The sequence below is a fragment of the Equus przewalskii genome, chromosome 30, assembly GCF_037783145.1.
Source record: "Equus przewalskii isolate Varuska chromosome 30, EquPr2, whole genome shotgun sequence".
NCBI classification, from domain to species: domain Eukaryota; kingdom Metazoa; phylum Chordata; class Mammalia; order Perissodactyla; family Equidae; genus Equus; species Equus przewalskii.
In genome coordinates, this window is record NC_091860.1 from 27122362 (window position 1) to 27241532 (window position 119171).

Below are 119171 nucleotides of genomic sequence, written 5' to 3' on the forward strand. Positions count from 1 at the left end.
GGGACCATTGGATTTAAAACAGTCCCTAAAGATTTGGATAGGGGTTAAAAAAAAGAAAAAGAATGTGAACCATTTGGAATTTATGATTCATCTCGAAAGATGAAAGACGCAGGGAGCATGAACACCAGCGCTGGTTGGAAGCCCATCTTGAAAATTCAGTCATGGTGGGACTCCTGAGCTTTGCTGAGCTCGATAATGTGAAGGATGACAGTGAGTTTTAGCAGCTGGGCACGTTTTGCACGTGGGCACATGCTTTGTACATGGACACGTCTTTTGCACATGAACACGTTTTGCACGTGGAAACGTGTTTTGCATGTGGACACATGTTCAGCTCTTGGACACATGGGGATGTTTTACACGTAGACATCGGACATGTTTCGCACGTGGGCACGTTTTACACATGGACACGTTTTGCTCAGCACAGCGCTGCGGCAGCGACAGGGGAGTGGGACGCAGGTGACCGCGAAGCGGCGCTGGCCCCGAGTCCCGGGAGCGGCGCCACACCGCCCGGGAACTACAACTCCCGGCACGCGGGGCCACCTCGGGCCGGACGCGCGGCCCCAGCGCGCCGATTGGCCCCGCCCAGCCGGCCCGGCGCGGTCGCCGGCCCAGGTCCCCGGCACCGCCAGTCGCCGGGCCGCTGAGCTAGGGGCGCGCGGCAGCGAGCGGCATGGAGCCCCGGACTGCGGACGGCTACTTCCTGGGCGACGTGGGTACGCGCGGGGCGCAGCGGACGGTTCGGGTGCCGGCCTCGGGTACAGGGGACGCGGGGCGGGGGTGCTGGCAAAAGAGCGAGGACGGCCGGAGCCGGCTCTTGGGGCTCAAGAGGTGCTTCTGATGACATTCGCTCCGAGATAGGTGACGCGCCTGGCTGAGAGTCAGGGGCGTTTTGGTGGGTCCAGGTTGGAGGGCCATGTCCTTGAAGGAGCAGGGTCCGGTGATCCTATGCATCTCCGACGAGGTTTCTGTGTCCCACTCCTTGTCCTCGGCTAGCGCCTTGCAGGGCTGGTCATCATTGTGACGTGACAGTTGTAGGACTTCAGAACCGCAGACCCACCGGAGCGCCGCGCACCTTGGGGAAGATCAAGGAGTGTGTGCGCGCGTGGTCATTGCCAAGTTCGGAGGAGAACCTGGGAAATGCCCTGGCGGGACCATTCACAGAGCAGCCCTGGCATGAGCCCAGTGTGGGAGCTGGAACCTCTTCCAGGCGGCCGATGTCATTAGCATCCTACAGACTTACCCAGGTGTGATAGAAGGAATCTGCTCCAGGAGGAGGATGTGCCCCTGTGACATCAGGTCACACTGAGTAAACAATGCGACCTCGGTTCTTCACTGAATCTTCTTTACCATTTGAGCTACCCAAGAATAAAATAGATTTGAGGGCAAATAGAGATTCTCTGGGGAAGCAAACTTTCCTGCCTATGAAATTATACTATGGCAAATGAAATGAGCAGTGAGAGCACATGGAAAGGCTGGAAAGAAACAAAAATCGAAGGTGTTTTTACACTGGTAAAAACAGTAGTGTGAATAAAAGTGAGAAGTCTTAACAGTAAATTTAGGTTAAGAGAAATTGCAGTCAGAGCAAGGCCAAAGGTATTTTAACTGATTTTGCAAAACAGCCACCTTCAACACGATCAAAGGCATTTAATAAGCCTCTGTTTTCACTTGGCATTCTGCCCCAGGCAGGCACAAGACTTTGACCTGCCAGTGTGATCTGTGTTTGATTGGTTCAAATAAATCAGTGATGAACAGCTAACCATGGAACCTACTTGAACACATATTTTAATATTTTTATTCCTGTAGAGCATTCAATAGCACAGTATTACTTCTGAGCATGTTTTTTTTTTTGCATAGTTTAAGGAATGTATCTTTTGAAGAAAAGCGTATTCTAAACTAATGGATGCATAGCTTCTGGGGTTTGTGTCTATTTTTGACTCTGTCATTGTTTTATTTAATATATGTCTCCAAAAATATGTCCTGCTGACATTTTTATTCTCAACCCTCTTGAATAAGCGGAATGTGTTGTATCCAAAACAACCCAGAAGTAGGGGCCCATCATAGGAACTTTAACCCATTTTAACATTCTGATCTCAAGTTCTATATGTGTGGTGTGCTCCAACCAAAGCATGTAAATTTTTCAGTTTTTACACAAGCAAAGATTGCAGAATTTTACATTATGGCCTTCTCAATAAGTTCAAAGAATTTAGGGCAAGTCACATCCTAAAGTGAATCCAGTGTTTATAACTTAGAAAATGTAAACAGATTGTTATTGACCCAAGGTAAGTGTCTATTTGCAAAGCTGAAAAAAATGATCCCCATATTCAGCATCTATACTCAAGAGCTTCTCACTTGGAAGTAAGAAGCTGGCAGAAGATGAAAGGCTGCCTTAGGCAATTTGGGCTCTAGCAAGGTGAGCTGCCGATCTTCTCCAGTTGTCCTTAGCCAGGAACTCCAAACAGTTCATTGCCATCTGGGGTGTTCAGAAGGGGAGATGGAGAGAGAAAGGAGAGGCAGCTCCTGGGACTGTGATCAGAGCCACTGAGCTGCTAGGACACACTTATGTGCTGGACGCTAGCCACAAGCCCTGGGACAGCTGTAAGACGGTCATCATTATTGATAATTTAGAGACGAAACCGAGTTCACACAGCTAGAAAGTAGCAAAGCTGAGGTTTTAACTCAGGTGGGGTTTCGTTTCGTTTTGGTTTTTTTTGGTGGTTATTTGTTTTAAGCTAAAAGTCTCATGCCTTTCCCATGAAATAGGCTGGTCTCTAATTGATTTTGTCAACTTAAAAAGCAAATTTGCCTGTTATTTTATCTCAAAGTGAGTTTATTTGGGAATAGCCAAAAGAATTGCAATTTGGGATGTGCGTGCTATGGCAAATTAAAGGCAAATCCAGAAAACAAAGGAGGGGAGATGCTTTTATAGAGAAGGGGAGTCGGGAGGGGCTGTTCTAAATGAAAGTCCATTGGGAGAAAGAAGCGGTTCAGGGTGGCAAGGGCTTCTCATCAGCTGAAGGCTTCATTTCTCATTGGCCGAACTGAGGCATTTCTCATTGGCTGTGGCGTTTCTCATTGGCTGAGCTGCAGCATTTCTCATTGGCTGAGCTGTGTCATTTCTCATTGGCTGAACTGCAGTGTTTCTCATTGTCTGAGCTGTTGACTGATGGGGAGAGAAATCCTCTTTCAGCGGTAAGGTAGTTTTACTTCCCATCCAAGGTGCTAGCCTCCCTCTCTTCCTGTTTGGTGTAATTGATGGTGTTTGATAGGGCTTGAGAGCTCCTCCTACAGGCCTTCCAGACTCCAAGTTAGTTAAGGTTTCTTTTATTGATTTCCACAATTTGTAGGGTTACATGGAGTGTTGGACTGGTTTTGTGGCTGGGATGGAAGAGCTGTGTCTGCTTTGGGTTTCTCGGGGATGTGGGACTACTTTTACCACCGATTGGCCATCTCTGCATTAAACCACATCACCTTTCCTACTGTGAGAAGTGTGTTTCCCTCGGGAGTCCACAGTCAGGAGCATGGGTTGGTCTTCATCCCCGTGCATGGGGAGCCTATATGCCAGCTCATTCTTCTGTTGAGTCTGCGGACTTTGATTTTTAAAAATACAGTTGTATTGAAAGTACTTTGAGAAATCTAAATAATCGGTGTCCTTACTGGGAAGTCAACTTAAAATTTTCTCAAATCTTGTTTCTGTCTCTGCCTTGGAGAATGCTGAATTGTAGAAATCTCTAGAAATGTCCTTTAGTGGAAAAACTCTGGGCACTGCTAATAAAAATGTCTCAAGGAAATACATTTAGGATGATTTTAACACCAATTGGGATTCCAGGGCAGTCACTGGGGCCAGTAGTGGTCGCCGTCTATAGCAGTACAAATGAGTTTTAATTTTTTGGTAGACCTTTGCAGCCTTGGAGCATGGGGAGGCGTTGGGAGTTTCTTTATCTGGGGATTGAGGAACGGTGGGTTTCTCACAGTGGGAAAGATGATGTAGTATAATGCAGAGATGGCCAATTGGTGGTAAAAGTGCTCCCATGTAACACCTTTTGAAAGCAGGCTGACTTGAGCTAGACCACAAAGCTCCTTCAGGAGGAAAGAAAAAAGATTTGCTGCTCCAGGACGCTGGCGCTGGGACGCAGCGGAAGGTAAAGACAGTGCTTTCCTATGACAGAGAAACAACCGAACAGGGATTCCCCATCTTGGCCACACACTGCCATGACTCAAGGAGCTCTAAAAATTACTGATGCCTGGGTCCCATCCCCGGAGATTCTGATTTAACTGTTCTGGGGTACTGCTTGCGTGCCATATGTTTTAAAACACCCCAATTCATACTGATGAAGTCGATACAGACATAAGCGCTAATGTCAATCAAGAATTTAGTTAGTGTGATTTGATAGAATAGGAGGAAATGTCTTCCATCTCCTATTTCTACCTTCGTAAAGATTTAAATAGCACCAAAAAGCTGTCTGAAGCAGTGTATAGAAGCAAACAAATTAGCAAGACCAGGTTGAAAAGTACGTCCCTTACAGAGACACAAGTCACTAGCAGCTATTTTAAGGAGCAGAATTTATAGAAGTGATAAGACAATTTAAATTCTTTGGATCTCCCTTCATGGCCAGTCTAGGTGAGGATGGAGATTAGGTTACTAACAGGAAAAAGCTGAGAAAACACTTCTAAGTCTGTGCTCGGAGATCTGCCTTGCTCCTGAGCATTTGACTAAACCTGTCATTTAAAATGGTCTCTTCCACTTGCTGGAGCTCACAGATGTTCAGAAAGGAGACTAGTGCGAGCTCACCTGTTCCATCATGGTTGCGACTGAATCCGTACATTTTTAACACGAGCACAGACATGCATCCTGCTATAAGATAAAGTGGAATTCTGCGTGGGTTGGGTAGTTTGGGAGCTCATTCAAAGGGCCTTGTTATTCGGAGTTTCCCTCTTTGTGGGGTGAGTTTCATTGCATGGTTCCAGAGAACAGAAACCCCTGCAATTCCAGAAATGGTGGCCTGCCAGGGGTGGGGGTTAGGGGTGAATGCTATCCATGTGTGCAGCGCTGTGAAGGGTCACTCAGAACCCACTGGGAAAGACTACAGGAACAAGTTGTTCAAAGACGCACACTTAAGTTACCTGGGTTTCTCGTATGTGTGGTAAAAAAAACAACAACAGTGAAATCCATTAGATGCCTGTGAATGGTCAAGCTTTGAGAATTTGATTTTGATGGGTTGGAAAGGCAAAGCCAGAAATAACGCTCTCCTGTTTGGGCCTGTATATTTAACATGTTTGTTAGAAACCAGAGCCAAGAATCCCAGTGATGCTGAATGGCCCTAAATGGTTTTTGGTTTTGCATTGAGACAAGAAATGTGTCCCATGTCCAGATGGGTTAGTTCTTAAATATGGGGCACGCCCACAAACAGACATGCACGGCCGGGTGTGGTGGGAAAGGAACCCATGTGAGACCCAGGGATTCCCGTGCTGGGTGATCTTAGGCAAGCCTTTTGCTCTGTGTCAGTTTCCTAAAATGGGTTAAATGAGAGGTTATAAGGATTTCTTATTAGTTTTTAAAATATAATATTTTATGGATATAATACTATACGTAGTTTTAAAGAATTGAATAAAACCAAAAGACTTGTTGTGAAAAATTTCTGTCTTCATCCAACGCCTCCTCTACTCCCACTACCCAGAGGCAAATACTTTCAACTCTTTTAGCTGTTCAGCTGGTTTACCTCCATGTTTCTAAATAACGTGCTGGTAGAGCGATCTCCCGACTTTTAAGTTTTACGCTCCCTACAGACATCCTCTTAGAGGAGAGGAAGCCCTAGTCCACTTGGTGCTTCTCTACTCCCACACTGTTTCCCTCTAGGATCCTCCAATATAATTGAATTTTTTGTTTAAATCAGTATTGCAGCATTTACATTATTATGACCGTGAATGTAGTCCACAGCTTGCTCTGTTAGGATTACCTTGCTCTCCTTGTATGACTTTCGCTTTCCTTGAAGGTAACGATTGTTCTTTTTATCTGTTTACTTTTCTTTATACACAATCACTAATTTATCCCAGACTCTCTGCCAGAGCCTTGCTCGGGCACCTCAGGTCCCATCAGTTCCACCCTCTGTCTTGTCTCCTTTATAATTTGGGGACACTCCCCGACAGCCTTGTGTCTTCCTACTCTATGTGTGCGGGTTGCTCCTTAGGCCTGCTGCCGGCCTGTCGTCCTGCAGCCCCCTTGACCAAATCCTGGGAATTCACATCCTCTCTTTTCTAAGTTAAATCCTGGCTCCTGTATCTCCCTCTTTCCTGCTTTTAACTCCCTCATTTTGATGGAACACGTCTTCCAGGAATGTCCCGAGAGAGTGAAGGGGAGGCAGGTTATTTCAGATCTTATTATCCCCAAATGTCTTGATTCCATCTCCACACTTAATTGGCAGTCTGGCTGTGTTTGGAATTCTGGGTTGGAAATCTGTTTCCCACAGAATTTGAAAGGCATTGCTTCTGTGCTCAAGTGTCCAGAACTGCTTTAAGAGGCCAGATGCTGAGGCCTGCCCGGTGGCACAGTGGTTAAGTGCGCACGTTCCATTTCTCAGCGGCCCGGGGTTCGCTGGTTCGGATCCCGGGTGCGGACATGGCACCGCTTGGCAAAAGCCATGCTGTGGTAGGCGTCCCACGTGTAAAGTAGAGGAAGATGGTCACGGATGTTAGCTTAGGGCCAGTGTTCCTCAGCAAAAAGAGGAGGATTGGCAGTAGTTAGCTCAGAGCTAATCTCCAAAAAAATAAAAAGAGGTCAGATGCCATTCTGATTCCTTATTCTTTGTGATTTTTTTCCTCTCTGGAAACTTTTAGGGGTTTTCCTTATCCTTGGTGTTGTGAATTATATGACAATGTGGCTTGGTGTGGGTGCTTTTTATTCATGTCTCTGGCTGCTCACTGGACCCTTTCCATCTAGAAACTCATCCCCTTCAATGCGTGGACTTGAGTGTAATTTCTTTGAGAGTCCTCTTCTCTCTTTTTGATGCCCCTAATGATTCGATTTTAGACTTCCTGGATGGAATCTTTATTTTTCTTACTATTTTTCTTATGCTTTCCATCTCGTCTTTTTGTTCTAACCTCTGGATTTTCTGAACTTCATTTTCCAACTCTTTTATTGGACTTGTTTTTAATTTTTGCTATCATATTTTTTGTTGCCAAAAGCTCTCTCTTATTCCTTGAATTTTCTTTTAAAAAGCCTCCTGCTACTGTGTCAGCGTTTTCTCTGCTCTCTGCTTGGGTATCGAGAATAGTGTTTTAGAAGTTTTTACCTGCATTGACCCTGTTTCTTCAGAATTCCTGGTTTTCTGTTTGTTTTGGTCTCTTTCTTGTTCTAATATGAACCGTGGCTGTGAATTTGTTTCTATGAGAGAGGCGCTAAAGAGATAGTTGGGCAGCTCTGTGAGTCCAGTGGGCAGGCTTGTCCATGGGTAGACTTCATGCCAGGAGTTTGGGTAGGCGCCTGCCTGTTCACTGGGGGCTCTCTGTAGATTTCAATGTCAGCATCTGTAGGTCTCCCCTCTCCCCTATTTGCTCTCAGTGCAGCGGGGTCTTTGGGGAAGACCCAGAGGAGTGTGCGTTCCATCCTCCGTGTTCAACTTGACATGCCCACAGCTCCATCATTCTTTACTTCCTGTGGGAGGGGAGGAGGGAAAGGAGACTCCAACAGGGAGGTGACCCAGGGTATCTCCTCACCGATAGGGCGATATTTAGACTGGGAAGCTTACCCTACAGTTGGACTTCAAAGAGGACTTGTTAACAAACTGAAAATGCCTATTTAGGGCAAATGAAGGTATTCAGGGAAATCGTACGTCATGAGTCACGAAGACTTACTGAGTACTTTTCTGGCCAAAGCATCGTGCATCATTCTCTTATTTTCTCCATAAAACGGTCCTGTGAAATGTTATCTCCAATTATAAGAAAACCAAGACTCAGGTCATTTTAGATGAAAAGCTTCCCAAAGTCCCTTTGCTGAGATGGGGAAGACGAGGCTTCCCCACCCCTGAGGTCGTTAGGCGGCAGAGCTCCTTACTCTGTGGTTAGGCAGTGAGGAAGCAGGGAGGGGCGAGTTGGAGACGCGTGTGTTTGGGGAGGTCTGCCTGTCGCAGGGCTGCAGTGCTCATGAAGAAGCTGCCTCTTCCGATACCTTCCTTTTTCCTGGCTTTCACTTTATAGGTCATCTTTTTTGACTTTCTCTTTCACTTTCTTTTTTCCTCTCACTGAGTTTTGACTATTTCGTCCCTGTAGGATGTTAAGCCTTTTCTATTGAATTTTTACCCACTTTAACACACCTAAAAACACACTGGCTGCCCTTTGACCTCAAGTTTACTGACCGTCTTTTGAGCATTCACAATGAAAACATTAAAAAAGCCATTGCTGAAAAAAATCTTAAAAAGCAGCAGAACACTCAGCCCCAATTCCTAAGTAAAGGTTTGCACACATAAAAATAGAGATTTCTGTTTTCCCTTGAGAACCAACGTGACTGCTAATTTCAAGTGCACTCCAACTTTAATTCTGACTGCACTATTAAAAATTGGTGGTCATGATAAACAGCATTGACTGAGTACCCACCTGTGCCAGGCTCCTAACAAACATTGTGTCCTTGGTCCTTACAACATCCTGCAGAGTAAGTATTGTCATCCTGAGGCTTCTGTTGTTACCTTGCTAGTCTCTTTGTCCTTGAGGGTTCATGCCCTTCAAAAATTTTTTTATTCCTTTACTATATCAGATGGTTGGGTACACTTGGCCGTGCTATTCTGGAAGTGTCCATCGTAAAGGGTTTCTAAGTTCCTTTCAGCTCTAAAATTCATTGTTAGCCTTATACACACAAATCCTTGTCCTTGCGGGACCTTGGTGAGCGAGTCACTCGAGACCTCTGACTTTCCCTGGGAGCAGGCCTCAGAGAACCACCTCCACTGGGGCTTCAGTCTCAATTCACTGCTGCGACATCCCGCACATGGCCATCCCTCACAGGTATGGTCTGCCCCTCCCTTCTTCCTCGCACTGTACTTATGGGTGGGGTAGGCAGAAGGCCATCATTTCAAGAATGTTTAGTGGGGTATTTTGGGGAAGGGCTTATTCCGGAGGCTGGAGAATTATTTTCAATCCGCAGCTGTGGCAGGGAAGGTCATTTCTGCAGCAAGGACCCCAGGCTCCTCAAAATTCCTGGCTCAAGCAACATTTCAGGGTACATGGTGGTATTGGCTCTGAGTCAACGCCAGTGTGTTGGATCAGCTTTGTCGTGAAGGTATTCTCTGAGGCATTTGGAAAACCCTCTTTGTTAGAGTGGAGCTGCTGCCAGTGGAGAGGCCAGCTGGGCTGGGGAGGAGCAGCCTGGAGCATGGAGCAGGGTCAGGGTCAGGGTCAGGGTCATGGTTAGGACCAGCACAGACAGAGCGGCGTGGATTATGGCCTCTGGAGAGTTTGGTAGGACCAGCGAGTGCCCGCTCTGCACGTGGGTGGGGAGCCTGGGCAGGCCATGTGCATCAGAGACACAGCTCTCTGGGAAGGCTGGCGGGGTCTGGGCTGAGGAGCTGCTATTTGGGCTCAAAGAGCAGAATTCCTTTGAGAGGTCTCAGGGATGACTAAGTGGGATGCTGGCAAACTGGCTCTCTGGAGGAAAAAGAAAAAAATAAAAGGAACCAAAACAAGATCTGATTTGCTGCTTTCCCTGGTGTAAATGCTCACACCATGGCTGATTTTGAGCCTCAGTGTTTTCTGGCTGGTGCAATTCCTGGTTATGTAACAGTTGGAGGTGGCGAGCTGGTAGGAACTGGTAGGAACGCAGACTCCAGTGTCAGAGGCCCTGGAACTGTGCAGGTAAAACTCAGTACAGGGACTTACACGGGATCCAGTTACTGGAGCTGGGGTCCGGGGGTGGTGGTGGCGGGATGGCTCCTTATGGAACAAGGCCAGATAGTAGAAGTGGAAGCCAAGGTCCAACCAGGACTACCAGGAGTGGTCATGGTGATAACGACCCCGTCATAGCCAGATCATCTGTCATTTATTGAGTGCTTACGATTGTCCAGGCGAAATAACGTGCAGGCAGTATTTCTTCCAGTCCGCATAGCCACCCTGTGGGGTAGACAAAAATATCTCCATTTTTTTAATCGAGAAAACTGAGGCTTTGAGAGGGCGAGCAACTTGCCCAAGGTCTCAGAGCTCGTTGTAGGTGACAGATGGGAGTTGAGCTCACACGCTGGGTGATTCCTGCCCCTCCTCAGTCACCACAAATCCAGCTCCCTCTGGGGAGGCTGATACCGAACGTCTTAAAGTACTCAACTGGGGCTTCTTAATTCCCGAAGGCTGGGGTTGGGCCAGCCCTCAGATGTGCAGGTGTCAGGGGCCCCAGGAAGGTAAAGAGGGGTTTCCAAGCAGGGAGGCAGAGAGATACACATCTGGTACACAGGCTGAGTCAACAAGGTCATGTTGTGGGGCAGAAAAGGGGCAAAACGGTTCTCAAGCACCTGTCATTCCTTCCTGGCTGATGCTCACAGCCTCTGGCAGATTTGTAGATGATGTCGGTGAAACTCTAGTTTTCAAGATGAAGGTTTTCACGTAGCCCTTTGTGAGCTTGAGCTCGCCAGTGCAGGTCGACATGAGGAATGGTACAGGTATCACCATGACCTTGAAATGACCTTGAACCGAAGCTCGGGGAAGAGGCAGGAGTGAGCCAAGATGCAGGTCCAGAGCACCAGTGCCCAGGTGCTCTGTCTTCCAGGGGCTGCGGCCTTGGCTCTGGTTGCAACAAACTCCTATTTAATTGATGCCCTGGTGCCTGGCCCAGCCGCAGTTGGTGAGGCCTTGGGTGTGGCTCAGTGTCCTGGGTGAGGCAGGCCTGTAAGGGGCTGGAAGGTGGTTCCATGGGGTGGAGGGCAGACCCAACTGCAGGGGGAAAAAGTTCAGTCTGGCAAGGAAAATATGCTTCTGGAGAGTATTTACCTGAAACCTGCGTGTCAGGTGCTGTGCTGGGACTGGAGGATGGGCAGCGCTGTGCTATCTAAGGATGCTCGTGGAAGGATGGGAGGGGAGTCAAATCAGGCACTGTGTAGGGGAGTGTGTGTGCCGCTATTTGTCCAGAGATGGCGTAAAGAAGGGAGTGGCTGGGTGGGCTGCACGTTGGACGGCTTCTGAAGGAGCAGACATTCGACTTGGTCTTGGTGGATGAGGAGGAATTTACTCAGCTGAAGGGCAGAGGATGGGGAATGAGGAGACTGGGGGGGATGCGTTCCAGGCTGGGGACAGCACACACAAGGTGGGGGTGCTAAGAGACCAATTATGTGGCAGAGCTTGGATTTAGGGGGAATGCTAGTCCCAGAGGGAACTTGCCAGATGGGTGGGTCTCAGGTTTCCAAGGCCACCTCTCTCCCTAGGGGGATGGCACAGGGATGTGGCATCTTGTCACAACTGGGGTCCAGGCACAGGGGTGGAAACAAAGCCTGAGGTCAGGACCAGCCAGTGGGTTGACTAACGAATGGTGTTTTCGCGCCCTCTTCACAGATTGCAAGCAGTTGCATCCTTTTGCTTTAAGGTTAAGGTTGCAGGCTGACCCTCCCCATCTTTTCAGTGGGGGAAGCTGAGCTTCCCACTGAGGGCCAGTAGGACCCTTTCATGCAGCTCTGTGGAGCACCAGGTGGCCCCCACATTCTTTGTGCAGGAGATGGGGTCCCCACTTCCTCTCTGCCCCTCCCCTCCTGCTGTAAAGCTGTCCCCTGTTGACAGTCTGTGGTTGGTACCAGCTGCCAGTGACAACCTTCTCCACCCCCAGGTCCTCCTCCATATTTTTGTTACTCTTTTAAAAATATAATCGGGGGGCTGGTCTGGTGGCACAGTGGTTAAGTTCATGCTCCCCACTTCGGTGCTGGGGGTTCGTGGGTTCTGATCCCCGGCATGAACCTACACACCGCTCATCAAGCCATGCTGTGGCAGTGTCCCACATACAAAGTAGAGGAAGACTGGCACAGATGTCAGCTCACCTTCCTCAGCGAAAAGAGAAAAAATAATTGGAAAAATTTTAATTGTAGTCAAACATAAACTTTACCATCTTAAGCCTTTTTAAGTGTACGGTTCAGTAAACTATATGTACACTGCTGGGCAACAGATCTCCAGAACTTTTTCATCTTGTAATACTGAAACTTTGCACCCATTAAACAAGAACTCCTCCTTTCTCCCCTCCCCTCAGCCCCTGACAACCACCATGCTGCTTTCAGTCTCCACGAATTTGACTATTCTAGATGTCTCATAAGTGGATTCATGCAGTATTTATCTTTTTGTGTCTGGCTTATTTCACTTAGCAGAATGTCTTCAGAGTTCATCCATGTTGTAACATGTGTCAGAATTTCCTTCCTTTGTAAGGCTGAATAATATGTCACCGTATGTTTATACTACATCTTGCTTATCCATTCCTCCCTTGATGGACATTTGGGTTGCTTCCACCTCTTGGCTGTTGTGAGTAATTCTACAGTGAACATGGGGATGCAAATATCTCTGAGATCCTGCTTTCAGTTCTTTTGGGGATATATCCAGAAGTGGGATTCCTGGATCATATGGTAAGTCTATTTTTAATCTTTTGAAGAACCAGAATACTGTTTTCTATAGTGGCTGCACCATTTTACATTCCCACTAACATTGCATAAGGGTGCAGTTTCTCCACATCCTCATCAACATTTCTTTTCTGTTTTTCTGATGGTAGCCATCCTAATGAGTGTGAGGTGATATCTCATTGTGGTTTAGATTTGCATTTCTCTGATGATTAGTGGTGTTGAGCATCTTTTCATATGCTCATTGACCATCTGTATGTCTTCGTTGGAGAAATATCTATTTAAGTCCTTTGCCAATTTTTTAATCAGGTTATTTGTTTTTATGTTGTTGATTTTTAGGAGTTCTCTATGTATTCTGGATATTAACCCCTTTAGATATATGATTTGCAAACTTTTTTTCCCCGGTCTGTAGGTTTCTTTTCCACTGTGTTGATTGTGCCCTTTGATGCACAGAAGTTTTCGTTTTCTTCCTTTTTGTTATCACATCTGCCGCTTCTTATCTCTGCCCTCAATCACTGCTGCTAAGACCATTGCAGCTGATGTTTCTTCATTAGAAAATACAGTTACCAGTAAGTTGCATTTCTTCTACACACTGATCATCAAGAAATAAAGTTAGATTTTCTTTTAAAAATTTTATGTCCAGTCTTCATAATTTGTTTTAGTAATGCCTTCCATTCATTCATTCACTTATTCATTCAACAAGGGAGTGGATAGGAGTGAGCCATATACTGTGCCAGGTGCTGGGAATACAGAGCCAAACCAGCGATGCTTGTCACAGACTCGCTGCAGCCCGCCTCCTCCCTGATGGTTCCTGACTGGCCCTGGGGACTTGGGTGGTCTTGCTTTTGAGTCTCCATAATGTGAAATGTTCCTCCAGTATCACGGTCATCGTGTTGTTTTGATTCTTTGCACATTCCCCTCACCCGTGACCATGAACTGCTAATTGTCACATCTTATGCATCTTTGAACACTGCAGTGGAAGGTGCTACATCTCTAGATAGTGACTGAATGGAGGCATGTGGGAGCCCGCGGTTCAGCCTCAGGGCCTCCCTTAGTGCAGGCAGCTGTCCTCGTCCTCGGCTGCACTTTCCTTTTTGCGGCAGGACCTCAGGCCTCGCCCTGCTCTCTGTTTCTTTTAAAAGTTGCAACCGCTCATTCTATTCTTAGGGTTTTTGCTCCCCTGAGATTGACTTTAAAGTGATCCGTAGCCACTTTTCCCTACCCCCCAAGATAGCACGTGAGTTGCTGTTAATTACCACTGGGGAAACATACTGTGTTCCTTTCTTGAGATGGTAAGTAGAAAGTTCCACAAGCTTGGCTTTTATATTTTGTGGGAATCCAATCTTCCTCTGTGTTGCAGCTCCCCCTTAGCCTCCTCCCACCCCTCCATGATCCAGTCCTCATTTCATGGGGTCACACACGCTCTTGGGCTCATGGGCAAGACAGATGGGTACAACTGGGGGGTAAAAACGCTAGAAATGGACCCCATTTATTGAGCACTTACTCTGTGTGCCAGGCCTCACACTAAGTTTTTTGTACTTTTTAACATTCACTTAATTTTCATAACCCACCAATGAATAAACTTATTATTATTATCCCAATTGACAAGTGAAGACACTGACACTTGGGGAAGCTGGTTCTCACACTCGCCGGTAAATGGCCGAGCTGAGCTTCAGACCTCAGTGGGTCTGGCTCTAGAGGAGTGCTGGCCATGGTACTAGACTGCCCACTGTAGAGGTGGCGGGGCTGGTGTGTGGAGGAGTGGGGTGATCTCTAAGAGCAGATAGTCCTCGACATGTAACTGAGGAGGCAATCCATCTGCAGAGGAAATGAATTCACCCCAGATGTGGTTTATAAAAGTGCTTCTGATAAGATTCTGGAACTATCTACTTGATTAGGTTTTCTAGGGAAATGTAGTAATAAAGGAACTTATGAAGAGGCATGTAACGTGATCGTGACTGCTTGAAGTAGGGACCTTGACAATAATGATATATTAGTATTAATCCAGTATTGTTGTCATTTATGACTTTTTTTTTTGCTGAGGAAGATTCACCCTGAGCTAACATCTACTGCCAATCTTCCTCTTTTTGTATATGAGCCAGTCACTGATGGACGAGTGGTGTAGGTCCATGCATGGGACCTGAACCCAGGCAGCTGAAGCTGAGCATGCTGAACTTAACCACTAGGCCACTGGAGCTTGCCCTATGACATTTAAAAAAAAGCTTCTAGAGGCCAGCCCAGTGACCTAGTGGTTAAGTTTGTGCACTCTGCTTTGGCAGCCCGGGGTTCACAGGTTTGGATCCCAAGCATTGACCTAGCACTGCTCATCAAGCCATGCTGTGGCGGCATCCCACATAAAATACAGGAAGATTGACACAGATGTTAGCTCAGCGACAATCTTCCTCGAGCAAAAAGAGAGGGATTGGCAACAGATGTTAGCCCAGGGCCAATCTTTCTCATATAATAGGAAGCCCAACTGTCAGCTGTGCACAGGCCCCATGTGACCATTGACGATCTGTGGTTCTCAAGACTCTGGTACTTTCCATTTCCCAGCTCTCCTGGCTGTATCGTTCTTGGTGGTTCCATCCTCAGGCACAGGCAGCCAGATGGCTGCAGCATTTCTGAGTTCACTTCCAGGCAGTATCCAGAGGAAGAAAGGAGACCGTCTTCTCCTGTAACTCCTTGGGCAAGAGTGAGTTTTTCAGCTGTGACCCCCTCAGCAGTCTCTCTCGCTTCTCGTTAGCTAGAGTTGGGTCAGATGTTCCACTGGAAATAGGATTACTGTTATGGACTTAGACCACTCATCGGGGGTGGAAAGAATGGGTCCGAGAAACAACTGCACTGACTGTTATATAGTCTGTTTCTACCATGTGACAGATAGCAGGCAAACAGGTGGTGGCCAGAGGACAAGAATGCCTGGTGGGCACAAACAGGCCAGTTGTGGGGACAAGAGGAGGGGCTACTGACCCAGTGTGGATGGGCTGAGGTGGGGCAAGGCCTGCCAGAAAAAATAACCACTGGATTTGAGTCTGGAAAGGTACAAGTTAGAAGTTATCTAGGATGAGTGAGGAGAGGTGGGGGGTTGGAGGAGTGAGATGAAGAGGCCAGAGCTGGGGTGAGAAGGGGGCTTTTATTCAGAGGGAGAAGTGTTGTGTAAAGCGGTGGTTCTCAAAGTGTGGTCCCAGACCAGCTGCACCAGCATCATCTTGGAGCTTGTTGGAAATTCAGATTATCAGGCACCAACGGAGACCTACTGTTCAAACTCTGGAGGTGGGGCTCAGCACTGTGCGTTTTCACAAGCCCTCCAGGTGGTGCTGATGCAAATCTGAGCACCACTGTTTGGAAATATGGGGAGGTCGGAGTGCTGCATTCTGTGTCCCTCGTTCTCTAGAGCTGGGTGGGGGGCGATGAGGGGAGGGGAGGGATGAGAAGAGTAAGCCATTGTATAAGAAAGAGGGACATTTTAGAGAATTTTACTCCATTTGGGATAGCGCCTTTGTTTATTTCTTAATCAATTACATATTTGTTGGACGTGTACTTTATGAGGTTGGAATGCAAAAATGAATAATTATAGTTTCAGATGATTGAAAATGAAAACACAACATACCAAAACGTATGCGATGCGGCTCAAGCAGTACTTAGAGGAAATTTACAGCAGTAAACATCTATGTTAAAAAGAAGAAAGATCTCAAATCAATAACCTAACCTTCCATCTTAAGACACTGGAAATAGAAGAGCAAGGTAAACCTAAAGAAAGCAGAAGGGAAGAAATAATAAAGATTAGAGAGGAAATTGGTGACATAGAGAATAGAAAAATGATAGAGAATAGCAACAAAACCAAAAGTTGCTTCTTTGAAAAGATCAACAAGACTGACAGACCTTTAGCTAAATTGACCAAGTACAAAAAAGCAAGAAGACTCAAATTACTAAAATGAGCAGTGAAAGAGAGGACCTTTCATTACTATGGCCTTACAGAAATAAAAAGGGTTATTATCAGGGCCCACTACAGACAATTGTGCATTCGTCTGCTCAGGCTGTCACAACAAAATACCGCAGCCTAGGGGGCTCAAACAACAGAAGTTTATTTTCTCAGTGTTCTGGAGGCTGGAAGTCCCAGACCAAGGTGCTGGCAGGGCTGGTTTCTCCTGAGGCCTCTCTCCCGGGCTTGCAGGCGGCCGCCTTCCCGCTGTGTCCTCACACGGCCTTTCCTCTCTTCGTGCACATCCCTGGTGTCTCTCGGTGTGTCCTAACCTGCACTTCTAGTAAAGAGTCCAGTCAGACTGGATTAGGGCTCACCCTGAGGGCCTCCCTTTAACTTAATCAATTCTGTAAAGCCCCGTCTCCAAGCACAGTCACATTCTGAGGTACCGGGGGTTAGGACCTCAACCTGTGAATTTTGTGGGGGATACAGTTCAGTCTATAACAAATTGGATGTCAACAAATTAGATAATATACACGAAGTGGACAAATTCCTAAAAAGGCATCAACTACAAACTACCAAAACTGACTGAAAAAAAAATAGAAAATCTAAATAGACCTATAACATATGAAGAGATTGAATTAGTAATTAAAAAACTTATAACAAAGGAAAGCCGAGGCCCAGATGTCCTCACAGGTGCCTTTGACCCAACATTTAAAGATTTAATACCAGTTCCTCATAAACTCTTCCAAAAATTAGGAGAGAGTGTACTTCACAATACCTTCTACGAGGCCCGTATTACCTTGGTACCCAAACCAGACAGATACATCAAATCACAAGAAAAACGACACTAAGGAATACACACACAAAATTCCTCACCAGAATACTAGCAAACCAAATCTAGCATCCCATACAAAGGATTGTATACCATGACCAAGTGGGATTTATCCCAGGAATGCATGGTTGGTTTAACATCTGAAAATCAATTAACGTCATACAGCATTTCAACAGAAGAGCAAAATGCTGTCATGATCATTGCACTCGATGCAGAAAAAGTATTTGACAAAATCCAGCACCCTATCATGATAAAAACATTCAACAAACTGGAAATAAAAGAAACTTCCTTGACTTGGTAAAGAGCATCTACGAAAAACCCACAACTAATATTTTCCTCTATGGTGAAAGATTGAAAGCTTTTGCTTCAAGACGAGGAACAAGGCAAGGAAGTGTGCTCTCCCCACTTCCGTTCAACACTGTGCTAGAAGTTTAGGCTGGGGAAATTAGGCAAGAAAAAGAAAAAAGGCATCCCGATTAGAAAGGAAGAAGCAAAACTTTCTCTATATGCAGATGATGTGATTTTGAATGTAGAAAATCCTGAGGAATTCCCTAAAATTGAATGATTTAAAACACGGTCCTTATTTTCAAGGTACTCCCAGGCAAGGAGGGGGGACAGTGTAAATGCCGTGAGTGAGTACGTATGTGTGAGTATTTGTTGGAGAAGTGTCCCAGAGAAGATGTTTCAAATGGGTCCACGTGGAGTATGTAACGTGTCAACAGGAGATTTCAGAATGGATGATTGGAGTGGGGGCAGAGGTGGGCATTTCAGGCAGGGAGAACATATGCAAAGAGATGCAGGTGGGCAGTGATGAGCTCCAAGTGACAGGAGAGTGGGGTTTGTTTGGGGCAGTGGTGGGAGATGAGTCAAAGAGGTGAGCAAGGTCCGAATCACGAAGACCCTTATACGCTGTGCCAAAGACTTTGGATCCCACCCTTCAGGCAGTGGGGATCGCTCAAAGATTTTGAGTAGGAGCCCGTTACATGATCAAATATAGGGTCTCGGGTTTTGTAAAGGGTGCCCGGAGTTGTCCATATCTTCATATGACCTGATAGAAGTGGCGTGGTCTCAGCACTGGGTCTGTTTTTCTTTCCAGGTTTCTGGGTGGAGCGCACCCCCGTGCACGAGGCAGCCCAGCGGGGTGAGACCCTGCAGCTGCAGCAGCTCATCGAGAGTGGTGCCTGCGTCAACCAGGTCACGGTGGACTCCATCACGCCCCTGCACGTGGCTAGTCTGCGGGGCCAGGCGCAGTGTGTGCAACTACTGCTGGCCGCCGGGGCGCAGGTGAGCGGCCCTTCAGGACAGACCCTGAGACTGGCCGTGGCTGTAGGAATGGATGGGACCAGCTCAAGAGGAAACGAAGAGGCTTGGGATTGGCATGGAAAGAAAAGAAATCCCTGCAGGAGACGGAGAGGGAACGGAAGGAGGAAGCCAGGATGGGATGTTCTGGAAACCAAGGGAGGAGGGGGGGCAGTCTCTATGCCAACCGCACACTGAGGACCAGTAAATGTGGTCGTGGACTTGGCTAGTGGGAGGTCACTGGGGGCAGAAGAGAAGGCAGTTTTAGGAAAGTGCTGGAGGGAGCCCCTGCTCCGTCGTGGGCAGGGGCAGGCCGTGCAAATCAGATGCAGGCTGTCCGGGAGGGCTGGCGGGGCCTTGGCTGAAGAGCTACTGTTTGGGCTCAGAAAGCAGGATGACTAAGTGGGATGCTGGCAACTGGCTCTCTGGGGGAAAAAAAAAAGGTAAAAAGGATCAAAACCAAGATTCTGATTTGCTGCTTTCCCTGGTGTAAATACTCACACCATGGCTTTGTGAGCCCCCAGTGGCTTCTGGCTGGAGGGATTCCTGAATATTTAACTGTTGGCTGTGGGTCGGAGCTGGCCAGCACACCACTGGACAGCCGGCGCATATGGAATGCAGGCTCTAGGGTCAGGGCTTAGCGGGCGAGGCAGAAATGAAGACTGTGCACTTCTTACTCTTTTCAAAAGCTTGGCTATGAAGGCGGTTCAAGAGGAACTGGAACAAGCTTCAGCGTGTACCCAAATAGCAGCTGAATTTGAGCAAATTTTATGCAGGATCTGCCAGTTTGGGGAGTTGCCTTTTTCCTGCCCTGTGATTTTCCAGCTGGAGGCGGCTTGTGAGGCAGGTTCAGGCACTCCATCTAGCTGAGGCTGGAGTTAAAACCTACTTTTATACCCTGCCTTTCTCAGCTTGCAACCTGGAGCTCTCTCTGCCTGCTCTGTGCTTATTAAGGGTTTGGGTTGGTGGTGAGAGCGAAGCTGAGTTGATCCCACCTCGAGAGAGAAAGGGGCCCCAAACAGGACGACTCGTGGACGTAGGAGGCTGGTAGGCACTCCCCACCCCATCTCCTTTCTATCTTTGAACTCCCTTGCCTGGCAGGCGCCTTGGCACATGATTCAAAGCCTAAGAACTTCTTTGAGAGATGAAGACATGTCTTTGCAAAGATGAATGTGCATTGAGAGGAGACTGCATGCATTTTCCGCCCCGCCCGCTGACGCTGGTTTCTACCCCCCACAAGGTGGATGCCCGCAACATTGATGGCAGCACCCCACTCTGTGACGCCTGCGCCTCGGGCAGCATCGAGTGTGTGAAGCTCTTGCTCTCCTACGGCGCCAAGGTCAACCCACCCTTGTACACAGCATCCCCGCTGCACGAGGCCTGCATGAGCGGTGAGTGGCAGGAGGGAGCTGCGTGGACAGGAAGTGGAAGCCATCAGCAGGCGAAGGAGAGCTCCCTGTCTGTAGGTCACTCTTGGTCTCTTCCTCCTGGAGACACCGTCCTCATCCAGGACGAGGGAGCTGTTGTTTCTATGATGGGATTTTATTTCTTAGCTGACTGCTGGTGCCTTTCAGATGTTAAGACTGGAGATTGGTCCATGTTGCCCTGTGGGCCCTGGTCGAGTTGGGAGACGAGACCCAGACACATTGCCAAGGGCAGGTGCTCTCAGAGGAGGGGGATCTGGGCCTGGAGGCTCAGGGAGCAGGTCCGATTTCAACTGCCCTCCAAGAATGGATAGATTCTGCATGTTGGGAGAATCGGAAGCCCACTCCAGTCTCGCTGGGTCAGAAGTTCCCAGGAGAGGAGCTGCAATGGACAGGGCTGGAAGTTTAGGATGAGAGCAGCTGGTGGAAAATTTTTTAAATGACAGATGTAGGGGAAGATGGAGAGTTCCCTCTCTCCACTTCCCTTTGATTCTTATGACTGGTCAAACAATTGAAAAGGCAGGTTAGCAGGAAAAAATCAAAGTTTAATAACATAATACATAGAAGAAACCCAGGAAAACTGAGCAACTCGCCACAACGGCCAAAGCCACCACCTTAAATACCACCTTCAGCTAAAGACAAAGGAGGATGCTGGGGGTAGTGGTTTGGGACTTCAAAGGGGAGGCAGGAAATTCACATGGAGATGGAAAAGCAAATGTTTGCTAGACAACTTTTGCTGGGCCACCTATACAGAATGTGGCCCGAGAGACAGGATTTCCATAAGGTGGCCTTGTTGGTGCCTTTCCTATCACACCTATTTTACATTATACTAGAGTTGTCTCACGGTGCTAGCTCCTTCCTGGATCTAGGCCTTCTGTCTTAAATTCTGTTAGGCAATTTGGGGAAGGCCAGATGTTCTTCCTGAGTCTTCTGAGCCTTTATTATCTTCTGCTCAAAATAATCCACATACCAGAGTGGGCACATCTTGGGGTGGCCTGCCTTGAACCCCATCACAGAGTAAGGAGTTTGTATTTGACTGTTTTGGGCAAAGGTTGCAAGCTTGTGGCCTATATTTTGATTGGCCGGCACGGTGTTTGTCTTCGGTGCATTTCGTTGGGGTGGAGGGTGTGCTCTTCCATGCCTCCACCCAGGGCCACTGTTCTCTGCTGCCTCACACCCTGGTCCCCAGGTATGCCATCCTTTGTCGTCTGCAGGCACTGGGAATTGCTACAGGCAGCTCTGGAAGGTTTTTGAGCAGATGTTGAATGATAGGAAAACAACATTTTTGAAGGGTTGGTTTAGTGGCCATCCATGTATACTGTAGGGGAGGGGAAAAAATAGTTTTTCTTTTACCCATGTTAGGTTCATTGGCTGGGGCCCTGCCAGTTAGACTGACATAGGACAGATTGACAAGAGAAATGTGAGTAGAAGTTTGTTAATGTGTGCCTTGTACGGACACATGAGAGAAGTCAGTGATGAGCCACTCAAAGGGGTGGTTAGAACTTGGGCTTATGAGCATCTTAACAAAGAACAATAAATTTCTAGAGAAGTGACAAGACAAAGGAAAAGGACTTTGAGTTTCTAGGGGGGCAAATTGTGGGATGGGAACTAATGGGAGACAAAGGCCAGTTAGTGAGGTTTATCGTGCAGAATCCTCTGGTGCTGGCTCTGGGCTGGTCAGGGTCTAGAGTTTTTCCTGGTGATTAACTTCTGTCCTTCCTCATAGAGATGGGAGGGGGACACCTTTACAAATTTAAGGTCCTGCTTTTAGGCAAATGGGGGAGGGCAGAGAGCTTTTCTTCTATCTGCTGCTTCTCAATTGTCTTCAGCTCAAAATAATCCTTACGGCAAAGTGGCATATTTTGGGGTGGCATGTTCTGCTGTTCTTCAGCAGATAGACTGAACTGGTGGGGGGTGTCCTGGAAGTGGAGAAGTGAGTTGGGGGCCATCGCAGTGATCTGAGTGGGTGGATTCATTTAGAAACTCTGGGGTTGGGGAGAAGCAGTGGGATTTGATATGAGGGAGAGGAGAACACGGGGTCAACACCAACTCAGGGCTGAGCCGGGAGTGCTGCCAACCACTGAGCTGGACTGGCCAGGAACAGGTGCCTTCCGGGAAGGGAGGCAGGGGACGTCGTAGTGATCAAGCCATCCAAACAAGAACGGCCAGCAGACGGCTGTAGAGGTGGGGCCGGGTTTCAGGGCTAATGGTGGAAAGTCCATAGCTGCCAACAGCAAAGTGTGATGAAGTGAGGGGAGAGGATGATCCTGGGACAGAATGAACCTTGACCCAAAGCCACACTAAAGATACCCGAGAGGAGCCCGGGGAAGAGGCAGGAAAGGCGTCTGCCGGGAGAACGGGTGGGGAACCCGGTAAGAAAGTTTAGAGAAGCTCATCCAGGATGCCAGCAGCTGTCTGTCATCCCCTCCTGCTGGGAGCTCCCCACACAGCTTAGGGGCACCCTGGAGATGGGGAGCACCTTCTTCCCAACTGAGGAGCCAGGGAGCAGTGAGGAGAAGTCTCCTCTGGCTGTTCAGAGGCCGTGTTCCCCAAGTTTTCGTTCTCCCAGCAAGAGGGCCGGCCGCACCCTCCCTTCCTCCCGCTGCCACGTGGGCTGGAAGAACCACTGGGCTCTCAGCAGAAAGGACAGCCATCCCCGTGCTCCCCAGGGCCAGGTGGGGTCGTGAACTCCTCTTAGCTCGGGATAGGGTCCTGGTTCTCCTCTCTCCCCCCTCCAACCAAGCATGGGGCTTACCTGTTCCAGCTGCTGCTTCTGTCTTGCCTGTTATTTCAAATGTTTGTGTTCTTTGACGGTTTTCATCCTTTTCCATTTCTTTTAAGGAAGTTCCGAATGTGTGAGGCTTCTTATTGACGTCGGGGCCAATCTGGAAGCACACGATTGCCATTTTGGGACCCCTCTGCACGTTGCCTGTGCCCGGGAGCATCTGGACTGCGTGAAAGTGCTGCTCAAGGCAGGTGTGTTGCTGTTTATACCTGTGCTGCTCGATGCAGGTGTTTTGTTGACCTGCGCTGTGTGCCGTCAGAGGGCTGGGTGGCGGAGTCAGACAGCCCAGGTTTGAAGCTGGCTCTTCCACTTGTCACCCGAGACCTTGGGCCTCAGTTTCCGTATTTATAAAACTGAGAAAACAAAAGCTGTTTTGCAGGGTCTTTGGGAGGATCCGTGATAACGTTTCTGTAGTATCTGGTGCACCATAGGTGGTGGACAAATGCTAACAATTATTTTCAGTGGCCACAGGGGATCGTCCACAACACCCGCCTAATACACTTGCTCTCTAAGTCAGGAAGGGATGGGATGCAATGGAAGATGGAGTCGGCTGCAGTTGGAATCCAGGTTGTTGTCAGATGTTCTGAAAAGCCTCAGGATAGAGAGGTTCCCAAGGTGAAAAACAAAATTAAAAAACAACCAACCAACTGAAGGTTAAGTTCAGGGCCTGCCTGCCACAGAAATTTTCAAATGGAGCCAAAGTGGGTATTGGCAAGGAATTTTTATTATGAACCCAACTTAAATATTTTGTTGATGGAAAATTTTAGCTCAGCCATCTCCTCTATTCTGGGTGCAACTTAGGATAAGAAAACAAAACTGTTCAGAAATAGAAAGATTATGAATTCTCTCCAAATGAGGGTCATTTGAGCTCAAGCTGTATGTACTTTTCTATTAGGGAGTCTTACTCACTTTAATGTGCCGCTTTTGTCTTTTCATTGGAACAGATTCATTTTGTGTAAGGTTAGTCTTTGGGTTAGTTTTTATTTTTTATACAATGATAAAATATCTAGATTAGAAACAGTCATAGGTCTTCTTTCATTCCATTTTTTCTTTAGTTCCTTTTGTTGTGGCTAAAGGGGAAAGGATTAAATTTGTGGTTTTAACCCCAACATCCCTTCTGCATTAGTTAGGACTTTATAAAAGTGATTATTCCTTTGTCAGTAATAGGAAACCAGCTCCACCTGAGTGAGGGGAGTTCTTGATTCAGGTAACCGAAAAGATCCGAACTAAAGCAGGTTTCAGGGTCAGTTTGACCCAGGCATTAAACAGTGTCATCAAGAACTCACTCACTTTCCTTGAATCCTGCAGTTCTGCTTGTCTCAGTGTCCACTTGATCCTATGCCTGGTGTCCCTAATGGGGGTAAAATGGCTGCAGCAGAGTCGGGCTGAAATCCAAACAATTCACTTTGTGAGGCTTCTGATGGCTCTCTCAGAGGAGTGAAGAATCTCTTCCCAGAATGTCTCCTTCACACCTCCCCTTATATCGCATTGGCCAGAATTGGGTCCCTGTCAAACCTTGTCCTTTTGACCAGACTTTGCCAAATTCTGATTGGCTCAGGCCTGGGTTGGGGGGAGGGATTAACCCAATCAGAGCCCACACCCGGAGCTGGAGGTTAGGTACCCAGGTCGCAGGGTGGCAGTTCAGTGGGGCAGATTGGCAAGGAGTGGAAAGGCAACCACAATGTCCATGACAGTCTCGAGGAGGGGACCCTGTAGTTTCCAAGGGAGTTTCCCTACACCCGGGGAATGGAGTGAGGGATGAATGGAGTTCTCGGAAGGATCCCGAGGGGTCAGCGTCATCACTTGATGTTGACTGCCCCCACACTGTCAGCTCTATACTTATCCTTGGTTGCTTTTCTAGTCTTACTGGTCTCCTTTGACATCCCTTCTTGGATCAAATGCATTCTTTTTTTTTTTTCCCCTAAAGAAAACTATTTTTTAACCATGGGCAATCTCAAATATACAGAAAAGTAGAGAGAAGAGGACAGCATGTGGCTTCTTTTTAAAGTAGCGATTCTTAACTTTGTGGAAAATCTGATGAAAGCCACAGACCACATCTCTAGAAGAAAAATGCATGCGGGCGCTTTTGCACCTGATTTCGGAGAGGGCCCCAGCCCTGCTGGAGGAGCCGAGCGCTGGGGGAGCCGTGTGGCACCTCCCAGGGATGGATATGAAGCTGCTGGTCTCTTATAGGCCCTGAGGCCAAGTCGCTGAGCTGCAGGCTATTTTTGCAGATGAGGAGAGCTGGAGAAGGTGAAAGTCCAGTTATCACGGTGAAGCAATTTTTAATCTGTAAATATTTAACTGCTGGAAGCTTTCCGAAGGAGCTAAGTGAGGCATGCTGGGCTTCCGTCCTCCCAGCCTGGCGCTTGTCACACGCTTCTCAGTTATTGTTTCTGCAAATATATACTGAGCCGTTTGTGTTCGCCATGTCCCAGTTCTTGGCGTGCTAAGGTGCGTGACGGTCCCTTCTCTTCGCTAAGGTTTTACTCTGAGTCCACTTTAATCCCATTTTGCTTTGAAATCAGGATTTTGATAACGAGCGGACTTTGACCTCTTTTCTCTCAAGCCCAAAGTTGAGGATTTTTAATACCCAACTGGCATCGGTTATTTTGCTGGCTCGCTCGCTCTCCCAGTTCAAGGCACATTTCATCATTAGTCCACACAAGGCCACTTTCTCCTCCTTCTCCCTTCCTTCCTTCCTCTGTCCTAGCCCACCACCATTCTAATGTGTCCCTCTATGTGTTTTTGTAAGATACACATTCATTTAACACGTAGTTTTAGAACCTCTGTCCTGTGCCCGTGGTGTGTGCGTTTGTGTGTGTGTGTGTGTGTGTGTGTCCACAGGGTGGTTGTGTGTGTGCGTTTGCGTTCGAGGATAGGAAAGACAGCTTGAGCCCCAGGACCTGTGGGGACAGACTGCGTTGGGCTTTAGAACTGCATCTTAACTCACAGGGAACTTTTTTGTTTTCTTTTTCTTCTTTTTGGTTCTATTTCCAGTTCTATTTCTTTATTACTGCTACCTGTCTTTAGCTCTCTTGTCATAAGACTAAAACCGTAATTCCTGCTTTTTGGATTTTGAAAGAGATTTTGAGCCGGCTGTAGCAGAGTCTGTCTTGATTTTGTTTCCCGGATGGGGATGGCTTTTGTACACCGTGGCTGGCGGAAAATGTCCAAGCCGGTGTTCCTCTCGGCTCCACGTTCTCTCCTCGGTGATGCTTGTCCCCCCGCTCTGGCCCTGCAGGGGCCAATGTGAACGCAGCAAAGCTTCATGAGACAGCCCTTCATCACGCGGCCAAGGTGAGGAACGTGGACCTGATCGAGATGCTCATCGAGTTTGGCGGCAACATCTACGCTCGGGACAATCGGGGGAAGAAACCGTCCGACTACACGTGGAGCAGCAGCGCCCCAGCCAAGTGCTTCGAGCACTACGAAAGTGAGGCGGCCCTTCTTGTCGTTGCTGTTCGAATGACGCAGTGTGTTCTAGAATTGCACGAGGCCCGTTATGCGAGAAGCTCTGTTCTGACAATACGTCAGATCATTTATGAGTAAATAATCTCAAAGTCCATACGGGGCTGATCATACAGATGCAAGCTTCACTCTTCAGGAAACAAAGTAGAAACGATCTGGCTAAGGACGAGACTTCTTTGGGTACACATCTTTAAATGAGTTTACATAGAATTACATTCACAAGAGCCTTTCAAACATCTGTCAGTTGAAAAAAAATTGTCAAGTTATTCAAATTTTTGCCATCCCTACCCAACCAAAATCCATTATGAATTCAGAGGCAAACACCATCCATGTCTGTTGGTTAACCATTTCCTAGAAGATGTTTCTTTTTCTGCATCCAAGTAATTTGGGGGAAGAAGTAACATGGGAAAATGAATTTCACCTGTAGTTCTTTTTTTCTTTCTTTTTCTTTTTAAAGATTGGCCCTGAGTTAACATCAGTCGCCAATCTTCCTCTTTATTTTTTCTGCTCCCCAAAGCCCCCCAGTACATAGTTGTATATTCTAGTTGTAGGTCCTTCTAGTTCTGCTATGTGGGACGCTGCTATGTGGCTTTATGGGCGGTGCGAGGTCCACGCCCGGGATCTGAACTGGCGAAACCCTGGGCCACGGAACTGGAGTGCAAGAACTTAACCACTCGGCCGGGGGGCCCACCCCTTTTTTCTTTCAGAGAGCTTTTTGTTTCATACATTTTCATAAATTGAGAATATTCTGGTTAATTTGTGTTTTTATCCATCACAGATCATTCTAAAAGGCAGTGCTTGAGGCCAGGCTCTGGTTTTGCAAATATTTCCGTGCCTCAGCTGCCAGGGACCTCCAGCATCTGCCCTCCCTGGCCCTGGCTTGCTCGCCCTACAGCTCCAGGCTTCCTCTGTAGTCTTGAGGTGCTGGCCCTCTGCCAGCAGGACTTGCCTTTGCATCCCGTGTCTGCTGGAGCTGTTCTGTGATGTGCGTCAGTTCTCCTCGGGTCCCCTTGTGGCCCGTGGCTCTCGGTTGAGAGAGCGGAGCCTGTGGCCTGGAACGGCAGGAGCTGGCAGCCAGCACCGGCCCAGCATTAACCCTTGCCCCATCCCTCATTTGTCTGGAGGTTTGACAAACAAGCCTGCTAGCCATAGTTAGTCCTTTGCTGACAAATCCGTGTGCCAAGATATAACATTATGGAAAAAAAAAAAAAAGAAAATTGAAACAAAAAATCCCACAAAATGAAATCCCTAGGCACCTCCCCGGAATTCCATTTCCTGATCTTCCTTCCTTGGTCCCTGGCTGTCCTTCCTGGGAGTTTTCCTGAGAAGGCGTGCAGGGCACGTCCTCGTTCCAGGAAAACGGAGGTGCTTCCAGGCCCAGCTTGGGGGGTTTGTTAACCTGGAGTGTGTTATGCTACTTCCTTTAGCTGACCTCACATGCTTCCTGTTCCTTTTTCCAGAGACGCCTCTGACCCTGTCACAGCTGTGCAGGGTGACCTTGAGGAGGGCCACGGGCGTCAGAGGGCTGGAGAAGATCGCCAAGTTGAACATCCCGTCCCGGCTCATCGATTATCTTTCCTACAACTGAGCTGCAGGCGTGGAGGCAGGAGCAGCCTGGTGGCACCGTGGCTGCTGGCCTTGCTGAGCCCAGCGTCGGGCTGCAAAGGGTTCTGCCTTGTTTGTTGAAGCCGTGCAGTTGCCATAGATAGAACGACGTTCCCCGAGTCCCTTTTGGCTGTCCTGTTTCGTCCTCTCTGCAGACTCCTGGAGGACGTTTCCAAGATGTTGGGAAGGCCCTGCCTCAGCTTCTGCTGGGGGCCTCTCCCTGTGCTGGCTGTCCGAGAACTCTACTCTAACACTGTCCAGTTGTCGTCTTTTCACCGACCTTCGTCAGAGGGACTCTCAGAAAAGACTCTTGTGGGAGTACGGGGGAAGGCCAGGCGGGGCTGGGGGTCCAGGGCACTGCTGCTGATTTCCATGTGCCTGGGAGGCCCAGGCGCCTGGCACCATCTCCGATTCATTCAGCACTGAGGCGGCCCTGGGCGTTCAAAGGGAGGGTGTGCCACAGAGCGTGGGCCCGTGGGAGGTCGGATCCTGACCACATGGCCTGGGAGGGCTGCTGTGGTGACATCCTGCCACTTGGACGCTGTTTTCTGGGGCCGCGGTTGGCACTTTGCAAGGCCCACCTGCGTGCATCCCGAGGCCAGGTGTGGCCATCACTCAGGGGGCTTAATACCAGTCTTAGTTGGGGAAGGTTCGGGCTCTCAATTCCCCACAACTAGCACAGTGTTTCTTAGGAAGTTTTTCTCAGTTTTAGATCTCAACTCTTTAAAAAAGTTGATGTAGGGGATAAAAAGCTTTTAGAGGTTATATGGGCTGTACCACTTAGGTTTTGTTAATGACTCTAAAACAACAAGTGTGTTAGCACACATTCCCAGGAGTAGTCATTTCTCATGTGAAGGGCTGTTGGGAAATTCTTTAGGGATTATTTTTCATCTTTTTCTAAAGATGAATTCTTCTCCCACCCGAAATTATGCTAACTCCTTGAAGCTCTGAAATTGGCAGGAGAGGTTGCCAGCACCCCTGGCTACTATCAGCCATTGATCCGTTCATTCTCTAGATACCTGTGGAACATCTGTTATGCTGAAGCATTGTCTCAGTGCTCTGAACTGGACAGGAGTCGATTCATTATCCAAGGCAGGGGAGGAAAATGTTTCGCAGTCTGTTCCTGTAGTAATAGAAATAATTAGTTCTACGTTGTATGCCATGAGGTGCACTATTAAGTTCTATATTCAGGCGGCGTTTGTCTGCCTAAGATTCTGTATCGTAATTAAAACAAAAACAAAACCAGGGAGTTAAGCTGGAGGACTTTGCATAATTAGTTCAGGTATATTTGTTTCTGGGGAAATGGAGAAGGCACCACTTGTGAACGCTGTCATGGGTCATGCCCGAAGCCAGTGTCCCCAGAAATGTGAACGTCACCAGATTCTCCGAGGTCTGCCTGGGCCTCCCGCCCCTGGGGAGTGTGTGGAATAGAATGAGCCAGAATTGGCCACGGTAATGCCTGTTGTGCTCCGCCACCAGAAGTGTCTCTTCGCAGGGTGACTTGGGTGGGGCCCAGGTCTGGTGAGAAGTTTCATGCTGGCATCCACGGGTGTTTTCCATCTCTGCTGCTTCAGCCATTGTTACGGTGGTATGTCATCGTATGCTGAGAATAGGAGCCACTCCTGTTCTGTTACAGTCTTGGTACATGTTTTGGGTAAATCATTGTTTCTGCATGTACTAATATCAATGAAAAAATAACCCGTCCATCTTTGTAAGAGAAACTTGCCTCTAGCAATGAAAGCTGATAATATTTCCACACGTGGAGCACTGAGTGCAGAATCTGGGCCCCATACTCTTTGCTCAATAAAAGTTATTGAATAGAGTCCACGCTTGTGTTCACACATCCCTTTTCTTTTTTTTTTTCCTTATTTATTTCTGTTTTAGGAAGATTAGCCCTGAGCTAACGTCTGCCACCAATCCTCCTCTTTTTGCTGAGGAAGACTGGCCCTGAGCTAACATCTATGCCCATCCTCCTCTGCTTTATACGTGGGATGCCTGTCACTGCATGGCTTGATAAGCAGTGTGTATGTCCCAGCCTGGGATGTGAACCGGCAAACCCCGGGCTGCCGAAGTGGAGCATGTGAACTGAACCACTATGCCACTGGGCCAGCGACATGGCCCTTTTCTTATTGGGAGCAGAAACACTAGATGGGTTCATCCTATGTGAATTGAGCGGGGCCACTGTCATCTTCCTGTGTTTTGGAAGGTCCAGTGATGGAGCCGTGCCTGTCTCTGTCTCAGACTCCATCCTCTTGCCTCTCTCCTTGTCTCCTAGGGCGATCTCAATGCCACCCTCACGGGGAGAGACTCTGCCCAAGGGATCAGACGACTAAGGTTTTAGGGGCCCCTGTACTCCCCCCTCCCCTGCTTTATTGAGATGTAATTGATATAAAACCTGCCTGTACCCTAAGTAGGGGTGTGACTGTAGACAAATTTATCCACTGCTCTGGGCTGGATCTTCCCAGCTGCAGACGAGGGAGGAAAGCTCAGACTTTGATCATTAAAAGGATTTCGATGATCAACCACTGAATCTTACAGATGAGAAAATCAGGCCCCGCTAGCCTCGTATGTTTTGTGAGGCTGAAATTAAGTGATTAAAAGATGCCTTGAAAAGTATAAAGTGCTCCCCAGATGTAAAATGTATATGATTATGACTGTACTCTTATTTTGTGGATCTTTGTAGATCTTGTAGCTGTGTAAATGATTCTCTTCTGACTTCGGGGCAGTACCACCCATCTCAGGGGTAATATATTCAGAAGACTTCTTAGGTTACATTTCAAAACTCAATGGGCAGCTGACAGATTTCAAGAAGACATTTGCAACATAGATAACAAATTGGCAATCAAAATGTATAAAGACCTTTTATAAATCATTAAGAAAAAGATTAACAACCCCATAGGGGAAAAAAAGAGGCAAAGACTACGAACAGGAAATTTACGAAAGAGGAAACCTCAAATGTTCACTGACATTTGAGAAAGGATGGTCAGTTATAATGGGGGAAATGCAAATTAGTGAATACTTAACAAAATGATACCATTATATACCATCATCTTTTTATTTTTATTGAAGTAAAGTTGACATACAACATTGTATTAGTTTTATATACCATCATCTTGACGAACATTCAAAGGTCTGACAATTTCTTAATGTTGATGGATCCTACGGAAAAGTGGAGACCCACAGGCTGCTAACGAGAGTGTGAATTGACAGCTGTATTTTGGAGAACCATTAGATGACATCTAGTACGATTAAGTGTTTACACCCAGTATTTCTACCTTTACAGATATCCCTTAAAGAAACTCTCAGCCCCATCATAAGGAGACGTGTATGAGGATATTTAGTGCGGGAATGTTTGTAGTAGTGGAAGGCCCCATTAGTCAGGGAGAAGTTATGGAACATGTTGTAACAACGCCTGCACTCTACAAAAGTTAAGATGAGTTAGAGTTATATGTTTTTTCTTTTAACGATTGGCACCTGAGCTATCAACTGTTGTCAATCTTCTTTTTCTTCCCCCCAAATACCCTGCAGTACAAAGTTGTATATTTTAATTGTGGGTCCTTCTACTTGTGGCATGTGGGACGCCGCCTCAGCGTGGCCTGACGAGTGGTACCATGTCCGGGCCCAGGATCTGAACCAGCGAAACCCTGGGCTGCTGAAGGGCATCATGCGAACTTAACCACTTGGCCACGGGGCCTGCCCCAGAGTTAGATATTTTAACACAAATAGATCTAAACGTTATAAAGGCAGATGAAAAAAAGGTGCCAACCTGTTTGTGTACAGTATGAACTCATTTGTATAAATTGAAATACAAAACAGCCTAAGTACCTAAGGATGCCTATGTGTGTAGTAAACGTACAGAATCATGGGAACTATATGCCTGCGTCCCACTGTGGTTCCCTCCAGGGGAGAGAGGGACATGTGACTTGGGGATATAATCAAAGGGAACTGCACCTCTCTGTGATATTTCGTTTCTTTAAAAGATCTGAAGCACATATGGCAGAGTGCTGGTATTCATTCATGTTGGGTGGTGAATAGATCCATGGGTGTCATTCTCCATGAGTTTCAGTATTTATTTTTTTCATACTAAAAATTTAATGCACAATGGAGGGACAAAGGGCAGAAATGTCTTTAGAAAAAAGAGGAAGAGATCTGTGTGACCATCATAAACTGGATTCTGTTTAAGAATACTTTCCTATTGGCCACGAGGTCATGTTTGGGGCTATAAGATCTTGAGCGTTCCACAATAGGGGCTGATGCTTTTTTTGGACCAACCTCATTTTTGGGCGAGGAAACAGGTTGCAGCCACTTCTCTTGGCTAAACTAGACCTAAAAAGCCCTGAGCATGCTGTGTGGCTCACAGGGCCTGCCCGCATCTCACCTGAGGAAAGTGTTGGGTAAGATCCCTTTCACTGGTTAGCCTCTCCTGCTTCAGCATGACTCACTCCCTAGACGAATATGAGCCTTCTAGATGGGGCTCCGGGGAAAGTCTCCAGCTTCAAATCCTACCATTTGGAGAGATCAAAGCCAGTTCCTCTAAATCGAGGAAGCATTTCACAGTGGGAAGACGCAGCCTCGGGTGCCTGGGTGCTGCCTGCCCTCTGCAGGTGGGGCGAGGGGCGGCAGAGGGAAGAAGTGGGGTCTCCCAGCAGTGCTGTTGCTCTCCTGCTCGTCCCTGGGTCCCCTCTTGTCTCCAGGGAAGGAAGCAGAGTCTCCTCCCTTCCTCCTTCCTTGGCTGACGCTGAAGCTTGCACAGAAATGCTACGTGTGGTAAACCATTGGTACTTCTAGATGAGTCTGCACAAAGCTTTGAAGTTGTTTGGGACAAAAAGAATGCCTCCCCCTTCCTCCCCTGGGTTGCCTGGTCAGCACTACTGTTCATGCTTTCCTTCCAGGGGCCACTCCCTTTACTTGAAGCGGTTGGTTCTTTTTATGCTCACAAAAAAAGAGCATAAAACCAACTCCCAACACACAGCTCACCAGCTTGCCCATCCTGTGAGCAGCTGTGCTGTCTTCCAGACGTAAGGAGGGATTGCCAGGGGGTAGCAGGCTGTGACTGCTCTCCCGCCCTCTGGGCAGGACTGTAGCATTTACCGTTCTCCCTGTAATGGCTCAGAAAATGCTTCCAGACCCTGGAGTCTTTGCTTTTTCTCTTTTCTCAGTGTTGGTACCACATGGCGTTGACAGCTAGGCCCCGGTTAGGTTGTTGTGAAAGTCTTGTGATCTCTGGCAATTTGATTGAAAATATGTCTTAAGTTGGTCCAATCTAAACAGGGTGCCTCCTAAAAGCGTAATGTCTCAAGACCATAAATAAAGGGAGAAAAGGTTCATGATAGATCTCTCTCTCATGCACACATTCATTTATTTATTTATATAAAATTTTGCTTCCCAGCAGCTGGTGTCCAGGTGTGCGGTTCTTGTGAACCACAGACCTCAGGGCTAAGAGGGAATTTGCAACTGAACTCTGAACCAGGATGCACACTTAATTTAGCTCTCTGCATTCTGCTTGATCAACAAAGAAAACTTCCATTGCTTCTTGTTGTTAATCTGAATCCTGAGACTAAATCTTCTGTGTTAGAGCCAGAGGTTTAGATGAGACGAGAAGGAAGAACATTCGCCCATTCTTTGGTCCACTTTCCCTATCCATCTATCCACCCACCCACCTACCCACCCATCCATCCATCCATCTACCCATACATCCATCCACCCATCCATCCATTCATCCACCCATCCATCCATCCACCCATCCATCTATCCACTCATCCTTCCATCCACCCATCATCCATCCACCCACTATCCATCCACCCATCGATCCTTTTTTCTTTCTTCTTCTTCTTTTTCTTAAACCAGTTATTCTATTTTAGTTTCTCTGCTGGACACTAAGGATACAAAAAACCATAAACATAAACTTGCCCCTGCAGGATCTCACTCTTTCTCAGAGAGCAGACGCAGGAACAAATGCTGCATCTAGAAATGCCATGGGTTGGGGGCATGAGCCCCAAACAGGAAGGAAGAGCCAACTGTGCCAGGGCTGCTGGGGAAGCTCCCCAGGAAAGAAGAGGGGGAGAAGGAGAGAAGAGAGATGATCTTGATCTGTTTCTCAAGTCTTGGGTTAATAAATGCAGTTGCATAACATAAAAACAACCTCATTTTTATATTCATAGTGTTGTGTAGTTTACAAAGCTTATAAGGACCTGGGTTATTGGCAGCACCTCTCCAGAGTGAGTGTGAAGACACTACAGACTCATTGATGCAGCTTCTGTTCTGTTTCATAACTTTTCTCCCAAGCAGAGCAACAGGAGAATGAAGTTTAATTCCTTGGAATTTTACATGTGAAGGGTGGGGAAGGGTGAGTTCCATCGTGCTGCCTGACTGCTGAGCTGGGACGCTGGTTCTCTCCTGCCCTCAGACAGAGACTCACACTTTATCTTTCAGGCCTTCAGGCTTGGGCTGACCTACACCACCAACTCTCAGGGTCTCCAGTTTACAGATGGCAGATTGTGGGACTCGTCCACCTCCATAATCATGTGATCCACTTTTTAACAATAAATCCTTCTTTCTCTCTATCTCCCATTGGTTCTGTTTCCGTGGAGAATCCTAACACAAGAAGGGAGTATCTTGCAAATCTGATAGTCATAATTCAACACAGCAGTGCCTACTGAATATGAACCTAGGACCCATCATTTGCCAAGCAAGAATGTTGCTTTAAATTTGACGTTTATTAAAATATGTGTTATAGTCTACTGCCTATTAAGCATTGACTTTTGTCAGGGACTAATGTAAGAAAGCACTGGGTTGGGATTCCCAGGCTCGGGATCAGATGCACCTGAACTATCAAATCCCACACCCTGATTTTCCAAGGAGGAGATGAAGGTGGCCATGGAACTTTCCTGATCTTCTATTCCAGTGGTTCTCAAACGTTTAGCATGTGTCAGAGTCACCTGGAGGGCTTGTTAAAATGCAGATTGCTGGCGTCCACTCCCAGAGTTTTTGATTCAGTGGGTCTGGGGTGGGGCCCGAGAACCTGCATTTCTAGTAAGTCCCAGGGGTCCCTGGGGCTGCTGGTAAGATATGGGGAGAAACGACACTTTGAGAACCTCTGCTCTATCCCTCTGCAGCTTCCTCTTCACCAGGCTCTCTCATTTTCCTTTCTAGCCCCAGTTTAATGAAACATCCCTGAAGTCTAGCATTTTAGGGAGACTTATGGAGTCTCAGGTTTCCCATTGTGGACCCTGCTCGGTGCTTCCTGACGTCACCTGGAACCGAGTTTCTAAGGCTGGAGTCCCTGCACATGTGCTTTGCAGATCTTGGCTATGAGGAGTATGATTGTGTCTTTCTCTCTGCCACCATTTGTTCAGACTTCACGCTGCAGCCAAGCGTTTGAGCCTCAGGAACTGAACACTGTAATTGCGTGTACTTTGTGCCGACAGACAACTGCTGGTTACCTCAGACCAGGTGCGAATCATTATTTCCCTCGGAACATTCCGACCGCTGAAGGAAGTGATTGATGAGCGGAAGACATCCAAAGACGTCAGATAAATCTGTCTTATGATGAGTAAAGACACGCCACTGTTAACTGTGCTTCCTTTCGTATTTTTATATTTCCAGTTGAATTGAGGCCCTCTGTAAAGTCTTGCCCTTGAGCAGCTTCATGAGGTAAAGGCAGGGAGTTGCTGCCATCTTTCTGCCCCCAAACACTGAGCAATAGAATAAAAATATAACTTGGGAACAACTACATCCACATTCACTGCAGGATGGGGACAGTTTCTCTTGCTTCTGGGAACTTGTCAGACTGAGTCCTTGAGCACCCTATTTCCTCAGGAGCTCCTTTTGCCCAAACTGGGACATCTAGTCCTCTTAGGAAATCAGAATGCTCACCTGGGCTTGTGGCGTGTTCCCAGGTGGACGCTCTGAGCAAGGCAGCTACCTGAGGTCAGGTTTGTTTCTCACAGTGCTCAGGAGGCTACAGCCAGAGTATGAACAACCCCCTGGCCAGCACAGCCAGAACTTTTAACAGGGCGTCAATAGCATCCTCCACAAGGCCAGAGACAATGGCTCTTCATATCTCTTTATCTGCTGGCCTATCTATCTATCTGTCTATATCTATCTATCTATCTATCTATCATCTATCATCTAACTATATTTATATCTGTATCTATATTTATCTATCATCTATCTACCTATCTATCCATCTACCTATCTATCCATCTATCTACCTACCTACCTGTCTATCCATCTATTCATCTATCTATCTATCTATCTATCCATCTATCTACCTACCTATCTGTCTATCTATCTATCTGTCTATCTATCATCTCTCTATAGATTATTTAATAGACATGTATTGAATGTCCAATATGTGGTTCTGAACTGGGTATCAAGAAGGGGAATGCGGGGTCTTAGTGTCCTTCTAAGACCTTCCCATTTAGGAGGGGATAAAAGATATGTAAACATTATCAACATCAATCTCAAAAAAAGCCAGAATGGGGGCTCACATGGTCTTCTCTTTCTGTGCACATCTCTGCTGTCTCTTCCTCTTCTTATGAGGACATCAGTCCCATCAGGTCAGGGCCCCACCTTAATGACATCATTACACATTAATCACCTCACTAAAGGCCCCATCTCCAAATATAGTCATCCTGGGGGCTAGGAATTCAATATACAAATTTGGGGGGGCACAATTCAGTCCCTAACATATGGATGCTTGGCTTATTTCCTTTATACTGCAAGCTTCTAAAGACCAGGGACCATGTTATATGCACCTTCCACGGTACCTGACACAGAGATATTCCACACATACCGGCTGAATGAATGGACTGCAGGATGAAGCCAGGGCTACAGGGCTGCCATGTACAGCTGCCCAGGCTGTGCACTGCACAGCTCCGCCTAGACTACAGTGTGAACAGAGTTCCTGGGAGTGCTGTAGGGCTATGTCCACTGGGTTGACTATGCTCATTTTTCTAATGGAGGAATTTGGGATGTGTCTTTTTCTTAATTTCCCCAAAGTTGCTATGTTCTTCTCCCACAGCTGTGTAAACTCTAATTGCTTGAAGCACATTATTATCTCAATTAGACTGTGAGTAACAGAAAGCTTACTTCATGTCTTAAACACAAGAAGATTCTTTACTTTTACATAATAACTCTGGGGGTAGGCAGTTACTGCCTGTCCTTTAGAGCAGAAGTTGACAAACTTTTTCCATAAAGGACCAGACAGTAAATATTTTTGGTTTTTTGGGACACATGGTCTCTGTTGCAACTACTCTGTCACTACAGGGCAAACAAAATCAGACACAGACAAATGAAAGAGTGTGGTTGTATTCCAATAAAACTTTATTTACAAAAACCGATGGTGGGCCAGATTTGGCTCACGGGCCATAGTTTGCCAACCCCTGGTGTAGAAGCTCAAGTATGCCAGGGCCAAAGTTTTTATAATTTTCTTGACTTTTCCTTCATGGTTCCAAGATGGCTGCCACAGCTCCAGTCATCATGTCCATGTTCCAGGCAGGAAGAAAAAGGAACAAGCAGGGACAAGGGGTGTCTGCAGGCTAAATAAGTCTTGTTTACTGGAGGCCCCATCCAAAAGCTTCTGTTTAGAGCTCATTGGCCACTCACATCTGCAAAGAAGACCTGGACATACAGTTTTTGTTTTGTGTTTTTAGTTTGGGTACACTGCTATCCAAAACAATACAAGTTTTCTCTTATTAAGGAAGAAAGGAAGAATAGAGAGTAAGTAGCACCTAGCAGCCCCAAGCATAACTGCCTTTTTTTTTTTTTTTAAAGATTTTATTTTTTCCTTTTTCTCCCCAAAGCCCCCCGGTACATAGTTGTGTATTCTTCGTTGTGGGTTCTTCTCGTTGTGGCATGTGGGACGCTGCCTCAGCGTGGTCTGATGAGCAGTGCCATGTCCGCGCCCAGGATCCGAACCAACGAAACACTGGGCCGCCTGCAGAGCAGCGCGCGAACTTAACCACTCGGCCACGGGGCCAGCCCCATAACTGCTTTTTCTTTTAATCATCCTCCAAGTAATTAGGCAATAAAGCTTCCTCAGTTTATTTGTTTCTGGTCACCTCCAACTTCTCCGCATTGTAAAATCCTTAGAGGGGAGCACAACCTTCATACTCTAACGTTGCAAAAAGACTACTCAAATTTTCCAGTTCTTGTTAAGAAAAAAGCAAAACAAAAGCTCAACAAGTCCTTTCAAGCAACATCAATTTCCAGGTGGGGAATAAAGAAGAAAAGAGGTGGGAGAGGAAGGATTCTCTGCATCGCTGGCACAGCAGTGATTGTCAGCAGCTTGAAGAGAGGAGCGGTGCAGGCTCCTGTGGCTTCCGGCATGATGGCTGATGGCTGATGGATGATGGATAATGGATAATGGCTAATTGATAATGGATGATGGATACTAGGAACTATCTGTCCTGCTTGTTCAAGGGTGTGGGCAAGAAGATTCCATGACATCTCTTGATCATTCTTTCAACGCCCCCTCATCCAAAAGGATTTTGTGAAAAGGCAGGAGTTCTCCTGGGCCCCAGCTTTTGCTCTGTTTTCCATGAGTCTTTCCAAACTACCACCGTGCAGATGCTCTCCTGGGCCTGTGAGGCATGTGGCGTGCAGAAAGTTCCTAACTCGCAGACCCAGGGAGACCCATGTCCTCTCAGGACCTAAAGTGTAACAGTCTCTCTCTCTGATCTCTTTCCCATCACCTCCTCCCTGTCTCCAAATGAGTGCTTTTTTTTTGAGTCTATGGTGACAAGGAGAGGAGAAGATGCCCTGAGCTGGCACCAGGATCCAGGAGAGCTGGCGTAGAGTAGAGGAAGACCACCATGCGCCCTTCCAGCCTTTCCTGCTGATTTACGAGTGGCCCCAGATGGTGGTCTGGATCCCTGGTTTTACGTATTTTTGGTGACTCTCTCTGACACCGTCTTGGCCATGGCCCCTTCCCTTCCCCACTCTTTCTTCTCTGGCATTCTCTCTTTTCAAACTTCCATGTCTTTTGATGCAATGCGGTACGTGACTGCTGTGGACTGAACTGTGTCCCTCCAAAGTCACATGCTGAAGCTCTGACCTCCCAAGTGATTGTATTGCAGATGGGCCTGTCTGCAGGTGATGAAGGTTGAATGAGGTCAGAAGGGTGGGGCCCTGATCTGACAGAACTGGTGCCCTTGTAAGAAGAGGAAGAGACACCAGAGCTTGCTCTCTCTCTGCCCTGTGAGGACACAGTGACCAGGCGCCATCTGCAAACCAGGAAGAGACCTCTCACCAGAACCCAACCAGGCTGGCACTTCCAGCCTCCAGAACTGTGAGAATCAAACGTCTCTTGTTCAAGCCCCCAGTCTATGGTTCTTGTTACAGCAGCCCGAGATGACGAAGACACTGCCCATCCACCTGGAGGTCCTGGAAAGAGCAGGCTACTGTGTGGATTCTGGATATCTGTGGCTTTGAGGACTGGAGTTTTTACCTCCCACTGTACTCTGAACTTTGCTCAAACATGCACATTAGCACAATGAGGTGTAACGCTGGCCTCAAACACCACCACCACCATGTGCCCAGGCAGGAAGCATGGCGTTTGTCAGGAACGTGTGTCCTAGGCCCTGGGTCCCCACGGCACACGGCAGGGAGGTCGGCTGTCCCCTGTTAGTGCTTCCATTGCATCTGGCTTCTGTGTATACTCTGCCCAGAGGAAAGAGCCTGAACATCTCAGCAGTTTATTTTGCTATCATTTCCCAGGTAGACCCTGAGGCACGAGCTGCAGGACTGCAGGTGAAACCTGGGAGATGGTAAGCAGTCCAAGAGGAGACCACTCGGCCAGGGCATTTCTGGGGTCAATGGCTGAAGGAAGAGGGCTGCCTTTTAGCAGCATTTGGAATCTGGAATTTGGATTTTAGTCGCAGCATGGGGTGGATGGGTGAATAAGCAACTGCTCTGAGCTTGTTCCCTGGACAAGGGAGTAAGCCCTCCCTCTAGAGTTCCAGAATCTGCCAGGAATAAGTGGCCTTCTGGCCCAGACGTTGGTCAACAGCAACTCCTCTCCCACCGTTGCCACAAGTTCAGCTGCCCCTTGGGGTTTCTGACCTTTGAACCAGCAGTGATCAGGATGCCCAGCCCGCAGTGCTGGGGTATTAAAGAGGCCGCAGCACTTTGTCCTCAAGCCAGAGAGTCAGCAAAGCAGAGAGAAAGCAGAGCAACTTCTCAGCGGGAACCAGTCCCGCCGTGCGGGGTGGTCAGTGAGGGGCCAGTTCCCGGAGGATCATGGAGCAGCTCATCTCTACTGTTGTTCCGGACCCTTCTGTGAATCTCCCCAAGGCCAGTGCTCCCTCCCGCAGTGGGAGACTTCCTCCTGCCTCCCTGTCCCTCCCAAGGCTGCGAACGGCCCCAGACTGATCCTCAGCCACGGGCTCTAACCACCCCACCTGCCCACCCAGCTCTGGTGCGCCCTGCGACCTGAGGCAGGGACTGGCCACCTCCAGAGGCCCCTGTCCCATCTTTGGACAGCTCAGCCTTTGCTCTGAGACGACACTGAAGCTTTTACTCCTTGGCTTTTGCTCCTTCTTTGGGACTAAAGAGAACAGGTCTGCTTTTTCTCCACTTGGCAGTCCTGCAAATAGAAATGCTGATGATTTGTCTTAGTCTGCTCAGGCAGCCAGAACTGAACACCACAGACTCGGGGCTTAAACAAGAGAGATTTATTTCTCACAGTTCTGGAGGCTGGAAGCCCAAGGTCAAGGTGGCGGGAGATCCGGTTCCTGGTGAGAAAGGACCGTCTCTCTGTCAGCAGATGACCTTCTCCCTGTGTGCTCGCAGGGCAGCAACCGCAGCTCTGGTTCTCTCTGTCTTCCACAAGGGCACTAGTCCCCTCACAGGAGCCCCACCTCACCACCTCATTTAACCCTCATCACTCCCAAAGGCCCCGCTTCCAAGCACGACAGCACTGGGGGTCAGGCTTCAACGTAGGAAGTGCGGAGGCGACACAAACATTCGGTCTGTAATGTCGTCATTATTCAGCTCCATTCCTTGAGCGTTTACTGTGTGTCACAACAGCTGTATCAGGGGTGTATTCCTATCTTCTCTGTTTTTCAGATGATACAAGTTTCCAAGAGGTTAAATCACTTATTCTAGTTCACGCACCCCACTTGACACCCTGCGTCCTCACGTACGACGACGTGAGCCAAGGACTCACCCCAAAATATTGGTCAGCCGCCGGTGGGGCCCACATTTATGGCCTGAGTCTGCACACGCACAGACTTCCTTGGCTTCGCTGGCCGGTGACCTGCGGCGGTGAAAGATGCTCCTTAGGGCGAAGCTCAGGGCAGCCGCACCTGCCGCCTCGGTCCCCGCCTGGCGTTTCAGCGCTTGGCCACAAGGGGGCATCGACGGGCCGGCATGCCGCCTCCACCGCCCAGGCCGCCTTCTGGGATCTCTGCCTGAGCCGGTCCTCCCGGCCGGCGTTTGCCCAGCTGTCTGAGGCCTGCGCCAGAGCAGGGTATTTATCTAGAAGGCCTCTCTGTCCCTGCCCCCCTCGGTAACCCCCAGCACTCCAGGGACACTGAAGGCGACTCGGTTCCAAGAAAACGCTGATCCTGGACTGCCACCTCACGTGTTACTGCTGAGTTGTGTGGCGCTGGGGCAGGAGTGTCCCCTCTCTGGGCCTCCGGCTCCTTATCTGAAACACTCAGGGTGGACTATAAAGATCTCTAAGGCCGCTTCTGCTCTCAAATTTTAATGCTGCAGGGAAGGCAGCAGGACTGAAGCATACGCTGCACCCATGGTTGTGGGCCAGTTTCCAGTTTCTGCTCAGCCATTACGTTGGCTGGGTGACCTCAGGCAAGCCACTTTCCCTCTCTGGTTCTCACTTGCTTGTCCGTAAGAAAGAGGCCTTTCAGTGGGCCACCAGCCTGTCCCGAGGATCTCCAGGGCCCACGTGACTTTGCCTTCTCCTGCCTCTCCAAGATGCTGGCTGAGACAGGGCTGGCTGGGGCCGTCTCAGAGAAAGGTGGCTGGACGTAGGCCGCTAAGAAATCCCGCACCTGGAAACTGGAACCTTCCACCTTCCTGCTGCTGAGGGCTGAAGGAACAGCTGAGTTCTGGGGGAGCAGAAAAAGGCAGAAGAGCCGCGCCCCAGGCACAAATCCCACCGTCTCATGCGACGACAGATCTCCCAAGAAGAGCCGTCGCTTAGCTTGGTCCAGACCCCACTGGGAATATTGACTGATGCTGCTTCTTGAAGTGCCTCCCCCGTGCTGTGAACTCTCTTGTATTTAAACATATTTGTGTCTCTAGCAACCCCCACAGCAGTGGTGCAGAAGAGTCAGCTGAGGCACTGATTAAAAAGACAGATTCTGGTGGTGGCCCAGTGGTGGTTGCATTCTCCCACTCTGCTTCAGGGCCCAGGGTTTGCAAGTTCAGATCCCAGGTGTGGATGTATGCAATGCTCATCAAGCCATGCTGTGGAGGAGTCCCATATACAAAATTGAGGAAGATTGGCACAGATGTTAGCTCAGCAACAATCTTCCTCACCAAAAAAAAAAAAAAAAAAAAAAGATTCCAGGCCCTGTTCCTGAGTTGATTTCCTGGGTCTGGTGTGGGACCCAGAAATCCATGTTCTTTTAACCAGCTGTCCCTGTGAAATAATGCCTTAGAAATGAGTTGAAGGAATCAATAATTTTCATTAGGGGATTTTTTTTTCTATTCTTTCTGTGTTGGTTCTTTTCGTTTTAAATAATATCTTAGTACCTTGGAATTCTGGGAAGGGTGATGTAAAAATAGCCGTTTTTCAGAACCAGCGCTTTCCGTCTCATGTTTAGTCTGGGGCAATGTTCCCGCCTCTCCTGGGCTGTGGTCACTGTGGAATGCTGGTGGCATCGCACAACCTCAGCACCCCTCAAAACCCCGGGTGCTCTCAGCTGCCGCCTGCAGCCCCCAGAGCGGGCAGCTGGGCCACCACCAGGTGTCTCCCCCTGAGCGGGCCGAGGACACGTGTGGCCTTCTTTCACCCCAGGACACCTTAGAGGCCAGAACCTAAATCCTGCCCCTCAACCATCTCAAGCACATGAGGAACCCTCAGTTTGGGGTGGATAAATGATGCCTGTGCTGGGCTCAGAGCACAATCTAAAGACACAAATTGAGAAGTCCTCACAAGGAAGCCTTCTCTCCTTGGGTCCTTGGCATGTCCATTTTCTCCCTTCTCCTTCCCTCTCACTTGATCCACCTCCTAAACCCCAGACCACTTTCTGGCAGCTGTAACCCAGCTGCCCCTCCTCCTGCACTTGGGGTCTAGCCCCGTCCCCAGGCACTGCTGGGACCCCGGCCCGACCTCTGACCTCTGCAGGCAGGGGTCCCCTGGCCCCCTTCAGGCTGCCCTCCCTTGTCAGGGCCCTGCCATCCCCCCAGCCTGCGCCTCCTCCTCCCCCTGTAAGCCTGGCTCCAAAACCAGCCATAACAAACTCTCAAAAGAGGAAAAGGGAAAAAGTTAAAAAATGTATCTTGGCCTCAAAACCCAGGATCAGATTCACTTCCAAACCACTTAAAACAGCAAAGTGAGGAGGCTCCTACATGCGGGCTCTGCTGTGGCGGGGTCCCCTGCCTCGGAGAGAGGTCTCTGTTGGGGGCGGGCGTGTAGGGATGGGGCACCCCGGGAGGGGATGGTCCCCCGAGCAGATCTGAGAGCTTAGCCCGCACACAGGCGGGACTCAAGGGGAGGAGCCGGTGTCTGCAGTTAATTGTCAGACCCGCTTTTCCATCACATCTCTTGTCCCCCTCCCCTTCCTAGGCCCTCCAGCCAGCCCCAGCCTCCGGAGAGCGTCTGGCTTATGGGTTTCCTGTAAGTCCTTCCGCACGTGTTTCTGCCCCAGGCCTGCTCGGTTCAGCCCTTTCCTCCAGCCCAAGAGCGGAGCCAGCTCCTCCGCCTCCTTCTGGAAAGGAGCACCCTTTCTTGGCTCACCTTTGCAGGGAGGCAGCCGCGGGCCCAGGGCTGGGGGCTTGGCGACACTGTGTCCCCGTACGGAAGTGCGGTCGCTGCCGCCGGGTGCGCAGTGCGCAGGTGAAGCCTGAGAGGTCACTGCAGGAGGAACGAGCCGGGCGCTTGGATAGGCCTGCTGCTGCGGCGATGCCTGGGACCTGAGCGCGTGGGTCCTCCCGCAGCAGGCCCCTCTTCTCAGCACTGAGCCCAGGCGAGAGCCGCCGCTGCAGTGCGCTTACTAGAGAAGAGGAGGAAGGATTCATTCACTCACTCATTCGTTCCCTCATCCGTCATTTCAGCATTTAATGCGCACTCACTCTGTTCCAGGCTCTTTCCGCAGATCGACAGGCAGGCTGTTCCAGACATCGGGCTGGAGAGACCCAGGCAGCTCTGAGCTACAGCCCAGCCCGGCTGCAAAACCACAAGGAGCTGGAGCCTTGACCCTGGGCCAGCCGAACCAACAGCTGCAGCTGTAACCGATTACTGTGCCTGCACCGAGCGCTCCCCCGCCTCGGGAGTCAGGCATCCTTCTCACTCTGAAGAGGAGCTGCTGATGCCTCCCACACCTGTAGGGAAGAAGTGCAGGCCTGTGTGCTAGGATGGAGCTGGTCCCCTGGGTCCTGCCTCCATGGTCCCTGCCTCTAATTCTGCCCCCCAGAGCCCGCCAGCCTCCAGGACATGGTCGCCCATCTTTTTTGCCCCCCTTCCTGAACACCAGGTGCTCCGGAAGGCTCAGGCCAGCAGGTACCCTCTCCATGCTCGACGCTGAGAAGTGGGCTCGCCTCCAACGTGAGCTTCGCCCCTTGTACAGCTGTGCGATTCTGCACATTATTTAACCTTCCAAGGTTTGGTTTCCTCCTCAGAAACATGGGAGTAATTGCAGTTCTTACTTCCAAAACTCTCAAAAGATTCATTATTATTCAAATTTTCAAAGACGGTTTCAAAGCAAAATGCTAGAGAGACACATCATTGAAAGCTCATTTTATGATGGTCTCAGAATATGCCAGGGGTGGTCCTGAGAGTTTGCACACGTTATCTCAGCAAATCCTCAGACTGTCTCCGTGGGGTAGATACTGCTGTGAGCCCTAGTGCTAATGGGAGAGAAGTTAAGGAACGTGCACAGGGTCCCACACCCAGTAGTGGCGGAGCTGGGATTCCATGCTGGGTGTTGACACCAGAACCCATGCTCTCTGTTTCCCGGCTGCGTTGAGATATAACTGACATACAACACTGTAATTTTTGAGATGTGCAACCTGAGAACTCACACTTTTCCTCATTGCCCTGTCCCACCTCCCAGTGCGAAGGACGGTCAGTCACAGGGTCCCCACTGTTTGCAGAACATTGTGGCTTTGCCTTCAAGGCTCCATGCTGAGTCCCGCCCCAGCCTCACTCTCCAGCCTCTGGACGACGAGGTGAGGTCCTTGTGCAGAGCGAGGCAGTTGCTGAACGGCTGCATGGTGACTGCCCTGCTGGGGGCAAGGATCCTGCTCTGGAGCACGGCACTCTCTCCACCTTCAGAAATTTTCCTTCTGGCTCTAGTCTCTCAAGAGATTTTGAGGCTCCTCCTTGCCTTCGGTCTCGGAGTCGCTGGGTTTCCCCTGTGCCTTCTTCTCACTGCATATGACTGAGATGCCCCACAGAGGGATGAGCTGGCAGAATCTTCTGCCTCTAGTCCTGCCAAGCTCTGCCGACACCCTGCTAAGAACCCTTGGTCCTCAGGGCAAAGCCCAGTCTCCCTGGTGTAGCTTTCAGGGTCCTGCCCAGCTGCTTACTTGTCCAGCCTCATCTTTCCTGGCCGCCTGCTGCCATCCTACACAGAGAAGTCAGCTCTAGGAGTCGTCCCTGACTCCCTGGCCCCACGCAGCCACCTCTTTTATGGCAGCACGTGGACCCTTCCTTGCACTTGTGGATTCACACGCCCATCTGGCCCGCAGTAGACTCCTTCAGGCAGTGGCCTCCCCTTTAGCATCTTCATCTTCCATAGAAAACTGTGGGTGCCGGACAGCAATGACCATCTTGCAGACGAGAGGTCAAAACTGGAGATGAAGAGGGATTTTCCATCAACCCCCAATCCGCCAATGTGAGACATGGAACCGGAACCCAGTTCCATGGTGTCCCAGGCTGAACTGTTTAGGGAGCAAGAGGGCATCCCCACCCACGTCCACCCCAGGGCACTGAGAAGGAACCACAGAAGGGGGACTTACTGCACACAAGCTGAGGACTGACCACAGGTCCCCAAATCCTAAATACTGAACTCCCCACAGGCTAGCATCTCCTCTCAAGAAAACCTACCTTCTCCCTCCCTCCCCAGATTCCTATATGCAGACAGAGTGAGGGAATGCATAAAACTGAAAAAACAAAAAGAAACCTGTCTGCCCAAATCCCCAAACACCCTTTATTAGAGTTATCTGAAGGATTACGTTACCAGTGGAGACCACACAGGTTTACTTACACTCGGGCCCGTGTGGTCAGACGCGCACCTGGGCCTGAGGGGAGAACACGAAGCACGAGAAGAGCAGAGGGCAGGCGGGCTAACGGGAATTTGGCAAGAACGCGCAGGCTGCTGTTTGTGGTGGCTGCCAGACGAGGAAAACTGAGATGGTGTGAGCAGAAGTGACTGGAAGGAGAGGGCCTTTCCAAGAAATTGCAGAGGGATCTCCTTCCAAGGGGCTGGGGGCCTCTGCAGACATGATCTCATTGCCTGCTCCTGCCATGGCCTCCAGGGGTCCTAGGGCCGGGGTCTCCGCGCAGTCCCAAGTCCAAAGAAGACTCATACCGCCAACTTCCCCAGAGAGGCCTGGACCTGACACTTGCCTGCTGACAGCTGAGGGACCAGAAGGTCCCCCCACGGCTAACACGGCAGAAGTTTCCTCAAGCTTCAAGGGTCCTTAGAAACACTTGAGCTCTCTCAGGATGAAAATGACTGAAAAAAAGCAGTTATTCAAAGAGAATTGTTTCGTTCTGTCCCAAGGGGGTCAATTGTCTCGATTTGCTTTGGTAAGAGGACAGGGAATGGGACCCAGCTGTGTTAGTCACGGTTCTCCGGGGAAACAGAACCAATGGGGTGTAGATATAGAAGCATAGAAAGAAAGTTTTTTCTTTTTTTTTTTTAAAGATTTTATTTTTTCCTTTTTCTCCCCAAAGCCCCCTGGTACATAGTTGTGCATTCTTCGTTGTGGGTCCTTCTAGTTGTGGCATGTGGGACGCTGCCTCAGCGTGGTCTGATGAGCAGTGCCATGTCTGCACCCAGGATTTGAACCAACGAAACACTGGGCCGCCTGCAGCGGAGCGCGCGAACTTAACCACTCGGCCACGGGGCCAGCCCTGAGGTTTTTCTTTTTTTTTAGGAGGGATTGGCTCACGAAATTATGGAGGCTGAGAAGTCCCACCACCTGCCATCTGCAAGCCAGGGTCCCAGGAGAGCTGGCGGTGTAGGTCCGGTTCAAGTCAGAAGGCCCAGGAACCAGGAGCGTCGATGTCCGAGGGCAGGAGAAGATGGACATCTCGGGTCACAGACAGCAAATTCTCTCTTTCTCCACCTTTTTGTTCTATTTGGACCCTCAACGGGCTGGACGATGCCCACCATATTGGTGAGGGCAATCTTCTCTTCTCAGTCTATGGATTCACATGCTAACCTCTTCCAGAGATGCCCTCACAGACACACCCGTGAATAATGTTTCACAGCTCTCTGGGCGTCCCTTAGCCCAGTGAAGTTGACTCACAAAATCAGCCATCATACCAGCTGTGTGGAGGGAGACTCGAGGGTGCCCGGCGCTGTGGGCAGAGAACATTTTGGGGATCGACTAAGCAACATTGTTGGTCTTTTTCTATGCTGCCAGCACTTTGCTAGATGCTAGAGGGTACGAAGATGAGGCAGAGCCAGACCTTTCGTGGGGCCATCATTACTAGCTAGCCCCCATCTTTCGGTGACTAACTATGTGCCAGTACTATGCTGAGTGATCTCTATACACCATGTCATTAATCTCCACGGCAACCTGGGGGGCTGCTTGGCAGCACTTCCCACTCACGGCGCTTAGCATAGTGCCGGGGACTTTCCATTGCTGTTCTTAAGTGAATGGTTGACAGTGCTGCAAAATAAGGAAAGGGAAGCCATAGAAGAAAAGTAATCTGTCACCAGTTGCTGAGTATATGAGCAAGGGGATCAGATCCAGAATCCTAGGACCCCAGTGGTTAAGAGCCCAGGCAGACAGCCCAACCTGGACCTGGCTGTGCCTGTGAGTGGCCATGTGACCTTGGAAAGGTCTCGGATTCTGCATGGATCAATTTGAATATGGAGATAATGTTTATTTCAGAGGGCTGTTGGGAGAATTAAATAATAGACTGGCCTGTAGGATTTGTTCAGTAAATTATTTCATGAGTTTCACCCCAACGCTGGGTCTGTGAGAGCCTCTTAGATTCATGCTTCGTCCCCAGAGGTCGTCTTTTATCATCCCTCCTTCAGTGTCACTTCCTCCTCAAACTTTGGGCTAATCTTCAAAGTCTTCTCATTATAAGATGACCCATACAGGAACCTAACCAAGGCTTTTTAGCACAGACATTAACATTTATGAGAGAAAACAGGCCTATTTAAGAGGACAATATGATTAAAATTAGAAACTGGACACAACTTGCTGACTATGGTCATTGAATGACGCCAGAATAAGTGACCAAAGGCTTTTTGAAACTCACTTTATCTAAATAGTTGAAGAATAGTAAGAATATTAGGGCTAACAATTAAAGAAGGAAAGAAAGAAAGAAAGAAAAAGAAAAAGAAAAGAAGAAAGAAAGGAAGAAAGAAACAGCTGAAATGTCACAACGAGGAAGAATGAAGACTAATGCTAATCAGGCTCTGATTTGAATCTCAGTTATGGTAAATATTTGTTAACTGAAGTAAGATTCCGTATCTTGCATTGGGTTGTCATAGGAGAGTGTTGGCTGAATGTGAGCTGTGGCTATGAAGTCTGAGATCTGAGAAGGCCCGGCACTTCATCCTTCACGGACATGATGAAAGCAGAACCCTTACCCAAGGCAACCAAAGAGCATGCTGGAGCCTGGCATGGTGATCCATGCCCCAATTAGGCTGTCTGTTAGTGGTTTGTCCTTGCTTTCCAGGCCGTGGGGCAGAGACACCCATATTTGGGGCCGATTGGGGGAAAGGGAAGAAGTCGATTTCTCTCTGTCTCTGTAATGACAGAACTGTGGTCTGAGATGGATGTGAAAACATGACATTTTCCAGTGCAGCAGCGTCTTGTTCCCTTTGCTGCCAACCTAAAGAAACTTGAGGAGTCTTAGCAGCTGGGGCCCGGGAGGCGCCGTCAGCCCTGTGGTGTGCAGCTGGAATGCAGGTGGAGATGGGGTGTGGACTCGACAAGAGAGAAAGACTCGTGGCAGCCACTCCCTTTCAGTCTTCCTCTTTTCCAAATCCCAGTATTTATTTTGGCTCTGGGCAGCAGACCCCTCTGGGGTCAGAAGAACCAAGTGGAACAGAGGCAGGGAGGAGGCTTTTGAAAACCACAGGGTTAGTGATGAGACAGTGAAAAACAAACCTAACCAAAATACTGAATTAGGATGGGTAGGGCAAAGTGGATGTCAGGACTGTTCCGTTCCATCAAGGGCAGTGTGCAGAGCTAAACACACCCAGATTCCTGGTTCCTGGCAGACCTCAATTTCCTGGAAAACCTCCATAAAGTGATGCCAAGCTGTAGCTAAGTGGCCACAATAAGCCTCCCTCTCTGCCCCCATAATCATAAGCTTTGAGGTTAAGGGATCTGAATGTGATAAACAAAGCTTCCTAAAGGCCACGAGAGGTTTCTGTTTGCCCTCCCAGCCCCACGTGGGCTCTCTGGGCACCTCATGGCCCCAGCACAGACTGGGGCTATGTCCTTCTCCAGCATCCCTAGGGATGCCACCAAGCTCTCCGATTGGCTGGAGCCACAGATCCATCACCTCCAGCTACAAAGCCTCTCAGAGCCTGGAGCTCACCTGGAGTTCTGAGGACAGAGGGAACCCTGTAGTCATAACCTCCTGGACTGGACCTTTCTACCTGTCCTTGTAAACGTTCCTCTTTAGTTTTGCTCTGTTTGTAGGGAGGTGAAGGGAGTTGGAGCAGAGAGCTGGGCAAATATCAGGTTCAGTCTCTGATGGGGTCCGGCACTGAAGAAGCACTTTCCAGGTGGGAGAGACTGTGAACAATCAAGGACTGTACCCTTGGGAGCCGTCTCCCAGTCTGCCACCGTAATTCTGCTGGAACTGGAAATGTAGGCCTCAGCATGGCTTTTCAAGGAGTCCGTGGATGGCCTCTTTGTCTGCATTATTTTCCCTGATCAGCAGGGCCAAGGGGGTCTGCCTGTCCCTCCAACCATCTGCTCACATGTTTGGGCTTTGGGTCCTTCGGACCTTAAGTGGCTAAAAGGTCAACAGTCACCCTAGGGGGCTCCAGGCCATGCTCCGGCCCCCCCCCCCCGCCCCCCCAACAAAGCAGAACACACAAGCAAAAACCCTTCCAACTGCCCAGACCTTGCCAGCTTAGGAGGAAAATTCTATCTTGGCCAATGGAGAATCTGCCAGGTTCAAGGGAATGGTGAACTCAGGCCTTCTCTCTGCTTCCTGGTGGTAAATGTCATGTCATGAGATGGTTTGACTTGTGGACTTTAATGAGGAGCACACAAAAATGTCAGGACAAAGTTAGACGGGGTTCAGAACTTCTCCAGACCACACCTCATTCCTTCTACACTTCTGTGTAAAGGCATCAAGAATTTCCAGTCCAATCCTGGTCTCGTTTCACCACCTCTAGGAGGTCTGGCTGTGCAGGACCAACCACCTAGAGGCCGTCTCTTAGGTTCTATGCTTAAGAGAGTTGCTTCTGGATGGACAGTGATGCGTGGTCAGGAAACCGAGCCACAGACATAATTTTAATGCAGCGGAACTGTTTGGGAATGCTGAGGCCTCCTACCCAGTGCTGCCTTCAGGATTCCGATGAAGACCCAAAGCAGTGAAGACGCTGCTCTTTGAACTGCTCACTTGCAGGAAGAAGTGGTCAAGGACTCGGCTTCCTTCTCCCTATTCCCCCAGCACTCAAGGTGACTAGAAGCAAGCTTTTTTCTCCTGGCTGGTGTCAGGTTTTACCTTAGAGGCAGGAATGCTGCCTTACCCATCTTTGTACCCTCAGGGCCTAGCATGAAATCTAGCACAGAGTAGGTCCCTAAAATGTGAATTAGGTCCCTAAAATGTCCCTAAATGTAAGTGAATTGGGGTGAGGAGAGGGGTAGGAAATGATGGAGGAGAGGAGGAAGAAAAAGAAGGACAGAGAAGTTACCTGCAGAGCCAGCAAGGTGGGGAAAAGAGATGAGAAGGTGGAATTGGTAATACGGATGGTGAAGGTAAAGAACCCATTTTCTCTCACACTTCAGATGCTATCTGGAAACCTCATTGATTCCCCTTCCGCAGTCTTTCCTGGCTGTTTGCTTAAGACACTAAAGAGAGAGGGAATTACCCAGTGATCCAGAGTCAAACAGATGGCAGAAGGTGGGGGTAGGGACGCTGGCCTGCAGTGAGCTGGCCTTCAGATTCACACCGGATCCTCCGTCACCATGAGACCCAGGCCCTAGACAGCTCCAGGCAGGCCCTCGTGCTAGCGAGGGCCGGTGCAGAGCAGTGAGTCATTCATTCTTCATGGCCTAGCTGTTGCCTTCCAGGAAATGGTATTGGACACGTACCCATAGATACACACACAGTGTGTACCCAGGAGTGTGTAGATTGGGCACACCAACAATAGAGCTGATACCACAAGATGGGCCGGCGCAGGTTTCTCCAGCTCTGGCCCAGCAGAGCCTTGGGCGTCTGGATGGCCAAGACCAGGCGGAGAGGAGATTTGCTGAGATACCTCTTCTCTTTTGTGGTGTCAAAGTGACCGGGATAAAGACTCTGGTCCCCTGGTGGCTGCTGCTTTGGTGAGCAGACATGAAGAATATATAAGTCTACAAACATTTCAATTAATGGGATGCCGTGGAGACTGGGGACAGAGCCTCAGGCCTTAGAAGCGCAGATGGATCTATCTGGCAGTTACGTAGTTGTATGTATTAAGAAATCGTCTCTAGCTTACTGAGGAAATCGTCAGTGAGCTCTCATGGTTCTGTGCCAGGCACCGGGACCAGTGCTGGGTATAGTCAGGAACAGGCGGGCGTAGTCCTGCCCTCAGGAATATCAGCTTTCTTCCATGCCCACCTCAGTAGGTTGATTGAACCTGAGCATTTCCCCAAAGCTTGTACGTTTTGAGTTTTCTCACAAATAACGTTTCCATGTATCCAAATCTAAAGGCCCCAGAAAGGAGGAGACTGGTGCTTCAGACTGAATGTTTGTGTCCCCACCAAATTCATATATGGAAGCACTAACTCCCAAGGTGGTGTTATTAGGAGGTGGTGTCTTTGGGATGTGATGAGGTCATGAATGTGATGGGGGCCATCAGGAACGAGATTCGTGCCGGTATAGAACAGACTCCAGAAAGCCCCGTTGCCCGTTCCACCATGGGGGGACACAGAGAGAGGAGGCCCTCTATGAGCTAGCCAGTTGACCCACATCTGATGCCAAACCTGCCCACACCTTAATCTTGGACTTCAGCCTCCAGAACCGTGAGGAATAAATGTCTGTTGCTGATAAAGCCCCACCCTTTCAAATCTTAGCTCCGCCTCTGATGGACCATGTGATCTGGGCCAACATATTTACCATGGGAAAGAGCAGACATTCCAAAGGCAGGGGCAGCGGGACTCAGTGATCCCTGAAGGGAAGAGAGCCCTTCTCATGCACGGCAGCACATCCTGCACCCCCTGGAAGGGGAGGCACCCATCCCAGCTCCAGCACTAGGCCCCCAGGCAGCCAGCAGAAAACCCTGGGTTCTCAAACCCGGGGTCCTTTTCCACTAAGATCCAGTCTCTCCTCTGGGTCCTCAGGGCTAAGAAAGGGACTTGGCGATTCTCTTCTCTTCATTGGTCCCACTCGGGGTTTTAACAGTGAACTGGAAGGAGTTGTTTCTCCTCATCCCCATCTTTCCTTCTTTGAGCAGAGATTTCTCACGCTCTCATTCCCATAAATCTCCCACTTACCACTCGAACTCCCACCCACCCTGCCGAACAAACCAAGACAAAGACGGATTCAACAAAACAAACAAATCTCTAAATGATCTGAGACCAAGACAGAGCCTTCCTGATTCCACCTTGCAGTTGGTCGTCGCGGTTCATTCAACCAAATCGCTAAGCTTGTCTTCCCAGCGCACACCCCTCCCGTTTCTCCCTCCCTGTGAAAGCTGTCGCCATGTTCCGCGCAGCTCAGAGTCCCTGCTGGCCCCCTCCTCCCTCTAACTCTGCCGGGCTGCTCCTCCTTGGAAGGGTCTCTCCCACGCTGGCCTTCCTCTCCTTCTGGCCTCCATCTGGCCTCTGCAGGCCTCCATCGCTGCCGCTGCCTCCCAGCTGGTGTTTCTGCTTCTCAGTGCCGTCTGCATAATACTGCCAGGCAATCCTGTTAGAATATCTTATTCATCATGTGGTCCATTCTGCTCAAGAAGCTGTAATCTCTGGAAGTGTGGGGACGGGTGTGGATGTTGGATGGGACTTTTGGTAGGTTCCTGCCCAGAGGATCCAGAATATCATTATAGGAGGACTGGGTGTGGCGATCTGGCTGGAAGAGAGGGATGAGGACCTGTCTTGGGGAGCACTTTCATAGTAAGCACAATGTTTTCATCTCCTTTGGAGTAAAAGATGCATACAAGTAGCAAAGGTTTCTAAAGGTGATTTCATTAGAGTTCTTCCTGGTTCAGTAATAGAAAATCCACATCCAACTGGTGGAAACAACAGGACACCTGTCGGCTCGCACAGCAAAAACATTCCGAGGTAGTGAGCTTCTGGGTTACTTGCTCTGAAAGATCTCAGTCTCATCAGGATGCAGGTGGATTTGTCTGTGATTCTCTGGGCCCTGCCTCCTCTGCGGGGCAGTTTGTCCTCAGGCTGTCTTCCCTCATGGTGATGGCATGGCTGCCGCACCTCCCAGGGCATGTGCTTCCTTATTTACCTCTAGGAGAAGGGAGAGGGCGCCTCTTCTCCCTTTGGAGCCCTATGTCTCACTCGGAATGCATGGATTGAGTTTTTGCGTCCATCCCCGAATCACACCGATGACAAGAGAAATCACCGGGAGCTTTTTGGGGCTCCCCAAACTGTGGAGGTGGATGGGACGGCCCTCAATGTCCACTGCAGCACGAGATTGAAAAACCACATCAAAGACTAACAACGTCCGGGGCGGCTTGGGTGAGGGGTAGATGGAGATAATGTGTGTGTCCTGGCAAGAGGGGTGAGGGGTGGGGTTTGCGAAATAGTTGTGTGGGAGGGGCTTCTCTGAAAGAACTACTTTTTATTAGAAAAAGGAGAAACGGTGGACCTAGAAGGATCTCCTCTTGGAGTTAGGCTTGAGTCCAATCAGGGGTCCTGGGAACACATCACGTCTACGGAGAAGGAAGGAGAGGAGTACAGGAGACACCTGTCCTGGGATAGCCCCACCCAGTGTCCAGTGTGTAGACCTTCCGGACTGATCATTTACCTTCACCTTGTGCTCACCTCTTCCTCTAGTTACCGGCCTTAACCTTGAGGACCAAACTGACACGTGATTTCCTCAGAGTTGGGTACCGCCGCTTTCTGTTTCTGTTCTGGCAGGGAGTCCGGAAAGGCCTTGCCGCCCGGTCCGTGATGATGTGTGACCTCTCCATTCTTTGCTTCCTTTGGGCGGGAAACAACAGATGGCACTTGCTTTGCTCTTTCCAGCCCGACTCCACTCCCGGTGCTGGAGAATGCATGTCCTCCATGTAGTGAAGGGAAGATGCTTTGGCTCCAAGTGCAGCTACATTCTGTGCTCACGGCTGCATCCCTGCACCTGGGCACTTGGTACCCATCGTCAGGTGGATGGCTGCACTGAGAGGGGCTCCTGCACACACTCTCAACCATGAGTCGGGGTCACACAGTGGCCACTTGGAGGCATTTGTCTTGGTGGACTCCAAATTTCATAGCAGTAAGACCCACTGCTCTGACCCAGCTGAATAGTGGGGATGGGGGTCCCTGAGAGGCCTGCCTATTAGATACCAGAAGACATCACTGCTAAAGCCATCATAGGATAACCCAGGAAGAACTGACTCAGACACTGGTGACCAAGAAGGGACCCTGGAGATCATCTGGTCCCCTCTTTTGAACTTATATAGGAGACGCTGGAATTAGAATTCGAACACGTGCACTTATTGCCTCCTAATCTCCATTCCTGGGCTTGTTATTATAAATATTTCATTTAAATGGATAAATTTAATGTTTTCAAGAATTTTTGCCTCGAATAACATGGACTCTTAACTCTTTTAAGACCTAAAAGCAAAAGTAAAAGCAGCCAGGCCAATCTTACCCTCCCCAGTTCTTTCCAATCACACAGGATGGATTCTCACTGGTCTGTGTGGCCGGAAGTCAGAAAGTTGGGCGGGAACCTCTCCGGATCCTAGGATTCTGGGATTCTAGGACCTGATTCGTCTGACTTTCTGTTAAAGCAGTTTCGAACACAAGTGTGGGTGGGTGGGAGTTAACTGGCATGGAGCGCATCTCCCCAACCTCTTTTCACTGCGCCTCTGGGGCAATCTTCCTTAAGATGCTCTAAGAAAGTGACAAAATGTGAGAGAAGCAGCTAAATGAAGATGTTAACATGAGCTGGTGGGGTAGTTTTGGAGGAATCATGAAGTCGTCAGAGGTTAGACTTGGGAAGTTGTGCACAGAAGGGACAGCAAGAAAACAAGGGGGTCTTTATAGGGTCTGCCTGACAAGGTCCTCACTGGCTCGTTGGCGTGAGTTTTGTTTTTGTTTTTGACAGCAGGAGTCAATCTTTCCATTGCCCTCACTCCCCGCCTTATATAACTCTGCAGGCTTCTTTAAAGCCGGATTGTATTTTTAGGTGGAGATAGATATGGTTTATTGGGCTTTACGAGGAGTGGAATTTGGTTTGGCTGATGCTTGCTCTGGGAATTCATGTGGTGCTTTCCCCCTGGCTTCTGGGAATCAAGCTGCCTCGGGAAGATTGCTTGGGTCCCACGCAGGTCCTGGGCAGGTCCCCCTCATGCCTCAGATTCTAGGTCTTCCTGAGAAGAATCTTGTGATGAAGCACAGGGAGATCTTTGAAGACAAGGCAGCAAAACTGAGTCTAACTCTGAGACGGGTGGGGAAGACCCAGGTGGGGAGTGCATACCTGTGTCCATGCGGCCCCCAAGGGACCACACCTGTCTCCAGGGTTCTGCATGATTTAATCACTCACATATGCTTTATGTGCCTGCTCCACGTCCTGGAGCCCAAGGATCACACTGTGCATCCTCATCACCAGGCCGTTTCACTTTCGACGACTGGGTGCTGTGGAAATGGCAGAGTGGGCAAACCTCTCCCTTCTGAAGTCGGAGGGCAGGTTCTTTCTGATTCGGGACATTAAACATCATTATCATTTTTATGAGAAGGCGAGAGGGAAGTCATCCCCTGTAGAAGAAGGTAAGCCAGCTTTGAAATCTATAGAAATCCCCAACATTGGAGGAGCCGTTTAGCTGTGCTGTGTCCTTGTCTCTCTTTTTAACTTTTTATTGAATATAATTGTAGAAAAATACCCAAGCCGTAAGCATTCAGCTAGTTGAAATTTTATAAATTGACCACACCTGTGAAGTCAGCACCCAGCTCAAGAAACAAAAGAGTGCTGGCCCCCAGGAGCCTCCTTGCTGTCTCTTCCATTGCCCCCCGGCTCCCCACATCCCCCCCAGCAGGCTGTGGCACTGGCTGCTGACGCATAGTTGGTTTTGCCTGTTCTTGGACTTCATAGAGATGGAAGCATATAATAGGCCCTCTTTTGTGTCTGGCTCTTTCTGCTCAATATTGGTGGTCCCACCTCTTTTGAGGAGTCTAAAAACAAAGCAGTGTCATCAGGGTGTCTGCACATGTAGGTGGCTTCCTCATAGGACTGCGTGAAGAGAAGGCAGGGGCCCGCTCAGAGGATGCTCAGTGGAGAGCTGGAGAACGGGGCTGTCTCCAAAGCTGGTTCCTGGCCACGCTCAGAGTTGTGGCCAGCTGTCCAGAGCATTGGGGATCTCTAAAGCTGAGGGGAAGGAGCTGTTCTTGTGGCCCAAGGAGCCAACCTAAAAGGAACGGCTTTTCAGGGCTGTGCCACACATCACGTGCACGCATGCTCCCCTGGGAAGTCTGTTGCTGCTTCTTCTTCTTCTCTTTTTGTCTTTTTAAATCTAACCAAACTCTTGACCTGGTAATTTAGAAAAGAGATAACATGTCTTCTGAAGGGAGATTATTCAACAGGGAGTGACACAGGCTCAGAGTCTGCAAACGCTCATGTGCTCCTTAGAAAATGTGTAAAGCAACTTCGGTATCACGAGAGCCTTGAAATAATTTTCTTTCATTGTTCCTCATGCCACCAATTTAGGAGGGAGATTTTTACCTTCCACCCTATTTTACACAAGGGCAAAAAAGGATAGGAACCGAGGTCAAGTTGGGCAAAGGACTCCGGCTCCCTTCAACAAAGGACTCCGGCTCCCTTCAACAATGGACTCCGGCTCCCTTCAGCAATGTGAGCGCAGGCCACGTGATAGGTGAGCGCCAGGCCTGTGGTGACATCTGCAGGCTGTATGCGAGTGTCTTTCCTCTGGGGCCCAGCTGCTTCCTTCTCCTGCCTGATCTCAAGCTGAGTACCCCCAAAACACCTCACCACACACAGACGCTCCAAGGAACCCTGCAGACTTCAGCAACTCCACAGACGATCAGGACCTGTGTGTTGACACAAGCTTCCTTCTGAAGGCCTTAAGGGAGAGTCCGTTCATGCCTCTCCCATCGGCTTCTGGGAGTTTGTTGGCGATCTTTGGCATTCCTTGGCTGGGAGAGGTATCGCCTGCGTCTCTGCCTCCATCCTCACAGGACCTTCTCCTTGTGTGCATTTGTGTCTATATTTCCCCTTTATAAGGACACTAGTCATACTGGATTCGGGCCCACCCTCTCCAGTAGGGCCCCATCTTAACGAATCGTCTGCAATGACTTGTTTCCAAGTGAGGTCACCTTCTGAGGTCTTGGGGGTTAGGACTCCAATATACAAATTTTGGGCGGACACGATTCAACCCATAAGGCTAGTCTAGTGTTAAGGGAGAAAAAGTTAAGAAATGGCTTCAGTTGGAGCCAGGGAAAGCTCAACAGCAGTGCTAGCAGTCAGGGTAGTGGGATGGTAGTGAGAAGAGAAAGGTGGTGATAGAGAGGGAAGCTGCAGGCCGATTCTAGGGGACCTGCCGTGTTCTACTTCCTGCCTGGTGTGTTAAGGACTGAATGTGTGTGTCCCCACAAATTCATGTGTTGAAATCCTACTCCCCCAACGTGATGGTATTTGGAGGGGAGCCTTTGGGAGGTGATGAGGATTAGATATGGTCATGAGGGTGGGGCCTCATGGATGGGATTAGCACCCTTATAAGAGTCACAAGACAGCTGGCTTCCCCTCTCGGCTCTGGCCATGTGAGGACACAGCGAGGAGCTGGCCATCTGCAACCCAGAGGAGGGTTCTCACCAGACGCCAAATCTGCCTGCACCTTGATCTTGGACTTCCAGCCTCCAGAACTGTGAGGAATAAATATCTATGGTTTGGGAGCCCCCCCAGTCAGTGGTGTTCTGCTGGAGCAGCCCTCAGGGACTAAGACGCTGTGCTTATGCGGTTGCTCGCTTCATGCTAATTCATCAACTAAACGTTTACATTTCATATACTTTTCTCTATGTGCGTTATACTTCACAATTTTTTTAAAGTTAAAAAATAGGGGGGCACAGGAAGAGTTTTTGCTCACCTGAGTGAGGTTGTAGTTGGCGGCCCTGATCTCACTTGTCCAGCCTGGTTCCGTGGGCACTGGGGGCTCTGCTGACGTGGCAGGTCCTGTGTAGATGGAGGGCCTGCTGTGTGTGTGTGTGCATGCATGTGTGTGTGTGTGCGTGTGAGGTGGTCCCAGGCTCCTTTTGTGGCTGGCAGTTCGCTGAGGAACAAGCTGCTGTATCCCGGTGGCCCCTCCATCAGACACATTGCCTGCTCCTTTCCTGAGTGGCAGTGTCCCTTGCTCCTGACCCTCTCTTCCCTGTCTGCTCCTTCAGGTGGCCACAGGAGCCTCTGAGACCCTTTCTGACCTTCCGGAACCTCATGGAACTGGGACGATGTCCTCTCCTTCTCTTCCTGGGCCATGGTCTCTTAAAGCCGCTGCTGACATGGGCCACTCCAGTGACCTTTGCCTTCCTGCCTGCCCCAGACTTCGGGGGACCACGTCCTGCACTCCCGGTGCTCTCTCACCATGCTCCACTCTTGCTTCTTCTTGGCAGGTACCTGCTGGGGAAGGAGACGGTATCCTTGCTTGGAGGAAGCCAGTCCCTGAATGAGCCCCACCTGGCTTCAGAGAGAAGAAAGCACTCTCCACGGGGCTGGGGGAGAAAAGCCTCTTGCTGCAGCCTCCCCACAGGCCGCACCCCGACTTCCTTCTCCCCTCTGTGCTCTTCCACCTGGGCGGGTTGGGGTGGAGTGAGGCTGGTGCTACCATCTCTGCCTTTTGGGGTGGTCCCTCTGCGAGACCCTTCCGTCCCCTTAGGACATGAGGACACAGATTCCTTTTATTTCCAGCACTTGCTAGAATCTACCATCATGCTGGTACCTCAGGGTCAGCACTGGGCAAAGAGTTGGGGCTGTAAGGTTGACAGACACCTGGGCCCCCTCACAGGGCTGCTGTCCAGAGGGGGACAGACTGGAAAGGCAGGTGCGTTGAGGCGTAGTGGTTAGTGGGCAGGCCATGGAGTCAGACTGAGGGGTTCCCACATCCATGGGGCCACCTGAAAACCAAGAGATGATTGGCGGGTTATTTCACCTCTTTGAGCCTTCTTTTCTCCTCTGTAAAATGAGGGAGGGCTTTCTGGTGATTAAATAAGACAATGCACGTAAAGTACCAGGTAGATCACAAGTGCTTAATAAAAACTAGTTATTTTACATTATTTATATTATATAAGGTATATAAGTACATTATGTATTATAACATATAGTTATTTATATAATTCTTAATTTTTATTATTATCGGAAGAAGTCCCTAAAATGTGATGTGTTAGGACAGAAAAATGTACACGATGCAATGGGAGCCTAAGGAAGGAGCTCTCAGGCCTTCCTGAGATCCTCAGCAGAGTCCTCACGGAGGAGGGATGTCTCGGGGCATGTGACAGCTGAGCAGACATTGCCTTATGAACAAATGGAGAAGGGACCTTCTAGGCAAGTGGGGTCATCAAAGGAGTAAGGACCTGGCTTGTTTGGGGCTAGCAACCCGCTGATGGTTGAATCCGGAAGGATGGGGGAGGCGCTGTTCCCCGGGACTTCCTGGTTAGCTGCAGTTGGGGATGGCACCGTTCATGACAGCAGCTCTGGAGGAAGGCACACGGCCAGACATGAATGTTTCCTTTCTTCATAGAGTCTAATCTTTTTCAGAATATTGAAGATTTTATCGTAAATCCAAGTGCTGAGAGCACCCAGGCAGATGAGCTGCCTTCCTGTGAACACCTCATCAGCGTGTCATCCCCCAGGTGTTAGATCTGAGCTGTGGATGAGGCCGTAATAGCACAATGGGAGCTTAAACTAAGTCTTGATGTATGAACCCCACTCTTTCTGGGATGGTCTGTTTTCAGAGCTGGTTTGCTTAGGGTTGGATTTGCAGAGTGCATAGAGAAATCAGGGTCAAGTCCAGTGAGATCCTGTGGGGAAAGCTGAGACCAGGAAGCCCAAAAGCAAAGGTCAAACCCGCAAAGTGCTAGCAGTCCAGTTGAAGTTAGGGAGACACACTCGGAGGTCCCACGTTGGGTGAAGATGGATGCGATCTGGAGTGGGCAGGTTAGGAAAAACGAGGGGCTTCAGGTGATCCTGTGACAACTTTGATGATTCCAGGCCCAACTTCCTGGGTGGGCATTGCAAGGTCTGGCTGATGTTAGGACTCTGGGCTCCTCGTATTGGCAGCTGAGGACCTGGCCCAGGAGGAATTTCAGCTGCGTGGGCTCATCCCCTCTCTGAGACACACACGGGCATGATTCTGTTCCGCAAGGCTTTCCAAAGAGGAGAGACAGCTCTGCAGGTACCAGCCGGCTCACTCAGCACTGAGAACGGAATCTGCATCTCAGCAATGACTTGTCAATGGGCTGAGTTATTGCGTCTTGAGAGCCAAGGGAGAGAAGGGGCAGGGGCTGGTACTACTCACTTCTTGTGGGTAAGAAAACGGGGGGCGGGGCATGTGAGTAACATTTGTGGAATTCATCAAGATGTCTGCTGCCTGTTCTCCATAGTCAGGCGGCAAAGAGAACAAATTCCAGTGGCTCCAGGGCTCTTGCGAGAAGGATCTTAATTCCAGACCCTTTTACTCACCTCAAACTCCTTTTCTGAAGCTTCAAGTCACTCTAGCTTTCTCTTTTTTTCTGATTCTTCTGGGATTTGGAAGCTCATAATGTTCCTCTATGGCTCACCCACCATCTTGGGTCTTTATCATTTATGTCTCCTAAGGTCAAGGGAATATTAAAACCTAGACCCTGTTGTTTTTCTGGATGTTATCAAAAGAGCTGAAGTGGAAGAATAGACTCTTCCTCCCTCTTCCATTTCTCCTTCACTCTCCTTATCTTTCTCTCTCCTCCTCTCCTCTCTTCCCTTTTTCCTCAGGCTAGGAGATGATAAGATAAAAAAAATGGAAACGGAAAACTAAAATGAGACATACACTAATGATTCTGCTTTGGGCAATGGAAAAATAAACCATACCCACATTTCTATTTTTCCCAGGATCTGAAGAACCTTGGCTATTTGGGCAGTTGGCTATTCTTGGGTACATTTCAGAAATAATTCATGTTTATTTATTATGGAGTATTTATAACAGTGTTTCAGAGCAGGTTTCCAATAACCCCAAAAAGGACTGAGGGCTCCAGCTCTGGGAGGGATGGAGCGGAAAGGGCAGGATGTCATTGCTGCTTGGAATCACAGCCTCGCCCTCTCCTTAGTGTTGTGCTTGCTGAGGCCACAACGTGAGGTGGGGGAGAGTGGGGGGAAGGGGGCTGAAAAACAAGGCTCTGAGCTTTTTTTTTTGCTAAAGTTTCCCTGAAAGGGGGTCAGAGTGTAAATTGGATTACTTTTAGCGTTTGATGGAGTATCACACACACACACACACACACACACACACACACACGCACACACGCACACACACTCTGGGCTCAGGCAGAGATTAGAGGTGACATTTCTGGAGGCACAAAAGGGAGGCGGATTCCTGAGCAGTCACCCACAGACCTGAGCTGCCCAGGAATGCTGACAGCTCCTGGGCACTGACATCATCCTCTCTCCTTGTCCTGGGAGGAGCCCTCTGACCCCCAGGTCTTGGGGCAATTATTTTTAGCCAGCGACCCCATCCTGTAGCATTCCCATGGTGTATTCAAGGGAGCCAGAATGTCAGAGAGGGCCCCTTTGACGTTATCGAGTGTCCGTCTCTTCCTCTGCCTGTGAAATTAGAGAATGTTAAGGATGGAGCCCTTGGAGCCCATCAGTCCAGCGTCTTCATTTGGTCGATGAGCATGGAGAGGTCGAATGGCTTGTTCAAGGTCAAACAGCCTGTTGCAAATCTGCCCTCTTGTCCCTCCCACCTCACCCCTCCGTCTGCCCTTTGTCTGTTGCAGCAGTTTCTACACAATTTGATCTTGGGACCCCTTGCACTCTCAAAAATTATTGATGATATCCAAGAGCTCTATTGATGTATGTCGTGTTAATTAAAGCTGAGAAATTTAAAAAATGTGATTTATTAATGCATTAAAAATACCTTAATAAACTCAGTTCATGTTAACATTAAATCTTTTATGATTAATAACTATGTTTTCCAAAACAGAAAAAAAATCAGTGAAAAGAGTGGGATGATTCTATGTTTCGCACATGGTTTTAATGTCTGGCTGAATAGACGACAGTGGGATTGTTATATCTGCTTCAGTTACACTTTATGTAGCCTCTGAAAAACTCCACTTGGAGAGAATGAGAGTGAAAAAAATTTAACTTAATGTCTTTGAGCTATTATGAAAGGATCTCGGACACCCCTAGGGGTCCCTGTACCATGCTTTGAGAACCGCTGGTCTATTACATATCTGTATTTGCGTTGTCCAAACACTCTGTTTTACTCTGGCTCAGACAGTCATTCAATCAATATTCGTTGAAGAACTACCTGGTGTTAAGCTGGGAATTTGAGGACAAACACAGCATACGTGAGTCTCAGTCCAAAAACTCGGCTACGTAAGAAACAGAACCCACCTTATTTTGCTATAACAATGTGATATCTGATTTCACTCCATCCTCTGCCAGGCTGCTGTGGGAAACTTAACCCCAATCCTTCTTAGTCTTCCTCATGCAAAGATTGGGGCATATTCTTGGGGTCTGGAATAGTGCAAAAGCTTTGAGGGGTGGTACTGTGGCCCCCTCCCGGATGCTCAGTCTACATGGGAGCAGTTGAGACATCCACTGTCCGGTCCGATGACGGCTTCGGTCCTGTGCCTCCATGTCAGGCTTGAGGCGGGGACTCTTGCTCCCGTTTCCGTCTGCCTCTCTCCCTCAGAGGAGCCAAGAAGGTGGGCACAGGTCCTCCACCCTCTACTGCCCCAGAAACCGTGATTGCCTCTCGCATTCCCTCTTTCTCCCCTTCGGTTCCTTCCTTACAGGCCAGATGAATCTTTTGCCAGTGCCGAATCCTTCTCCCTGCAAGTTCCTTCAAGCCACTACCTCCTCCAATTCTCCCAACAAAAGCCAGAAAAACGTGCAGGCTATTTCTGGTACCCACCCTGCTTCATGCCTCCCTTGGGATTAAACGAGTTAAAAATAAATGTGCCCAGAGCACATGAAGTACCCAATAAATGTAGCTATTAATATTCTTGCGACTTTTACTTGGGGATATTGAGGCACAAAGTGTGAGCCAGGAAAAGGAAAAATTCAGAAAAAGAAACCCCCTAGGGTTCACATCTCTGCATGCCCCATGACAACGACACCTGGGCCCCTCTTCACTAGCTGCCTCTCTCGATGTTCAAGTGGAGGGCTGAGAAGGGTCCCCCAGTCCCCTTCCCTCCTTAGCCACTCTCCTTTCTCGGATCACACCACATTTTTATTTACGGGGAAGTCTGCTCCTAGGTCATTCTGCAGTAAGATAGTCCTCATGCAATCAGCAGGGTCTTGGGACGTATGCTTCTGCAAAGTCCCCGGGTCCCCCAACATGGCCCTGCTAAGGCCATCCAGCCTGTGCTCAGGCCCCTCCGGGGATGTGCAAATTTGCGGAGACAGCCTACTCCTCTCCAGCACTTCTATCTTCCTTCAGGTGACTGTCCAGGAGTTTTCAGTGGCATTAGCTTTGAGCTCAGTGCCTCCTGAGAAGCAGCCCGGGCTGTCTGATGGGAGCTGTTGCCCAGCTCCAGGCTGTTTCTGTGGTGCAGGCAGACATGGCCATCCATCTTATAGGCAGTCAGGAATTATTCACAGAAAGAAAGGTGTGAATGGGCAGACAAAGACTCTCTGCAGGCTGAGAGCATCCTCTGTGGGAGGTGGGTGGCAGCCTCTCCTAATGGGCTGGAGCCCATGGGGCAGGTCTGTTTTTGCCAAGACTCATCGTCTTCAGGGCTCCCTTCGCCCATCCTGACGGGGCTGCTAATGCATAGTCACTACGAGCTGTATGTGTGTGTGTGACACCCTATTGTGTGTCCACAGGTGCACGGCAGAGGGAAAAAGGCACAATATGGAGAGTCTTCTTTCTTTCTCCTAGTCTGTCAGCTGCAGGCCCTCCACCAAGCCTGGGGGATAAGTCTGGAAGAAATATGGTTGGCAACAATTAAGACTTTTTTAAGCGGAAATACAATTTGCGTTTTCCTTAGGGTGTGACATCCATGGCCAAGTGGGTGTCAGGCCTAGTGAGAGCTGCTGTTGAATGCCCTTGTAAGGCCAGGCCAGTGCCTAATCTCCTGTGTGTGCAGGAAAAGTAGGGTCCGGTCCCTACTGGACCTGGTGGCTGCACTCCACGCTCTGGTGAGTCTGGGCAGTCTTATCTTCCTGTTCCCTGGAGTGGAAACTGGGGACGAGTGGGATTCATTCCAGGCACCTGCAGAGTTGAGAGCAGAGAAACAGGCTTAGGACTCAGCCCCGCGGCCCCAGAGCCGGGGGCTCCTGCAGAGCGACATGCAACCTGTGGGGGCTTGAGTCAAGAACCACAGTAGATTACAGCTCAGAAAAAAACTCCTTGTCTAGTTCTGAGCAGACGCGTGCGAGGTGAATCAGAGGTGAGTCAAATGCCTTCGGAGGAGGAAATGACTTATCAGGCTAACCTTCCTCGCCAGTGCATCCATCAGTCACTTGCAGAAAACAAAAGAGAGCAAGAGAGAAGACAGCGTGCAAACTGCTGATTGCAAACTTCCCTTTTTTCCAGGATTTGATGGAACTGTTGTGGGGGGGTGGGCGGTGCTGGGGGTGTCTTTTGGCCAAGTCAGGCCTGTTCTGTAAGGTGCAGGAGTTCCCTGAAGACAAAAGGCCATATACTTTCCAGGATGTCTTCTCCCATAGCACAGCCTTGGCTCTTCTGGGTGGGAGTTACCTCGAAGGCAGAACACGGTTGTCAGGGGCCTGGAGAGTATCCTAAAGTAACTCTGTAGAGGCCTTCACGATGCAGGACTTTGTGGTTTAGAATCCAAATTCCACCTTGTGCCCAGGGCTTCTTGTTATTGCAATGGCAGCCGTCTTTGATTGTGGCCTCTGGGAAGGCACAGGCCTTCTGTCTGAAATGCTTTGGGTTTTGCAGCTCAGCCACGTTCACTGCTACAGTACCAAGATGTCTCAAGTCATGCGTGACTTTATCTGCTGATGGTTTTCTTTCCACGTCTCATGAAGGTGCTTGGAGTGCTAGAGATGGAGGGAAATGCAAATCATTTAAACCCTTAATCTAACAGGAGAGGAAACTGAGGCTCGATGTCCATGACACGCCCAAGGTCCTGGAGCAAAGTCAGGAAGAGCCAGGACAAACCCCAGTTCTCCTCTCCTGCTGGTCCACTGTGTGTCTAACAGTCTCCCTGAGGCTAGTTAATAACAACTAAATTTCCATATGCTGTTCCATAATAGCGGTGTATTGTTTCGACAACTCTGAAAATTACTGCTCAAGTCTGTGTTTTAGGTCTCCGTTGCCTGACACTGTAAAGTTAGATTTGAATGCAGCCTAAACTTCCCGATGCCATGATTTGCTGATAGAGGTGAGGCATTTATATTTTGAGGAGGGATTGATCTGTCTCTGTAGCTGACTCTAGATTTTTTTCCCTCTTCTGTTTTCACAGTGAACGTGGGATTCTGTCCCGGGACAATCTGTGAACTGTTCCACCACCACGAGATTGTCGTTTTATTTCACACCCCCCATCAGCAACACGAAGGGCTGTAATTGATGTGGCTCAGAGATGGAGTCCAAGCAATAAAAATGAATCCCTCAGGACAGTCCGCAGCGACGCAAACGGATCCAGCGTCTGGCTTTAATGGGAGCGGGAAATCGCTAACAGATGACTGTGACGTTCACAGGGCTGGAGGCCCTGCCTTCCAACTGAAACCGTTTCTGACGGCAGCCCGTCCTCCCCACATGTGCTCTGCAGACGTGGGTTATTTACAGGCTGCCCGGAGAGCGGCCGAAGCTAAATGTATAGCAGCAGGGGCTGCGTGTGTGAAGGCTGAGGTCATGGTTATTCATTTCAGGCTGTAAAGACATTTGGTTTTAAAAACCCCAGCGACTCCGCTGGGATTGGCTTTCCGAGAAGAAAAACAGCGCCCGAGTTCTTTTCCTGTTCAAACACCGGTGGGATCAGCACTTACATCACCGGCCCCCACTTAACCCTTTGTGGGGAGGAAGGCCTTGCAACCTCTAACTTGCTGCTGGCGATTTTACCTGTTGGAGGAAGATGGCGTGAGTCACAGTGACTTACTAAGAATTCACTAAAAAGGTGTCTGATGCGTAGGTACCGGAACCAGAAGGCACAAAAACCACTAAGAAATTACACGAGGGCTCAGAAACAAGCATTTTGGTTTTTTACACGAGGATAAGTCCATTTCTGGAATCAATTTCCTCATCTGTAATACCAAAGCAGAGGGGAGGGACCAGACTCTTTCTCAGTCCCTCTCCAGCTCTTACACCTCACAAGCCCATGAATATATTCAATCTTGTATTATACGATTATTTTTAATCTACGTACTGCCTCTCCCAAGGTGGATATTTACGTGACATGGGGGGCCATGTCTGGGTGCACACAGCTTTTTTTCTTCATCCTCCTGCCCCGTGGGCTCACTACTCTTGAATCAAAGAGGTTTATTGAGAGGTGGGGAGTTGTTAGTGTTTTAAATATGCTGGGCTCTGCACACTGTATCACAGACGTGCACTGCGGAAAACAAAGGTGAAATTGGGGGTGACGGTGGAGGCAACTGTGTTGGGGGCTGAGGAGACAATGGGTCCTTTCTTATACGAAGATGTCCAGGTTGATGACAAATCCAAGGGATAATGTGACAAGTCACAGTCACCATTCCCCAAAGGTAGCTCTTTTCAGCCCTCCTGTACACCAGAGGCGTCACCTGTCACTGAGCCACCTTTGAATATGTGCAACAACAGCCCAATCTAAGATCAGCATACCCCGAATCAAGGCTTTATTAACAACCTACAATTTAGCAAAACTCTGCTCACGCAGAGAAAAAAGATTGGAATGACGAAGTGTTACCGTGGGTGAGAACACACGTGGTATGTATTTTCATCTGTTGTTCACTTTTGTGTTCTATATTTTCAAACACAAACACAGATGAAGTATTTTGGTAATGAGATCAAAAGTCTTAATCCCATTTAGTTGGTAATTTAGGAATGTTAGAGCCAGGGGGAGTTTCTCAAAACGGGTTTCCCTCTGCCCCCAGGGGCAGAACCACGCTCACTCCTCTTCCTGCTTCGTTGAGATTTGGGCAATTCCATACACTCCTCTTCCAAAAGCAAGAAAATGTGACTTCTGGCATTGATGTGAGCACCTCACATAGACTCACGTGGCTCCATCCTTCATGACATTCAGGACCTGAGTGAATTCCCCCTCCTTTGGCAGCATTTCTCCTCTGTAGCGCAGCTGTGGGCACAGAACTGTGTTCTTTCTTGTGTTGTCCTTGCAATGTTTCACGTCCGTTTGTCAGCTCACCTCTCAAATCATCAAGCAGGCCACTTGAGAGTGGTAATCATGTCATCTTCCTTTTAAGTTCTTTCTTTTTTTGTTTACCCGCTTTATTGAGATGTAATTGACATATAACACCGGGTAAATTTAAAATGTACAAAGTCGTGATTTCATATTTGTATATATTGAAAATGAGTGCCACAAAAGACTAGTTAACACATCCCCAAGTATGGAACGCTTCACAAATTTCAGCATCATCCTTGCGTGGGGTCTATGCTAATCTCCAGATTGTTCCAATTTTAGCACTTACCTTATTGTTAAAATGGCCTAGGTTGGTGCCTCATATATATTAAGCATTGAGAAATGAATGCAAAATGCAATTGTTTTTGAACCGCACTGATCGCATGCTGCCTAAATTCTGAGAATCTATAAGGTAAGGACTTCAAGGCACCCTGGACGAGGTTTGCGTAATACGACAGAGAGAGGGGAAGAGTTCTGAACATTGGGGGATGACACCCGTGAGTGGGCAAAGCATGCAGGGGAATGCCATGAGACGTGCTTGTCGCGGGTCGTCTGTTTGCCTTGGCCTCCTGGGTGGCCGAGCAGCAGTGGAGGCAGGTGTGGCCTGGGGGGCTCCCAGAACAGACCTTGATGGAAGGCACAGCGCAGCCACACTGCCTCCACTGTGCAGGCTGTGGTTTCCCTCGGGCCCCTAGAGAGCCACTTACATAACAAAGAGAATGGGGGTCATCTTCCCAGAGGTACAACCAGTGGGAACTCAGCCCAAGACCCTGTGACAGGCATGCTTCAGCCTCAGGTTGACGTGAGCTCCCAGCCGTGGTGGCATCAGGGTTTGGAGGTGGCAAGTCCTGCACCAAGGGTCTTCGGCCTGAGTCTCGGTCACATTCCAAAGGACATGTTTGCCGGGGTGTGTGTGTGCAGAGGCCACACACCGGCTGGAGCCAGCCTCCCCTCCGCCGCTGGCCCAGCTAGGCTCATTCATCTCCCGCAGCTGTCAGGGCAGAGAACAACAGGTGAAAGCAGGCCCGGCTCATTGTTCCCAGGAAGCCTTTAGCTACGCCTGCCACCCCTCCGCCTGCCCAGCACAGACCTCCAGCTTAGAGTGTTTCATGCTGGGAGGCCAGCTCTCCGAGCCACCGTGACCTGGAACGGCCTCTGTCCAGACCTAGCCCTTGAAACTTCCCTGCGTCGGGTCCTAGAAGCTGCCTCGGGGCATCTTGAAGGGCTGGGTGAAATGCAGGGACAGGTGCTCTGTCCCTGGGGAGCTCAGCTGGAGGCCCTGATGGCTGCAGGTCAGAGAGTGCATTCCACCTCCAGGCCCAGCTCCTCTGTCACCCAGGGTGGCGGCCTGAGCTGCTTAGTATTCCAGGTCCGTTTGTCAGCTCACCTCCCCAGATCTTCAAGCAGGCCACTTGAGAGTGGTAATGGTGTTGTCGCCTTTTAAGTTCTTTCCAATGGCTTAGTTGGGTACTTTATATCTATATAAATATACATATTTATTAAGCATCAAGAAATAAATGCAAAATGCAATTGTGTTTGAACCATCCTGCCTAATTTCTGAGAAACTATAAGATGAAGCCTTCAAGGCATTCTGAATGAAGTTTGCCAAATATGACAGAGAAAGAAGGAGAAAGGATGAACATCAGGGAACACTAACGAGGCAAAATACACAGGGAGCAGTAGGAAAGGCTGCGATAATTGGAGACGGCCCTAAGGCTGGGTGGTGGGGGGAGTTAGGTCTTCACGCCTGGGGCAGGGCTTGCCTGGCCAACCGGAAGGGTTTCCTCCGGCCCTTCTTGCAAGGAAGGCTGTCCCCAACTCTGCTCCCTCTGCTCTGGTGGCCCAGACCTTCACCTCTTTGTCACTGCCTCCCTTTTTTTGGAGGAGGAGGCAGTGAGTTTGAGGAGAGGCCGAGTCACGGTGAGGTGGGAGACTGGGAACAAATTCCAGAGAAGGGAGGCAGTTAGGCTGGGGCTGGGCCCCAGATCATCAGAAGAGTGATGCACAATCATAGAAACCCAGGGTGAGTCTAAGCAAAACACCAAATCAAACTTTAAGTCAAATCAGTGACTCCTAGCAAAAAGGCCTGGGGCTGGTTGCATCAGAGGGTGAGCAGGCCCCTTCCGTGCCTGGGGCCAGGACGCTCCATGAAAACAGCCAGTATGCCCCAAAGGCAGGAATGGGAGAGTACCACGGAGGGTGGATGTGTAACCACAGGCCTCCTAGGACAGTTCAACTGACCTCATCTTATCAACAGAGTAATTAAGAGTTGTCTTTCAGGAAATGAGGGTACCAACCTTGTCCAGTTGAGGCCGGCTGAGACAACCAACCCATCAACTGGGCCTGTGTAAATGTTCCGTAAGTGACCTTTTCGACATCAAGGGGCTGAAAACTCCACCCTCAGATCGTGCTAACACCACCATTTTGTGAACATGAGTCCCATGCAGAGTCACAAAGCTTGATTGCACTTGCACAGATCATCAACTACTTCCCTTCTCCTTCCCTCCAATCATCTATCTATCTCCACACGTCAGACCTCCCTGCCCTTCATCCCATAAATTTTGCCCCAAGCCCTGGATCAGGGCGACGGATCTGAGAGCATGGCCTCCTGTCTCCTTGCAGATGGGTCTCACAATAAAGCTTTTTCTTTTCTCAAAAGCTGACGCCGTAATAATTGGCTCTTGTTACGTGCATCAGGTGTGAGAACCCCATCTTTGTGGGCTAACAGACACCCGGGCTGGGGCCCACCCTCTGGGTGGAGGAGGCTTTCTTCCATCCCTGAGGGTTTTCTCTCTTCATCCTTGGTGTCTCCAGTCCAGACGGCAGTCCCCTCACCCAGTCGTATGCATAGAAATAGGGGAGTGGGACAGGACAGTTTACCCCCAAACTGCTCCACCAGTGTTTGAAATTCTTGTCATCAGCCTCATGCCTCATGGAGCTGCTCAAAAAGATGCCATCTAATTAGGCTGCTTAAGCTGTTTGAGAGCGCAATTAGCAAGAATTGCTTTATTAGATTTTCCATTCTGGAAACTGTGGAGTCATCATTCTCCTCTGCCCTCCTCTCCTCCCGTCCTCCCCTCCCCTCCTTTCTCCTGCCCTCCCATCTCTTCCCCTCTCCCCTTCTCTTCTCTGCTCTTCCTTCCCTTTCGTCCTCCCTCCCTTCCCCCTCCTTCCCCTGCCCTCCCCTCCTCCGTGTCCCCACACCTCCCCCTCCTTCCTTCTCCCTCCTCCGTCCTCCCCTCCCCCAAGTCCCCTGACCTCCCCCTCCTTCTCCCTCCCTTCTCTGCCCTCCCCTCCTGTCCCCTGACCTCCGCTCCTTTCCTCTCCTCTCCCCTGCCCTCCCCTAGTCGCTTCCTCTCTGCCTCAGCCTGCACTCTGATCAGGTCCTGTGAGACTCTTTCCTCCCTTTGGACTTTCCACCGTCCAGTCTTCCCGCTGTGACACCCAGGCTGATCATCTCAAACCCTGTTTGGCCACCTCTGTTTTAAACCTGTGTTTGACAGTTGCCCACGGCCCATAGGACTAAGGCTAAGTCCCTTACCCTCAGCTTTAAGGCTGTCTCCTTTATCTCCTCACCCCTGATTACTCCAACGACCCCCTGGAGGAGAACTTTACCCACCTATATGGTATCTACGTCTTTTCCCACCTGGGACCCACCTGCTTCCACATTTCAAACTCTGCTTCCCTGTCCCCATGCCGAGACGGTGGTCTGAGTTCCTCAGTGTCCCTGTCCACATGCTGAGACAATCTTCTGAGTTCAGCTGAAGTCTCAAATCCCCCCTCAAGCCTGGACAAACTTGGGCACTGTGCTGTCCCCTTTCTGGAACTCTTGAAACCCTTTTTATTGTTGCAATGCTTTTTTGGTTTTTACTACTGGTTATGCTGTAATGCATTCATTTGTTTTTCCTTTTCCCCCTTTTTTTTTAAAGATTGGCACCTGAACTAACATCTGTTGCCAACTTCTTTTTTTCTTCTTCTTCTTCTCCCCACAGCCTCCCAATACAAAGTTGTATATTCTGGTGTAGGTCCTTCTGGTTGTGCTATGTGGGACACTGCCTCAGCATGGCCTGATGAGCGGTGCCACATTTGTGCCGAGGATCTGAACCAGCGAAACCCTGGGCTGCTCACTGAGGCAGAGCACACGAACTTAACCACTCAGTCGCAGGGCCGGCCCCAATGCGTTCGCTTTTTTTGACTCACATATTCTATCCAACTTGATGATAATCCCAAGTTGGTCAAGGACTTCATCTCATATGATTGAAGCTTTGGGACATCCAGGTAATAGTTTCTGGATAGACTCAGTAGAATCTGACTTTTTATCATGAAGCATCCACTCAACCTAGCAGGACACAGGACAGTAAGTGCTGGTGTGGCCCAGCAGAACGAGGTGGAAGCATGGTGTGTTTCCTCCTCAGACATGGCAAGTCCTGGGGCTTGGGGACAACACGAGGGTGCTAGGAATGAGGCTGAAAGAGTGTTCCAAGGGGTGGTGTCACATCTCAGGGTCTGGAACACATCCACCCAGCTGGGGACAGACAGGGGCCACAGGAGCTGACTCATCTGTAGCCATAGTCTGAATCTCAGGGCTTGGGGCTGGGGCAGCCGGGATTGGCACGGATATTGGGTTGCAACAGAAGAAACTTGACACCTCGATTGTTCTCTCTGGAATATTCTGCCAAGGAACCTCCATGAACGCCAAGCAGGGACGGCTTCTCAGCACTGCTGCAGGCCCCAGCCAGTGGGGCGGGAACCGCCTGCAGTGCCTCAGCTGGGGGAGGATGGCCCTCCAGGACAGATGGGTGCTGTGGACGCTGGAGCCTCACTGGGCACATCTTGGACTTGCCGGCATGGGGAACCCATGCGCTGGAGGCCTGGCTCGCCTGATCCTGCCGCCCTGCCCCAGCCGAGCCCTAGCTGGCTTCCTCCCTGCCTGGCCCTGCGATCTGCTGAAATGCCCCGACTCTGCCTCCTTGCTCGTCCCCACTGCACCTCAAGTGTCTCTCCCTCTTCCTTTTGCTCCTGCCTCTGCCGTCCTCTCCATCATCTCCCTGCACCCAGTGCCTCTGGGGTCACCAAGCAAGCATGGGGGAGCCGTCCTGGCAGCCCAATAAACCGCCTTCAAAATAGCTTCGCTAAACCCACTGGGGACACCCAGTCTCCCTGGCTCCTGCTGCCCCATCTCTCCCTCACATGGTCCCAGCTGTGCCCATGGAGAGGCTGTCACTCAAGGGCCTGGTGTGCAGGCCTATTTTTGGGCCACTCCGGATGCATGCCAGAACTTTCTCTAGGGCACTTCCCCGAGGTCCCTCAGGCCCACCTTCCTGGTCGACAGCAACTGAGTGTCCCTTGGCTTTCCTAAGGAAAGGTGGCACTGGCTCGAGGCATCCTGGAATCTAGCAGAGGAGACAGACTGGGGAGAAGAAGGTGACGGTCTCCCAGAGAGAGGAAATATTGGCTAAGTTTTGGGCAGGCTTTCCTTGGAATGGAGTAGGGGACCGCTGGGGCAGGTGGCCACAGATGCCTGCCTTTAATTCCATGACAGAGGGCCTCTCCAGTGCTGGGACTAGGGTGAGGTGAGCAGGGAGCCCTGGCCCCAAATTTCAAGAGGCGCTCCCTCTTAGGTTTGCGCAACTCCCCTCCTCACCGCCCTCCCCTACAATGAGGTAACCTCACTCTGCTGTGAGTGTTAAAGTGAGAAATACCTGGGCTGAGAGTCAGGGTGGGTGCCATTCCATAGACCACTTCTCTGGGCCTGCATTCTCTCATCCATAAAATGGGTGTAATAAAACCCCACCCATCTACTCTGCAGGATTGCTGAACACACGTAACAGACCCTCGATGGGGTGACACTCAAGCACACAGGGTGTTTGCAGCACCTTCCGAATGCCCCCAGCTTCTGGAAGGGGATGTGGAAAAAGTCCGATACCAGGAAGGAGCAGCCTGTCAGCCCATGGTAGAAATGCAGAGAGCAGCGGATGGGGAATCTCCCTTCCTTGCTTTTCCCTGGGGTCACACATCTGTCCTCACCTGCCAGCCTTGTGGCATGTGGGAGGAGACCCCACAGCCCATGGTAGGAGTGGGCTTGATCTGTTGTGTTCTTCAGAGCAGGCCTTGTTCTGTAAACCTCAGGGCCTCCCAGGATGAAACCCCCGTGTGTGCTAAATGACCACCCCCAGCAGCAGTGGGAGGGGAATAAATCACCACCGGGGCTGGCAGATGTGTGTGACATATGCGAACTGTCATTCTACCCACAGAAACTGGGCAAGGATGGATGCGGCCTCTGCTCCACCAAGTAGGTGTCACTTATGAGAAGAGAGGCTGCCTCAGCTGGAGGGGCTCCTGGCTGTCCTTCCCCAGCACGGCGGGGGCTCAGGCCAGGCAAACTGCTGGGAGTGTAATGGGAGCCAGCTATTGTCCCCTCCTAACTCAGCATCTGAGAGAGCCAGCAAGCATGGGTCACTCACAGAAGAGAGAGGGCCACTCCCTGAGCTCCAGGCTCTGGCAGACACTCCAGAGGCATCTGGGGACTTTTGCCGCCTGCCTGGGGGCCTGGAAGAAACGCTTTCTGTGCCGCTGCCAAACTTCCTCAAAGAACAATGGAAGAGAAGATGCTGCCTTCCTGCTGGGGAGGCTGGAAGGGGTGTGGTGGTTATGTCTTGGAGAGGTCAGGCAGAGTGCCTGTGGCTGGGAAGCCGGCTCCCTGGTGGGGCAGGCATCATGACACTGCTCCCGCCTGCCCAGCCCTTCCCAGGGGCCTGGGGAGCACTGTCGCCTCCCTGTTATTAGGGCACTTGGAGAGGCTGCAGGAAGCAGCGTCTCCAGCAGAGAGGAGCCATTTTCTCCTGCTTCCTGGGGTCACAGTTTCTAATTAGTGGTGTGGAGCTGAACGACACTTCTTGGTCCTTGCCACTACTGTTAACGGCTGTCAACATCATCACAAGCCATTTGTTGATGCCTTCAGTACCCGTTGTAAGATGTTTCTATGAAGACACTATCTCTGCCTTCTAGAAGATTCCAGGTTACTTATGGAAAATGCAGACCAGCACGGCAGAAGGAAAGGCAGCACTGTAGGATAAGACCAGGGACTCTGGAGCTCGCTGCCTTAATTCGAATCCCGACTTGACTACTTACTGGCTGTGTACCTTGGGTGTGATACTTAACTGCTCCATGTCTCAGTTTCCACCTCTGAAAATGGGGATGAAGATAATAATGGCACCTTCTCTATTGAGCTGTTTTGAGGATTAAATGAGTCACTGTTTGCAAAGCGCTTAGAACAACGTCTGGCATTATGCGCTTAGGGTTGGTAAAATAAAAAACATATAGGTAAAATAAAAATGTGGCCACAACAAATGGGAAGAGGAGGTATTCCATTTTTCAGATGAGGTCTGGCAGTTTTCCAGCATGGGTTTTGTTTTTTAAGCCTAGTTTCTGTCGCTTTGAATCTGTTTTGGGTTTGTAGGGGAGGCACACGTGAAAGAAGGTGATTCCCAAACCCAGGGACCTTCACAAAGCAGCTAAGACACAGGCCAGCTGCAGGAGAGCCACTCTCCTGGGAGCAAAGCGTCGCATTAATCTCTTCTCTGACAGGTTCAAGTGGACTGCGAGGGGTCCGGGCGCTCCTAAATCAATGCTGCTGTTCTGAGAGGAGAAATCATGAATGAGAAGGCCTCTGGTGAGATCAGGGAGCGTGATGGTGTCCAAACTGGTGTGCGGGGCTGATTACAGACGGATCTTCCAGGGACGGTGCAAGAACAGGCGTTTACATAATGTTACATCCCCACTGGATGACGGTCTCTCCATTCCTCCCAAGACCCAGTGGAGAAGGAGAGAGAGCCCTAGCTAGAGAAGGGCGCAAAGGATACTGGCTTCCCCTATGCAGCACAGCCAGGCGTGGAGCTGGAGTGGAAGCTGTGCTTTCTCAGCAGCAAGGGGTCCTCAGATGAGAGGGTCCCTGTGGTACGGCAGAGGAGGGACAGCCCTTTCATTAGTGGGTCCGACCAAGGGCAGCAATGTGGGCTGGGGGCTTGTAGCCTCTGGCTGTCCTGGGGAGAGGGTCATCGGTCCCTCTAATGGACAGGGCTACCTGGGTGTGGACCTCACCCCTATTGGGAGTGGCCGGGCACAGCCTGACCATACCTGGGGTGACTAGCAGTTTGGAGGTTGAGCTGTCCAAACATATCGAGGCTGCAAGGCATTCAGAGTCTAGGGCCCTGCGGCGAAAATAACTCAGCATGCTTCTAAAAGCACACAGCTGAGTCACTAACACCAGGTGAAACCATTTAAAAGCATTTCCTCTGTGCCAAGCACTCCTCTAAGCACTTTATCTAGAGTCACCCACCCAATCCTCGCTGGAACCCTCGGAGATAGGTCGTGTTATTACCTCCGTTGTGTAGATGAGGCAAGTGACGCACAGAGAGCTTAAGCAACTTCCTCAAGGACACACTGCTTGTAAATACTAGAGTTGGGTTCAAACCTGGGCTAGTTGGGCTCCAGAATTCTTGCTCTTAACCACAACATTAAACAGCTCCTGAGTCACACAATTACATACTTACATTCTAAACACAACACTGGAACCTGAATTCAGATGGCATCAGCCACCTCTACTTCTGAGACCTGCATGCTTTGCCTGAGGGGTTCCCAGCTACAGGTGTAGGGGAGCAGGTGACAAACAAGCATACAGTGTGTCCCAGTGGCATCTGCTTTCTAGGGTGTCATGTCCCATTGGCTCGCACAGGGTTTCAGAGTGGTTACGACCCTCAAGACAATTTCTGTGCAGCCAAATTTCCCCTGTGATGTCTTTCTTAACAGTGTAGGTTTTGGCCCGTTATACCAACCGGACTGAGTCCCCTTTATGGATTCCAGGTCAGTCTTCTGGAGCACCTGAGCGCCTCCTCACAGCTTTGTCATCTGTGAGTTTGATCAGCCTGTTCTCGTTCGAGTCACACATTTAAACAGTGAAGGGACAGGATGAAGCAAAGACACTCTCTTCAGTTACTATTATTTAATCAACTACAGATGGGTCCCACTGTGGGCTGTCATCCAGCCCACTGCTCCAAAGGGTATAATAGAAAAGTCCCACAGTCCCCACTCCTCTGGCTGCTCCTCTCCTAGCTGAGCTGCTCTGTGGCCCCCTCTTCACCTTTCCTCCCAGATCCTGTTCCTTCCCCGTCCTGGGAGGGGGGCTGTCCTTGGGGACAGGTTCTGAAACCAGAGCTGCTGCCCCGGGTTCCCTCTATTGTTTTCAAAGCCCGCGGAGCAGAACAAACCAGCCTGAGATTCGCATTACAGCGGGTGCTTTGGAAGGGAGGGGCCCATCACAGCTGTTGCCAAGGCAACCACGGGGCAGAGAGAGTAACAGAAAAGAGCCTCCTCCTGGACCGGTCTCCCGGAGTCAAGGAGTTGAGGGGAGGGCCAGGGGTTGGGCCAGGTCCGCTGTTCAGGAGCGATTGTTCCGAGCGTCAGCTGAGGATTCCTCTGCCCGCTTGGCCGGCCAGCCTCCTGCACGGTGCCGTGTGGCCTTCCACCTGCAGGTGCCCCTGCACGTCTGCCTCAGGGTCAGGGGTTCCCCAGGCCCTGTAGAGCCCTTTCTTTTTACACATTCCCGCCCCCGACCCGGCTGTCCTCAATCTCTTCTTCCCCTTCCCTCTTCCTCTGTTGGGACTCTTTTCCCCCTCCTTTCCCAGGTGTGAGAACATCAGCATCAGAAGACTGAAACAATAAAACATAAAATAAAAATCAGATGAAACCAAGGCCTGGGGAGGCACCGATGGTGGCCACATTGGCGGATCCAGCCCGCAGCCTCAGCACCTCAGCGTCCACAGCGCCTGGCCCGACAACATCTGACACAGGTCACTGATCTGTGGGACACCTCCTTAAGGGTCTTCATGATGGTTCTTCCCTGGGGAATCAGAGGGACATTTTCCTTTGGAAGACCTTAGATACTTGGCCATGCCCTTTCTTTGCTCCAGGGCTCCCCTCCCCTCCTCTGTCCTGAGCAGCCACAACCTGGGAGACAGCTTTCCTTTTCAGACAGAGCCCATCCCAGCTATTTGCACTTCTGGAAAACCCTAGCGTTTCAGATACTCATGGAGCTCCCTCCCCTGAGCACAGGCTTAAAACCTTCCTCACTTCTTTAGGCCGTTTCTGCTTCATTCCCACCCAACCTGCAGGTTCATTTCTAATCCCTTGATTTTGCAGTAATTTTTTTGGTTGACTCTGTCTTTCTCAAAATATCCAGATCAGAAGAATCCCTCAGAGCATTTGGAATTATTTAGAAGTATTTAGAATTCAGATTCCTGAGCCCCGCCTGAGACCTGTGGAATCAAGGACTCTGGGAAGTTTTCCTGGGAATCTGTTTTGGAAAACTTGCCCCAGGTGATGCTCCTGTTTGGGCAAGTTTGGGGAACCTAGGCCAAGTCACGCGTTTCCCTTCTCAGGCTTGGCTCCACATCTCTGTCTCTGGACCACAGGGGCACTCTCTCAGCTGCAAGGTGGAACTGATCTTCACAGCTTGGCCAGCTTGCATGCACTGCCCAGGCCAGGAAGGTGCTGGGGGAGGTGGTGCGGGTGAGCTCAGCCGGGCCCCACTGTCAGCCTCAGGCTGGCTCCATTGGCCCTGTCTGCTCCCCTCTCCAGTGTGGTCAGACCCAGGGTCAACTGGGTACCCTTGGCCTGCCATGCTGTGGATATTACATTGATGCCTATTGACTTGCAGGGCTTGAGCCCCAGAAGGAATGGTGGGGAGCCCCATGATGCCTACCAGGTATCTCATGTCTCCTGGCTGTAGGAGCTGGCAGGAGGTAACACACCTTTGACACAAGCTCCCTCCTCTTTATGTTTCTTCCCTGTGAGCACTCCAGCATGCAACAGTAGAGTGGCAGCACCATATACTGGGAGAGTGTGGAGTTTGGAGCTCAATAGCTCTGGATGGCAATCCTGGCTGCCACTTGCTCCCTGTGATATCTCAGAGCTCTCCATTTCCTTATCTGTAAAATAGAGATGATAAGGAACTTCACAGGGTTGCTATGAAAATTAAGCCTGTACAATGTCCAGCAGAATGCTTTACTGATGGAGCACCGAATACACGTGTTAATTCCCTTTCTGTTTATCTGCTCTCTTTTGTTCAGGTACAGGCTGATTAATTAAACCTCTCTCATTTCTCCTTCTTTCTGTTCCCATTAAAACACTTCTGAAAAAAGGACAATATACAAAGATCAATTGTGTTTCTGTATATTAGTATTAACAATCGGGAAATGATATTAAAAAGCCAATTCCATTCACAATATTGTCAAATACATAAAATACTTAAAAATAAATTTAATGAAAGATGTGAAAAAATTCAATACTGAAGACACTAAACGTTGCTGAGAGAAATTAAAGAAATCCCAATCATAATCCTGACAAGCTTTCGTTTTTTTAAAAAGAAACTGACAAGTGGATTCTAAAATTTATTTGGAAATTGAAAGATCTAGAACAGCCAAAACTATTTAGAGAAAGAAGAAAAAGTTGGAGGGCTTACACTACCTAACATCAAGATTTGCTGTAAAGCTATGGTTATCAACAGTGTGATATTGACATTAGAAGAGACAAACAGATTAATGGAACAGAATAGAGAGTTCAGGAAGAGACCCCTGCTTAGACGGACAATTGATTATTGACGAAGTCATCAAAGCAATTCAAAGGGGGACAGGATAGACTTTCTAGCAAATGGTGCTGGAACAACTGGAAACCACTGGGAAAAAATGAACTCAATCATTACTTCACCATGCACAGAAGTTAATTCAAGATGGGTCATAAACAAAAATACAAAAGCAAAAACTATAAAGTTTTAAATGGAAAATGTAGGGTGGATATCTTTTTGATCTAAGGGTAGGCAAAGATTTCTTTGGTACAGTACAGAAAACAGCCATAAAATAAATAATCAATGAATTAGACTTCACAAAAATCGAGAACTTCTGCTCACCAAAGCAAACCTCAGAATAGACGAGCCACAGACTGGGGAAAAGTAGCTGCAGAACATATATCTGACAAAGGGCCTGTAGTGAGGATATATAAGGGATTCTTGCAAGTTAATAATAATAATAAAAAGCCCAATTAAAAAATGGGCAAAGGACTTGCCAAATCCTTCATAAAGGAATATATTCAACTGGTCAATAAATGCATGAAAAGATGCTCGACATTATTACTCCTCAGGGCAATGAAATTAAAACCATAATGAGATACCGCTTCAGCCACGAGAATGGCTAAAATTAAGGAGACTTACAACAGCGAGTGTTGGCGAGGATATAGAGCAACTTGAACTCTCATACGTTGCTGGTGGGAGTGTGTAAAATGGTAACCAATTTGGAAAAAGGTTTGTCACTTTCTTATAAAGTTAAGCAGATATCTAAACTGTCACCCAGAAATCCTACCCCTAGATATTTAGCAAGAACATATGTCTACAAAAATATGTGTACAAGAACGTTCATAGCAAAATACTGGAGCTAAAAACTGGAAGCAACACTAGTGTCCATCAGAAAGAAAGTGGATAAGTGAATTTTGGAATACTCATGTAATTTACTTCCATGACACAATAAAAAGGAATAAACCTGTGACACCTGCAATGACATAATGACTTTTACTGACATTGTGCTTAGGAAAAGAAGCCAGACACAAAAGAGTACATGCATGTGTGTAGGATGCCACTTATGTGAAGTTCCAGTGCAGACAACTAATCTATAGTGATAGAAATCAGATCTGTGTTTGCCTCTGGGTGAGGGCTTGATCAGGAATGGGCACATGGGAATTTTCTGGAGTGATACAAATGTTCGATATATCTTGGTAGGGGTGTGGCTTCCATGGGTATACACATTTGTCAAAACTCATTGATTTGCACACTTCAGCTTTGTTCATTTCATTGTATATAAATTTCACTGTAGAAAAACTACAAACAGGCATTGACCCTAGTTAGTAGGTTTGCTTTTTTCAGTGGTATGGATTAACAAGTCTGAAACCGCTTTCTGTTTCCTACGGGCTTGAGCAAACAAGAAAATGTCTTAATGTTAATGGGAACCAGGTTTCTCACTGTTGGAGAAGGAAGTTAAAAATATGGGAAGAATGAAAGCGAGAATGTAGCTTTGTGGCGTTGCCTTGGATAGGAGGCGTCGGTATGAACTCATGGTTTATAAGATCTTTATCTCATCTTTATATAGACATAGGATGTGGGTATAGTTGTAGACCTAGAAATAAATACAGAGGAGTGTGCAGGCATGTGTGTATCTTCCTAGCTCTGTCCACTGAGAGGACCTACAAGCAGCGAACACCACTAACAATGTGCTTGCTTACTTGGCACCCAGATCTTGGTTCTAAATACCATTCTCTTTCAAAAGGAATCAAGTCTCCTCACAGATAGGCTGTTTCCAGGACTGGGCCAGGAAAGCATAAGATGAGCCGGGACCATCTTGTTGAATCAGAAAGTAAGGAATACTCCAAAACATGGCGGCATATCAAAAGGACATGGAAACCAGTCCCGTTCATGGGCTCCCACTGGCCAAATCCGGGGTAAAATGAGTATCAAATTAAGTAGTGACATTAATGGATATAACCCTTGAATAAAATTAAAATCCATGCATCCTTAGTGATACAAATAAATGAGTGAATAAATAATTAAATCAAGGAAAGGGGAACAGTCTTGCCTATAGTGAAACATGAATTACTAAATATAAAAGAAGTGAGAAAGTTAGAAAATCATCAATGGGTGCTAAAACAAGTAGGTGCAAGTTTGATGAGGAACAAGATGTTTACATAGTCTCAAAGTATCAATTACTTATTAATTACAAAGGGAACAGTAATTTTACAGTGAAGAACCTGGTGGACACCACCTTAACCAAGCGATCAAAGTTAACATCATCAACATTGGGACAAACCCATGTCCTGTGCCTCCTGATAGGATGCACTGAGAAGAACACAGCATCACACCTGTGGTATTCCCACCAGAAATGCACAACCTGGAACTAAGCATGAGGAAACATCAGACAAACCCAAATTGAGGGACATTCTGTAAAATAATTGGCCTATTTCCTTCAAAAATGCCAAGGTCAAGAAAGACAAAGAAGGAAAGACAAAATCTGGTCCAGATTAAGGAGACTAGTCCAGTTTTCTATTGCTGTATAACCAACCACCCTAAATTCAGTGATATAAAAATATTTCATTGCGTTCTTGGCTTCTGTAGGTCAGGAATTCAGAGAAAGCACAGCAGGGATGGTTTGTCTCTGCTCCACAGTTTGGGATCTCAGCTGGAAGACTCAGGTGGCTGGGGGTGACTTGAATGGAAGACAGGAATCACATGGAATGTTCTTCACCCACATGCCTGACGCCTTGGCCAGGCTGACTCAAAGTCTGGGCTCCGCTGGGATGGTCAACCTGAATGTCTGTGTGTGGCCTCTCCTGTGTCTGGGGCTTCCAAAAGTCAGGACAGATGCAGGGTAGCTCAGGATTCCAGGAGCAAGTCTTCCGGGAAGCCAGGAGGAGGCAGCATGTCATTTTCTCACGTAGCCTCGGAAATGATGCAGTGTCACTTGCACTGTTGGTCAGAGCCCTCACAAGCCTGCCTAGATTGAGGGGACTCAGACCCACCTCTCAAATGGAGGAGTGTGTGAGAATCTGAGGCCTTTTTTTTCACCACTGAGGAAGATTGGCCCTGAGCTAACATCTGTGCCAGTCTTCCTCTATTTTGTATATGGGTTGCTGCCACAGCATGGCCACAGACAAGTGGTGTAGGTCCGTGCTGGGAACTGAACCCTGGCCTGAGCCCATTTTCTTTTTTTTTTAAAGATTGGCACCTGAGCTAACATCTGTTGCCAATCTCCTCTTTTTTTCTTTTTAATTTTCTTTTTAAAATTTTTTTCCTCTTCTCCCCAAAGTCCCCCAGGACATAGTTGCACATTCTAGTTATAGGTCGTTCTGTCTGTGCTATGTGGGACGCCACCTCAGCATGGCCTGATGAGTGTGTTCCAGGTCTGTGGCCAGGATCTCAACTGGAGAAACCCTGGGCCACCAAAGCAGAGTGCATGAACTTAACCACTTGGCCACAGGGCCGGTCCCATGAGGCCATGTTTTAAACCTGTCACAACGACTAAAGAGGCCCAACAACTTAATGCAATGCATGAAGCCAGGCTAGATCCTGGACCAAGAAATAAAGTAGCTATTGGGGACATTATTGGGACGATTGAAGAAATTTGAATATAGGCTGTGTATTAGGTAATAGTATCGTTCAACATTGAATTTCCTGGTTTTGAGAGTTATATATATGTTCAATCACACACACATCAGATATAGATATACACACATATATGCAGAGAGACAGAGAGAATGATAAGGCAAATATGGACCAAAATGTAAACAATTAGTATATCTGGGTAAAGGGTTTATGGATCTCCTCGGACTATTCTTGCAACTCTTCTGTAAATTTGAAATTATATCAAAATGAAAATTTAGAAAATAAAGAAACCTTTTGGAAAGCCACCTTAAATTCCTTGAAGATGTATGGAGCCAAGTTAACCTACCTTCTCTTGGGAAAGTGCCCTGTTTCCTATTCCCACTTCTCTAATTGGGGTTGAGGATGCTCCGGGCACAGCACGTATGGGGCCTGCTACTGTCTCTGTCACTTTGCAGGCATTGCAAAGTGGGAAGTCTTCTTCACCTGACGTCTCTTGCTTCTGCCTCCCAGCCTCCAGTCCTCTTTCCTCTGATAACTGTCCCTTGATTTTGCAGACTCGCCCTCCCTCAGTGGGCAAGATCTCGATGACCATAAATTGAGATGACTTAAACCAGGCTGTGCTTGTAGCTTTTGTTCTGGGATTTGCATCTGGGTGACCAACCCGGGAACAATGGTGGCAGCCCATTCATCTTGCTGTCTTACAGAGACCCTTCACTGTGTCTTTGGGGCTTTCTGAATCTCATCCCAGTCAGAGGCTGGGTCTTAAGTTTTCCTCCAACTGTGTCAGCTCTCCCATGTCCCTCTAATCATCTCCCGTGGTTTCTGTTTCTTGTAACCAAGGAGTTGCCGGGGACACATCAAGGTCACCTTTGGCTACCTCTCCCTCACCTGAAGGTGGCTTCCATCCCAGAGATCAAGGAGACAAGTGGCTCTGGTTTCTTCCTCCCTTTCGCCATCTGATCAGGCCTCCAGTGCGTCGTCCATCCTCCTGCCTCCTGGCTCACAAAGCTGGGCAGGGTGAAACAGGGTATTTGGCTTTCCTTTGATGTTCAGTTTTGCATGGTCCAGCAGCAGCAGTAGGGGGTCTTTTGGGTCTGTGTGCAGCAGAGACTTCTAACCCAGAGGGGCGGCTTTATTCCACGGACTGGCTGGTTTCCACTAACGCCTGCAGTCTGGTGCTGGTGTGCTACCTGCTAAGGGGGCTCCCCAGCCTCCACCGTGTCTCATCTGAGGATTTCTACGAGCCCCGGGACGGCGCAGGGATGGAAGTTTTCACGTGTGTTCACGTGTAAATCCCACCCGAGTTGTAGAATCTTTAAAACTGAGGGTGCTCTGAACCATAAGTAAGGGAACCCATGTGCCTGAGGAGAGATAGAGAATAGCAGGGGCCCCCAATGCCTCAGACCTCAATTGTTTAGGCATTTTTAATTTTTGGTTTCCTGCAATTCGCATTAAGTGTGGGGTATTTCATTATATGTATTTTGCATTACTTAGGTGGGCTTGCTTGGTTCACATGCACACCGTTTACCTCCGTGGAAATGTTGAGGAACAAAGTGTGCATACGTGCATACACAAGTGCATGCGTGTGTGTGCAGATAGGAGTGAGTGTGTATGCCCACATGTATGAGTGTGCCTGTGGTATACGAGTGTGTCAGAGAAGAACAGAAGGAAAAGAGACCAAGGGAGAGACAGTGAAGGTGAGACCATGTGACTGTCACTGAGAGAGGCTGTGAGGTGACAGTGTAGACAGGAGGGTGGGGTGTGTGCATGTGTGTAGGGCACTCTCGTGTTTTTTCAGGAAGAGGGGACATAAGTTTTTGGTGGACCCACATCTGTGAGAGGGGCCCATGCCCCGAGGGTGAAGAGGCCTCTCCTTGGAAATGTGTGTGTGCACGAGTGAGGGAAGTGCAAGAGAGAACAAGCTGAGGGTCTCTATGAGTGTGTGTACCTATGAATGTGATTGGGTGAGTGTGCATGTGCATGTGAGCAAGTCACTATGTGCCTGTGAATGTGAGTATGTGAGTGTGATTGTGTGTGAGTGTGTCAGAGTGTGCCCGTGAATGTATATGTGTGTATGTGTGGGTGTGTGAGCACGTCAGCAAGTGTCTGTGAGTGTATGAGTGCACTTGGGTGTGCATGTGTGAGTGTGTGCCTGTGAGTGTGCATCCACATGCAGGGGGCACGCCTTGGGGTGCAGAGCAGCAGAAGCCGGCTTGGGGCGTCCTCAGGGCCAGCTCCAGGCCTGGGCTTGGAGCAGCCGGGCTGAAGGCAGCAGCAGAGGAAACAGGAGCCGGACTCTCTGAAAAGGCGGAGTCAACCCACCAGAAATCTTCATGCTGCAGAGAAAGCCCGGGGTGGGGCGGGGGGCTGGCCTTGCCCTCCCTCTCCTTAGCCCCCTGCTGCCCCTCCTGGTCCCTACTGAGGGCGAGGGGAAACAAATGTCTGGAGAGAGGCTGAGAGCAAAGTGAGCTGTCTGGAGGAGGTTGTGGCCTCTTCAGACGAGGAAAATGGGGGCGAGAGAGGGAGGTGGAGAGAGAGTGGGGAGGGGGACCTGGCAGCCTGAGGGCCTGGGTCCAGGGAGGGGAGGGCATGCAGAGCCCACTGAGGGCTGGGCCTGGCTTTGCCCCAAGCTGCTCCTGCATCCCCTGAGGGAGAGACCACCCTGCCCCAACGCGGCTGAGTTCCTTTCTCAGCCATGGGGCAGAGGGCCATTCAGCAGAGCAGGGCCTTGGCCTGGAGGCAGGTGGCAAACAGAGACAACTGTCCCCTCTGAGCCTGGTCACCGTGGCCAGTGCAGACAAAGCAGGCAGAGAGGCCCATGGTTCCCTCACGTGAGGCCCGGGCTCAGACACCTGGTCTGTGAGCTCAGCCAGAGGGAGTCAGAGGCCAAAAAGTGCAGCATGAAGAAATGCTAGACCTGTCTGGCATCTCGTTAGCGTGCCTGTTGTAGCTCTGCCATGCCAGGCGCATCCTCCAGCCTGGGGTCTCCTGTGTGTCCAGGCTTTCTCTCCTGACCCTGCTCCGGGGTCGCGGCACCGTACTCGCCAGCAGGTGCGGCTGTCCCTTAGGTCAACCATGCACAGCTGGATGAACGACTTGAGAAACTGAGGGGTGTTCCCTTTAAGGAATGATGCACGGAATCGGTGTATGAGTCATGGGCTGCCTAAGTTTACGAGGCAGATGAACCCTCACCCGGAGAAGGCTGGAAATCACGTCTCTAACTTGGAAAGCAGTAAGTGCTGTTTGCCGCCTTTTATGAGTGTGGCCATTTGGCTGAGCGTGTCATGAAGATGGAATGTTTTCTGTTTGGGGTTATTTGTGTTTTCCTCCCTCACTTAGCACAAATATTCAAGAATAGTCTCTCTACTAGAAGAGACATCACTCCCTGGGCGCTTCTTCTGTGGCCGGGTGCTGGGGAGAAAATAGGACACGGTTCCTGCCCTCAAGGGGTCCACCATGATGGGACAGGGACACTGCTGTGTTGGCAGGGCCAGGGACCGCAGGACCCAGGCAGGGCGAGCCTCCCACTGACACAGGGCTTGCTACCTGCTCCATCTGCACTCAAGTCTGATCCTATGGTCATCAAGTTTTACAAATGAGAACCCGAGGCACAGAGAACTTAAGTGTCTCCGAAACCCAAAGTCACACAGCTAGGGAACTAGGTGTGAGCCAAGCCACGCTCCCAACTGGCCTCGTGGAAGTGGAGGGCTAGAGAAGGCTTTTCAAAGGAAGGGGTGTCCCAGTGAGGGCCATAGAGGGGGGTATTCTGGAGAAGGCAAGCGTGGAGAGGGGGACATCAGTCGTGCACGTGTGGGCAGTAGGGGACAGGTGAGTGGGGACGAAGCTCAGACACGAGGAGGCAGTGTCCCAGCATCCACCCGGGTTGGCTGTGTTGTGGATGTGTCTTTGAGAGTCTACTAACCCATGTCCTCTTGGTCATGGGACACTTATGACCATCCATAAAACAGCAGGTGCTGGTGAGCCAGCTGCTGGGCATGCTGCCTGTGCATGTAGAGAATGTGTCCATCATTAACCAGGTGGCCCTCCTGGCTGGGGAGGCTGAGGCTTTGTGGGAGCAGGTAGGAGCCACGGGGGCATGACGGGAAAGAAGCATAAGTAGATTGTATTACCTTTGGTGAGCTTCTTTCTCTGTGCCTCAGTTTCCTCGCGTGTGGCACCAAGACAGCGACAGTCCTGCCCTCGTGGGTTGCTGGAGGATTGAATGAGTGAATAGATGTGCCGTGCGGGTCCCGTAGAAGGTTCTGTGTAAGTGCTGGGTATTGTCATTACAGAGATCGGAATACTTTCCATCTTATTTCTGACCCTTATCCAGCTGGGTGACACCTCCACAACCTCTCAGAGCCTCAGTCTTGTCCAAAGTCCCTGTCTGTCCCTCCTGCTGAGGCTGAGACTGGTCCAGAGGAATCTTCCTGAGCTGGCCTCATTAGGGGCTTTGGCTCAAGGAGGCGGGCCCAGCCGTCCCACGCTGCTTCCCACCTGCAGCAACGCCCTCGGCTGGCTTGGCAGCAGGCGTGGGCGGCCCGGGAGCCTTCCTCATCAGATAATGAAGTTCTTGGTACATTTATCAGGCACAAGAACACCGTGTGCCGCCTGCTCCAGAGGGAGTAGCTGCATTTTATCCTCAGCTTTCTCTGAATGACCTCAGAGCTGGAGGAGGAGGACCGATCTGATGTGGGGTGAATGGCACAGATTGGGCACGCGCAGCTGTAAGTCCCGGGGTGCCAGGAGGCGGGATGTTGTTCTAGACATGACAGGCACAGAGACAGCATCATGTGTGCTCGTGATAGGGGCTTCCGAGGCCCAACGGAGGCCAGATTTTCTGCTGGGAGCCATTTAATGGGCCTCCAGACATATGAACCAAAGCTGGTTGCCAGAAGACCTGGATCCCCAACGAAACCCATCTCCCAGGGCTCTTGAAAACGTTTCTGTGATAATGCACAGAAAACAGCACGTGCAAGCTCTTGGTTAGACACTCATTAACTTCCCCATCTCTCCAACCAGGAAGACGCGACTATGCTATGTATATATCTGCATGTTCCACTGGCCTACCAGCCCTCTCCCCCTCTTCATTCCCTAAATGTCACATGACTTCTATAAAGTACCAGTCGCATGGTGAAAACACCTCGAATGGAGTGCATATTCCTAACGAGAAAGAGGCCTGGCTGATGTTTCGAGTCTCGGGTTATTCTTTAGTTAAGCTAGCCACTTGCCCGTTGCGTGGTTTCTCTATCTTTAGGTCTGATTTCTGTCCAGGGCCCTCTCCTCGGGTTCTGTCCTTGTTTTAGCAATGTTTGTAAGGCGGCTGAATGACTCAGTGGCCTGTCATTTGTTTGTCCTTGGCGATACATTTAATCTCCCTGAACTTTAGATTCCTCATGTGGTAATGCAAGCAGGCGCAGGGAAACGAACAGGCCCAGACTCTGTGGGCGTGAATGCCACAGGAATATGTGCTCCGTAAGCATGTTCCAAGGAGAGGCGGGAGGAAGCGTGTTCCTGCTTGACAGGAGAAGGGAAGAATGGAACTGGGGAGAATACGCTCGGGCCCCTGGGAACCAACTGCAAGGAAGCCTAGAGCGACCCGTTCTAGTGTCAGGGCTGTGAAGAGTTTGTGAGTTCCAGATCCTTGTCTGTCTGAGGACCAGGCTAACCCAGAGTGGGTGGTTATTTGTTCAGAGGCTGCAGACATGCAAAGGTGACGATGAGAGGTGACGGGGCTAACAGTGTCCCTCATACCTGGGAACCCCCGAGAGCTCCACACACACTCAGAGAGCCTGCTGCCACGTGCAAGGCCGAAGGAGCCCCTACAGCTCTTCAGTGAGTGGACTCCTGTGCCAGGGAAGTCCAGCTGGTCGGGGATATGATCCTGTGTGAAACATGGTCCCCTGGACACCTTGGTTGTTGCCCTCAAAAGGACCACTGCTGTGCTGCCCTCCTCCTCCTGCAGGGGAAGGAGCTGGCAAGGATCTGCCAAGTTGCCCATCCTCTGAGAACCTCTCTCATTGCCCCAACCCAATTTCAGGAAAGATAAGGGCAGCTCCTCAGAGGGGAGCAGGGAGCCCCTGACCTGGACCAGGGACCCAGGTGTAGGGCCTTGACCATTGCACAGGCACAGAGTTTGTAAAAGAGTTCTGCTCGTGGTCTGCCCTGCTCAAGTCCACGGCCCGAGGGGGAGAAAAAAGACCCACAGAAGGGACCGCCTTCAGGATCCGCGATGACTCCCTTCTTCCATCCCCTGGACAGAACCTACTGTTCAGGCTGCAATTATCCAGCTGCAGGATGTTTTAAAGCTGCGCCTGGGCCCCAGGTATGGAACTATCGGACTGTGAAAGCTGGGGCCCCGATCATGGCCAGAGCTAGATTTCCTCTTCCTCTGCTTTGAAAATCCCAGACACAGTGAGCATTCATTGTGTGTGTGAATAAATACCAATAAACTTGTATCTAATCTCGGAAAAAAATTGTATCAATAACTTTGGCTCCCTGACCTTGTCCCCATTCACCTAAAGAAAATTCTAAACTCAGTGCGTGGTAGTGTTAGGTGCTAAACAGATGTTTGTTGAATGAGTCCTCCTCTGGGAATTCCTCCCTCCAGCTCTGCCACCTGAGGAGCCATAGCTGCCAGGGACCTACATCCCCCGTGGTCCTGAGAACAGATGCTGTGACTCAGGAATGCAGGGTCCCCACAGACAAGGACCTGGGGCTTTTTTGCTGAAGGGACCTGGCACTGGGCTCGGGCAGCAATTGGTTTGAATGTCCAAGCCCAGAGGGCGCACAGTCCCACCCAGCAAACACACGACCCACGTCAATAAACAAGGCACAAGACACACGTTTGTGTAAATGCATGAACAAAAATGCAATGATGTTTAAACCATGTCCTTGTGAGTAAATAGAACTTTACCCACGGAGAGATGGGTTCCACACACAGCTGTTACACCTGCTGAGCCTCTGTCCCTGCAGTTCAGAGAGGTTGAGCAGTTGGTCCAAGATCACACAGCGGGCAGAACTAAGATGCCTCATTGCCCCTCCCTAGCTCAGGTGGAGGCAAGAACAATCCAAAGTCTTCTCATATGTTCACACTTAGAGCAGAGGTTGCAGAAGCAGGAAGAGAGGACCACATGGTAGTTTGTTCCATAGCGACAGTGGCAATGATGTCCACCCAGACAGCCGGGAACCAAACCAACGCCAGACTCAAGGAGAGAGGGTTTTGCAGGCCCTCATTTCAACTGCAGAAGTCCAGCTCACTTCCTGTGTGCAGGGTGCTGGCTGGACCACGGGCCTCTTTCGGCCCAACAATCACCTGCTGTGAACCCACAAAGAGAGAAGGAGGAACTCGAGGCCATTTGAAACAGAGGATTCAACTTGATTCAACGAGTATGTATCTCAGACTTATCCTGGGCCAGGCTTGATGGTAGGCACTGGGCACCCACAAGAGTGAGGAGGGGACCCTGCCCTGGTCAATGAGGCGCTGAGGGAGGTTAACAAAAGTCAAGGATGCAGAATCTGAATGCAAAGCCTTGGGCGTTTCGGCTTCCTCCTGATGTGGCCCACAGGCCTCCTGGAGCCATCGACCCAGGGGGTTCTGAGGCCCGGCTGGGGGCAGAGCTGGAAGGCCCTGAGGTTGTCCTCACCCTGGGCTGTGCCCCATGCAGTGCATCCGAGTGGGATGGAGACAGACGTGCGAGCCAGGCTCTCGGCCCAGCCTCTTCCTCCAAGTCCGGCCTGGCCTTGTGGGGCTGCCAGGTGGACGCCACGTCTGTGCCTGGCTGTAAAGATGACACGCCCTGGCTCTTCTGGAACCCCTCAGCTTTGGTGGCAGAGGGTGCCCCTTCTAAAAGCATGCAGCCCTGCTCGGCTCCTGAGAGGGCAGGGGAATTGTCAGCTGGGCAAAGCTTGGCCCCAACATGTGACATCCTTCCTTTGAGTATTCCCTCATTCTGGCCTCCCCAACACCTCTCTCTGCTTCCCCCACCCCCAGGTGGGCTTCCTTCCACCCAGACCTTCACAGAGTGTCCCAGGCCCTTGGCTGAGATGCCCAGACAAGCTCATCTTCAGATCATCCAGTGGGCATCTAAGAAAAACCTTTTCCTGGTCCCAACCTAAGACTGTTCCCAAAGATCTAGGGTGGGGCATGGAAATCTGTGTTTTTAAGAGCATCCCAGGTGATCCTGGCCGCAGAGCAGGCTCGAACCCTCTGCTGGGCTTCTCTGAGCATCCAGCTGGGCTGCGTTTCTATGGCAAAGTGTTTTTGAGTAATTCTGTCTATGAAACTCTCCTTTCGGGGAGACTTGCAATCATGGTAACATATTAAAGGATTTGATGGGATTTACAACAGATTACCTTCATTTAAAGACGAATAAACAAGCTCATTGAGGAGCAGCTGAATTCACAACAGTTTTTCCGGAACTAGTTTGGAAGTTCTGCTCCAGACCTTTCTTAGCTGTCCCGTCTTTTCCATCAAAACACACTCATGGCATCACGGTGCAGGGGTGCCATGGGGTGAAAGGGAAGAGGGACTAGAGAAATGAGTCTGGGGTGATCCATCAGCTTGTTAATAGGCTCCCAATTCCCGGGTAAAATAATTTGGTGCTCCATTTAAAATATTTATGTCTCCATCAAGCTTTTAACCTGGTGATCTTGACATTGGAAATGTCAGACCCTGAGACTGGTGGAGAAGGGATTTGGGGAAAGGTGGGCTTCCGAGAGTACAAAATTCATTAATTCATTCAAGCAGCCAACCCATCGACAGCAACCCAACGTTGACCGAGTGTGTACTGTGCGTACAGACATCTGTGAGGCATAGATCACACCTCTGGCATAAAATCACACCTCTGCAAGTGAGAGCCCAGAGGGTGATGGATTAGAAGTCAGGGCTCTTGTGAGGAGATGGAGTTCAGAAGAGAGGAGAAACGGGCCCATCGGTGCCCAAGCACCGCTTAAGAGCCAGTGCAGATGGGTTGGGATCTCTCTTTGAAGATCCCGTTTTGTCATCTTAAATGGGCCCTTTTTACGAGGAGCATCTAATAATGTGATTGTCATAGCTCTGGAGTCAGAGTGTCATGCTTGAGTCTGGGGTCCAGCTTGTGTGCACAGGAGAGTTATTCTCCTTCAGGAGGCTCTGGTTCCTTGCCTGTCAATGGGACTCTGCTATGGATTGAACAAGATAATGAATACAGATGCTTAGTAAAGACTGGTATTTGATGAAGGTTCAACATTATTATTAGTTTGTTGCCAAATGAGTGCAGAATTTATGAGGATTTGGGCACCATATGTGCTGGTGGTTAGGTTGTAAAGCACGTACACGGACAACAGGGCTCTGTGGAGGAAAACACAATTGCTCTTGGAGTCACGAGCTGGGGATGCGAGGCCAGGCTCTGGTGCGAGGCCACTTACTAGTTGTGCGACCTTGAGCAAATTGCTTCACCTCTCAGGGCTTTCATTTCCTGGCTGCAAAACAGAGATTAAAAGTCCTGCCTTGTTTACTTCACACTTGGGTGCAAGAGTAAAATGAAGTACTTTAAGTGAAAGCTTTGTAAAGCCTGAAGTGAGACACCGCTGTAGGTCGTTCTTGTCATCCTGACCTTCAGGGGACCCACAGGAGTGTGGAGTGACCTGCCCAGGCAGGGAAGTGAGTGGAGTGGGAGGAGAGGCTGGGGCATTGAGGGTCATGCTGTCTCCTGCTCAGGGCCGGAAGCTTCCAGAACAGAGTGTCCCTCCTTTGCAACCAGAGCTCTGAGCTACCAGCTGGCAGGTGTTGATGGTGACTCAACCACGAGAAGGAAGAGAGTTAGGAGGGAAACGGACAGCAGCAACAGTGAAGACCGACAGCTTTCTCCTCCCTTCCTCCTCCCCTCCATTGCTTCCTCCTGGCATTCTCTCCTCCTCTCTCCCTTTCTTTTTTCTTTATTCCTCACTCTCTTTTTCCCTCCCTCCCTTCTCTCTCTTTTCCTTTTAATTGCTTTTTTTCTGACTGTCAGACACTGTGGGCACATCTCACACTCCCTCCTTTCACCAGGTCCCCAGCATGCCCGCAGCAGCAGCTTTGCAAGGTGGTGACGAGCAGGCCCTGATTCACTGCCTAGTCCCCACCCAGCTCCCGAGAATCTCTTCCCAAAATAAGCCACCTGCCCTCGGTCCATGCCTCAGGCTTCTCTTTCTGGAGCAAATCCGAGCTAAGACGACAACACATGCTCACTGTGGAAAATTTGGAAAATAAGAATGGCACCCAGCTGTCATCAACAACCAGCATCCCGGTGTATGTTGGTATATTTCCTACCGGTCTTTTTACTCTGAATACACATGACAACGTCACTGCAGTATAGATGGTTCGGCATCTTACTTTTTAAAAAAATAAGCATTTAATAGTGAGCATTCGTTAAAAATGGTTTCTGGCATTTTTTTTCTGGCTGTACACATCGTAATTTATTTAACCATTTCCCCATTGTTGGACATTCTGATTATTTCAACACTTGATTAGTATAAATGGCACTGAGAAGAATACCCTTATATATAACTTCATCCTTAAGACTGATAATTTTCTAAGAAGTGCTAAGTTTCTTAGAAGTGAAATGATTGGATCAAAGGCATCGGCCTTTTTAAGGCTCTTGATACATACTGGCAATTTGCTTTCAAGGGAAGGTGTGCTGATTTACACTCCTGCCTAGGGCAGGAGCAAGAGTGTATAGACACACACACGCACAATACACACTAGTACACAACATACTTGCACACACAGGCATACATACAACACACATACATGTGTGCACGCACACACATTTTACAGTTATTGTTATAAAAGAGAAACTGCACACAGCCTCACTTTCCACAGGGTGAACTATCTTTTGCCTTGTTTGGGTTCCTCCCTCTGTCGTACAGAAGCCAAGCTGATTTGCTCACACCTACGAGGACTGCGGGCAGCATCTTTGCTTTGATTGGGGAAGACCACAGAAGTGAGAAGTGAGGCATTGCCATCTCCTATGTATGAAGCCAGTGGATTGCTGCAGTGGACTCCCGGTCACAGCCATAGACACCACCTAGGGTAGCAGGTCCACACCAGCTCACTTCTCAAATGACGCCCTCAGCTCACTCCCCTCTGCCCGGCTTTCCCTTCAGATGCATGGTTGGCAGTCAGCAGTCACAGTGCAGCTCCAGCAGTCGGTCACATAGCTGCTTGGGTATCGTTCCTGGATGGCATGTCTCCCATCGTGGGAGTCTCTGGTGCTGGGGTCACCTGCTCAGGGCATTCTTTAGGGCAAGGCTTGTGGAACTACTTCTTGAACCTTCTTCAAAAGAGTTGTGCTCTTTTGAGAATTTTCTTCTGTGGGGGCTCTCTTGATATGAACCACGTGAAGTGAAGTCCCCAAGTGTAATTATAATTGTATATTTCCAGGGCTATCATTTCACAGCGTGTGTCCCAAGGGTTTATTCCCAGGGGTGGGAGTCAGTAACATGGAACCTTGATGAGCAGACTTCCAAGGTCAGGTTATAAAAGATGTTCAGTTCCATCTTGCTTTCTGGGAAAAGCCAGTCATTATGTTGGGAGGATATTCAAACACCCTTGTAGAGAGGTCCATGAGCCAGGAAGTCCTAGAGCCAGCACTGACTTGGCGGCCACTTGGTGAGCCATCTTGGAAGTGGATCCCCCACCTCCGAATCAAATCCTCAGGTGAACGTGCTCTGGCTAACACCTTGACAGCAACTACATGAGAAATACAAAGCCAGAATCACCTGCTGAGCCAGTCCTGAAGTCGTGACCACAGAACCCGTGGGAGGTAATAAAGGTATTTTTGTTTTAAGTTGTTAAATTTTGGGGTCATTTGTTATGCAGCAATAGATAACTAGTATACGCAGCCTGCAAGATTGTATAATTTGCCCTCACACCTTCATTACTTCTGGAATTTTCCCTCTTCCACTAGCTCCTCCTCCTCCCCACACCCTACTCCAGCCGCACTGGCCTCTTTGATGAACGTGCCCAGGGTCCTTGCACCTGTATTCCTTCTGCCTTGAAATTAATGAACTTATAATTAATATAAACAATTTATATTTAGCCCTGAGAGAGATGATTTTTTGGTGGAAGACATAGCTTTCCAATTATGTGGCCTCTATCATGCGTGAACAGGCAAAAATTGAGAGCAGGAGAAGGAAGTCCTGGAGCGTGTGGATTTATCCATATATAATCCAGGAAGTGAATAATTCACAAATAGATATTTTATTTGAAAGTATAGATATGAGGAAGCAACAATTTATTTGTTTAAGACCAAACTAGCAATTCCAAGCTTCAGCTCTAGAAAGAAAATCTCTAGGTTGGAAAGGCTGGTGTGGTGGATGGCTTCTAAGGCACCCCACCATGATTCCACCTTTTGGTATGCACACCTTCTGTACTCTCTTCCCCTTGGGTGTTGGCTGGACCTAATGACTTGGTTCTAATGAACAGAATATAGCAAAAAGTGATGGGATATTTCTTCTGGAATTGGGTTACAAAAGATTGGACATTCTCTCTTGTCCCTTCACTTGTTCACTCTGATGAAAGCCAGCTACCATTTTGTGAGCTGCCCGATGGAGGGCCCCACAAGGCAAGGAACTGAAGGTGGCCTCTAGCACCAGTGAGGGAGAAACAGAGGCTCGTGGCCCATCAGCGCGTGAGGAGCTGCGTCCTGCCAACAATCGTTGAGCTGAGCTTGGAGTCAGAGCCTCCAGCAGTCGAGTCTTCAGATGGGACCATAGCCCCACCTGACACCTTGATTTTAGTCTTTTAGGAGACCCTGAGCCAGAGGTTACCGATGCCTGGTTTCCACCCCAGAGATGCTTAATTAATTCACCTGGAGTGCAGTCTGGACCTCGAGGGTTTTGGAAGCTCCCCAGGAGATTCTAAATGGAGTGAATTTGGTAACCATTGGTATAGACAACAGCTCCTTCTGTTAGTCCCACTCACCACAGCTAAACCAAGTAGAAACTTTCAAAATACAGTTGATCCTCATTATTCGTGGATTCTGTATTTATGCATTCACCTACCTGTTAAAATTTATTTGTAACCTTGAAATCAATACTCGCAGCACTTTCACACTCATTCGTGAACATGCAAAGAGGCGCAAAAATACCTGAATCACCCAACGTGCATGTCCCAGCTGAGGTCAAACAAGGTGACACTGCTTTCTTGTTTCAGCTCTCATACTGTGAACAATTGTCCTTTCACGGCCTATTTAGTGCCAGATTTTTTTCATTTTTGTGCGGTTTGTTGGTGATTTCACTGATTAAAATGGCCCCAAAGCCTAGTGCTGTAGTGTCTAGTGGTCCTAAGTATGACAGGACTGTGATGTGCCTTACGGAGAAAATACGTGTGTTAGACCAGCTTTGTTTAGGCATGAGTTACAGCTGTTGGATGTGAGTTCAATGTTAATGACACAATAGTATGCATTAAATAAGAGATCTTTAAAAAAACACACACAAAGTTATGTATTGATGGGTTGATGGAAATGCTGTGACCAGAGGCTTGCAGGACCCTAACCCTGTATTTGCCCCAGGAGTGAAGGTTTCCGATCTGCTAATTCAGTGTTCATAGAGACTTTAAAGAACATAACTACCATGAATACATAGTATTCACAACATAGCAATAATCCACTGTACTTTGTCTAATACCAAATGAGAAATAAAGGAAATAAAAGAAGAGAATCCAAAAAGCATAAAACATATTAGCTTACAAAGTCCGAGATAAACGAGCATTTATAGACTATTTCCATAGATAATCATCTCCCAGCCGTTACACGTTGGCAGCATTTCACAGACGGGTTGGAGGGGCCCCTTTTCTCCTCCCTGCTAGCCTCTCTCCACAATTCGGGAGGCATTTGGACAGCTCTCTGAAGTTCACCTCGGCACTTCCTCTGATCACTTATTCTATTTTTCTATAGGGACATGACATCATCCAGTAAAGTATACAAAGCTATACAGGCTGATGGATTTTTAAATGTGTATACACTCGTGAAATAACCACTGGATCAAGGTTTACAATACTCCTCTGCCATTTTAGATCTGAACAACACACCTCATTATACCTGGTGAGTGCCATTAGGAATGACCTCACCTCCTACACCCACAACAGGGGTGTGGTTTTTCTACTGACTCATTAACACGGCCATATATCAATAAAGTATATATGATTCATATCATAAAACAAAAGAAATATGCATATGTATGGAAAAGGAGGGTTATTCCCTTATACCATGTTGAAAAAATAATATTGGTGTTACTTAATTGGTTGATTCTTTTAAAACTATGACTTAAGGATACAAGTTTTGAACAAGGTGGTATTCACCCCTATCACTGGGCAAATATTTATGGATGATTACTTCAGCAAAATTTATTTAAATCCATACCTTTTGAATGTATTTTGGCTCACAAATATGTTGATAATATTTTGGGGAGTCAAATGTGTACAGTACATTTATGTCCCACACAATATAGCAAGCTGTGAGATGACTTTCATTCATGCCTGTCTTTTGTGATTAATGGCTAGCTTAATTTTTTCAGCAAAATCATCCACCAAAGCAGTTTGTGATCAAGAGTGTGAGAAAAATCTTCAAATTGGTTTTTATCATAGGTAGTATATATGTAGTGTATATATATATATATATATATATATATATATATTTTAATACGTATGGTTTATGATGTTGCATTATAGATTTTTTGCTGTACAGGTACGTAGAGTAGGCCCCAATTTTATCATTGGAGTAGTAGCCCCCCATTTTTTTTTTGAGGGAGATTAGCCCTGAGCTAACATCTGCTGCCAATCCTCCTCTTTTTGCTGAGGCAGACTGGCCCCGAGCTAACATCCGTGTCCATCTTCCTCTGCTTTATATGTGGGACACCTACCACAGCACAGCTTGCCAAGTGGTGCCATGTCCGCACCCGGGATCCGAACTTGCGAACCCAGGGCTGCCGAAACGGAACATGAGAATTTAACTGCTGTGCCACCGGGCTGGCCCCTAGTAGCCCACATTTTATCATTGAAGTAGATGACTCCAAAGGCAAGTAACCAATTTCCTGCCCCCAGGGAAGGACTTTCTTGGCCTACCCAAAGCTCCCTACTCACAGAATTGTCCTAGTTACAAGAAACAAATGGAAAGAGGACTCATCGCTGATCAGGAGGGAAGTTGAGCTCATCACCACTTTGACTAATGGAGGATGACAAGTACAAGTCCCTGCCTGTGGGCCCCTTCCTATGAGGAGACTTGGGTGGGGAGGGTGGCCATGGTGATGGCCAGTCAACATGATGAAAGAGAAAAGAGAAATTTGTTGTAAAATGAAATATGAATGTTAAAAGGAGAGAGCGTGGATATGGGAGAGGGGGAAAGAAAGGCAGTGGCGTATTTGAAGATCTAGAGCTGAGCGCCTATCACACAGTCATGGAAATTTGGCCTTTAAAATAAACTGGCCAAGGGCCAGAAACCACAGCCAGTTGCCAGGACCCTGGAAGTGAGTCAAAGTGAGATGGTGCCCTGAAGCTAGATGGGAGATCACTGGGCGTGTCCTCAACTTCTGCATTAGGGTCCTTGACAATTTTGTCTGATTGGATTTGGACTTGTGTGTGTGTTTCCATTTTGCGGCTTTTCTGGAGATGGGAAAGGAAAGACCACCCATGGGAAATTAGTTCTCCCCACACTTTGAATCACATTCTGCCTCTTTTCTTAGGCTTACGATTGTCTGGGCCTCCTCACCTTCCAAACTGTAAGAGATAAAGGGGAAACCCTCGTCCTGAAGAGGAATAGATTCTCATGGCACTGTTTTCCCTGCTCTTCCACTTCTGAGAGGGACAGAGGCGCGGGAAGCAGGTGAGGGAAGAAGGCACCTGAGGGGTCTGGAGGCTGGATGGACACAGGCCACTGAGGAATCCAGGGATCTAGGGGCTCAGCAGGTGCTATGTCCTCAGGGAGTGATGGTGAGCATGGGGCTGGGGGTAAGGAGACTGGTTGCCCAAGGGACCAGTCAGTCACCCGTGAACAGCTGGAATCTGGTGCTGCCTTAACCAATGATAACACTAGCAGAGGATCTCTCAAACCAAGATGTGAAAATGCTGGGGCTCCTACTGGATATCAGAGCCAGTGACCGATAAGTCACAGAAACGTCCATCAGCCTTGAGGAAAGACTCCCAGAGATGACTAAACACAGTCCATGCTGGGGTTGGGGTCCCTCACAGTCATCTTGCATTGCTTCACCCTATCCTCACTGTGCTGCTGATCTGTCTGCAGATGTTAGGTTCTTATTATTTCCCGACGGTGGTCTGAATTCCTTCAAGCTCATTCGTCCTCATCCTCATGTCCTCTCTAGCACCTTGTCTCTGCCCCCAGACACTGGGTCATCAGTTCACTGCCTGCAACTCTGTCCTCCACCAGTACATCAATAAGCCTCAGACAAGGGCAGGAAGAGAGTCTGGGGAGGTGATGGGAACAGCGTCTGAGCCTCTGCCTCTAGCCTCCCAGGTTTCTCATCCCACTCGCTTCCCAAAGCCTGTCTGAACAGCTGACTCCACCCTGAGTCACACCATCTCAGCCAGAGACACCCCATTCCACGGCTCCGTCCCCACAGACAGCCTCCTTAACTGTGTTTAATCCACATTGAGGAAATTCATAAATCCAGTCACCCTGAACCTCCATCTCCTTCCGGAGCAGGGCGGAATGTGTGTTTGTGGCTGATGGGCGTGGATGGAGGCATGGAGGGAACACATTTGTCATGGTGCTTAGTGCAGAACTTCCCAAATGTCCTGCCAAGTCAGGGTGACCTCTCGGACTCCCCTGGGCCTCCGATGACTGGCTAGTAACTCAAAAAGCCTCATCGGCAGGTCCTTAAAAAAAAAAGAAGCCCTGAGGCTCATTTACATACAGAGATCATTTTAGAAACCTTCCAGGCCCAACCATCGCCAAAGGCAAAGAAAGAAGGAAACATTATTTTGGCATCCACAGTGGGCCAGGACTCTCTTAAGCACCTTTATGCGTTGTTCCCTTAAAGACAGCAATCCTGCCAGGTAGGTGTGGCAGAAGCAACGCGAAGTGCTTTCAAATATTTTATTTCCATGCTTCCTGCCCCGCCTCCCCCTGTTTCTAGATGGGGCCGTTGGACTTGGGCTGAAGCGATGCACACCACTTTCAGGCTGGCCCTCACCTCCTGAGCAATCCTCGACGTCTCCTCTCTTCACCTGTTGGCTAATTTAGTGCAGAAGGTCCCGTGGAGGACCACAAGGCCATAGAGTCAAGCAGAGCCACGTGTGGGAGAAACATGGCTCCTTGAGCTTGGAAAGGCAGCAAGAGAACCACACAATCACACCCAGTTTCACATGAGTGAGGAGTAAGTGCATTATTGCATTTCGTTACTGAGATTTCAGGGTTTTGTTACAGCAGCTGGTACTTACTCCAACTAATACAGCACGTGTTATGCACATTTTTCATATGACAAAAATGGCACAGAAAGAATAAGTGGTAAAAACAGTGCTTAAACTCCAATCTACTCAACTTCAAAGTCCATCCTCTTTCGCGAAGGTGGGGCTAGTGCCTTCGATGTTCATCTCAGTGAGCTGTCATTTGTATTAAATGGGGGAAATGCTGATACATAGTGAACGTGGGCCAGGTCCCACTGCTCCCACGGTTCAGCCTTCATCTGTGGGGTCAGCCCTCAGTAGTCGGGGCCATGCAGGTGGCAATGACAAGGCCTTTCTGCTGCTGCATTGGCGCACCGCCTCTTCAGGGCATTCTCATTCCTTTGCAAAACCATTCCAGGTCGGGAGGAGTCTGAGGAATGACCTGGGGGATACGACTCTGAGGGACAGAGATATGGGGCAGCAGAGGATGTCTGGTTGCAGTCACTCAAGTGTTTCAAAGAAGAAAATGTCGAGATCACTAAGAAACCATTATGGGGCTGGCACTCTCAGCTGGGCCTGTTGTCCAAACCATTTGTGAGCCCCCCATGTTTGAGTACCTACTGTGTGCCAGACTGTGCTCAGGAGCACAGTGGTGGCTTAAACACAGTCCCAGCCCTGTAAGATTAGTTTGAGGGACCATCTGGGCTGCTATAACAGAATACCACAGACTGGGTGGTTTATAAACAGTAGACATTTATTCCTCCCAGTTCTGGAGGCTGGAAGTCCAAGATCAAGGTGCGGGCAGACCCAGCGTCTGGTGAGGATCCTCTCCCTGGTTCATAGGCGGTGTCTTCTCACTGTGTCTTCAGATGGAGGAAGGGGCAAGGGAGCTCCCTGGGGTGTCTCTTATAAGGGCACTAATGCCATCATGAGGGCTCCACCCTCATGACCTCATCACTCCCAGAGGCCCCATCTTCTAACACCATCTCCTTGGGGCCTAGGCTTCAACACGTGAATTTGGGGGGACAGGAACACTCAGTCCATAGCAGCAGGGAAGTAAGCCAGCAATTACAAGACTGTGTGATACACGCTGGGCAGGTGGCCACTGAAGCACCCGCCAAGGGACCGCGCTACCCAGCCTTGGCATCAGGGAGATACGGAGACCTGAATGGAGAGTTGGTGTCTGCAGGCAGAGGGAAGAGGGGAGCCAGTCAGGCCAGAGCAGAGGCACCCTGGGATCTGTGGGCGGCCGCTGGGCCTGGGGAGAGGAGAGCATGGCAGGGAGGAGGGCGAGGTGGGCTGGAGCAGTGGGTGTGCCGGGCCTGGAGAACTGTGCCAGGGTGCTTGAGACAGCAGGAGTCGCTGTGCGTTTGCAGCAGGTGGTGATATAATCGGCCTTGTGATTTAGACAGATGGCTTTGCAGCTGTGTGGGAATGGAACGGAGGTGTCCAGACCGGTGCACGGAGACGCCGTAGAGGCTGCTGCAGTGATCCCGGAGATAGACGAAGGTGGACTGAATTAAGGCAGCTGAGGGAAGTGGACAGAGTTGCTGCACCCAACACCTCTGCTAGGGAGCACCAGCTGGGGTCCAGCCTGGGTGTGGGTCCGACTGAGGCTGCTGTCTCCTCGCTGCCCCTCTTTCAGCCTGTGTGAGATGGAAAGCTCAGCCTGGACCCTGCTCTTCAGATGGATGCTGATGCAGAAGTGAGGTCACATCTCTGGCGTAACCTCAGAAACCAAAGGGAAGCTGCCCGCTGGGCTCAACACAGACTCATAGACAGCACCCTGAGACATCAGGAGTGGGGAGGGCTCTAACCAGGCGAGGCGGTGCGCCAATGACCTGTGACTCCTGTGACGGCCGAGGCTCCCAAAGATGGTGGAAGGGGTGGGGTGAGGGGATGGGGACAGAGACCTCCAAATAGATGGGCTGCCCACGTGGAAGCTGGCTAGGGTCTCTTCATTCTTGGAGTCAAACAATCTCCAACCCACTCCGAAGCTGCCCCCAGGCCAGCGGCATCTTTCTTGAGAGTCATCTGCCAGATTAACGAAAGGGGCCAGGCCTGGACCACAGAAGGCTGCAGAATTAAGATGACTTCCCCAGGGGCCCTGAAATTCCTTCAAAGCTAAGCCTCTAGACATCCCTTTGGCTCCTCTGTCTGAAGATAGACACTTTAAAGGCCAAAGAGAGAATTCCCATGACACCACTTTCTCAACATCCCATCTCAACACCCTCCAGCCGCCTGTTGTTTTTGGCGTCTGCACTCGGTGGGCCACCCCCAGGACGTTGCTCCGCTGAGATGCGACGCAGACTTCACTGTTGACGTCAGCATTTCACTGACTCAGAATAAGCTGGAACCTTGATGCTTCAACCATGTGTCTAGACCCATGGCAGCGGCTCTGAGGAGGGAGCTGCTAACGCCAGGTCTGCGGGGCAGCCCGGGCGGGGCCTTCCTGGCGGCATCAACTGTGCAGACTTTAATTCCAACTCTGTCTGGTTTTCTTGGACCAGGAGCACACAGCCAGCCAAGCCCCACTTATCCCTGGAACCGGGCGCTGGAGATTATGTAGAGAAATGAAATAAAAAGAGAAACTCCACAATGGTTTGAACCTATTGCCATGAGTTTCAACCTATTGCCCCACCAACATTTAGAAATTTTTAAATGTTTTTTGCTTTTAGTTGGAAGATTTTACACATGTACAGACGTGAACAGAATGCAGTAATTAGCATCTTCCACCATCCCTGTATTCCATCAGCCTCAACAATGATCCACTCATAACAACCTTATTTCGTCTATATGTGCCTTACCCCTCCATACTATTTTTAAGCAAATCTAGACAACACATTATTCCATCCTAAAAAATTTCACTGCAGAACTCTGACCAAAGCTCTTTGTTAGAATTGCTAGGTAGGGACGAAATTAAACAATTTAAGTTTGTTTTTGTTTTTTCTTTTTTTCTTTTTACTGTGTTTAGTAAAGTTTGAAAAGAAGAAAAGAGAGAAGTAGACATCGACAATTCATGGTGAAGACCAGTACATAAATGAGAGGTCTCTGTGGTGGTAAGGTGGTATCTGTGGAGGCTAACCTGGGAGTGGGGCCTCAAATACTCACCCACCCCTTTCTGGCTGTTGTGTTGCATTGGGTGGGGGAGTGATGAGGAAGCGTTCCGCATGTGGGTGGGCAGGCTAGAGATGCTGGGTGGCAGGTAGTCGACCCTCCAACTGGTATCATATGTTGCCTTTTGAGGCCCATGTGAGAGAGTTTTAGATAGAAGCTGAAGCAGCTGTTTCATGGAGGTTGTGCAAGACACTGAGGGTGGGAGAGGCATTATGTACTGGCGCCAAAGTGGCCCCTGGAGATTCGGGCTCTGGGAACCCTGGGAGGCAGCAGCCTGGGGTCTTGTTACTTTCATGGTGGGCACCAGTAGCAGCGGCTGTGGTAAGATGTCTGAAAGGCTACATGAGTGGAAGACAGCCAAGGGCTTCAGGAAAAAGATGACAAAATGTGGCAGGCATGGTTGCTGAGGGGAGCTGACAGACTAGGTAGAGAGCATTCCTACGAGATGATCCATCTGTTTGAGACAGGGGTGTGGGAGTCAGGCTGCTTTCCAACCCTGAGAGCTAGCTGTGGTGAAAACAGACCTGGTGTGGAGATAAAACCAGGTGGAGGATTCGGACCAGCGCTGGGGGTGATGGTCGTGGTTGGGAGCAAGGAGGGGCAGCATGAGGTGACCATGAACTTGGGAGGGGAACATCAGCAGAGGCAGGATGTGGGCTCTGGAGCCACATGCCTGGGCCTGAACCCTCTGTCACTTTGAGCTATTGACTTTGGGAAGCTCCCTTAACCTTCCTGCACCTCGGTTTTCTAGTCTGTAAAATGGAAGCCTCTCCTCATAGAGTGTTCGTGAGGATTGAAAGATAATTCATGCAAAATGCTTAAAACAGTGCCTCGCATGTGTTGGGCACTCAGGCAATCCCAGTTGTTGTTATTGTTATTTCTATTATCACTGTTGGGATGGTGAGGATGATAAGAATGGAGAAGGAACGTTGTCCACCGAGTCAAGTCCAGCACCCTGAGCACCCACTCCAGGCTCCCTGCTCTGACGCACCTGCCCATCATGTCCTCCAAGACTCACCTCCTGGCTTCACCCACACTGTGCCTCTTTTCATGCCTTTCGCTTGGCTGGGATTCTCCTCTCCGCCTACTGGAGCTCCAGTCCTGCCTCTAATCCTGTTTCAAGGGCTTTCTCAGAGTCACCTTCTCTGCGGAGCCTCTCAGGGTGCACCACCAGCACAGGCTCAACCTCACCCAAGCTCCCACAGCTTTCTCCTTTTGTGGCTGACGTGACAGCTGTCACTCAATGCCATGGCCTTGAGGACAGGTGCTCACCACAATGTAGGATTGTCCTGAAAACATGGACTCAGAATTATTTAACCCAACAACACTGAATGAGTGCCTGCTATGTGCTGGGCCCTTGGCTGGGTGCTGGGGATTCAAACTGAGAGAGACACAGCCACATCTGAATGTCTAGTCGAGAAAGCAGAGTCAACAAATGCAATGCCAGGTAGTTGGACTATAATGGGATGTGAGCAAGTTTCTCTGGGAACCCAGAGGAACTAACTCTTCATTTTCACATCTTCCACAAGGCACACTGTCGCATATCAGCAGATGCTTAATCAGCAGTTTGCATAAAAGAGAGAACTAACCCAACATAGACTTTATCTGACTCTCCGCAGACTTCTGAGTACCATGACCCTTGACTAACCCTTCATTTGGGATTTATACAACACTTGGAGCTCGGAGAAGAGTCTGCTTGCATTCTTTCCCCAGGTTGGGGCCAGGGCCAGTCATATAGTGGGAATGGATATGTTGAATGAATTCGAACTATAGGACATGGCCTGAATTTCCCCACTGTGTCCTCTGCTCCTCCCTGTCTACCTTACCTGGCAGGAAAGGAAGATGGGAGCTATCTTCACTTTAAGGTGTCTTGCTTGCACTTGATAAGGCCACTGAAGATATTCTCAGCTTCACCCTGGGAGCTCGATGAGGACTCCCCCATCATTGGAGCCACTCACTGGGATGTGGTGTCCAGGATGGGAAGGCAGGCCAGCAGAGTGGAAGCAGATGGTCCTGAACCCAACTCTTTGCAAGAAAGAAGTCCTGTCTGGCTGAGACTGGAATAAATCAAGCCCAAGGAAGAGTAGGGGTCATGGTTCGAACGTTGAGTCACCATGTTTTCGGTCAGAACTTATAAACCATAGTCACTGCTAAACATCTTCCTTTGTGGACATCTTCCTCCATGGTCACCATGTGGCCCTGATCCCTGCCCACAGGAGTCTCTCCACCCCTGAGCTTCCATGAACTTAATGACTATGCCACTTATTTGCTATGTTGCTTGGTGCCTTGGGGCGTTATTTTACAGATGATGGTAATAGCCTACCTTTATAGAGAACTTGTATGTGCCAGGCCTCTTGTGTACCTCCTCACTTAACCTTTGTAACAAAGCTGAGTAAGGAACTGTTATTATCTCCACTTTACAGATGAGTAATAAAATCTCCATTTTACAGTTATTATCTCCATTTTATATTTTACGGAGCTTCGGGAGTTCAATAACTTGCCCAGCACGAGATACCCGGTAGTAAGTGGCAGAGCTGGACCTGGACCCCTCATCAGTCTTGGACTTGTAAACGCAGCTCCTCCCCTCTAGGAACTGGATTGTAAGCTCTTTGAGAGCCAATATTAGGTTTTAGTTTTTCTGCTAGTCTCAATAAACAGCCATTGATTGATTGCTTGACCTGCAAGACTGTTTTAAATAAAATAGAACATGTTTCTTTTAAGGCATCCAAGCCTTTTTTTTTTTTTTAAAAGATTTTATTTTTTCCTTTTTCTCCTCAAAGCCCCCCGGTACATAGTTGTGTATTCTTCGTTGTGGGTTCTTCTAGTTGTGGCATGTGGGATGCTGCCTCAGCGTGGTCTGATGAGCAGTGCCATGTCTGCGCCCAGGATTCGAACTAACGAAACACTGGGCCGCCTGCAGAGGAGCGCGCGAACTTAACCACTCGGCCACGGGGCCAGCCCCAAGGCATCCAAGCCTTTTAGAAGATCATTTCCAACTTGTTTCTAAGCAATCTCTGGACAGGAACAATCTATTCCTCCCCAACCTGCGGACAGCTCCCCAGCGCCCAGGCTGACCTTTTCCCATCACGCACACGCTGTCTGCAGACAAAGCAGAGAGCGCCAGGAGAAAGAGGCAGAGACGCACATCTATTTCAGACAGGAACCTGAAGCGACTGAGTTCAAGTTTTGCAGAGAACACTGAATTTTAATCTTAGATGAAAAATCGATTGACTCCTTTAAGACTTGCCCTTTAGTTTTGGTTATGTCATTGTTTAAAGTTTAGATATTCTTTGCATTTTTGCACCCCCCCCCCCCATTACTGCAGTTAAATGAGAAGCTGGCCTAAATGACAAGTTATTTATGGATGTGTGTGTCTCTGGCTTTTAGCTGCCTGAGACTTTTTCAACCCCCTGTGGAAGGTGTGCTTTATACAGAGCAAGAGCGTGAGGGCGAAATGTTCTATGAATAATGATGGCGAAGTGCTCAGAGGAGCCTTGACTTTATTTAGACATTCTATTTCTTCACAGTTTCCTCCTCGAGATGACTCTTGGCTCTCTCTCCAGACAGTGTGTGTGTGGTAAGGAAAAGCCAGCGTACGAGAGTCTGGGGAGAGCAGTATAAATGCAAGACCAGGGAATAATAGATTTTTATTATGAGGGGGATTGCATCATTCATACTTGAAATTCCCATGTGGTACAATTTAATTAAATATTTCTATGATCCAGGTTACCCAGAGGTACTGTGGATCCTGGAGAAGAGTAACAAGTGCCCAAGCCACTTGATCGAAGATCAAAAGTTCACGGACGGCCACGGTCGCTGCAAAACTTCACAGATGGGTGACCATTGAGAAGGTTTGCTAACACGTGAGTCTCAGTTTATTAAGCCCTATGCTGAGGCATTCTCTGTGGAGGGAAAAACCCATTAAAAAGTTTATGCACCTAAAAAAAAAATATGCGTCAACGTAAAGCTGAATTATGGCTGCTGGATGAATCTCCCACATAAGGAACGCTTGGAACAGAATTACGGATTATATCATCTGTGATTTGTCTGGGCCCAAATAGGCTGAAACACACAATAATCTTGAGCTGGAACAACCTCTGTATCCTCCAGGCTCTCTCCCGCCTCCAAGACAGGGACTTCGGACAGGGTGCCCTCAACACTTACGAAGGACAACAGAAGCAGACAGCTGGTTGATTCTGTGATGCTGGAAGTACGAGAGCTGTCCCCAGACAGCGGGCTCCTTGTTTTAAACTCAATTCAGCCAACATTTTGGAGCACTTTCTATATGCCCGACACTCTGTCCGGGACAGTGGGGGATTCAAACATGAGCGGGACACAACACACACCGAGTCTTTAAGGTCCCTGGGAGAAGCCCATCTGCTGTCAGAGCTCTGAAGAGAACGTCTTCCCTCTGGTGAAGGTGTGGGGAGCTCTTCACAGACAGGGGCGTGCAGGATGGGAGTACTCTTCCCATGCACGGCGAAAGCCTGAGGGCCAGTGTCCTTCCCGGGTCCTGGTGGAGAGACTCGCCTTGCCCCTCATTTCTGGCCAGGAGTCCGCTTCCAAAGTAGGCAGCTGGCGTGTGCAGGCTCCTTCCCTACACTGGGAGAACACTTGGGGCACCCGCCACAGACTGGGCATGTGTGGAGAGCGGGTGTTCTCCAGAGTGTAGGAGGGGGGTCCCGGTCCACCCAACTTTGCAGCTGCCCTCCCAGCTTCTGGCCGGAGCCCCTTGCCTCAGTCCTGGGTTCCTCTGGGGTTGGGATGAAGAGAGATGCAAGGGCTGTGGGTTCACCCCAGTTACCCATCACTGGCCTTCTCTGGAGGAGTGCATTTGTCCTTTGACAGAGCCCCCAACACAGACATGGGGTCCCCAGCACAGCAGCATTCCCCAGTGTGGGTGACGCCCCCTCTATCCAGTCTCTCATCTCCTCCCCTTACCTCTGCTCTGGCTGCACACCCCTGCACCCCGGAGCTGTCTCCCTTCTCACTGAGCATTCACTCAGCTCATGGGAAAATCTCGTGCCACCCTCCCACACCAAGAGGCACAAGCGCCGTTGGACCATGCTGGCTGGTTCCCCTGGTCCTGCCAGGAGAACCTCTCAGGCAGGGGCTGCCTTCAATCTTCTTCACGGGAGAACTCAGTCTTCCAGTCACATGTCCCTCACGCTTTGCTGCAGCAGTGGCACCAGGAAGGTCTCTGGGGTGCCACCCCTTAGCCAGACAACTCAATGAAGAGCTCTCTGCCACCCTTTACTGAGCTTGGGATCAGAATGTGGGGCTGGGGGAAGGAACCCCCCACACTCCCAAAGGGAAGGAGGAAAAATGCTCTATCTAGACTCTCTCCCAGGGGAAAAGATGCCAGCAGAGGCAGTGAGTTAAGTGACTGAAGATCTCAGGGGAGGAACGGTCAGCTGGGATTTCCTTCTGGAATGCTAGGTTGAATTTGTTCTGGAACGGTAACAAGACAGTCTCTGCTTTCAAAAGAAGTAGCCTTTGATGTATTGTTTGGCGGCAGCTCCACAAGGCTAAGATCAGATGTACCCACAACTTCCCCTGGTCCACAAACAGGACACGAGGAGATGAAACACTTGGCCGAGCTGAGCTCAGGGCAAGGTCTGGTTATTAGGCGAGAAAACGTCTGGCCTCAAAGACGCCGAGTTCCTCATAACGCTGCAAGGTTTCTTTGATGTGAGACGGGAACTTTTTATTTGGTGGAGCGTCAGGGTACAGTGCCGGGAGCAGGGGGACCCGGGGTTTCCACTGGATGCTGCCATACGTGGGGAGGCCAGCAGAAGCCCCGAGGGGTGTGTGTAGCAGGGGAGGAGGCTCCGGGCTCCATGTGAGGGATAACTTCCTAATTACCAGCATCTTCTCCCAGCACAAAGTGGAGAGCTCCCCATCACCAGAAGTGTTCAAGCAGAGTCTACACAACTGCATGGCACTGGACTCAATGCTTCTTGCCCGCCCTACTAGATTGGAAGCTCCTTGAAGCACAGGTCTTTAGACCTCAGGCCTGCTGGTGGTTTGGAAGCTGATTGTTATCCAGCCTGATCATCTGGGCCTAATGAGCTGGATCATCATTTCTTCATCAGGGAAGTCTGATTCTCCTGTGGTTTTGTTCCCACCCCTGTGAGGTCAGCAGGGAGCTAACCCTTTATCTCAGGAAGGCAACAGGAGCCGGAGAGGAGCCGGGTGACAGGCTCAGAGTGGCGTTTATTCAGGGAGCAAGGGTTTGAATTCACACACACTGCTACGTTTCTTGAGCCCCTGGGAAAGGCTCTCCTGGCAGCACCTGCACAGCTGCACAGCCCGGCACCCTGGGGAGTGGAAGGTGCCCAGCGATCCCCACGTGCAATCAGTGGGCCCGCCAAGGCTGCCACAGCGCCTGTCACTCCAGTATGGCATATCTCGAGGCCTTGGACTTGGGGGGGAGGGAGAGGGGCAATTTTTCACTTCTTCTGCAATGTATTTCTACAGTATAACAATTGCTTATAAAAACCACATATTACTTTTGAAATTTAAAAAAAGTAAAGAATGTATTATTTTAACATTTGTCACTTGGAATCAAATGATCCCCATGACAATGCGGCTCCCTTAGTGGTGGGACTGGCTCATTAAACCGATAACTCCCTCAGAACCCTGAAGCACGTCAGATTACCTAAAATGGAATGATCTGGTAAGAAGGAATGCATAACCAGTCAATGAAGTGCTAGTTTTATGGGTGATGGGTGGTAGGATGGCGGGGAGGGGGACGTTTTAGATCCAAGGTCCCCAAGCGGACCCAGGATCATAATATTACTGGGCTGCAGGGCACTTAGGAATCTGCTAGTCCAGCATTTTCTATTGTGTTTTGCAGGGACCTAGGGGTTGGTGGGGGTCTTCTCCTATCCGTTCTTCAGCTGGAGCGGCTCTGCTTTGCTCTGCTTAAAGACTGGCGTAGCAAGGGCTCTTGGCTAAAAACAGTGTGAAGCAGCTGACGTAGCCCACGTGTCTCACGTTATAGATCAGGAGTCTGGAGTTCAAGGGAGGAAAATGTTCATGGGCGTTGGTTTCTCGGGGCAGGCCGGGAGCAGGGCTGGGGTCTTCAGTGCAGCCAGGCCTGGCAGGTGTCAGTGATGCTCCTATGCAACAGAAGGGGACGGTAAGATGCAGAGCCTTTTCTGAGAAAAGCCAGGGGTCGCAAGTTTAAAAGGGCAGCTCGCAGTGAGTGTGGGGGGCATGGCAGTGGGAGGCTCTGCGTTGCCGAGGCCTGCCAGTCAAGGGGTGCTGGAGTGCTGAAGGGGGACGGGCTGTGTGCTTGGCAATTCTGCTTCCTGCTTGCGGGGACTGACTGCTCCAGAGCTGGGATCCTGGACCTGTAATCCATGGTCCGCTCTCGGCTTCAGAAGGGCCTGATCTTGCACAGAAATGTTACGTGTCTGGACATTTCTCTGGGACGAGGGTTGGCAGGCAGGGGGACGTTTGTGATAATTATACGCTCAAAGGGGTTAAGAACCACTGCTGACGTGTGTGTCTCACGAGGACCTTGTGCCATACCACCTAGTCCGGTTCTCCAAGTAACTTCTTAGCTGCCCCCAGTCTTTCCTTCAGGTGGGAACAAAGCTACACACAAGCCTCTGAATTTGGAATCGTTATTCTGCACCAGATTGCTTCTTTGTGTGTGTGTGTGTCGGGGAGGCAGGAGGTGAAGGAGGAGGGCAGTGGGGGTTCAGGGAAGAGATTCCATCGTGTATGAGTGTGTGTGAGTGTGTGCATGTGTGTGAATGAACGGGTATTTGTGAGCTGGTTGTGACCCAGAGGCAGAGGAGCCCGTGTTTCTTCCTTCCTTCTGTTGGCCTCAGAGCGCCTCTGCTCTGCAGACCTGTCTTCTCTGTTGCTCCAAAAGCTCCACTTGGTTTCCTCTGATCTCTGCTGCCTTTCAAGGCACGGCTCCCATCGTGTGCCAGCAACTCGGGCCAACAGCAACAGCGGAAACCAAGACGGCTCTGGAAAAATATTTGTTTAATTAGCAGAAATGATCTGTGTGAGCCTTGGAGGGATCAGAACCCCTTTTTAACTGGCTGGCCTGGAGCCGAGCCTGATGAGTTTTCCTGCAGGACCGTTTTTGGCTTTGAACCAAGGAATTGGGGTTCGGCTCCGACCTGAACGCTGGCCAGGGAAGGTCGATACATGGTCTGTTCAGATCCTGTGCTTGTTCTTGACGGGCAGTGCCAAGCACACTCGATGGAGCCTTGAGGGAGGTGCGGGGAGCCCTGGGTAATGCCGGCCTGGGTGCGAGGCCACTCAGACCAGGCTCACCACGACATTCCTTCTTGGGCCAGGCGCATTGCTCTGTGAGAGTGGATGCTAGCTGGAGAGGAAAGTGGTTTCAGAGGAAAATGACCTGTGGGAAGCTGAACCCCATAAATTAGGGGGTGTGAGTTACTTACAGCCCTGCATGAGGTATAGAACAGGAGCTGCAGGGTCTTCAGGGACAAATTCCGTTGGGGTCACTGAGCTACGTGGAGTGGGGCAAGTGGCTGGTCTCATGGAATCATCTCAGATTTGTCTTCAAATCAAAGTAGCCTATGGAAGCCCCAAGGTTTTGCAGAGAATCTGCTGGAAAGAGAGGGGATAAGCCCAGAGAAACCCACTGGTTCTCAACCCTGAGGTTTGGGTCTCTGAGCATACTTGGATCCCCACAGAGTGGCCCAAATCCTTCTCAGACCCTTAACTCTCCTTGTCATTCTAGAATTCCCCTCAGGACTTGGGGCTGTGCCTGTGTCCCTCAGGCCTTTTTGGGTAAGAGCCTTAGGGTCACCTTGGGGATAAAATTGCCTTTTTCCAATGGGCATCTTTTACAGAAAGGTAGATTTTCTCCAGAGGCACCTGGGTGTGGGCCAGGTGTCTTTGGGGTGTCCAGGGTGCCTTTCGGTCGCCCCTCTAGGGCCACCCTGCTCCTTCCCCTGAGCTGAACTCTGTGGATCCCCTTACTCTCTTGCTCTGGGTGGGGTGGGCAATGGGGAGCCCCAGTGGGAGCTCAGAGGGAGGAGAGGGAGGTGCAGGCACTTATGCTACTCCCTCCCTGCTGGGCTGTGTCAGGGTCAGGGTTGCTGTGCCTCTCATCCCAAGGTCGGGGCTCTTCTCAACCTTCCTTCTCTTGTTCCACGTGCCCACTCCTCTGTCTCTTCAGATCTCTGGAATTGCCTTGTGTGCTGTGCTGCTTCACCTGGAAGTTTCTCTACCCCCTCATAACTGACCCCTTTAATACGCCCTCCTCAAATGATCCTCATTGGAAAACGGTCTTCTCTGGCCTTTTCTATAAAGTGAGGAGTGATAGTCTCCTTCTTTGAGAACAAAGCTCCTCAAAGACACCTGCTGGAGAGCCAACAAGTGATGGAGAAGCTAAAACAATCCTGGGTGCAGAGCTGCAGTGTTGTGTGGTCTTACGGCCTGGGCACAGGGTCGCAGCGATGTGTGGTCTTACGGCCTGGGCGCAGGGTCGCAGCACTGTGTGGTCTTATGGCCCACACTCAACTGTCTGGTGCTGGACGGGGAGACATGCACAATCAGACCAAGTGGTCTTACAGCCATGGCTGTCTCAGGGTGAGGTGACCTCTACCCACTTCACAGAGGTGTGGATAAGAATAGGAGTGCCAGTTTGTCACCTGGGATCCCACATTGAGTGCTGGCAACTAAATGGAAACCCTGTCTCCTGGGACCCTGCCCTGATAATTACATTTAAACTTCCCACAGTCCTGTGTGCACCCAGCCTCATGGGCACAGGCAGAGGGATGCCAGACCTAAGAAAGGCCCTACTGGTGTTAGCCAGGGTTCCCCAGAGAAACAGAACCAATAGGATATATAGATGCATTGGAAGAGGTTCACGATAGGAATTGGTTCAGGTGACGATGGCGGCTGGGAAGTCCCAGGATCTGCCATCTCCAAGGTGGAGACCACGGAGAGCCAATGGTACAGTTCAGTCCAATTCCAATGGCCCAAGAACCAGGAGCTCCAGTGTCTGAGGGTAGGAGAAGATGGATGTCACAGCTCAGCAGAGACAGTGAATCTGCCCTTCCCCTGCCTTTTTGGTTTATTTGGGCCCTCAATGGTTTGAATGAGGCCCACCCATTTTAGGGAGGGCCGTCTGCTTTACTCAGGCTACTGATGCAAATGCTAATCTCTTCTAGAGACACCCTCCCAGACACATGCAGAAATAATGTTTTCCCAGCTCTCTGGATGTCCCATAGCCCCATCAAATTGACATACAAAACTAACCAGCAGACAAGCTAAAGTAGCAAGAGAGATAAAAGGTCAGAGTTGAGTTTTGGAAATTAGTAAAAGAAACCTTAACTAAATTGGAATTGGGAAGCCCTGTAGGGGGAGCCCTCACGCCCTATCACACATCATCTATTACACCAAACAGGAAGAGGCAAACCCTTAAGTCTGGGACAGGAAGTACAACTACTTTACTATTGAAGGAAGATTTCTCTCCCAACCCGGCAACAGCCCAGCCAATGAGAAACACTGCAGCTCAGCCAATGAGAAACACCACAGCTCAGCCAATGAGAAATGCTGCAGCTCAGCCAATGAGAAATGCTGCAGCTCAGCCAATGAGAAATGCCACAGCTCAGCCAATGAGAAACACCACAGCTCAGCCAATGAGAAACACCACAGCTCAGCCAATGAGAAACACGGCAGCTCAGCCAATGAGAAACACTGCAGCTCAGCCAATGAGAAACACCACAGCTCAGCCAATGAGAAATGCTGCAGCTCAGCCAATGAGAAATGCTGCAGCCCAGCCAATGAGAAACACCACAGCTCAGCCAATGAGAAACGCCGCAGCTCAGCCAATGAGAAACGCCACAGCTCAGCCAATGAGAAATGCTGCAGCTCAGCCAATGAGAAGCTGTTGCCGTCCTGAGCTGTTACTTTACCCCAATGGACTTGCTTTAGAACAGCCCTGCCATACTCCCCTTTTTTTCTATAAAAGCAGCTCCTCTTCTTTGTTTGCTGGATTTGCCTAATGTTCACCATAGCATGCACATCCCAAATTACGATTCTTTTGGCAATTCCTGAATAAACTCATTTTGAGATAAAATAAGAGACAAACTTGCTTTTTAAGTTGACAGGTTCTAGGGCCATCTTGCTAGGTCCCCACATTTCTCACCCTTGGCAGGGTCTGCCAGGCTGGTGGAGTTGCAGGATGAAGCAACCAGGCAGGATATGCTTCTTTCAGTGTGAATGTGAGTTGTGTTTTTATGAAGAGGCTACAGAAATACTGAGAATCTGAGAGGCAGAGGGTCGGGGTGGGGAGCTGGATCCATTTTGTGGCTTTTCCAACAAACTTCCTTGCGTCCAACTTCAGACACGCCAGCACCAGCTGGAGTCCCATCTAGGTTGGGGTCCCAGTCCCTCTGAGGTTGGGCCACCTCTCCAAGCTTCCGAGTTTTAGTTATGCTAGCCTCTTCCCTTTACCCCCTCGGCCTTGGGGGTGAGACTATAGAGTTCTCTTTGTACGTTTTCAGTCCCCAGGTTAGTGATTTTCTACCTATGCAAGCATTTATATTAAATCTTCTCCATTCAGGTAAGTCGTGTAGGCATCTTCTGTGTGAACCCTGACCCATGCCTTTGCAGGCTGTGGGGGTGAGTGGTTCCACCCTGGCCTGGAGGATGCCGGGAGGGGAGGGGAGAGACACTGCCGGGAGCCACCTGTAGGCAGGAGGACCCGTTCAGGGAGGAGGCAGAGAGCGGGAAGGAGCTCTGATGGCAGCTGAGTCCCTTCTGCTGCCTGAGAATCGTGCCTGGGGCCCGCTGTCGTCAGGGTGTCTGGGAGGAGAAAGCAGAACAGCCATCTCTCAGGGATTTAGAGACCTGTGTGTGAAGTGGGGACTGCTGCTCTGGATGCGTATGCCATCCTTCACTGGCTCTGTCCTTGCCAACGTCCCTGCAAAGAGCACTGGCCAGCACAGGTCTAAGCCCCTGGCCCCTCTGCACAGTGCACAGTGACCGGCTGTTGCTGTTGTGAGCAGGACTACCTGCTCTAGCATCTTCCAGGGGCCCCTGTAAGGACTCGGAGTTAGGACGAGGAGAGGGGTCTGTCCTGGAAGAGAGACTGAACTACGCTGTGCCCAACTTAGAATCTCTGGTGCCTGTCCCTCTGCCTTACTGTGAGTCCTCTCTCAGGGACCTCAGCCCCTCTCCCTGGCCTGCCCCAACCGGTTCTCTGGGCAAGCTCCAACCGTTCTCATGGGCAGTGGCTGCTTCAGCTCAAGCTGGCCTCTAGGGAGGTCCAGAAGCTGCCAGAAATCGAGGGCCTCGTGGGAATGAGGCAAGCGCAGAGGCTCCCTGTTATGCGCCAAATTGTGTTCCTCCCAAATTCATCTGTTGGAGCCCTAACCCCCAGTACCTTGGAACGTGGCTGTATTTGGAGGCGGGGTCTTTATGGAGGTGATTAAGTTAAAAGGAGCCCCATCATCCAATCTGGCTGGTGTCCCTATAAGAAGAGGAGATTGGGGCACAGAGAGACACCAGGAGCATGCGTGCACAGAGGACGGCCATGTGAAGAGGGGGCCGTCAGTGGTCAAGGAGAGAGGCCTCAGAGGAAACCAGCCCTGCGGGCACCTTGATCTTGCACTTCCAGCCTCCAGAACCTTGAGAACGTCAATGTCTGTTGTTCAAGCCACCCAGTCTGTAGTCTTTTATATGGCCACCCAAACTGACTCCAGGAGTCCCCAAGATCTTCTCCAGCTGATCCGAATCCTCCGCTGCTCTGGTTTCCCTCTGTATTAGTATTTTATGGCGGCTGTCACTAACGAACACAAACTTACAACACAAATGCATTCTCATACAGTTCTGGAGGTCAGAAGTCTAAAACCAGAGTTTCAGCAGGCTGGTTCCCTGGGGAGGTGGCAGGGGAGGACCTGGTTCCTTGTCTTTTTCCAGAGGCTGCCCACATTCCTTAGCTCATGGTCCCTTCCTCCAAGGACTCCACCCTCCATGAGCTCCTCCTGCTGACTCTGACCCCCGTCCTCCTTGTAAGGAAAAGCTGGTGGGGGTGGAGTTCCAGTCCAAACCCGAAGCCCTGAGATCCAGGGCAGCTGATGTCCTAGGGCAGGAGAAGATGGGTGGCCAGTGTTGGATGACACTGGGATTACCTTGGGCCCACCTACGAGGTTATCCAAGGTCACCTCCCCATCTGGAGATTTTTAATTTAGTCCCATCCCTTTCGCCATGCAAGGTGGCATAGTCACAGGTTCTGGTGATCAGGATGAGGACATCTTTGGGGGTCGGCATGAATTCAGCAGACTGCACCCCATCTCCACTCTGGCTCCCTAATTCACACCTCCTTGCACATCTTCAGAAGACAGCCGGGAAACTAAAGGTGATCAGGTCACTGGTCTCCCCCAGTGGCCCCTGCTGTCACCCCCACTTGGCCTCCAGAGTATGGAGCCCTTGAGAAGCTGTAGAGAACAGGGCAGAAGGAAGGGGCTGGTGGAGGTAAAGGCCCCGGGGGTGGGGGTTGAGTCCGGCACTGCTCTGGAAGTCCACCCACTGCGGCATTAGACATGCAGACAAACCGGATGCAGCTAATTAGAGAAGGGCACTGGGCTAAGAGCACTGGCACCTGGGTGTAGGTGGCCCACAGCCGAGGCTTAGACAGTGCCTGAGAGGCGCTCCATGGGAGGGGAAGACCCAGCCGGTTAACAAGTGGCTCTCTGTCGCTTATTAACTGTGGGAGTTTGGCGGAGTTCCCCAAGCTCTAAGCTTCAATGTTTACATCTGGGAAATGGGAATAATGGTAGCTGCCTCATTGGGTTGTTGTGGGAATTAACTGGAAATTTCTCTTTTGTGTGGAAAAAACCTTGCATAATGCCAGGCACGACATACCGAGTGTGCAGTAAATGCTGGTCATGATGCTAATGATAATATTTAGGATCTCCAGTCCTTGTGGAGCCAATGAGGCTGTGCTGCTGCTGCGTGCGTGCATGTGTGTGTGTGTGAGTGCACGCGCCGGAGTGTGTGTGTACGGTGGCCTACGGGAGGGGCCCAGGGCAGGGTGGCGCCGCTGAATCTATCAGTGCGGTCCTGCGGCCAAAGAGAACTTCCTACAAGGGACCCTCACAGCCCCCTACATCAAACTTGGGCTTCTGGAAAGCCTTCCCTCCCTCCCCGCATTTCTGGGCACTCCAGTGATAGGAAAATGCCTTACATGCATTGTTTCCCTTCACCCTGATGCCCCCATCCACCCTCAGAGCTTACGCCCATCATTAGTCACTCAGTGAACTGTTTACAGGGCTGACGTCACCCCGAGATTAGAGAGGGAGCTGGTCTCATTCCTGGAAGGTTCTTGTGCATTATCTCCCTTTGGTGCGCCGGAAGGAGTGTGTGTGTGTGTGTGTGAGTGTGAGAGTGTGAACGTGAGTGTGTGAATGTGTTGTAGTGTGTGTGTGTGTAGAGTGGGGGCAGCAGGGAGGGGCTGACTCACCCCCTGGAGCAGATGCAGCCCCTCCAAGGGGGAGGCTGGAGGCGGGAGCAGAGCTTGCAGAGTTTCCAGGTGTTTGAATTGGAATTGAACTTGCTCCTTATCCTCAAGGCCAGTGAGGGTAGGGGTAGGGGTAGGGGTAGGGGTGGGGGTGGGGGCATGATGCCCTGTCTTGAGTGAGTGAGATGCGATTTCAGGCATGGCTGTTAAGCCGCCTGCCTGGAGGAGCCTGGCTTCTGGGGGATTGGGAAGGTTGGGCGGAGCTGGGGCTCTCTGGGGAGCAGACAGGGCCAGCTGGAAGAAGCAAAGCCTTTGGGTGGAACTCACCTGGTCTGTGGGAATTCTTCCAGTCCCTGCTTCCTGATCCGGATAATGGGCAGCGTTCCTCCCTTCCATGGGTGGTGGAAAGGATTAAATGAGCTAATTTAGGGAGGTCCCAATAAATGAATATGATAGAGGCTCAGCCCTGTGCTTGGTGGTACTTCATGCTCTGAAATGTCAGCTAACCCACTACTGGGTATTTATCCAAAGAACTTGAAATTGACAATTCAAAGAGACTCATGCGCCCCTATGTGCATTGCAGCATTATTCACAATAGCCAAGATGTGGAGGCAACCCAAGTGCCCATAGACTGATGATTGAATAAAGAAGATGTGGTATATATATGGAACGGAATACTACTCAGCCATAAAAAAGACAAAATCGTCCCATTTGCAGCAACAGAGTTGGACCTTGAGGGTATTACGTTAAGTGAAATAAGCCAGGCAGAGAAAGACAAACCAGTATGATTTCACTCCTATGTGGAAGATAAACAAACACAAGGACAAAAAGAACAGATTAATGGTTACCAGAGAGGAAGGGGGAGGGGGGAGGGGGAAAGGGGTAAAAGGGCACATATATATGGTGACAGATAAAAACT

The 119171-nt window shown here is 49.6% G+C and overlaps 1 protein-coding gene, 2 long non-coding RNA genes and 1 pseudogene across 3 annotated transcripts; 3 read left to right on the forward strand and 1 right to left on the reverse strand.

The window, feature by feature from the left end:
• Window positions 1-336: 336 nt before the first annotated feature.
• ASB13 (ankyrin repeat and SOCS box containing 13) lies at window positions 337-29719 on the forward strand. Its single transcript, XM_008516876.2, has 6 exons — window positions 337-713; window positions 18405-18592; window positions 19848-19998; window positions 22873-23007; window positions 26061-26252; window positions 27748-29719. The coding sequence occupies exons 1-6, from the start codon at window positions 671-673 to the stop codon at window positions 27873-27875; spliced, it is 837 nt and encodes a 278-aa protein (XP_008515098.1). The 5' UTR covers window positions 337-670; the 3' UTR covers window positions 27876-29719.
• Window positions 29720-64994: 35275 nt separating this feature from the next.
• On the forward strand, window positions 64995-67574 carry LOC139080425 (uncharacterized). Its single transcript, XR_011534940.1, has 2 exons — window positions 64995-65203; window positions 66245-67574. It is a non-coding gene; the product is annotated as an uncharacterized lncRNA (long non-coding RNA).
• A 738-nt stretch (window positions 67575-68312) lies between these two features.
• On the reverse strand, window positions 68313-68413 carry LOC139080574 (U6 spliceosomal RNA; annotated as a pseudogene).
• An 18032-nt stretch (window positions 68414-86445) lies between these two features.
• LOC139080426 (uncharacterized) lies at window positions 86446-110336 on the forward strand. Its single transcript, XR_011534941.1, has 2 exons — window positions 86446-86538; window positions 107511-110336. It is a non-coding gene; the product is annotated as an uncharacterized lncRNA (long non-coding RNA).
• Window positions 110337-119171: the final 8835 nt, after the last annotated feature.

Excerpts from the sequence above, each read along its gene's own strand:
- ASB13 (XM_008516876.2), top strand. The coding sequence starts at position 671 with ATGGAGCCCCGGACTGCGGACGGCTACTTCCTGGGCGACGTGG. Across the intron at positions 714-18,404 it reads CTACTTCCTGGGCGACGTGG|GTTTCTGGGTGGAGCGCACC; the intron begins GTACGCGCGGGG and ends TTTTCTTTCCAG. Across the intron at positions 26,253-27,747 it reads GTGCTTCGAGCACTACGAAA|AGACGCCTCTGACCCTGTCA; the intron begins GTGAGGCGGCCC and ends TCCTTTTTCCAG.